At 37.8% G+C, this 124,700-nt stretch overlaps 1 protein-coding gene across 5 annotated transcripts; it reads left to right on the top strand.

The window, feature by feature from the left end:
- Nucleotides 1-5,808: 5,808 nt before the first annotated feature.
- Nucleotides 5,809-78,083, top strand: TRIM33 (tripartite motif containing 33). 5 transcript variants are annotated; one of them, XM_058175188.1, is made up of 20 exons: nt 5,812-6,457; nt 26,703-26,821; nt 26,951-27,098; nt 29,216-29,348; nt 31,909-32,025; nt 39,691-39,805; nt 45,742-45,888; nt 50,176-50,293; nt 58,001-58,248; nt 58,480-58,641; nt 59,098-59,298; nt 63,820-63,952; nt 64,393-64,456; nt 66,845-67,004; nt 67,608-67,957; nt 69,580-69,703; nt 70,722-70,796; nt 71,165-71,317; nt 73,204-73,254; nt 73,338-78,083. In XM_058175188.1, the coding sequence occupies exons 1-20, from the start codon at nt 5,938-5,940 to the stop codon at nt 73,548-73,550; spliced, it is 3,351 nt and encodes a 1,116-aa protein (XP_058031171.1). In that variant the 5' UTR covers nt 5,812-5,937; the 3' UTR covers nt 73,551-78,083. The 5 variants fall into 5 exon arrangements, with proteins under 5 accessions (XP_058031174.1, XP_058031173.1, XP_058031172.1 ...); XM_058175187.1 differs by having other exon boundaries at nt 58,480-58,650; XM_058175191.1 differs by lacking the exons at nt 73,204-73,254; nt 73,338-78,083 and adding an exon at nt 72,834-73,176 and having other exon boundaries at nt 5,809-6,457; nt 58,480-58,650.
- Nucleotides 78,084-124,700: the final 46,617 nt, after the last annotated feature.

The raw sequence follows: 124,700 nt of genomic DNA, 5'->3' as shown, positions 1-124,700 counted from the left end.
ACCATAGGAAACTAATTCTGCTTAGTGTTATTAGGGACAGAAATCTGATTTGAATTTTAAGTAAGGATCAGTAACACTTCTAAGCAACTTCTCTTTCTTCTCACTTACCTCACCAGATTACACAGAGTTTATAAATTAACAACGTTATTTACATATTTTCATTGCATTATTTTGTTACTAATAAATTTTGGACCTCTTAAAATCTGTCTCTGATTATGCCAACCTTACTCTGATGGCTAGAATTTACACACCAGCGTAACCATTGTGTTTCTGGAGTCATTTTCAAGCAAAAAGAAGCATCGAGTGAGTTTTAAAACTTTGAGAGTTTATAAAAGAGAATTTTGTCTAGAGAGAAAGTAAAAATGACATTCTCTTTGCTCTTTCCATATTCCCATTTTAAGCATAGCATGTCATGTGATTTTTAAAGATTCTTTTAATTTTTTGTAATTTTAATCTGTTTTTAAACTTTACATCCATATGCTTTATTATGTTGTATGCTGCTCTGAATTGCCTTGAACCACAAAACGAGTGGCATATAAATTTGATAAATAAGTTTTTTTTTAAAAAATGAGCATAGCCAAAAATTGGTTTTATACAATGTACAAAACTATATTGTGTTGAATAACTCATAGTTTGTTGAGCGTACAAAATATTCTAAATCACAAACTGTTGTTGCTGGAGGCTCAATAATCTGAGACTGAGAAATCAGAATCCAAAATACTTTAATTTCTCCAGACCTAATGAAGTTATTTTTGATTTTCAGAATTAGTTGACACCTTTATCCCAAACCATCACATTATTTCTATGTAAGAATATAAAGAAAATTTGATACTAGATTGTTATAAATTCATCATAGATTTGAATTGTACCTGGTCTCTTCTCTAACAGGGGAAATATCATTTTCAATCTCAGTTTAAGTAATGCATTATCAAAGCAATTATGAGGATTGGATGAGGTAATACCTGAAATCACATATTTGTGAGTATGAAAACAATTCCAACAATTAACTATGTATCTTAGATAAAAATTAAATTTCTCCAGCTTATCTCTCAACTAATTTTCATATTAAGAATCTACATATTCTCCTAGACAGATGTACAACTGCAAAATATCACCATTTTAAGCAGCCTCTCTCCAATTACTGTTTTCTTCCTAACACCCACATTAATTCCACTGTGTTCTACAACTGATTTTGAAAATTTCTGGAAACAGGGAGAAACATGTTGACTAGATCATCATGTTTTTGCTTGCGCTTTTCATGATAGTGGATGCTATAAATAGCTATGGAAGTTTATTGTTTCATTATGCTGCTTCTTGTTTTCAATTGGATTGATGTTTTAATCTTGAAAGTTGTTTGTGAATCTTCTGTTCAGTTCCAAGATATTATATGCATAGATTAAATTAATGGAATAGCTGACATCTGCATGCTTAACTTTATTACACACGGTTCCAGAAAACAGTATATATGTATGATTTTTAGTACTTAAAGAGGTCCCACATATAGCAACGGTTTATTATTTAGAAATATATTTATATACTTTCATATTTCTTCCTATGCTGAAACATAAAAATAATATTCAATAAAATATACTCATTTAAAAAATGGCACATTCTTCTAATAGTCATATTATAGAATAGAATAGAATAGAATTTTTATTGGCCAAGTGTGATTGGACACACAAGGAATTTGTCTTGGTGCATATGCTCTCAGTGTACATAAAAGAAAAGATACCTTCATCAAAGTACAACATTTACAACACAATAGATGGTCAATATATCAATAAAAATCATAAGGATTGCCAGTAACAAGTTATAGTCATACAGTCATAAATGGAAAGAGATTGGTGAGGGGAACTATGAGAAGATTAATAGTAGTGCAGATTCAGTAAATAGTTTGACAGTGTTGAGGGAATTATTTGTTTAGCAGAGTGATGGCCTTCGGGAAAAAACTGTTCTTGTGTCTAGTTGTTCTGGTGTGCAGTGCTCTATAGCGTCGTTTTGAGGGTAGGAGTTGAAACAGTTTATGTCCAGGATGCGAGGGATCTGCAAATATTTTCACGGCCCTCTTCTTGATTCGTGCAGTATACAGGTCCTCAATGGAAGGCAGGTTGGTAGCAATTATTTTTTCTGCAGTTCTAATTATCCTCTGAAGTCTGTGTTTTTCTTGTTGGGTTGCAGAACCGAACCAGACAGTTATAGAGGTGCAAATGACAGATCTGACCAAAGAGAAGTTTACAACAGGCACTAGATTTCAGGGACAGAGCATTCTAGGGTATGGGTGCTACCAAAAAGATTTATCTCTCTATGAACATTTGCCAGGTGGCATTCAGCAATCCTCAGTATAGTATATGCAGCAGAACCTGCCCTGATGATATCAGTGATGGATCAGATCTAATATGGCAAAAGTGATCTGACAGGTATCCAGTGCTTAGGCTGTTTACAGACTTTTGTGTCGAAACCAAAACTCTGAATCTGGTTTGGTAACTAATTGGCAACCAGTGCATTTCCTTCAACAAAGGTGTTTCATTTGTGAAATACCTCATTTAGCACATATACACTGCTTCACTGTGAATTTACCTGGTATTTTCAGGCAATATCACAAGAGAAATAATAGGATCATGTCTCTAGATACTTGATATAGCAATAGCACTGTTGGAAGAAATATCCATCTGGGTTCAGTTCCAAGTGGGGACAAAGACACTGGAAACATGGAGACTGCTTGGAAAGATGGTTTAATGGTGGCCAGGATCACATGGCTTGAGATCCTGAACAGAAAAGGGCTGAGATCCTGTGTGCTCCCTGGTTTTATGCTTTTTCTGAGCTTTGAACTTTCTGGGGCACAGGAAGAGTATCCTGATTGGTTGTCAGACTCCCAGGGGGTGGGGGTCTTAGCTAACATTGTAGGTTGTCCCTCAAGCTTGCCTGAGCCTTGCTGGCTGATGTAATCTTCCCAGGTGCCATGTGGTGAGATGGGTAGAGGCTAATCCTATCATGTCCTGAGGACCATGTCTTAATCCCATCACCCTGGAGCTGAAGGTCTTCTGTGTTGTAGATAAGATGTCTTTTGTCTTTCTGGGGCTATTAACAAAGGTGGGGGCCGCTTTCCAAGAGCATGTTTCTCCTTTTCTCATCCAGGAAGGTATAATATTCTGCTTTTTAAAATATTTCCTAGAATATTTCATTCTTCTAGGAGGGGGGTGGGTGCTAAATTCCTACAGCACTTAGACTTGTATACTTCTTCACAGTGCTTTACAGCCCTCTCTAAGTGGTTTACACAGTCAGCATATTGCCCCCAACAATCTGGGTCCTCATTTTACCAACCTCAGAAGGGTGGAAGGCTGAGTCAACCTTGAGCTGGTGAGACTCAAACTCCTGGTCAGCAGAATTAGCCTGCAATATTTATTTTATTTATTTATTTATTTATTTTGTCACAACTTCATATAAAAAGATTATATAGTATATAAACATATATATGAGTAAATATTAGGAGGTATAAGCATCAATATATATATAGGAAGAAGAAAAGAAAAACAATAGGACAGGAACGGTAGGCACGTTTGTGCGCTTATGCATGCCCTTATGCTCCTCTTAGGAATGGGGTGAGGTCAATAGTAGAAAGTTTTTGGTTAAAGCTTTTAGGATTATGGGAAGAGACCACAGAGTCAAGTAAAGTATTCCAAGCACTGATGATTCTGTTACAAAAGTCATATTTTCTGCAATCTAGATTAAAGCAGTTAACATTAAGTTTAAATCTGTTGGTTGCTTTTGTATTATTGCAATTAAAGCTGAAGTAGTCTTTAACAGGAAGGGCATTACAATAGATGATTCTATGAGTTAAACTTAGGTCTTGTCGAAGGCGACGGAGTTCCAAGTTTTCTAAGCCTAGGATTTCAAGTCTGGTGGGATAAGGTATTTTGTTGTTTTCAAAGGAATGGAGAACTCTTCTTGTAAAATATTTCTGGACTCGTTCAATTGTATTGATGTCAGAGATGTGGTGAGGGTTCCAAACAGGGGAGCTATATTCTATATTCTAGAATACTGCAATCATCATGAAGATGGTGCCTTAAATTTATTTATTTATTTTAATTTGCTTAGATGCCACTTCAACTAAATACAACCACATGATTTATATTCTTAAATGCAGTAGTAAAATTAAAAGAGCAAACAACAAGAAAGAATAATTGATTACTTTCAACCAAGGAACAAGCAAGTAATGACATTTTCCTGTAGGTGGGATCAGTACATCACATCAGAATATTTGATCTGAAGAGGAATGATGTTGCAATCTGGGAGAAAGGCGCTGGAAATAAAATGGAGGTTGACTGGCTGCAAGGAAAGGAGGTTTATTTATGAGCAGAACCAACAACAGCATGTTGTTCTGGGACAGCTAAGAAAGTGGTTTGATGAGTACTTGGCTTTTTATAGGGTTCTGAAATTTGTGATTGAGATGCTGTAGGAGTTGTGCAATGTAGTGAGCCTTCTGTCTTTTGCTATTCTAATGGTGGCGGGTTAATCCTATTATATACTAAAGGTTCTTAGTATAGTTAGTTCTTCCTGTTCTTAGAATTTGGGTGGGGGAATGTAAATTCTTAATTCCATCAGCTGGAACTGAAAATGTTTTGTTTTGTTCCTGAAAAGGCTGGCCTGGATTTCTTAATGGACACAAAATATCCATCTCTAAAGACTTCAGGGATCTGCTGGAGGCTCTTTTACTATGCAGGAAGTTCCATTTTTTTGGGGGGGAAATATAATATTCTGCCTCTTTTAATATTTCAGTCTCTGGGGAGAGGGGGTTCCAGCAGTTGTGAACAATGCATGTATAAATGTTTTTGCTGGAAGTCAACTCAAGTGTGCAAAACTGTTACATAACCCTTTTAGATATATTACTCCTTTAATGGTTCAAGAAAGGGCTTGATTCACATTAACATGATATCTGAAGTTTCTGTTTAAAACAAGCTCTTTGTTGCTCAGATAATATTCCCTAATCTGGTACAAAATTCAAACCTTATTTCAGAATTCATTATGCCAGCTCAAATGTGCAATACACCAACTTTTACAGTGTGGCCAGACAGGATGCTGCAGCAGCAAATTCCTTTTGAAAGTTGTGCAAATTCACATGCACAGAAGTTGCCATGCAAATACTCCTGCTCAAATTATTAAACAATTAACATTAACAATTAATAAACTATTATTAAAAGTGCAGCATCACAGTCACTGCTTGCACTTAGTCTGTCATTAGATGTCTCTGAAAATCAAGTCCTTTAGAAGTAAATTATTGTTTTTTCATGGTACCATCTGCGATTTAGCCCATTTGGTTTCAGTTGGGATGTCCCAAAGGTGCTTTTCCAAAAGGTAACTGGATTTACTTGGTTTTGCAGGATCCAAGGGTTTTTTCCTTGAACGCGTTTCACTTCTCATCTAAGCAGCTTCTTGGATGAGAAGCGAAACGCATTCAAGGAAAAAAACCCAAGAAAGTCCTGTTGCTTTTCGGAAGAGCATTTTTGGGACAATTCTGATTTGGATGATTGAGAATCCGCACAGACGTTCAGCTCGGATTCTTCAAACAATATCACATGACTCTAATTTCCTTCCAGTCCCCAGCCGCCAAAAATCATTTAGACATCCACGTATAAGACAACGATGCGCATGCGCTGTTCCCTTAAATATCCCCCAGCGTTGCGTGCCTGCGCTCCCCTCTACATTCACTCCGTTCGCTTTATTACATTGTAAAGGTTGCTAACCACCTCCACCTCTTCCCCCCTCTTAGAACGCGCACGCTCGCACGTTCGCTCTCCCCTCGCTCCCCCCCACTCAATCTCTGCAGTCCCAGCTCCAGAAGAGTGTCGGAGGCGCGCGCGCAACCTAATGGCGTGCGTGCGGACGCATGCGCTATCCGATGCGTGAGCAAAGCGGGGAGTCGGGTTCAAAGGAGGAAATATGGCGGAAAACAAAGGAGGAGGAGGAGGCGGCGGCGGCGGTGGTGGCGGGGAGGGGGCTGGAGAGGCCGGGCCGGCGGGGGGTGGTCCCGAACCTGCCGCTGCGGCGTCGGCGGCTGTTGTCACCTCTGCGGCGGCAATTGCATCCCCGTCTTCTCCGACCGCTACCCAGTCCGAAGAAAGGGAAAGCCCCGCCGCGGCGATCCTGGCTGCGGCGGCGGACAAGGGCCCAGGGGAGGCGGAGGCCGCGGTGCCGGTTGTGGTAAGCGTAGGCCCGAGCTCCACCTCTATCCCGGCACCTCTGGGCCCCAGCCCTGCTCCCCCCGCCCTGTCCACCGCTGCGCCGGGCCCGCTGTCGCTTCTAGACACCTGCGCAGTGTGCGCGCAAAGCCTGCAGAGCCGGGAGGCCGAACCGAAGCTGTTGCCTTGCCTTCATTCCTTTTGCCGCCGCTGCCTGCCGGAGCCTGAACGCCAACTCAGCGTGCCGGTGCCCGGCGGTGCCAACGGGGATATCCAGCAGGGTGAGTGAGTGCCAAGGCTGTGGGCATAAGGTGCTGGGTGCAGGTGACAGAAGTCTGGCTGGGGAGGCAGCCCTGCTAAAGGTGTGCGCCTGCCTAAGGGGACCAGGTGAATGAATGGAGGAGAGTAGGATGTTGAGAGTGCTTGTGACTTAAACTGGCATCATTTTGACCAGATCAATAACCCCGTATGATGCAGCGATATAGGATGGGTTAGAAAAGGAATTTCAGGACTGACTTGCTTGATCGGAAGTTTGTGTCAAGGGCAGCATAGATGCCGTACATAAAGATTGAACAGTGATAACCGTAGGATGGAATTGGTCCGGAGCAGATCTTTTGTGTACAATTTGGTACATTTGTTGCTATATACAGCATCAACCCTGACCTTGGAGAATCTCTTGTGTGTGTCTAAGTGGTCAAGTGCAGAAAGGCCATATTAGATTACATTGCTTTGAGGTAGGTATTTTAACCATATGGCTTTCTACAGATGACTGTCAGTAATACTTAATACATTTTACTAATTGGTAAGTATAAAACAAAGGCCCAAACTTTACGGTAGGTGGTCCAAATCTGATAAGATTTATTTTCTTCTCTTCAGTCACCTTCAAAACACAGAGTAGTATGTCAGTAGACACTGGGCTTTGAAGAACTTGTTTTTGTTAGTTCATTTGCATTTAATTATGTTAATTTGAAGTGTTAATTTGCACCTGTTGCAAAAGAGGTTATGCTTAGAATTAAATCATTCCGAACTCAGAATTGTATGTTTATTTGAATGCTTCTACACATTCTTCTAGTACTTTGTATGAATAATACTGTATTGTTGGGAGTGTGATAATTGTTTTGTATGATAAAGAGTAAACATTTAGGTATCAATACAGGGTCTTTTCTTCTTAATTTAAGAATCCCATCATGCCTAATCCTAACTGACAAATTATAACTGTTTCCAACATTCCACTCTTAACAGACTCCTCCCTGCTTCATTATTCTCCAGTTCAGGTCTATGCAGTGCCTTTCCTGAGATTGCTTGGCTTTTCTTTGCAATTGCTTTGTGATCCTGGGTGAAAAATTTAGTTACTCTAAAGTGTTCCATGGACACTCATAGCATCTTTTGGAGATCAAATTCAAATATTCTCTCTCCTGCCCTCCCTCTTTCCTGTCTCAGATCTTTGCATTTTACTGGCTAGCAGTATTTAGGAAAAACAAAATAAATTTTAAGGATTGTCCAGCACTTCTTGTCTGTCTTTTAGTAGCTACTATCTATATTACAGATACTGGAAGCCTTTAGGAAATCAATGATGTTCACCTTGGCCTGAAAATAATAATGGATAAGTGTTTTGTTCTAGACAGTATTATTAAGAATAAATGAAATGCATGTCAAGTGCTTCTAGACTTTCTCTAATACTGCTGGCTTTTTCTGTTTTGAAATTTCACTCTAGGATACTTTTTTCTCAATCCAGATTTTTTTTTTTAATTTACATTTATATCCCGCCCTTCTCCGAAGACTCAGGGCGGCTTACATGTGTAAGGCAATAGTCTCATTCTATTTGTATATTTATATACAAAGTCAACTTATTGCCCCCCCAACAATCTGGGTCCTCATTTTACCTACCTTATAAAGGATGGAATGGCTGAGTCAACCTTGGGTCTGGTGGGACTTGAGCCTGCAGTAATTGCAAGCAGCTGTGTTTAATAACAGGCTTCTTACAGCCTGAGCCACCCACTCCTCTGAAGTGTGTTTTACATGAGCATTTTTTGCAACTTTGGAAGATTAAATAGATTAAATTAAATAGATTTTCAGAGAATTGTGCATAATATTCTTAAATTGGATGAGTATCAAGTATCAGACACCACATTAAATGTGGTGATACCTCTCCTGCCCAGAATTTTCTAAAATCTTCTTTATGAAAGCAGTATCATTTGGGAAAATGTTTTAAATCATCATGTAGGTCAAAAGAAGTGATTGTGAATTTTTTATGACTCGAATTTCTTTCTTTCAAATAAGTCATTGATTGAGATGGGCAGCCACAAAAATTGAACAAATAAATAAACATCACTTGTGATGAGATGTGTGCACATGTGTACATACATACACAAATTTAATAAATATGTAGTTTCCATTAATTGCTATACATTTTTTAAAAAAAATCTACCTGAGAAAACCTCATTGCACTAGCACCCATGAAACTGCCTATGATGCTCAGTTAATCCAAACTTTTAAGCTATACCTCTGGTTTTTCTAATTTCATCTTTACAATTTTCCCTCAGAAAATAAAAATTTACAAAAATTAATTTTGAGCTTTCTGAGATGATTCAAAATCTCTGTTTTTCTCTGTCAGAATAATAATGGTACAAGTTCTTAAAATAACTAATTATATGATATATAATATTAACTTATAAATAATCAAATAAATTAATTCAATAATCTGTATTATCTCTACATTGTAGCTGGAAGATAGAGTGACTTAATAAGGCTGTTACCTGTCCTAATGAGAGGTAGTAGGTAAACTTTTGAGGGATGGACTTTTGAGGGATGGAAATGGCAGTCTTAGTGGCAACTCAGAGCCCTCCAATGATCCAAGCTGGAAAGGGGAAGTGATCACTATCCTTATATTTTGCCTTATTTGCTTTTCTCCTTTTCCTTATCTGATAGTTGTTCTTCAATCGAATCATATTAATATTTGTCTATTAATTGAAAATTGATGGAAATTCCTAGAACTATTTAGACAGATTTCAATAGTGAGACAAGGATTCATTGCACATTAGATTGATGACCATGTTTGCATGTTTTGTGAAGAATATATAGCTAATCCTCTTTACATGAAGCATTTGGGTGTGTTGTACTTACATGCTGAAAATGTTGAGATTTGATAAGCTGTTTTTGACATAGTATTAGAACATACGGTATTTTTTGGAATATAAGACACACCTTTCCCCCGCTAAAAGAGGGTGAAAATTTGGGTGCGTCTTATACATCAAATGTAGCCCCACCCAGCTTCTCAAATGGAGATTTCAGAAGCTGAAAAAAAAGTCTCTGAAATGCAGGTTTCAGAGGCTGAAAAAAAAAGCAAGGTGCAGAGCTCACAACTTGTTGCTAAAGTTCATCTCTGGGAACAGCTGGTTGGGGGTATTCCAAAAGGCCAATCCACCTGCCAATTTTTTTCTTATTTTCCTTCCCAAAAGCTAAGGTGCGTCTTATACTCTGGTGCATCTTTTAGTCCAAAAAATACGGTAGGTTAATAATACATAATTATTTTGTATGTAATCCAGTTTCTCTCTTCAATGAAGTAAGAATATTGTCTTTTATTTGTCATTATGTTCAAATGTAATTATATTTTTCAGTATGAGAAAGTTGTATAAAGCTGCAGTTAGTCATAGGAGTAAATATAGAGGAAAAACTGCTGTTTGAAAATTGTTATAATATACATTACCAAAAAGTGAGTTTTAATCTATTTTTCATCTTCCTGACAAAATATTTGTATTATCTGTAAGTATCAAACAGATAGATTGAAAGTTTATTATGGTTTTTGCCTCAGTGGAGCCTTTTTTTAGAAAAAAATAACATTTGGAAATATAAAAATCCTATGTATTCATAACTTACAAAAGACTAATTTATAAGAATTAGAGAGAAAGGGCTGAGGTTGGGTCTAAAATAAAGAACTCTAATAAAGTGGACTATATTTGATTTTTAATCAAACCATTGGTCCATATAACTTTGTATTGTCAGAACTAGCCATTCTCATTTTGATGATCTCCAGTTGTGTTGGATTTCTATTATTTTTATTTTGAGACATTATAATCAAAGGCCATAATGGCCTGAAATCAGTCCAATACATCAGGAAAACCTGCAGCTGAGAAAGGCTGTTTTAGGTGATATAATTTTTTAGTAGTTTTTCCCATATCTGTTTGCATATGCTTAATGTTTAACGATTAGGATTGTTCGGTGAGCAAGTTTATAAATTGTTCAATAATATATGACAATATCTACCTTCAATCTTGAAATCAGTAGTATTTTAAGGATGAAAATGTCTACCAATTTGTCTAGGTTTCTGAAGTTCAAGTCCATTTTCTTCTATTAAAATCCACTGAATGATAATTGGCCAGCCATTATTTCTCAATCCAGAATATACTGTTGTTCTTGGGAAGAATGCAAGATGAATTATATATGTTATACTGAGCTCCTGTGGAAATATCAGGACTAAATAAAAATGCCAGGTCTCTTGTATTACCCTTTCCTATGCAAAAGTTATAGAGGATTTTTCTTCGAAGTAAAAAATTTAAAAATGAAACTTAGTATAGTTGAGGTTTTTCTATAACTTAAATAATGTAATTTAAAATTGCAGATTAGTTTGAGACAACTATTTATGAATCAAAACAAATACATTACTGTTGTTCAATCTTACAAGTAGCAAAGCAGTTTGTATGATTTGTTCAGATAGACCATATATTTGAGGTATTTTGTAGACGTTACTCATTAAAGTTTTTTTTAAATTATAATTTTGTAAAGTCAGTTGGTTTAAGAATTGTATTCCCATTAGGTATTAAGACCAATTTAGCAGCACCAACAACTAGTTTAAATCTCATTTAGAATGTAAATTACTTGATTGAAATAATGAGCAATTAGAATACAGTGATTTATTTAAGATCAGCAAAATGGTTATGTGAAATAGGACAAGGAGGTTGCGTGCAGGATATCAATAATATTGATGTAGCCATTTGCTCCTAAAGGATTTGGTTCTATGTTCTATAATACCTTTATTTAGGCACATCAACCTGTAATATTCATACTAATATTGAAAAATCGATCTATAAATCAGGGTATTCTTCTGGCCTAACTCTGGGAGTTGTGGGTTCTCTTCCCTCTCCAGCGTTGGTTCCAGTAGATATTGATGGGGGAGAGAAGTCCAGCCTGCAGTTCTTTGCAAGATGCCTTAGGGCTTGGTACTTTCTCCTTCCCTGTTTAACATCTACACAAAGCCATTGGGTGAAGCTGTCTAGTGATTTGGGATGAATATTATCTATATGCTGATAATTCTCAGCTTTATATTTCCATCCCTAATGCCTGAATGATGCCATGGAGGTTCTGTTTTGGTGCCTGGATGCTGTGGGCCTGGATAGGATACGACAAGCTTCAGCTCAATCCGAGCAAGACTGGATGTCTCTGTGTATTTGGGCCTCCTGGGTCTGTAGATCTTCTATTTTTGGCTCTAAGTAGGTAGCACTGCCCTAGATACTGCACTATCGGGGTGAGGTGAGGGACTTCTGGGACTTGTATAGGGGTGAAATGCTTCCGGTTTGGACTGGATCGCCTGATCTGATGGTGGCGGGTGGTTCGGAGAACTGGTAGCAAAAATCCCTGCCCCCCCATGCCCAGCTGAGCTGCGCGATCTTCAGAGGTTTGTTTTTTTTAACTTTTAAAAACATTTTTTCTTCGGCCAAAAAAATGCTTTCAAAAGTAAAAAACAAAGCCTCTGATGATTGCGCAGCTCAGCTGAGATCCTCAGAACCTTTTAAAAGCATTTTTTCTACAACCTCTTCAGCTGAAGAAGTTGTAAAAAATGCTTTTAAAGGGTTCTGGCAATCAGGCAACTCAGCTGGGATCATCAGAACCCTTTAAAAGCATTTTTTTACAACCTCTTCGGCCGATGAGGTTATAGAGAAAATGTTTTTAAAAGGCTTCTCTGACGATCCCAGCTGAGTTGCCTGATCATCAGAGGCTTTTAAAAGCATTTTTTACAACCTCTTCGGCCGAAAAAATGCTTTTAAAAGAAAAAAAAAGTTGGCCACGCCCATCCAGTCACATTAACACCCCCCCCCCCAAGCCATACCACAGAACCAGTAGTAACAAATTTTACATTTCACCCCTGGACTCGTACCTATTCCTTGACTGGGGGGCTCTGTTCATTGTCACTCATGTCTGTACTATTGCAACATGTTTTTCATGTTTCATGCTTTAAATGGTGCAGAATGTGATGACATAGATAGTTAATGGTATTGGCTATCTGACACATGTAACACCACTGTTTTTTGAACTGCATTGGCTTCCAATGTGCTTTTGGGTGAAATTCAAGGTGTTGGTATTCACTTTAAAGGCCTTAATGGCTTGGGACTGCACTACTTATAGGACTGTCTCTCCCAAATTGTTTCTGCTCAGCCTACCTGGTCTGGCAGGAAGGGCATGGTCCAGTGCTACTGGCAAAGGAATGTTGGCCAGCAGGGGCCAAGAGAAGAGGTTTTTCTACTATGGTGCATACCCTTGGAAACATTATTTCCTCTAAGATTAGGTTAGCTCTCATCCTGCTGGTCTTTTGCATGGCCCTGAAAGCCCTGATATTCTGCTGCTTTTATTTTTATATTATTGTATATTATTGTATATTATATCATATTTTATTATGTATTTTACCTGTTTATCTTTATATTGTAAGCTGCTTTGAGTCATGTATTTCACATGGGCACCCATATGAATGAATAAATAATTTGTAACATGGAAAGGGAAACAGGCTAGTATGGAAGATGTTTTGGACTGTTGATTAAATAATGTACATAAGATAAAATTGGAAATTTTTCTGATATTCTAGAGGATGTTTATTTTCTTATTAGATTTATTTGCCAACTCTCTCACCTGAAGGTGACTCTAGGCAGCTTACAACAATAAAACTAATATTCAATAAAACTAAAACGAATATTATTGTTATTCTGATAACAATAAAAATTACAATTAAAAGATGGGAATCGGGATGCGCAGGGAAGTAGGTGGGATCTCTTCTTAAACTAGCGACTGCCTCTAGTGATACTCTCCCTTTGGTGCCCAAAGCCAACTGGCAGAGCCAGGTCTTGAGGCCTTTACAGACGATCAGAAGGGTGTGAGCAGATCTCAGCTGGAGAGAGGGGCAGGAGTCACCACAGGAAAGACTCTTCCTGAACCTGCCAGCTAGTATTCCTTGACTGACACGGCACACAGCATGCCTCTTCTGCTGGCATAGGTGTGATGGGTTTGCTTCCTTTGGAGTGAGATGATTCCTCAAATAACCTGGACCCATACCATGTAGGATTTTAAAGTTGATAGTCAACACCTTGAATTGCACCTGGAAACAAAAAGGAGCCAGTGCAGCTCATTGAACAGTAGTGTAACGTGGGCCACTCTAGGACATACAAGAACTCTGTGTGCCACAATTGCACTACCATGTTTCTCCAAAAAGATGACCCACCTTGAAAAGAAGCCCTATAATGTTTTTGAGCGCATGCAATCAAATTAAGCCGCACCCACAAAATTATCCCTAATTAAGACCCCGCCCACCCTGGGGTACAGGGGGTGGGGCGAGGCACACAGGTAAAAAATAAACTAGGGTGGGGGATGGGGTGGTGGAGCTGTTCTACTTACCAGGCCTTGCACACCTTGACACCTGCCTTGACTTCTTCTGTAGCTGCTTGCTGCCACTCACGCACATTGCCCTGGCCTTTGTTTTGCTTTCAGATACCTGCCGGAAGGCATCTGCAGCCTTCTATTATTTCTATTATTGGCTGCATGCATCTAAAGTCAAAACGTAGGCTGGGGTGATGCGTGCGGGTGGCAAAAAGTGGCCACAGAAGTGGGCTAGTAGCGGCCTCTGTTGTGACCCAGGCCCAAGTAGGTAGTAGGAAACTCAGTCTGTGAAAAAACAAACAAACTTTATTCGAACAGCTGAGAATTACTTCATTCCCAGCATCTTTAAACACAAATTAAAACAAATTCCTCCCAAGACAGATTCCTCAGTCCTATCGCAAACCTTGGTCCAATTAGGCAAACTGCCAAAGGCCTTTCTTGGCAAATGTTCAGACGTCACAAAAATAAATGCAAGACGTAGATGAAGCAGAAGACGAAACTACCAACGTTGTTTTCCGGCAAAGCCCCAAACGCCATTACTTGTCTGTTTTAAGCCTTATGGGACGGGCCAATCATCTCTTGGCCCTACTCCCAAGTTGTCCTTTTTGCTTGAGCTGCTCTTGCCTTCTGGCAGCTTTTCTGATGTGTGCATTAGGAACAGGCTCCTCCTGTTCCTCTGCCTCACTACTATTAGTCTCTGGAGTCTCTGGAGTCTGCACCTTACTCCCCGATGGCCCTGGCCTCACCTCAGCCTTATTGCTGTCCGACTCCGTTTTCAGCTCTGCAGGCTGCTGGTGGACCACAACAAGCTCCTTCTGGGTGGGGCTTTTGGTGCCACCGCCATGAGGTGAGTCAATAATTAGAACCCTCAAGAAGAAGGCCTACCTGTTTTTTCAGGGATCAAAAAAAAATAAGACTCTGCCTTCTTTTTGAAGAAACATGGTATTTGTTGCTTCTGAATGCTCTTCAAGAGTAGCCTCATTGTAGTATAGTCCCAAGTATGAAATGGCCAGGGCCTGAGTTACTGGGCACAAGATATGATTTCAAATATTGATTTTACTTATATTAAGTGAACAAAATTGAAAAGATAATCATATGTTAGTTTTAACCCCAGTGTGACAAGTATTTGACACAAAATATTTCGAGATTTTCACTGAAAAAAACTAAGGTATATTTCATATAATTTTTATATAGATTTTTTTAAAATTAGAAGGTTTGAAGGTAATAAGTTGTCTTACATTATTTAAATGTTACTTCCCCCCAAATAAAAGCGAAAACCACTCACACTGTAATCACGAAATCTCCAGAACCGTAAAGCTACAAACTTGAAATTTGCCACGTATGTTCTTCTTGGCTTCTAGGTGCTCACTAAGAAAGGATTTTTCAAAATGACCATCAGAGCATTAGTATTTTCTATATTATGATTAACAGGCTCCGATGCTAAGGAGTTCTACTCGCTCTCCCCACCTGAAAAGAAATCTGTTCCAAATGCAAAACAAGCAGAGGAGAGGAGTTTCACTTTCAGTTTTACTTTCACAGCAGCAAGCAGATTTATTACAGAACAGTTGAGCTAAGCCACGGCCAGACTCTTTCCTGTCTGCTTCTTGCTCACACAGCAAATACTGTTTCACTTTCCAAACAGCCCTCTGATGCTAAGGAGTTCTATCCATCCCCTCCTGAAAAGAAATCTGTTTCAAATGCAAAACAAAAGCAGAGGAGAGGTGTTCCAGTTTCAGTTTTACTTAAACAGCAGCAACCAGGAGATAGGATAGGGGAGGCTTTTGTGGGGCAAGCCTGAGGGAGAGAAGGAGATAGGATAGGGGAGGCTTCTGTGGGGCAAGCCTGAGGGAGAGAAGGTAAGAGGAGAGGCCGATCATAACTACTCATTAATTTTCAAGCTGTAAGTGTCGATTTTTGAATCCCATCACGTAGTTTAGTAGTGAAGCACGGGTATCCAGCTAATTAATAATAAATTCTAAGAACCAAAGAAAATATGCTGATAAACATTCATGGATTTTAGAGAATTCTTTAAAAATTAGCAAATGCAGACAGAGCAAAAGGCACCATTACTTTTATTTTAAATTCCAGAATTGGGACATGCACAATTCAAGGACATCTTTCTTGCCTTTTGCAACTCCCTTCCTCTTCATAGTATTTTGATGACAGTTTTAATGAGTTTCTTGTACATCTGTCAGCTTTAAAAAGTCAGTAGGAACATGCAAACAAGGGGAGGAAATATAGAAATAATGGAAGAGGGAACATCTTGATGGACTTTAATAATCAAGAACTTAAGCTATTACCAGCAATTAAGGACAGTGCTTTTTTTTAAATTTGAATTTATATCCCGCCCTTCTCCGAAGACTCAGGGCGGCTTACACTGTGTTAAGCAATAGTCTTCATCCATTTGTATATTATATACAAAGTCAACTTTTATTGGCCCCAACAATCTGGGTCCTCATTTTACCTACCTTATAAAGGATGGAAGGCTGAGTCAACCTTGGGCCTGGTGGGACTTGAACTTGCAGTAATTGCAAGCAGCTGTGTTAATAACAGACAGACTTAGTCTGCTGAGCCACCAGAGGCCCCTTAAATACTTGCTTGATACAAGTATTTAAAATACTATTTGCGATATAGGCATTTAACAGGTCTTGAGGACGGTGAAAGTGAACAAGAAATTCAGCAATGCATGTTTCTAATCAAGTAAAAGTGAATCTTAATTGGGCTCATTTGAGAGACTTAATCAGTTAAGTATCTTAAGTGATACGGGAATGTTGCAGCATTGAGAATTTATTAGAATAACAATGGAAAAACCAGAGAAGAAAATTCTAAGATACAGGAACAAAAAGGAAGAAAAAAAATAAAGGTATATTATTTACCCTTTTCTGAAACCTAATAATACAGTGAGTAGGTAACATTATAAATAGAACTGGAAGGTAAGGAAAGGGTAAAGCAAGGGAAAATAAAAAAGGGTTTTATTGTTAAAACTATAATAACAGGAAGAAAATTTAACAAAATACAAGGATATAATCCTATGTAGATAATAATAATAATAATAATAATAATAATAATAATAATAATAATAATAATAATAATAATAATAATAATAATAATAATAATAATAATAATAATAATAATAGTAATTTAATTTTTATACCATCCTACTCCTGAAGGACTCAGGGCGGTGAACAGGCAAAATAAAAACAACAATCAAATACATACAGTAGAATAAAATATTAATTAAAAAACTTATTTAAATTAGCCCAATCTAAAAGTACTTTTAAAATCCCAAAACCTAATTTAAAAATTTAAAACCCTAAAAACAACTAAAATTCTATGCCAGTCCCGCACGGATAAATAAATAGGTCTTAAGCTGGCGGCGAAAGGTCCGAAGGTCTGGAAGTTGGCGAAGTCCAGGGGGAAGCTCGTTCCATAGGGTAGGGGCCCCCACAGAGAAGGCCCTTCCCCTGGGGGCCGCTAGCCGACATTTTATTTATTTATTTATTTATTTATTTATTTATTTATTATTCGAATTTATATACCGCCCTATCTCCCAAAGGACTCAGGGCGGTTCACAGGCATATAAAACATCAATATACAAATTAAAATAATCCTTAAAAAACTTATTCTAGCGCCCGAATTATTAAAAATAGAAATATAAATATAAAATATAAATATTAAAATCAATTTAAAACCCCTCTAAATTTAAAATCTAAGCCAGTCCTGCACAGATGAATAAATGTGTCTTGAGCTCGCGACGGAAGGTTCGAAGGTCAGGAAGTTGGCGAAGTCCAGGGGAAGCTCGTTCCATAGGGTAGGGGCCCCACAGAGAAGTCCCCTCCCTTGGGCACCCCCAAACGACACTGCCTAGCTGACGGCACCCTGAGGAGTCCCTCTCTGTGAGAGCGCACGGGTCGGTGAGAGGTATCTGGTCGCAGTAGGCGGTCCCGTAGATAACCCGGCCCTATGCCATGGAGCGCTTTAAAGGTGGTCACCAAAACCTTGAAGCGCACCCGGAAGGCCACAGGTAGCCAGTGCAGCCTGCGCAGGGTGGGTGTTATGTGGGGGCCACGAGGGCTCCTCTATCACCCGCAGCCGCATTCTGGACTAACTGCAGCCTCCGGATGCCCTTCAAGGGAAGCCCCATGTAGAGAGCGTTGCAGTAATCCAGGCGAGACGTCACAAGAGCGTGAGTGACCGTGCATAGGGCCTCCCGGTCCAGAAAGGGGCGCAACTGGCGCACCAGGCGAACTTGGTAGAACGCTCTCCTGGAGACGGCCGTCAAATGATCTTCTAGAGACAGCCGTTCATCCAGGAGGACGCCTAAGTTGCGCACCCTCTCCATCGGGGCCAATGACTCGCCACCGATGGTCAGCCGCGGATTTAGCTGACTGTACCGGGATGCCGGCATCCACAGCCACTCTGTCTTGGAGGGATTGTGCTTGAGCCTGTTTCTCCCCATCCAGACCCGTACGGCCTCCAGGCACCGGGACAGCACTTCGATAGCTTCGTTGGGGTGGTCCGGTGTGGAAAAGTACAGCTGGGTGTCATCCGCGTACAGCTGGTACCTCACACCGAACCCACTGATGATCTCACCCAGCGGCTTCATGTAGACATTGCTTGGCTGACGGCACCCTAAGGAGTCCCTCTCTGTGAGAGTGCATGGGTTGGTGGGAGGCAAACGGTGGCAGTAGGCGGTCCCGTAAGTAACCCGGTACTTGATTTTGGGAAACAGGAACTAAGTGGCAGCTGAGTCTGCAGCAGGAATGGGGGCCTGGCAAATGCTACAGAAGAATTCTCCTTAGTTGCTTGAACTGTAAAGGTACTTTCAGACTTGCAAGATTCGGTTAATGTAACCTTGAGGGTGGAGGTTTGTTCTCTGAGCATGTGGGTTGGTTTCCGAACGTTTTGTTACCAGACTAGGTAACATCTTCAGTGGAATTTAGGGGATGTCAGTGTTGGTGTTTTTCTGCTTATAAGGGCTTCATGTAGTCAATAGGTCTTGTGATGGTGAAGTCATGCCTGACCACATGAAACCCTCACCTGATGTGTCTTACACCCGAACTACAGATATTCGCCACTAATGTAACCTTGCAATAAGATTAGAGCTAGTACTTCTGGATATGCTTTTTCTCTACCTCATATTTGTAACCTAATGTGAGTCAGTGTCATTGCAATCAATTCTTTTCAGTACAGTGAGCCTAAATAGACCTTAATCTAGTCCAGGCCATTTTAAAGGAATTTTTTTGTAAAGGGTTGGCTTCTGAGACAGGACAATTTTAAATTTCTTGTGAATAAATTGCTCCCAAGAATAAATTATTTTATTTATTGCTTTAGAATAGAATAGAATAGAATTTTTTATTGGCCAAGTGTGATTGGACACACAAGGAATTTGTCTTGGTGTATATGCTCTCAGTGTACATAAAAGATACGTTCATCAAGAATCATAAGGTACAACATTTAATGATAGTCATAGGGTACAAATAAGCAATCAAAAGGAAAAAACAATCCAACCTATCAAAAACAGCACTACAAAAAACAGATTAGAAACACAAGTTAAAATAGGGAAGAAAATGGTAAGTGAACACCTGTCTACCCTAGACGAGTTCAAATCACCAGGACCGGATGGATTACACCCCAAGGTTCTGAAGGAACTGGCAGATATGATCTCAGAACCACTGAACTATATCTTTCAAAGATCCTGGAGCACAAGGGAGCTGCCAGAGGACTGGAAAAGAGCTGATGTAGTTCCCATCTTCAAAAAAGGAGGAAAAAAAAACAGATCCAGGAAACTACAGACCTATCAGTCTGACCTCAATACCGGGGAAGATTCTGGAAAAGATAATCAAGCAATGAATCACCGAACACCTAGAAGCAAACAAAGTAATAACCAAAAGCCAACATGGGTTTGTCAAAAACAGATCATGCCAGACTAATCTTATCGCATTCTTTGACAAAATGACAAAATTAGTAGACCAGAGGAATGCTGTCGATATAATTTACTTGGACTTCAGTAAAGCATTTGATAAAGTAGACCATAACCTACTACTAGATAAAGTAGAAAAATGTGGGTTAGACAGCACCACCACCAGATGGATTCGTAACTGGCTGACCAACCGCACTCAACGTGTAGTCCTCAACGGAACTACATCCACATGGAGGAAGTATGCAGTGGAGTACCCCAAGGCTCTGTTTTAGGCCCAGTACTCTTCAACATCTTCATCAATGACTTGGACGAGGGATAGATGGGAACTCATCAAATTTGCAGATGACACCAAGCTGGCAGGAATAGCCAACACTCCAGAAGATAGGCTCAAGTTACAGAAAGATCTTGACAGACTTGAACATTGGGCGCTATCTAACAAAATGAAATTCAACAGTGAAAAAGTAAGGTTCTACATTTAGGCCAAAAACAAAATGCACCAGTACCGTATATGTGGTACCTTGCTCAATAGTAGTACCTGTGAGAGGGATCTTGGAGTCCTAGTGGATAACCATTTAGATATGAGCCAGCAGTGTGCAGCAGCTGTTAAAAAAGCCAACACAGTTCTGGGCTGCATAAACAGAAGGATAGAATCAAGATCACGTGAAGTGTTAGTACCACTTTATAATGCCTTGGTAAGGCCACACTTGGAATATTGCATCCAGTTTTGGTCGCCACGATGTAAAAAAGATGTTGAGACTCTAGAAAGAGTGCAGAGAAGAGCAACAAAGATGATTAGGGGACTGGAGGATAAAACATATGAAGAACGGTTGCAGGAACTGGGGATGTCTAGTTTAACAAAAGAAGGACTAGGGGAGACATGATAGCTGTGTTCCAATATCTCAGGGGCTGCCACAAAGAAGAGGGAGTCGGGCTGTTCTCCAAAGCACCTGAGGGTAGAACAAGAAGCAATGGGTGGAAACTGATCAAAGAAAGAAGCAACTTAGAACTAAGGAGAAATTTCCTGACAGTTAGAACAATTAATAAGTGGAACGACTTGCCTTCAGAAGTTGTGAATGCTCCAACACTGGAAATTTTTAAGAAAATGTTGGATAACCATCTGACTGAGATGGTGTAGAGTTTCCTGCCTGGGCAGGGGGTTGGACTAGAAGGCCTCCAAGGTCCCTTCCAACTCTGATGTTATGTTATGTTATGTAATCAGGAAACAATATCAATATAAATCATAAGGATGCAAGCAACAAAGTTACAGTTGCTATTTATAGTTATATAATATATATTATATAATACAGTTGACTAGATATAGATTAATAGGAAGTGGAATTCATGCTGTCTTCATATTGTTTAATTTGCTATGTTTAATATAAATTAATTTACAACATAACCAACTTTTAGCATCTATGTTGTTTATGTGTACCTTCTGGGAGATTTATTTCATTGAATAGCACGCTAGCACATTTATTTCTTTTTAAAATAGAGATAGGATGATTTTACTAACTTTTTTCATAAGGGTAATACATAATTATGTTTCACTATTACTAAATATTTTAATATTAAACACAATATTTAAAATTAAAGTTATTTACTTTCTGTTGCAATATAAGTTATTGTTTCTGGACAACTGCTAGATTGTTGCATAATATTTTGATAAATATAAGATGGTAGAAGTTGCTTGATATTTGTTGTTTGTCTTAGTCTTATGAAAAGAACAATCTACTTGAAAAGTGCTCATAAAGTCATTTGTGAAAGGTGATGTGAGCTGGCATGTAGGTTGAAGCAAATGAAAATATTTAATACCTTCTGTGACCGGCAGTGCATATGATAAAACATAAGATTCCCTGTTAAATGTTGCTACGTTTCTATAACACCTAATCATTTAACTATCAATAAGTGAACATGATACTTACGCATTTAAAAATATGCAGCTAATAAGAATATGGTTACAACATTCTTGGAGGGATATGTGGTTTAACTGCATTTAAACTTGATAGCTGTTTAAATGTCTTAAGTACTCTGCCACACTGAATCTCTAATGAGTTATAATTTAAAAATAATTTGTACTTTAGTATAAATTTGTTTCAAAAATCTACATATTGATGGTTGACCATTAAGAAAATCAGATTCGTTGGCCAGACTGGGAACTAAAAAAAAATCCCACAAGACAATGGTAATCCCTCCCAGGTTGCTATCAGGATTTTCATGAATGCAGTAACCCAGAATTGAGTCAGGAGTTTATGAATTAACAATATAAATGAAACATTTGTTTTTTTCATTCCCATTATTTCACTTCTTAAATTGTGGAAGACAGTAGAAATAGGTTTTTCATGACCTGAACAAATTTAACACACAAAATTTAGAGACAGATTAGGTTTCTGACAGAACCTAGTCACATTCTGTTTCTGAAAGTACTTTGTCAAGATTGTGGGTTCATACTTGCCTGTGTAGGTAGTGCGTGCTTAACATCCATTGTTCAGTGATAGTTTGATTTCACAATGATGCTGAATGATGGGACTTATGGCCAATTCAAGTTCTACCCATTGAAACATCTTTGCAATCATGTGAACAAAATTTGGCCCAATTGGGACCACTTACATTTGTGATACCCTTTTGGCTTCCTGCTTATTCACTGCTGCCATTTGCTCGTAGGCAGCCAAAAGGTAGAGATAGTAGGGTAGGGATAATAGAGTAGTACGCAGGGGTAGCTAGGCAGGTGGGGGAAATTGAAGTGGACACAGTCCCTAATTGAGGTTTAGGAATGCGGAGGAACCAAGCTGGGAATGGCTTAGATTAGGTTGGGTCCTTACCTAATGACCCGTGGGATGGGTGGAATTCAGTTAATGTTGGTAACAGAGATTGCTGGGATTGCTAAGTGATGTGGTCACATGACATTGTGCTTTATGACTGCATTGCTTATCAGTAGAAATTCTACTCCCATTTATTGTTGTTAACCAAGGACTACTTGTATAGCAGAAAACTTTTCAGTTCTGAAGCTACCCTTAATTAACCTAATGCAAAAATTTGAAACGTGCATCCCTGAGGAAGCAAGAATTTTATGTATTACATTTTGCAGGAGATAGCTTTTGAAATGTTTTCAATGACTGAACTGAATTCAATTTTAACATCTTCAATTGCTGTAAATTTTCCTCCCTAGGCCTTTTTGAAATACACACATATAACCTTTTGTTAACTGTACTGTTTTGAGTACTGTATATTGTACGTAATTTTACTGAATCTCCTGTAACTAAGCTAAATCACAACTGTGTCATATATTTTCTGGATAAATTATTTTTGATCCCTTTTCTTCAATTTTCTCTAATTAGTGGTATTGGATAATAGACTGTTATGGAAGATCTGGGTAGATGTTAAGATTTCTACTTTAGATCAGCTAGTGATGATAATATTGAGTTGTTATTTGCTGTAGTGAAAGATAACTATATTTGTCAGTTGCAATCCATTTGTATTATTTATAATTACAACTCTGAAAATATTTCTGAAAAATAACATATAGATTGGTTAATTAAATCCACAGGAGCTTGGCAAACATTTTCAGACAATAGTCTGTCTTCTAGCCCTTCTGCTTCTGTTTCTGTTTCAACCTTTCTGATATTTTTTTTTGTTTCTTGTTAGCAGTTTGTGCATTTAGTCATGGTGTGAATAAAATATTTAGGCTCTCAGTACTAGCATCTCATTAAAAGATGAACATTTCATACTATGCAATTAACATTTAATATTTGCTGCTGCAAGATATGATAATGTCCTGTATCTTGGATTTATATGGCCAAATTCATGAAAAGATCAGGCAATTAATATGTGAAATTTTCATATTGAATTGCAATGTAAGTCCTGTTGCAGGTGTTTACAGTAAGTGACCTTGTCTCTTAAAATTCATACATTCTATGATTTTTATGAATATCACTTGTTCTAATGCAAAAAGATGAGAGTCCTGTTTTGTTTTTATATTCTTGTGAAGCTTTATGAAGGCACCTACATGTTTCTTTTAGAAAGCAGAATTCTGATCTAACCTACTCTGATCCAGTATTTTTAAATGTTCCCAATCTGGGAAATTCTCCATCATTTCCTTTTTTCCTTTTTAATTGGAAGAATTTTCTTACACTCAATAATTTTTTTTGTTTTGTTTACATTTATATCCCGCCCTTCTCCGAAGACTCAGGGCGGCTTACAGTGTATAAGGCAATAGTCTCATTCTATTTGTATATTTTTTACAAAGTCAACTTATTGCCCCCCCAACAATCTGGGTCCTCATTTTACCTACCTTATAAAGGATGGAAGGCTGAGTCAACCTTGGGCCGGGCTTGAACCTGCAGTAATTGCAGGCTACTGTGTTCTAATAACAGGCTTCTTAACAGCCTGAGCTATCCCGGCCCCTGAAAATAAATTTATTAAATCCATATATTCTGAGAAATTATTTTAATTTTTTTATTTACCAATAAAATGATTGTTTTTTTCCTATTTCAAAATAGTTAATGTGATTGTTCTTTGTATAATTTTATTTTTTAATTCACGGGGCAGTTTTATAGTGAGAACAATGTTTTGTTTCTAGCATTGAAATTAATTAGATGATTTATTATAAAATATTTTTAATTGTCCCTCAACTTTTTCTCAACTCTGTATGAACTTCCACTGGGGTTAATTATGTGGGTACTGTAAGGTGTATAGTGTGAAGTATAAGGTGACAGTCAATGTATTTCAGCCTTAGTTGTTTTTAAAAGAGACTCAGTTCCTTAAAAAAAAAAAATGAAATTAAGGAAGCTGTGTGCTCAAGATCATGCAGTAACATACTATCTCATCTTTCATTCTTACACAGTTATAAAATATTTTATTTCATTGTTCTTCTGGATCAAACTCTTTCCTTAATTCTATCATTTTAGAAAAGTTCCAAATTCTATATCCTGCTGTGAAAGCTTTTAATCCTCATGGAATTCTATGTTGATCTTATTTATCAAAAAGAAACTAATACAGCCCATCAGATTTTATTATTTCCCTTCTGCTGTTTAACATTTGTATGAAGACACTAGGAGAATAATTTATAAGTTTAGTGTGCTGATGAAGCGAACTGATGGTAATATTATGATTGCCCTGAATCACAAACCAGACAAAGTATGACCTTTGCTATCTTTGGCGCCCCCAGTTATTGGATCATGTCATAGTGGATGAAATCCTGAACTTCACCATGCCTCACATCACCCAAGGGCAGTGAAATTGAAATTGCCAAGAACCATCAGCCTTGCTGATTCCACTATTGATTCAGTACAAAGTCAACATTTCTGGCAGAGATGTTACTGCCCAGCAAGGCGGCTTTTATGGTAACAACCTAACTCTGTCTAGACTGCAGCCTCAGACAGACAATCTCACATCTGGTTGACAGTGGAATAGAGTCTTTGGAAGCCATCAAACTTTTGAAATTGCCATCCCCCCCTATCCTGGGTTTATGGCTGATATGCAACCCAGGTGGGTAGAGAAGGAATTATCCCCCTCTGGGTCTATCCAAGACTTGGTCAACTACAAAATCATGGATGAGATTGGTCTTATTACATTCCTGGTAATCAATAGTAACAACTGGATTCTAGGGATACCTGGTGACCTGACATTAGGGTGAATACTGAGGGTTGGATCAGTCTCAACCATTGACTCCCACTAGCTCTGTGAATGGCCCACTCTCAGATTCCTGTCGTATTTTCTTTTGCCTGCCAGGATTGTGATCTTAGTGCCTGTTTTCCCACACACTCTGAGAACATTCAAGAACCTTCTCAATCCATAAATTCCCTGACTATGTATCTGGGTACTCAGTTTACTATTTTTGGTTCTGGATGGTTGCACTTCCATAAACAAAATTAGTTTATTATCTGGAGAGTCAGCTTCTATATTCAAAGCTATGGATAGAAGACCTTTTTCTCAATTATGTATTGCCTGCGGGTATGATCTTACATACCCAGAGGCCCTATTTAGCAGTAACATACTTAATCACCACTCATTTAGACTAGAATAGTGCCAAATGGGATTTTATTTATTTATTAAACTTTTATGTCCCCTCATCTCTGCCAGAGGGTTGACTCTACAACAGAAATGGTTATTCCTTTTGTACAATAAGGTTGAGTTACTGTATTTTTCGGAGTATAAGACGCTCCGGAGTATAAGAGGCACCTACCTTTTTGGAGGAGAAAAACAAGAAAAAAAACCCCTGCCTTGCAGCAATTTGCCTGATTGTGGCAAACAGCAAACAGCCTGCTTTAGTTTCAGTTTCAGTTTCAGCACAAGAAAAAAAAATCTGCTTCCCAGCAATTTCCCTCCTTGCAGCAAGCAGCAGAGGCCTGTGCGGCAATAGTCAATGGCAATTGCTGCAGCCTGAAACAGCTAACGGTAGGGAGGCCGATCCAACCTACCTACAATCAATTGCTTGTGCTAATCAGGCTGTGCTGAAGCTGGGCGGGGCTACATTCGTTGTATAAGATGCACCCAAATTTTCACCATCTTTTAGAGGGGGAAAAAGTGCGTCTTATACTCCAAAAAATACGGTACTTGTGGCTATCTAGGTGATGCTGTTCAGATTCAAGTCAGTATGGTCATTGTCTAGAAATGTTGAGAGCCAAATCCCATAAAATTCAGAAATTGCAGATTACCTATCTGTGTCTTATAATATGGGTTACCTTATGAAAATCATTATGAGCTAATTGGAGAATACTTGATCTAAGTTTGCAAAAACTTAGTTTTAAAGTACACACATACTTTAAAAGACATTCTTGTCAGGGAGTTTGAAATATTTTTTGTTGGCTTTTATTAACATAGAAGACTATTGAAAGTATTCTGATATTTTTATCATTGGGCACACTTTGCTAATAGATTTAGAAAAAATATTAAAGAAAAATATGATCAAACATCAGTTTAATAAAAAAATCTAGAAAAGTAAAAGAAATATCCTCTTTTGGTTGCAGTTGGTGTGATCAGATGCCCAATATGTCGCCAAGAATGCAGACAAATAGATTTGGTAGATAACTATTTTGTCAAAGATACATCTGAAGTACCAAGCAGCTCTGATGAGAAAACTGAACAGGTATGTCACTTCCAGCTTTTCCTCTTTACAACATAATTTGATTTACATTCTGTGTAGAGTAATACGTTGTGCATTTGGTAATTTCCAGAATATGTAAACATTTGAAGATAACATTTTTCTTGATTCTAGGTATGCACCAGTTGTGATGACAATTCTAGTGCTGTTGGGTTCTGTGTGGAATGTGGAGAATGGCTTTGCAAAACCTGTATAGAAGCTCATCAACGTGTAAAATTTACAAAGGACCATATGATCAGAAAAAAAGAAGATGTCTCTTCAGGTGAAAATATTGATTGAGTAGTTATGGTGAATACTGAGACATGTCATTTGCCTAAAATAATGAAAATCCATGATATCATTTTCGTAAAAAGGTTGAGGAACTTGGACTCAACTTAAAAATTGAATGTTTATATTGTAGATGGTTTTATTCAGCTGGAATGTTTAGAAAGCATAGTGCAAATTGCCATTACTAACTTGAAACTGTAATTTCATTTATATCAATATTTCATGCCAATTTTTCAATGTTGTGCTTGAGAGGTATTTTAAGTTTCAAATAACATCTCTCTCTTATATTTAAACATCCCATTTTGCAACATCTATAAAATATTTCAAACTCCTATGTCAGAAATATTCTGACAAATAAAGCTAAAACCAGTAATATTAAAACAGTTTAAAACAGATTAACATATAAGGCCAACATAGGTGTTCATTTTGAAAAGTGTTGAAACTCCTCCTTCTCTGGTCTAAAAAAGAAGCACACTGAGAGGATTTCTGCACTAACCACTTTCTGCCTTTTTCAGCCCCAGTGTGGTCTCTCTGCTCTGGGGCTGAAAATTCTGCTGGGAGTTTGGTATGAACCTCTCAGCAGATGGCTGCAGTTTGACTTTCTAAAGAAGCTCACAGGAAACATTGCAAATGGCAATCAAATGATGGTGGGATACTTGCTTGTAAGTGCAGTCATCTTTTCTGACTCAATGTTATTAAAGAGTATAAGCTATTGTGAGGTGCAGCTTTCTTCATCAGATGCATGGAGCCCCTTGACTGATGGGGGATTTAAATCAGGATGAGGTGGATGAAAAAGGGAGCAGAAGACAGAGTAGTTGTACAGATTCAGGGTACACGTGAGACAGATTAAAAATGTGTTATCAGTTATTATGTGTCAAAACCTATTGACCCAACAGACTTTGTGGGGAAAAAAACTGTTTAGCTTTTACTTCAGCACTGAAATCCAAGAGTGACTTATGAAGCAAAAACTACATGAAATGTGTGTTGTCCCTCCCTCCCTCCCAGATAGAGTAGTTTAAAATGTTTGAATTTTGTCAGTGTCTTTAAGATACAGTGGTGAAAGGTAGTTTTCTTACAAGTGATGCTTCTGACAAGCAGAGTCAGTTGGGCTTTGTTCAACAATCATGTATATCACTTAATGACCACAATGATTCACTTAATCACAGTAAAAATGGTCATAAAATTGGATCTGGTCTTATGATGATGCTACAACTACTGCATTGCTTAGTGACCAAAGTTGTCATAAATTGAGGACTATCTCAAAAAGTGAAAAAAGTTGTGGTAAGATGAGACAAGGTTGGTTAGTTTTGTAAATGTGAATAATGCTGGCCTATTTATAGCAAAAAATTATTACCATATCTTTTTCTTAGGTATACGAATAAATGTGAAGACTCCTTTTGTCCCTTTGGCTAGCTAAGTAATTAACTCGCTAGCCATGGGTTATTGCAACTAATCTGCCCCTTAATCTAGGTAGTGATTTCCTGAAGATATATTAGTTATGTAATGTCCTTCCTGTCAAAGACTACTTCAGCTTTAATTGCAATAATACAAGGGCAACCAATAGATTTAAACTTAATGTAAACCGCTTTAATCTAGATTGCAGAAAATATGACTTCTGCAACAGAATCATCAGTGCTTGGAATACTTTACCTGACTCTGTGGTCTCTTCCCATAATCCTAATAGCTTTAACCAAAAACTTTCTACTATTGACCTCACCCCATTCCTAAGAGGACCATAAGGGGCGTGCATAAGCGCACAAACGTGCCTACCGTTCCTGTCCTATTGTTTTTCTTTTCTTCTTCCTATATATGTTTATATGTGTATATACTATATAATCTTTTTGTATGATGTTGTGACAAAAATAAATAAATAAATAAATAAATAAATAAAATAGTTAGTGCTAGTATATTTCCTGAGAGAAGCAAACAGCTTAACAAGATGGTTTGTGTAATATTATTTGGAGGTCATTATTTGAAGCATTTCAGTCAGGATAAAGAAAAATAATGATAAAACAAAGTCTTCAGCTAGCTTTCATTGTCTGCATTACCAATTATATTAGATTCCTTGGAATTTCGGTTTGTGACTTGGACAGTCTGTCTCTTTCAATACAGAAGCTGTTGGAGCATCTGGTCAACGTCCTGTTTTTTGTCCTGTGCATAAACAAGAACAGCTAAAGCTTTTCTGTGAAACCTGTGACAGGCTAACGTGCAGAGATTGTCAGCTACTGGAACACAAAGAACATAGGTATAGTTGTGTCTTTCTAATACACCTTTTCTTATATAGATAACTTTGAAAAACAATCCTCAAATAATTACTATATTTAAAGTCTTCTTTCCTTTTGCTTTTGTGTCAAATAGGCCTTTTGTTTCTAATCCTGATAAAGTTAGATCATGTGACAATTAAAAATAAGTAGACATCTAAATAAAAAATAATCTTTGTCAATGTAATCATGACTTTTAATTGTTAACTTTATATATGTTTGTACATTAGTAAAGCAATGTTCTTTGATTTTAGATGATACCTGAAGCAGGTGCCATTTTAGAAAGAAACATTCCCTCCAGTATGGTGGTGGTGGGTGGGAGGAAGGAAGGAAATGTCTCTTCTAAGTTAGTACCAGTGCTTTTGGTTCTTGTAAGTACACTTGTCTAAAAAAATATTTTTTGTAAACTATATTGCCTAATTAACCAGAAGTATTTTTAACATATCAGGATTTCATAAATAGTTTAAAGTTGCACCACTGAAATAGCAGCACTAAACTTCAGAGATGTTTGTAGTTTTCTTTTGTGTTGTTGTTTTTTTAGATCAGCATTGATAAATTGAGTAAAAGAAGGATAACAACAAATTTTAATGGTAGTTTAGCTACAAAATTTTCATTATATGATTTAGGTCTGTGGAGCACATTGGATCCTGAGGGTAAAATGTATTTTGGTGTATGTATAGGTATGCATCTGTAGTAACTTTTTAAACCAAATATGTATTTTCCCGGATTCACTCTGAACTTTGGAGGTTAGCAGCACTATGCCAGGAATAGACACAGATGTTTTAATTGTTGATGACAGATGCTTTTTCCATATCCCCTGAGGCACCTTCCTCATTCAAAACAGAAATGCAACTCCAGTATGATCCTTGAATTGATTAAGAAAATTGCTGAAAGATGTTATATTTCATAAATGCTGAATTATTACTTGTTACGATGCTATTGGAATCAGCAATGTTACTGCTGATATTTTAACTACAGTTGAACTTATCTTTGAATTCAGTACATAGAGTATAGCATAAGGTTACACTTTAATTGTTTTTTTAAAACAGTTTTTAAGAGAAATATAGTGGGAAATAGTTCTAGCAAGTTCAGTTTTGTTGAATGGACAAAGTATAACTTCTGTATAGAAACTGTGTTCATATCTTGTGCAAAACCAAGGCAAATTCTGTTCTAATTCTAACAGATTTGGAAGTCTGTATCAGTTTTATCAGTTTACTTAGTTTATGTCATTTTTGTCTCTGATGTCTGTATAAATGAACAGAAGGCATAAAAATATGGGAAGCATTCTTCTCTCTCCTCCTTTCTAAATTCTCATTAGGAATCTTAATTTGTGTTAGGTAGTTACTAGCACTAAAGATATAAATAGCAATATGTTCTTATATGTTTATATATGAAAATATTTTTAATGTTTTACATCCTTGCTATATCTTTCTATTTCCCCCCTTTATTACTTAACATGGTTAAAGACATTAAATTACTTCAGTTCCCATCTGTTTTTAAAATAATGCATTGTATTAATGTATGTATTAAGATACTTTGGCAATCTGGGTTTAGCATAGTATAAATAATAAATATGTACTATATTATGTAATCTGTCTTATTATTTGTTTTTAATTTAGTTTATCTAGAATATTTAAGTAAGAATAGTAAATTTGAAGTAGCAATAGGGAAAATGTTTTTGAATCGACTACTGGCAATAGAGTCCTGATGCTTATCATATACCAATTGTAATCTGGATGAGCACAATAGACAGATTTGCATGGTGTGTATTCTGGTGATAAAAGGAGACAATTTGTCTTCTTCAGAGTTCATATCTATCTTTCCCAATTAAATGTGTATTGGAAGCAGGCAAGATTACCATCAGTTTGCAAAAAGAACTATTTTCGTAGGTCTGCCTCTGGATTTCATATCTGAGTAGCTGTTTTGACAAAATGCCATAATACAATAAAGCTCTTATGTTATTTAGAATCTTAATCTCTTGGCGATAATTATTTTGAGACACAAGACAAGTTATGGCAGGGTGTCAAACTTGTGTCGTCATGTTGTCGTCACGCTCGTGATGCATTTGGCCCACAGGATGAAAGTTTGACAGCTCTGAGCTAGGGTATGGTGTTTTTTTTTTAATTTGCATTTATATCCCGCCCTTCTCTGAAGACTCAGGGCGGCTTACACTATGTTAGCAATAGTCTTCATCCATTTGTAACTTATTGCCCCCAACAATCTGGGTCCTCATTTTACCTACCTTATAAAGAATGGAAGGCTGAGTCAACCTTGGGCCTGGTGGGACTTGAACCTGCAGTAATTGCAAGCAGCTGTGTTAATAACAGACTGTCTTGGCAGTCTGGCCACCAGAGACTCAGTTCTGATAACATAGAGATGCATCTGTTCATACGCAATAAACATTTGTTGGTAATGTCTAAATTCAGAAGAACCTGGGTTTATTATAATACCTCTAAAGTATGTGATTGTTTACCATCTTATTAATAAAAAGTAATAGTACTCTGACTTTTCATAGCATGTGTGTTTTGTTTTCTGGTTTGGAAGATATCAGTTTTTGGAAGAGGCATTTCAGAATCAAAAAGGTGCTATTGAGAATCTCTTAGCCAAACTCCTTGAAAAGAAGAATTATGTTAACTTTGCAGCTACTCAAGTACAAAATAGGTAAGTAACAGTTTCATTGAAAGAACTGATATTTTATTTAAATTGAGTGAATTGTTAAAATTTCAATATCAAATGGCTTTCCTTAAACAATTTGGTAACAGTGATAACCAAGTTTCTATAAAAAAAACAAAACACTTCTATATACCAGCTGCATGAAAAAGCACAGATGGCCATGTAGAAACATTGTACAAATGTTTATTTTTAGGGATATTTAACTACTTCGATGTTTCGGTCTCAGGTGAAATAATTTAGTGCTTTTTTTCTCATTTTAAAAGTCATTGTAAGGCATTGCCAAGAGAAGTCAAGAAATGTTAGCTCACTAAACCAACCATTTAACATTCTACTTATCAGAGCTTCTTGAGACAAAGAAAATATGGTGCATCTGCTTGCAGTGATTTATATAGCAGATCGAGAGATCCATAAATGGCATTAAAATATTAAAATCGTATTAAAAACATAGTAGACTAAATACAAATTCTCCTACATTGTTTGACCTGTAGTTTGTTATAATTGGCTGTCAGTGACCTTCTTTTGATCAAAGTCTTCAATAGAAAGTCCATCTAGATTTTCTTCAGCCTGTGGGAAAGAATAAACCAATGTATAAGCATTGTGGTCCGTGAGATTCTTATAGCAGTGATTTCAAGATGCTCTGCCAGGGTGAGGCTATTTGCAATTTGCACAAAGCACAGTGTGCTTTTTCCAAAAGGCAACTAGACTTTTTTTTTTCTTTGAAAACATTTCACTTTTCATCCAAGAAGATTCTTCAGTTCTTCAAAATGTTTTCAAAGAAAAAAGTCCAATTGTCTTTTGGAAAAATTACCTTTAGGGAAACCATGATTTGAATGATTGAGAATCTCCATAGATAGTCATCGTGCATCTTTGTTTGTATTTGATTCCTATTTTACACAATCTGATTCAACAATCTAATTTTACCTCACTATGATACACATCAATTAATTTCCAGATATAATTGAATACAACTCTGTTCTGATAGAACTCCTCTATAATTCTGCTCCAAATGGTGGGAAGGAACAGACAGAGAAAGGAATAATAAGATAATGGAATCCAAAATTGTTTTTTTAATTTTATCAATCTCAAAATCAGCTAGCTGATGTTTATTGCAAGATGAAGATTGTGGAAGAAAACCAATCACATAATGGCAGCTTTATTTTCTGATGTTCTAACTTCATGGATACGTAATTCACATTTAAGTTACTACAGTTTAGGGAAACTATAACATAGAACTATCTGTTACAGTACTGACATTTTTGTTACTGATTTGTGCACTTGAGATTCATACAGTTTGAATCCTCTGTGTGCTAGAAACCTGTATTTACTGATCAGAATTTTGTTTACCAAATAAAAGGAACGCTTTGTTCTTTATGACATTTCTTCTAGAAGTAGAACATTTCTTCTGTTTTCAATTTATTTAATTTGTGGATTACTTTTGAAACTTTCCTGCTGTTTCCCTCGGGAACCTGATGGCGTCGCTGGAACTCTGGGACCTCAGCTAAGTCTTGCGCCTCCCGGGTCATTGTCAGCTGTGGATTCAAATTGGTATTGGTCATGATTTGTTTCATTTGGTTCGGTTTGATCAGTTATTCGCTTCTTAACTGATCTATGTGGCGCCCACACTCGGTTGTCTGGTAGCTCTACCACGTACGATTTTGGCCCGGTTATCTTTATTATTTGGCTCAGAACCAACTAGGGCCGTCCCCATAGTTTCGGCCCACACCCGGTCGCCTATGCTCATTTCCTTGTCTTTTCTAGTTCCCCTTGTAACCCTCTGGTGTGTAATGGGGATTCAAACGGTCAAGTGGGCACCGGAGTTTCCGTCCCATTAGTAATTCGCTGGGCTTTTCCGGTGGCGTGCTTGGGGTTCTGTGCTGGACGGCTAGGAAAAAGTCTATCTTTGTTTGCCAGTCACCTGGCTTGAGCCTGACAATGCCTCCTTAGCGCCCGGACGGAACGCCTGCAAGGCCATTCGACGAGGGTGGAAAGGCGCAGAGAGGGCATGTCGGATGCCTCCTCTGCCAGGTATTCTTCAAACTGGGCTGCCGTGAATTGGGGCCCATTGTCGGACACCAGAGTGTCCGCAACCCGTGAGTTGCGAATAGGTGGCGAGGGCTGCGATTACTGCTCGGCCGTAGTGGATTTCATGAGTATGATCTCCAACCATTTAGAGAATGCATCAACAACCACTAGGAACGTTTGGCCGTGAAAGGGCCAGCAAAATCAATGTGGATTCTTGACCAGGGCCCTTGGGGCTTTTCCCATTCTCTGACTGGGGCCGTTGGGGTAGAGGTCTGGACTCTTGGCAAGCCTGGCATTTCCCTACCCTCTCAGCAATCTCTGCCCATGAGTGGCCACCACACATAGCTTCTAGCTAACCCTTCATCCTTACGATCCCTGGGTGACCTCGTGGAGGAGGTCCAATACCTTTCCCTTAATTTATCAGGAATTATTACACGATCACCCCATAACAGGCACCCCTTGAGCCGAGAGCTCATCTCGCTTTTAACAAATTCTTTGAACCGGTCGCCCGGCGCAGCGGGCCACCCTCTCTGTACCCAACCGAGTACAGTTCTTAACACAATGTCCCGGTATGATGCCCGAGCCACTTCCTTAGATGTGACTGGGCCAGAGTCCAAAGAGTCAATAAGTAGGATGGGCGTCCCCGGGGTGGGGTCTTCGGTCGCCCCTGGTAGTGGGCATCGGCTTAACGCGTCTGCATGCCCCACTTCTTTTCCTGGTCGATGCTGCAGCTTGTACGAATAAGCGGCTAAGAATATAGTCCATCGGGTCAAGCGTGGCGAAAGTGCCACAGGCGTTGGGCGGTCGCCAGCCAGTATTCCTAGTAACGGTCTGTGGTCAGTCACGATTTCAAAATTCCGCCCAAAGACATATTCGTGGAATTTTTTAACCCCTGACACAATGGCTAGTGCTTCTTTGTCTAATTGGCTGTAGTTTCTCTCTGGGGAGGACATCGTTCTAGAGTAAAAAGCTATAGGGGCTTCTGTGCCGTTTGAAGTCTATGGCTGAGTACAGCCCCACCCCATAAGGGAGGCATCGCAAACCAGCACTAGGGGTAATGAGTTGTGATATTGGATGAGCAGGCTATCACTTGAGAGCAGGTTCTTTACTGCTTCAAAAGCCCTATTTTCTGACTTTCCCAAGACCAAACAGTATTTTTCCTAAGAGCCTATGCAGCGGTTCCATAGCAGTTGCTTTGTTCTTTAAAAGACCGCATAGAAATTCACCAACCCCAGGAATGCCTGCAGCTCTGCTTTGTTTTTGGGCGCTGGAGCCTTCCTAATTGCCTTGACCTTGCTCTCAGTAGGGTGAATTCCTTTCTTGTCTATCCGGTAGCCCAAGAAATCGACGGATTCGACCCCTATCTGGCATTTGTTTGCCTTGACTTTTAATCCGGCTGTCCGGAAAATCCCCAAAACCTTTCTTAAACGCTCCCCCAATTCCTCCATGTTTTCCCCTGAAATTAGGACGTCATCAAAGTAGGGAACTACCCCTGGGAGCCCCTGCAGTAGTCGTTCCATTAGGTTTTGGAACAACCCTGGTGCCACACTGACCCCAAATTGCAATCGGGTGCACTTGAATGCCCCCCTGTGCGTTACAATTGTTTGGGCTTCGGCTGTGCGGGCGTCTACGGCAGTTGCTGGTAGGCTTGGGCCAAGTCTAACTGCAAAGACTTGCCCTTGCCCCAAAGAGTGCATTAAGTGTTCCACCAGCGGAACCGGGTTAGCGCTTTTCTGTAAGGCTTTGTTAAGCGTCGCCTTGTAGTCAGCGCAAATTCTAATTGACCCGTCCGACTTTATTGGGGTGACGATTGGCGTCTCCCACTTTGCGTGATCGACTGGCACCAAAATCCCCTGATTTATGAGCTTGTCCAGCTCCTTATCGATTTTTGGTTTTAGGGCAAAGGACTCTCCTCGCCTTAAGCCTAATGGGGCTACCTGGGGTCTAAGTTGAAGGAAATAGGGGTCCCTTGTACTTGCCCAGGCAGTCCTTGAAGACATCTTGAACTCGTTAAAGAGAATGTCTTTCAGGTTACAGTCACTTCTGTAGATGCCAGTCACTCCCATGCCCAGGGCACGAAACCAGTCTAGTCCCAACAGACTGGGCAGAGTTCCTTCGACGATCGTGATGGGCAGGGTCTTCTTGTGTGGACCGTACTCGACTCGGACGGAGGTGGTCCCTCGAACAGGGATGCGATTCCCCTGGTAGTCGTGGACTCGTAGCCGTTGTGCTTGCAGGTGGCGCTCCGCGACGGACGGCAGCGACTTCGCCAAAGTGTCCCAGGACATGATGGTGATCGCTGATCCCGTGTCTACTTCAAGCCGGCACCGTACTCCCTCTATTTTTGGCTTGGTGAAGATCTTCTTCTCCACTTTGGTCGAGGCGGCCTATGACCACAGTTGTTTGGTTGGAATCCAGCGCCTTTTTGTTTGAGCCAATCGGGTCGCCTTGCCGATTCCGCTCTGATTGGCGATTTGAATTTTCGGCGGGAAGGTTGGGCGCTCGACAAACTTGAGCTAGGTGCCCTTTCTTCCCACACCGCCGACATATCGCGTCTTTAAACTTGCAGCGTTGGCGCTGGTGTTGACCCCGCAGCTTCCGCATTCGTCTCGGTCCCCTTTGTCGCGTTTCTCGGTCGGCAGACCCTTCCTCATCTTCACCGTCGGATTCGGTCTGAACCTCCTCCTGGTGCACGGAGTTGCCTTCGCCGCCTTCTGTGGGACCGGCTTCTGCAGTGTCTCTGCCACTTGGGAGGACATTTCATGTGCTCTGGCCGTCCAGGCGTTGGCCAGCGTCAGGTTGCTCTTTGCTAGCAGCCGTCGCCGCAACGGATGTCTTTGACCTCGGATGAGTTGCTCGAGGAGCACCTCGTCTAGGTCACGGTATCCGCAGTCCTTGGACACTTTTCTTAGGGCGGCCATGTAGTCACCGATGGATTCGCCTCCATCTGCCTTCGCTCTCAATTCAAACCGCCGCACGTATTTGGACGGCGTTGGTGCGTGGTTTTTAGTAAAGTCTGTAAAGTTGGCCACGACACCGACTGCAACGGCGTTGGCTCTGCCAGGGCTTCCGCGATATCAATGACCTCCGGACCACAATGGCTTAAGAAGTAAGCCCTTTTTCGGTTATCTGGAACTCCTTGCAGTTCGTTGGCTTCTAAAGCTTTGAACGGGTCATACGTTCCCCATTTCTCTTTAGCCGGGTCAAACGGTGCGGGCGGAGTGTAACTGGCCATCTCCGCTTTTCTGCCCTGGGTTTGCTGGGTTCGGGTCTATCGTGCTTCAGCTCGGTTCTGGTTCTCCTTAGCCTCGAGATCCCACCTTCGTCGCCAATGTTATATTCGGGAAGTAACGAGGCTGGAGACCAGGGTAGTGACAACAGCTCTTTAATATAGGGTGAACCCAGCAACAGGCTGGGGGAAAAACCTCTCCTTTTATACAGTTCTGCTGGAGGCTTCGTCCAATCAGCAACGTGCTGATTTCCCGCTCAAATATTTAAAGGTACAAACATGAATACATAACACTTTTCATCCAAGAAGATTCTTCAGTTCTTCAAAATGTTTTCAAAGAAAAAAGTCCAATTGTCTTTTGGAAAAATTACCTTTAGGGAAACCATGATTTGAATGATTGAGAATCTCCATAGATAGTCATCGTGCATCTTTGTTTGTATTTGATTCCTATTTTACACAATCTGATTCAACAATCTAATTTTACCTCACTATGATACACATCAATTAATTTCCAGATATAATTGAATACAACTCTGTTCTGATAGAACTCCTCTATAATTCTGCTCCAAATGGTGGGAAGGAACAGACAGAGAAAGGAATAATAAGATAATGGAATCCAAAATTGTTTTTTTAATTTTATCAATCTCAAAATCAGCTAGCTGATGTTTATTGCAAGATGAAGATTGTGGAAGAAAACCAATCACATAATGGCAGCTTTATTTTCTGATGTTCTAACTTCATGGATACGTAATTCACATTTAAGTTACTACAGTTTAGGGAAACTATAACATAGAACTATCTGTTACAGTACTGACATTTTTGTTACTGATTTGTGCACTTGAGATTCATACAGTTTGAATCCTCTGTGTGCTAGAAACCTGTATTTACTGATCAGAATTTTGTTTACCAAATAAAAGGAACGCTTTGTTCTTTATGACATTTCTTCTAGAAGTAGAACATTTCTTCTGTTTTCAATTTATTTAATTTGTGGATTACTTTTAATAAAACGCAATCATATCAATTCTCATTCTTGGCTTCTGTTTTTTGATTTAGACCTTTAGGTTTGTCACACTGTTTCCTTCGTTTTAATATATTTTTTTCCAAAGTAAACCAGACATGAGACCATCAGCAGGTAGATGCTATTCCTACATTGGATTATATTTCAGGAAATAATCCCCTGCAAGGGATTTGTATTCCTTGCCATTCTTTCAAATCAAATCTTTATGTTGCTTCCCAGTACTCTTCAACAATTCCTATGCACATGCAACAATTCTTTATGACTAAATACCCAGTTAGGGTCCTGAAGTTAAGCATGAGAGAATCAGTTCTAACAACAGCAGAGAATGAAATGCTGGCCAGGATTGAGGGAGATAGATTATGAGAACCTATGATCATGATCATGTGAAATAAAGAATGAATAGTAAAAAGCGGTTTGAAAGAAGTGTTGTAAATATTTTTAATAGATAGTGTGAATTCTCCCTTTTGATCGTTTCTGTTCTCTTTGTACATATTGTTTCTTAGTTTGGGAATAGATTATGGGGTCCTTCATGCTCTCTGAGGTTAATGGTTTGCTTGCAGATGTTTCATTATCAAACTAATATCAGTGCATGATAGATGCACTGATAGATGCAGTGCAAATAGAATAGATGCTCTGTTCTGATTATAGTTTTACCATACTGCTTTTTTATGACTGCTTTTTGTACTTTATGTCACTGTAACGTAAGAAGGGCGGTCACAACAGTATTCTATATTGTAATTTCTATCAGATTGCTATGGCAAGAATAGAATAGAAATAGGAATAGAATAGAATAAAATAGAACAGAACAGAACAGAATAGAATTTTTTATTGACCAAGTGTGATTGGACACACAAGGAATTTGTCTTGGTGCATACGCTCTCAGTGTACATAAAAGAAAAGATAGATTCATCAAGAATCATAAGGTACAACACTTAATGATAGTCATAGGGTACAAATAAGCAATCAATAATAGGATAGGCAACTATAGTTATTTATTATGAAAGGAAAGTAAGAACAGCTAGCTGGGTGAAATAGCTGTGGATTTTTTAGTTGTGATAAATGATTTTTAGTTAAGTTTTACTGGTTTTTTTTAATAATGTAGAAAATCAACAGAAAAGCGACTATCATTTATAGCATGTAAAATACTTTTTAAAAAAAACCCAGGAGCAGATTTAAATGTGTAACAATGTTTTACAGTGTAGTAAAAAGAACCTTAAAAATTATAAATAATAGTTGGGATTTTTAATGCTATCTTTACTTAAGATAATGATATTTTGTATGAATCTGCATCAATTTCTATGTTGAATTTTCATTTGCGGATGTGGGTGGGTGGGGATGCTGAAGATGTTGTAATGTGCCTGCTGACAGATTTCTCTCTTTTCAGGGTAAAAGAAGTAAATGAAACTAACAAACGAGTAGAACAGGAAATCAAAGTGGCTATTTTTACCCTCATTAATGAAATCAATAAAAAGGGAAAATCTCTCTTACAACAGCTTGAGGTACAATTAAATTTAACAGTGAACATAATGTGGGTATCGATGTGTATTATTCTTTTGATTTAAATGACCTTTTAATAGCTCTTTTCTTGATATACCTTGTTGTCAGTGGCAACAAACTCAGTTTATATTTCTTTCCAGTTTAATCTGGTCATAGGAAGATTAGAAGCATCCATTTTCCCTTGGAAGCAAAAGTCTGGAGAATTTTGTTGATTTAATTTATAGTTTCTCCAAAGAAGTTTAGAATCGGATTAGTTTATAAGTGTAGCGTATAAACATACAGCAGTTTAATTCAGTCTATACAAGGTTTAAGATATTTGTTTTTCCCCTTAAGATTCAGTCTCCACCCCAAAATTGAAAATGCTAGCCTCTCTAGTGGAATAGGTGCTCTGAAATCCAGAAAAAGTGTTCTGACAAATGACCTCTCTTTATCGAAATGATAGCTTGATTTCGTTGGTTTTGGCTTAGCACCATTAGGGTGTAGTTAGTAGCCAGAAAAGTCCAGGCTAACTTGGTGAACTAAACTGAATATGAGAGTAGGAATGCAAAAAAATATAAACATGTATCTATTGTCAGTAAAATACTAAAAGGGCTAGAGACGGGAGGAATCCAATTCCCTTCTTTAAAGAGGGTGGAATTGGAAAACATTGGAAAGAGTTTGAGATCTGCCCAGATAAAAATTCTAAACTACCATTCCCACTTACTCAGAAACTGCTGTTGGTTGTGATTCTCACAGTCTTTGTGGGAATCTGACAAGAACATTATATGAACTCATCCAGTTGTAACATTTAAAAAAAAATATATAGTTAAATGTAGTAGTATGATATATAAAATAAAACATAATATTAACCTCTTCTTTAGTGTTGTTTGGAGATCTCCCTTTCTCAATATGGAAATGGTCTTCTTTCATTAGCTATCCTGTTTCTATGTCTGCAGAGCCTTATTCAGGAGCAGGTTAGCTAAAACTATTGGTTGCCACTCTACATTAATGCAAGTGCTGAAGAGTTACACCACTAGTCACTTTGTTTTACTACTACAGCAATTTTGCTCTACCCACTACAGCAGTTGCCTTATTCTTATTTTCTCTTTTTGAGTGTGGTTGAGCTGAGTTCTTTTTCATTTAATTTTTACTCAGACTTAACATAAAATTTTATTTCTTCTTCATTATGGTCCGTGTATTTATGCTACATTTTATTTTTTTTTATCTTCTATGTATATCCTTAGTCTTGACTGTGACTTCAGGGGCCACACTTAGAAAATCTGCTGTTGTGAGAATACATTGCCCTTACAAGGCAAGGATTGTTATAAAGGTGATTCCTGTTGTAAGGGTTTTTGTGAGGGGTTTTTTGAATAGGCTAATAATAATAAATCATCTAGACTTCATATGTTTGAGAATACTTTCAGAAATGAATGTGATAGTTGTCAGTGCAGGCATTTAATACCTTTACTATCTTTTACTAAATGTTAAATAAATAAACTTATAGAGGACCCGGTCTGGTCTGGTCTGGTTTAGTTGTTTCACTAATTGCCAGATCTTTTTTTTGTCACTATACTATTAATAAATGAATCAAGATTAAGGGTGCTGCTGATCTTAATATAAGAAATGACTCCAGACTGCCACTATCATAAAATGTTGTCGTAAACACTATTATCCGTATCTTTGATTTCCAAGAACCGGGTAACCATTTCTGTATTCACAGAAATAGTTATAAAGCATATTTTTTCATCATTCGATCTCCACTCCTTTATTATCCAATTTGCTCAGTTAAAAAAAAAGATGGAAAAAAAAAAGCAGGAATTAAATTCAAGAGATGTTGATTGCTACATCCGTACTGATTCATTTATATTTCTAGTACTATCAGCATTTCCTATTAGAGAAAATGAACCGGGAGTGAGCATTCCCAGAAAACAAAGTGTTATATCAAAGTGTTTGTACAGAAAGGCCATGACGTCTGTTAATCCAGAGCAGGCAACATATAAATTTAATCAATAAATAATAATTTGGGTTCTGGAACAGATACTGCTATAGTATGCTAACTTCTTGATACTGTTCCTTCTGACATCTCTTTTTGAACTTTAAGGCATTTTGTGGACTAGGACTGCTATTGGCCTATGAAAGGCATATCAGAAACAACATTCTGGGGAAAAAAGGGCAAAGCCAGAACAATTACTACATTAGATTTAGCTAATTTAATTTGTTTACTGATTTAAATTTAAAATATGATTTCTTCCTATGTGTTTAATAATTTTCCTATTCTTCCAGTTTAAATACTACAATTTAATAGCAACATTTGGAATTCAAAGGAGCTTCATGTCATTTTTTTTTCTCTTACCAGTGTCTTAGCCTGCTTTACCTCTTCGATGTAATACTTAAAATACTTCTGTTGATTCTTGGATTTTTGAAGTTGTCTGGCAACTTTTCTTAGACAATTGGACCTTTCTTCCTCTTTTGGAAGACAGCTCTGTCCCACTGTGCAAAGGAGTGATAGAAGAGGGTTATTATGATTGGCTAGTACAGTTTGAGATTTCACTCTTCTCCAAAAAGTGATGTGTTATGTTAAGTTTTCGGGATGTCAGCGTTTTTATTATATTGAAAAGAATTCTTAAAGCAAATGTTCTCTCATCATGAACGCTGAAGTCTTGTTTACTTCTGAGAAATAAAGTTACTTTTAAGTCACTTTCAGCTCCTGGTGACTTCAGGGCCACACATTCATTCAATTCTCTTGGCAATAAGATGCTTTCCACTGCTTGCTTCCGGAATATCTTTTTAGCTTCCTAGTCTGGTATGTAGCTTTGAAATTCTTGGCAGTGTCCCATCTAGGAACTAACTGAGTCCAGACCTATTTAGGTTTCAAGTCAAAATCGGCCAAGTGTTGCCACCTGCTAAAACATTTATTATAACATATTTTTAAATTTGTTTATCTTCAGTTAAATAGCAATCATACCAAACCACACTTCTCATTGGTAGGATTTTTACATTCTTATGCATGTTAACATAAAAGCTAAATGAAGATTCTTCGGAAACTTCCCCCATCAATTCAGGTTCTGAAACTTAGTTGAAATTTATCAATGATTATTGCAGAATTTTCATTACTACTTGAACTTTTAAATGTAGCAATCAACTGCTGACTTTTAAACTATCTTTCTTAGTGACAATCACATTGGTATAACAGCCCGACAAACTATATCTTGTGTATTGATCTTATATAAAATTCCACAAAACAGTTCTTTGACCTGATTTAAATTTTACAAAAAACACTTTTAAAAAATTCCATCTCCTCATTAAATCAGCTTGCTGACCACTCACGTATGTAATGCAGAAATCGTTGGGAAGATCAGGTTACTTACTTGCAGCTGCAGTTGTAGTAATCTGTTCTTTTCTTGTTGTCAGTGTCAGTTGGCACAGTTGCTAACCTTTCTCAATGAGGGCCTGCCAATATACTCAACTATACAATGTTTCTTCTTGCGGTTTGATGTAGAACCCTAACTGAATAAACAAATGTGTAATAAAAAACCTGTAGTTATAGGGAAGCAACCTGATTTTCCTATTTAAAACTGTTTAAATAATCATAAACATTCATTCTAGAGTAAAGTAAAGGAACCAGTTGCAGAAGCCACTTGACTGTAATTCTAAGTATTCTTCTTTCTCGTGAAGTCTTATTAAAATCTTTGCCTGTGTTGAGTGCAATATGATGTATTTCAGATCTCTTACTAGTAATATTTTGCTTTTTTGGATCTACCAGTATGTGTTTTGATTATATCTTCTTTTATTTTTAAGTTTAGGACAGACTGCAGGATGGGACTTAAAAGAATATTAATAAAATTGCTCAGGCAACACCTCCCCCCCCTTGTCTAGTTGAAACATCTTCTACAATATTGAGTAGATAGATCAGAGCAGTGTTAGAAATGTTGTGCTAAGTGTTACAGTAGTTTATTTTATATCCACATTCTGTCAGTTGAATTTTTTAACTTGAAACTAGAAGGCCATCAATCAGTATATTAATCTTTGTACTTCGTACTAGATTTCTTTCCCTCAATTTAATACCCTAATTTTGCAATACAAATATTACAAACCAAAATATCTGGACAGGATCAGAAACTAGACTAGTTCATTTTGAATAAAATCTCTTTCAGTATCATTGATATGAATACAATATTAGTAAAATTATAGAAAACAAATATTCAGCAGAAGATAAATGAGAAAGAAAGCATGATTAATATTATGCTGAATGATAAATACTTTTTGAGACAGAGGTAGAGTAACAGTCACTTACCATAACGGGTTTGAGTTTCATCAGAAAATGTTGAGATTTATTTAGTTTAGATCCAACAGTGGAAAGCATTACTTATCCTATATTGTAAAGTTGCAGATTCTGAAGAATGACTTGAAATACTCTAGGATTTTGATGTTGCAAAAATAACTTATACTTTCCACTGAGAAATCATAATTCTGTCCATGGTATCGACCATTGCATTTCTTAGAAACGTGGTGTACTTCACTCTTCCTTTAATTTTAACATGATTTTCTGTTTTAATTAAGAAACATCATTATAAAGTCTATTCTATAAAATAATTGCTGAACTTATTTTTAAATAAGATATTGTAACCACTTGAGGATGCTTGTTTTATTCATTGCTTAGCAATTGACACATACAGAATTTATTCATATTCTGTCAAAATACAGGTGAAGGGCTAGATTTAGCACTGAAAAACCATTTTTCTAAAACAGAATAAGTGTAATGAAATTCATGGTGTAATAATGATGGTATGTTTTAGTACTGATCTTCAATGTACTTTACTTTGAACATTTATTAGCTGCCAGAACTATACAAATTTCAAATATAAAACAGTAAAGGTGTAAGTAGATGGTATTATTAAATAATGAGACTGATGAGAAAGATTGGGTATTTGTAACTAAAATTAAAAGAACAGATGTATTTTGTTACACAAAACTTTAATATTGTTATTTCCAGATTTTAGAGTTGGGGCTTAATTGTTTCACTCATGTCACTGTATCTGTGGGAGTTTGCCTAATGAACTTGATTTGTTAGTGATCTCTATCAAAATATCATTTTGAAGTGACATAACAATGAGATTTGCTGTTTAAAGAAAGTTAAAATTTCTGAGGCCCACAATAATGTTTGGATAACATTATTTTTGATAATAAGTGGTATCATTTTAAAATCGAAATCTTAAAAAACAACACTGAAAACTGCATGATCAGAAGACAGATGAAGTTGAGCTTGTCTAAATTAGACTAGTGCAGTGTTGGCGAACCTTTGGTGTTCTCGCGTGCCGGCCTGCATGGCGGAAGTGGCACGCAAAACTGGCCTGCAACAAATGCACGCTGGTCAGCTGGCCGTCGCACACGTGGTGCCGGCGACCCCGGAAGAACGGCGGTCCATCGTGCATGCACGTGACGTCAACCCGGAAGGTTGGGTGCTGGCTCATGCATGTGCGATGGACCGCTGCTCTTCTGGGATTTGCCGGCACCATGTGCGTGACGGCCAGCTGACTGGCACGTGTTTAAGCACAGGAAGGCAAAGAGGAGCCGGCGAGGCCACGCATTCGTCGCAGGATGGTTTTACGTGCCACTTCCAGCACGCGTGCCATAGGTTCGCCAACACTGGACAAGTGTTCAGTTTGAGTTTCGTTTTAAATGAAAGTGGATATAACATTAAGGCACACAAAGCCACATTTTAACTGAATTACAATTACACCTGGTCTTGCAGGTGAATCTGATTTAGGAATATTTAGGAAAGCATAATTGTTATGCATATAACATAAATTTCCATGCTGCAATTTTTTAAAAAAAGCTTTGTATTATTAGAACACTTACAATCTCTCAGTACCTGCTAGGTCTCAACATTGCAATAAAAGGCTTTATTGCTGTTACGTATTTTTAAGTGATTCAATATGTGTGTATTCTCTCTGTTCAGACTGTGACAAAGGAGAGACAGATGAAATTATTACAACAACAGAATGATATCAGTGGCTTATCAAGGCAGGTGAAGCATGTGATGAACTTCACTAATTGGGCCATTGCAAGTGGCAGCAGCACTGCATTGCTCTATAGCAAGCGACTGGTAAGAAAAATCAGATTTTATTGTTGCAGTTTGGCTATAAATTCTATTCTTGCAATAAAACCATATTATTATGAAAATCTGTATTTTTCTTATTCTGCAGTCTTGAAGGTAAGTTCCTCTAAATGAAATTTTGTTTTTTCAACATAATACTTTGTATTTCAATTGTTGATATATTTGGTTCATTAAAGCTAAGGTGTAAAATCATAATCCAGGATTTTAAGAGGTTTTAAATGCTGAAATAGGATGATATTCTTTTTCTAGCAATTTTGTTTTCTCATCCGTAATCTATACCCAAAGCAATTCAAGTATTACTATCATCAAGCTCAAGGTTCCATCCTTCTGAGGTCGGTAAAATGAGGACCCAGATTGTTGGGGACAATATGGTTACTCTGTAAATCGCTTAGAGAGGGCTGTAAAGCACTGTGAAATGGTATATAAGTCTAAGTGTTATTGCTAGTATGCAGGGGTAGCCAAAACGTATCAGATTATATGTTTTATTTTAACATTTATTTTGTAGTGGAACTTTTAATAAAGGTAAAGAAACTGATTAAAAACTAACATACATAAAACGTCAGTATTAGTTGTTTTCAGAGCAGAAGAAAAAATCTTGCTAGTTCATTATTCTCAGAGTTATACGCACTTGCACAACAAATTTTGTTTCTCTCCGTTCATTATCTGAATTAGATTTGAAGATGCATAGAGAGCTACAGAACGGAGAGAAATTTATCAGTAGTATCTCCTGATAGATAGGTCTGTGAATCTAGAATGGGAGGGGTCCTTGGTGCTCTTTAAATTTGTTGTCTTGCAGTTTCATTATCCAAACTAAGTAACATCATCAGTGCTAGTCATTATCAGCTCTGATGATGTTACCTAGTTTGGGTAATGAATGGTTTGCAAGAAAACAACCAAGCTCAGAGAGCAGCAAGGACCCCTCGTGTTAACCCTGAACTACAGGTAGTCTCCTTTATTAATCTAGAATGTGTTGGTATTTTGATTGAAGATTCTGCTCAGTGATATGTGGGCAGCAGGGTGATGGTTTACAAGGTATTCTTAGAGATCCTAGTTTGCAAAGGGTATGTTAAAATAATTGGAGTAAAATTGAACCTTGATTAAGCTTGTGGCTCCCTAGCCAAAATGAGCCCATGTGATTGGTATTGTTAAGAAATGGCGCATGTAGCATAGGTCTGGCAAAGGCAAAACCTATTTTGCTCATTTTTTATCCTTCTAAAATGTGTTTTATGAATGCCTCAGCTGACTAAAGCCATATGGGCCATGAGAGTCGCTATCTCTAGGCTGTATGTTGACTACCATGGTGTATGGAATATGGCACCTCTCAGGGCCAGGCCTCGCCATGGTGCACTCCCCAGGTATGGCGAGCCCTTGGACTGGGCTCGACAGCACATATGAATATAAAAAGAATATATGATAATTAGGATGAATTAATTATTGAAAAGAAATAAAAATAGATATATGTTACATCTTTGTAAAACTAGGAGCATGTAGTGGGATTGAATGGCAATTTGAGTTTATGGGATGAAGTTGATAATTACACACATGGAATTGAAGACGTTTCATTCTGAATGATCTGGAGGAAAGTCTTCTTGTAATATGGTTGAATGAAGATGGAATTACAGTATATACAAAAAATGCTTAGACTACCCAAAAACCCAAAATGGAAATGGTGATTATTTCATATCTGCTTAGGAAGATATGTATTAAATTCAATACATGATTGAAGTTTAAATCTGGTTGTGCATAATGTGTCAAAGAAATAAATCAAAAAGCATTATTTGGTTGGTTAGGATGAAAGATTATAAAGGATAGAAGGTTGTGGAAACCTTCTGAATGTGGGAAGGCTATTTTTATCAGTGTATTGGGAAAAGGGTGAGAAAATAGAGTATAAGGAAAGTCAAATCAATCAATCAGTATAGAGCTGGAAGGAACCTTGGAGGTCTTTTAGTCCAACCCCCTGCTCAAGCAGGAAATCCTATATCCTGTCCAGTCTTTTCTTAAAAATGTCTAGTGAAGAAGCACCCACAACTTCTGATGGCAAGCTGTTCCACTGGTTAATTGTCCTCACAGTTAGGAAGTTTCTTCTTAATTCCAGGTTGCTTCTCTTCTTCATTAGTTTCCATCCATTGTTTCTTGTCTTGCTTTCTGGTGCTTTGGAAAATAAGTTGACCCCCCCCCCCCCACTCTTCTTTGTGGAAGTCCCTCAAATACTGGAATATTGCTACCATGTCACTCCTAATCTTTATTTTCTCTAGACTAGCCATACCCAGTTCCTGCAGAAGAGGACTAGAGAAAGAGGAATCAGGCTCAGACATACATAACCAACTGTTCAAGAAATTAGTATCACAAATGTCAGGATTAAATGAAAAGTTCCAACTACCACACAAGAAAGTATTATATAAAATACAGGGAATAAATGCAGAATTAAAAAGTGAAATTATGATAGAGTAACACACACGAGATATCAAAGTTAAAAGAAAACTATATGAAAGAATTATCTTTTTTTCTAATGTCTAATTATTCCAGTTTCTAATAAGAGTTTCATTACTAAGATCTTAAATTGCGTTAAGGCTTCAGAGGTATACTTTATAATTGGAAAAAAGCTTATGGAACAGTTGTCTGAATTGTGTAGCAAGTGTGAGAAAATTCATCTGTGTATGACACCTGAAAGGATGCTGTTATTCCCTTACAGAAAGGGAGAGGTAGCAACAGTGAATGCAAACAGTGTTTATGGATTATTTTTTTTAACCTTGACTGATAAAAAATGAGAGCAAATAATTGAAATTGGTAGAATGTTTACTAAGGATAAGAAAATGGATGGAGAAGTTTTTACGATGTGCAAATGAAGGTAGATAGGTGGCTTGGGTTCTTTTAATAAGTGAAAATATCTGTGTGCAGGAGTGTGCATTCATCTACTTTATGCAAAGGAAAAATTGGGTATGTCAGAGTTATTTACAGTAAGAGGCATATGTGGTAGAACAACAAGAAAAAGGAATGTATGATTGAAGAATAAACATTGACTACAAAAATGAGCAGAATGGTTTGTTTCTTGTACAAGAGGAGGAGGATTGAATCTCAGAACAAATATAAGAACAAAAAAATGAATTGATTGGGAGGGAAGGAAAAATGGAGAAACAGGTAGTTGTCTAGAATTGATGAGAGCCTTAAAAAAAAGAAAGGTAAGAAGTGGAAAGAAAAATATATATAAAAACAGTATATGGAAGCAAATTGGTTTACAAGGACAGACAAACGGCAAATAGTGTTGTTTAATTAGATTCAGTTTTTTTTAAAAAATCTTTTGCCTTTAATTTCTTTTTATTTATTATTTATTTTATTTAATCAAATTTTTATACTGCCCTATCTCCCGAAGGACTCAGCCCGATAAAAATACAAATATAATACAAGATAAAACACTAATTAAAAAACTTATTTAAATAGGCCAAAATTTAAAATTACAATTAAAATGATAAAACCCCATTAAATTAAATTTAAGATTAAAATTCTAGTCCAGTCCTGCACAAATAAATAGATGTGTTTTAAGCTCGTGGCGGAAGGTTCGAAGGTCAGGAAGTTGACGAAGTCCTGGGGGGAGTTCATTCCAGAGGGTGGGAGCCCCCACAGAGAAGGCCCTTTTTCTAATCACTGCTTATTTTTTTTCTACACTTCATATAATGTTGCTTATCCAAGAAGGGAATAATAGCGTTGATGATGAATGGCGCTAACTTATTGCAATGAAAGGGAGGCTTTTCATAAAAGTACTGCCCTTTTTAAAAATCATATGTCTCACTGTTATTAATTAAAAATAAGAGTAAAGTGTAGCATGTACTGACCATATTTTTGTTGCTAACCCATTGGGGGGGAGGATTTTTTTTGGGATAATCTTCTATTCAAAATTACCTGGTTTCTTTTGAGACAAAGTAGTTTAATTTCATTGATTATCTGGTTTTGAACATGGGTTCAATTCACGTTTTACAAAATATTAAGAAAATTATTCAATTTATTTAAAAAGCATATGGTATTTATTATTTAAAATTAAATCCTCTTATATCATTCTTTAACATTATTGATATGAATATGAATATATTGATATGATATGAATTTTCTTGTGATGAATCAAGAAATCCTTTCATCAAAGTATATAAAGTGGAAATTTTAGCTTATCTTACAATATAGATAAAAAAACTGAATTTTTTCAATGTCACTTGTTTGCAAATAGCTTATTTTTAATTTTTTTATGCTTTGTATAACAGTAATGTGAGATTATTTGCTTTGCAGATCACTTTCCAGCTGCGACATATTTTAAAAGCACGGTGTGATCCTGTTCCAGCTGCTAATGGAGCAATTCGCTTCCATTGTGATCCTACATTTTGGGCGAAGAACGTAGTCAACCTAGGTAGAGCTTTTCATATTTCTGACAGATTTAATGTGTAAAAATTTGTAAGTGTAAATGGCATGTTCTCTATAGTATTCCTTATAAGTGTAAGAGACTTCCAGTAAAATAAGGTTTGTTACTGGAGCTGTTCATATGGGGACCTTTAAGATTGAAGCTATCCTTCAGGAGAATGTGCAGATGTTCTGTGCATCATGACAGTTAATATAGACATGATGAAGTGTAACTTACTTACGTAGGTCTGGATTTAAACCAGTGATACAAAAGCAATCACAACCCCGATATGTTTCTTTTTCTACCCTGTTTGCTTGCCTTTTTTCATGCATTTCTTGTAACAGGAATATTTTCCTTTAGAATAAATCTTCATTCATATGGTAATTGACCCATCTTAATAATAGGTAGCAATGTTTTTCACAGAAAAGCAGTGTGAAATGAGATATATATATAGTAGTAGCAAGAGGCATGACAATTGTGGAAGAAGAGAGTGTTATTTGAAAAAAAATTGAAAAAAAATTATGGAGGTATGGTGTATTACATAATTATATGTTCACTACCTTCTACTTCTAAGAATATTAAAAAGACAAATATTTAATTATAGGAAAGTAATTTGGACTTAATTTCTAGCATATCAATTATTGTTGGGAAACTCAGAAGTGTTAACTATGAGGCCACCTACAAGTGTATCAAAATCTTCATATTCTAAAAAATAATCAAAAATAAGATTCAAAATAACTCTTTTACTTGCCACAGGCAGAAACTTTGTCTTCCTTTATGTCTTCCCTCCCACCAAACAAGATATAAAATATAAGGTTTACAGGAGCAGATGTTCTCTTTCAAAAAGAATTTTCTTTATTGTTCCTTTCTTTGCAACCCTTGTATTTGCAATATAAACTCTGAAGTAATGGAGTGGAGACTCTTAAAGGTAAAATTCTTTCAACAAATTGGGGGTTGAGCCAAAAGTATGAGGCTGTTGGCATAGAGACATTGTCGTTTCCAGTGAAACTACAGTGAAAAGAAAAGTCCAGGGGAAATCAGGCTGGCCTTCTATTATAGCCCTTGCTTTTTTCTATATATAAAACAAAACCAAAAACACATTGGTCCATGTATGCCATTTATATCTTCTCAACATATATCAGATAACGTATTTTAAGTGATTCAATATGTGTATTATTCTCTGTTCAGACTGTGACAAAGGAGAGACAGATGAAATTATTACAACAACAGAATGATATCAGTGGCTTATCAAGGCAGGTGAAGCATGTGATGAACTTCACTAATTGGGCCATTGCAAGTGGCAGCAGCACTGCATTGCTCTATAGCAAGCGACTGGTAAGAAAAATCAGATTTTATTGTTGCAGTTTGGCTATAAATTCTATTCTTGCAATAAAACCATATTTATTATGAAAATCTGTATTTTTCTTATTCTGCAGTCTTGAAGGTAAGTTCCTCTAAATGAAATTTTGTTTTTTCAACATAATACTTTGTATTTCAATTGTTGATATATTTGGTTCATTAAAGCTAAGCTGTAAAATCATAATCCAGGATTTTAAGAGGTTTTAAATGCTGAAATAGGATGATATTCTTTTTCTAGCAATTTTGTTTTCTCATCCGTAATCTATACCCAAAGCAATTCAAGTATTACTATCACCAAGCTCAAGGTTCCATCCTTCTGAGGTCGGTAAAATGAGGACCCAGATTGTTGGGGACAATATGGTTACTCTGTAAATCGCTTAGAGAGGGCTGTAAAGCACTGTGAAATGGTATATAAGTCTAAGTGTTATTGCTAGTATGCAGGGGTAGCCAAAACGTATCAGATTATATGTTTTATTTTAACATTTATTTTGTAGTGGAACTTTTAATAAAGGTAAAGAAACTGATTAAAATCCATGTCTTATATATTCATTAATAAAAAATATGACTTTGAATCTTTTAATATAAACAATACAGAGTCCTTTTTGCTCTCTGAGCTTGGTGGTTCTCTTGTAGACATTTCATTACTCAACTAGGTAACATTGATAATATTACTTAGTTGGGTAATGAAATACCTGAAAGCAAATAGCCTGTTCTGTTTCCCTTCCCCCAATACTCCCAGCAAAGAGTCCGTCAGAGGCCTTCCTTTTTTTTTTCCTTTTATTTACATAGATACATGTCCTGGCCACGTCTACCCACGGGCCTGCCAAGTTTCTGGAGATAACGAGGAAATTATAGATAAGGCCAGAATTACTCACGAATATATTCTTCCCTCCATGAATTAGCTTGCCCCAAATTCATTGCTTTGTCCGAGACAAAAAACCAGGAAGTCCCGCCTCCTATTTATAGTCTCTGCAGATGTCACTGCATGACAATTATGACTTGGCTTTGTCCCAACTCTTCCGCTGCTGCGCACGCCGATCAAGCCTTCGTAACCTTGCGTCCCTCCAAAACTGTTCTTGGGGCGTTGCCAAATCAGAAGAAGGCCCGGGAGAATCAGGCCTTGCCGACCCCTCCCTTTGAGTGGGTGCCAGGGAGGGAGAGGGCTCAAGAGAAGCAGGGCTTGCCAGGTCTTCTCCCTCATTTTCTGAATCATCCGAGTCCAGGAGTCTGGGTCCAGGAACCTGGGTCACAACACTACCCTCACCGCAGGGCCCTTCCCCCGGGGCTGACGATCGGGATGCGGTCGGGCTGGGTTCTGCTCATGGAAGGCCTGCACCAGGTCAGGGGCATGAACGTCGGAGGCATCTACCCAGGAGAAATCAGTCCCGTATCCCTTCCACGCGATCAAATATTGGAAACGACCCTTTAGCCAGCGAGAGTCTCGTACGCTGTGGACTTCGTATTCCTCAGATCCGTCCTCAGCGACAGTGACGGGTGCTGTTGGGCACCGAAGGGGACTCGGTGTGGCCTCAGGAACCAGAAGGGACCGGTGAAAAACGGGGTGGATCCGCATGGATCGTGGCAGGGTCAGTCGGTAGGCTACCGGGTTGATGACTGCCTCGACAGGGAACGGGCCGATGAATCGGTGGTCCAACTTCTTTACCGGGCGGTCGGACGGGAGGTGTTTGGTGGAGAGCCACACCGGTCTCCAACTGCCAGCGGGGGCGTTGCCCGTCGGGAGCTGGTCCAGGGACGTTTGTAGTCCTCCTTTGCCCGATTCAGCTGCTGACGTACCAACTGTTGGACCGCATGCAATTCCGTCAGGAAGGTCTGCGTTTCGGGAACAGGAGAGTCCGGTGGTGCCAGAGGGAAGAGCCGCGGATGGTACCCCACATTGGCAAAGAACAGGGTCATCTGAGTAGAGGTGTGCTGAGAGTTGTTAAAAGCAAACTCCGCCAGGGACAGGTAGTCGGCCCAGTTGTCCTGTTGCTGGTTGATGAAGCAACGGAGATACTGTTCCAGTATACCGATGACCTTCTCTGTACCCCCGTCGGTCTCCGGATGGTGCGATGACGACAGACATACCTGCACCTCCAACGCGGCCATCAGGCTCTTCCAGAAGCGGGCTGTGAACTGAACTCCACGGTCCGAAACCACCCTGTCCGGTAGACCATGGAGGCGGAAGATGTGCTGCAGAAAGAGACGGGCCGTTTTTGCGGCTGTGGGCAGTCCGCGGCATGGGATGAAGTGTGCCATCTTGGTGAGCATGTCCACCACCACCAGCACCGTGGTGAACCCAGAGGACGGCGGCAGGTCTGTCAGGAAATCCATAGAGATCGCCCCCCAGGGTCTGTCGGGTGTCGGCAAGGGCTGGAGGAGCCCGGGAGGGGCCCCCGTGGCGGTCTTGGCTTGCCGGCACGGTACGCAGGATGTCACGTAGGCATGTATATCATGCCGCACTCGGGGCCACCAAAAGGTCCGTGTCACCAGGTGGAGGGTCTTGAAGAACCCAAAATGTCCTGCTGCAGGGTTGTCGTGGCACTGGGTCATGACGAGGGCTCGGAGTGGTCCTGTGGGCACATATAATCACCCCCGAAACTTGAGTAAGTCCTCCTCCAAGGTCCAAGGAGACGCGGGCCCCACCTCCGCTCTCCTTTGCTGCGACCAGGCGTCCTGGCGCTGCGCCTCTCGCACCTGGGCCCGCAAGTCCACTGGCTCCGTGCGCGCCAAGGCTTCTGCCGCAGCACTGTCCGTGGAGGAAGGGGTCCTTGGCGCAGAGGTACTCTGGCTTGCGGGACAGGGCATCCGCCTCCGGTTGTGACCGGGGGGAATGTGGGTCATGCGGAAGTTGAACCGGCCAAAAAACAACGACCACCGGATCTGCCGCTGGTTCAACTTCCGAGCTGTGGTGAGGTGCTCGAGATTCCGATGGTCCGTTCGGACCTCCACCTGATGTCGGGCCCTCCAGATGGTGTCGCCAAGCCTCGAATGCAGCCTTGATAGCCAGCAACTCTTTTCCCAGATAGTGTAGTTGCGCTCGGAAGGTTGAGTTTCCGGGAGTAGTAAGCGCGGGAAAAAGTGTGCCGCCATTCGTCGGAGCCTGTAGCAGCACCGCTCCCAGAGCCACATTGGACGCGTCCGTTTCCACCACAAAAGGCCGGAGCGGGTCGGGATGCCTCAGGACGGGTTCCGTGTGAAGGCTTTCTTGAGGGCTGTGAATGCTTCTTGCTGCGGGGACCCCACGGAATGCAACCTTCTTCCTGAGGAGCTGGGTAAGTGGAGCTGTCAGTGTGGCGAAGCCGGGATGAAGGTCCGGTAGTAGTTGGCGAAGCCCAGTAGGCGCTGAACATCCTTCACCCGACGAGGGCTTCCCAGCTACACAAAGCTTCTACTTTACATGGGTCCATGGCTATGCCCTCGGGCGAGATGATATGCCCGAGGAATTCTATGGAAGTCCGGAAGAAGACGCATTTCTCCAGTTTCGCATTGAGTTGTTGCTCCATAGCGTTGCAGAACCAGACTGACGTGTCGAAGGTGGCTTTCCTGGACCGGGAGTAAATCAGGATGTCGTCGAGGTAGATAACCACGAACCGATCCAACATGTCTCGGAACACGTCGTTCATGAAGTGCTGAAAACGGCGGGAGCATTGGTCAACCCAAATGGCATGACAGTGTATTCGTAGTGTCCGTGATCGGGTGCCGAATGCCGTCTTCCATTCGCCTCCTTCTCGTATCCGCACCAGGTTGTAGGCCCCGGAGATCGAGCTTGGTGAAGATCGTGGCCTCCCGCAACCTTTCCAGTAGCTCCGGGATGAGCGGCAGGGGTAGCGATTCCGCACCGTAATGGCGTTTAGCCGCGGTAATCACAGCATAGCGCAAGTCCCTGTCTTCTTCTTCACAAAGAGGACCGGGCCGAGAGGGGACTTTGAAGGCGGATGAACCCTCGGGCCAGGTTTTTGTCCAGGAAGTCCCTGAGGCGGCCAACTCGGGCTCCGACATGGAATACAGGCGTCCCACAGGCAGTGGTGCGTTGGGCAGAAGGTCCACGGGCAATCGTCGAGGGCCGATGCGGGGTAGTCGGTCCGCCTCCTTCTCGCTGAACACGCCGGGCGAAGTCCGTCAGCTCAGGAGGCAAGGTGATGGCAGCGGTGGGGACGTTCTGGCCGGCACAGGTGTGGCGGATGTGATCGACGCACTGCAGACTCGGGAAAGAGATGGCGTTCCGCGACCAGGCCACCTGAGGATCGTGGGTCCGAAGCCAGGCCAACCCAAGGACCAAGGGAAAATGAAGGTCCGCCGTGACATAAAACTGGATCGCCTCCTCATGGTCCCCAATAGCCAGGCGCAAAGGCTGGGTGGCGAATTTAATGGGGCCGGACACCAGTTCTCGTCCATCAATTGTCTCTACCCGCATCGGAGGGCCCACGGGAACCACGGGGACCGCAAACTGGGTCACAAAGGCCTGGTCCATAAAGTTTGTTGTGGCCCCTGAGTCCACCAGCGCATGCGCCTGGAGCCCGTCCGACTGGTTCCCCAACCATATCCGTGTGTCCAGAATCAGATGCCGAGGGGGCCCAGAGTCTACTTCTGCAACGTCCAGTGGGGGCTTAGTATGTGCCCGACCTAGGGTTTCCCCGAGGTTGGGCCTGCTCCGCTTCGATTGGTCACGCTGTGATTCGGGGACGGCGTCGTGCCCCACTTCGCTTTCTGGGGCAAGAAGCGGCGGTGGCGGGCTCCCCACAGTACAGGCACAATCCCCTTGGCGCCTCGGTTCCGCTCCTGGGCTGTTAGGCGAGGTCTGGCCGCTCCCAACTCCATGGGCTCTTCCGCAGCGGTTACAAAACGTGGGCGACCCTGGGTGCTGGTGGTGCAGGAAGTGGGGTGCAGATGTCGACGGAGGGTCCCGGGGTGCGACGGGACGGTCGCCCGTTGCAGACGGGCATCGAGGCGGAGACAAAGGGCACCAAGTTGTCGAGGTCGCGGGCGCCTCCACGCGGGCCAGCTCGTCTTGCAATTCCTCTGAGAGTCCCTCCTGGAACGCGTCCACCAGCGCTGCATCATTCCAGTCAGAGTCCTGGCACAAAAGGCGAAATTCGGCGATGTACTCCTGCAGGGGCGTTTCCTTGACGGAGTTCCTTAAGGCGCCTGGTTGCCGTCAGCATTCGAACGGGTCCTCATACATGGTGCGAGGTGCTGCCAAAACGCTGTTGGTCCGCCAGCAGGGGCTGTCCTGGAGCAAGAGGGCGTGGCCCATCGAGCAGCCGAGCCGGAAAGAAGGTTAATCACGAAGGCCACCTTAGCCCGGTCGCCTGGGAAATCCTCTGGCCTCATAGCCATGTAGAGCTGGCACTGTCCCAAGAAGGTCGGGAACATCTCAGGCTGCCCAGAAAACTTATCCGCACGGTTATCGGGCACTGCGGCGAGGAGGAGGAGTGGGAGGATGGGGGGGGGCTGCAGGCACATTCCTGGCAGCAAGTTGGCCTGCCAAGTGAGCCACTTGCTGCTGGAGCTGTTGATTAGCCGCGTGTAGCTGCTCTAACTGCTGCTGTACCTGCTGCTGATCCATCTTTGGTGGAAGATGTTTTAGTCAGGTCTCGGACAAAATGTTCTGTTTCCCTTCCCCCAATACTCCCAGCAAAGAGTCCGTCAGAGGCCTTCCTTTTTTTTTTCCTTTTATTTACATAGATACATGTCCTGGCCACGTCTACCCACGGCCTGCCAAGTTTCTGGAGATAACGAGGAAATTATAGATAAGGCCAGAATTACTCACGAATATATTCTTCCCTCCATGAATTAGCTTGCCCCAAATTCATTGCTTTGTCCGAGACAAAAAACCAGGAAGTCCCGCCTCCTATTTATAGTCTCTGCAGATGTCACTGCATGACAATTATGACTTGGCTTTGTCCCAACTCTTCCGCTGCTGCGCACGCCGATCAAGCCTTCGTAACCTTGCGTCCCTCCAAAACTGTTCTTGGGGCGTTGCCAAATCAGAAGAAGGCCCGGGAGAATCAGGCCTTGCCGACCCCTCCCTTTGAGTGGGTGCCAGGGAGGGAGAGGGCTCAAGAGAAGCAGGGCTTGCCAGGTCTTCTCCCTCATTTTCTGAATCATCCGAGTCCAGGAGTCTGGGTCCAGGAACCTGGGTCACAACATAGCCAGGTTCAGAAAGCATCAGGGACTCCATAGTTCAACCCCAAGCTACATGTATTATTTTCTATTGAAAAAAATATATACTAATTATGTATTTTTAAAGCTTCATCCCTTAATGTGAAGTAATGTATACTAATCACAAACATTTCACTATTAACTTTATTTAAAGTACAAGCTTTGTAGTTAATAATACTTTCTCCTATTGTCTAGGTAATCTTGTTATTGAAAATAAACCAACACAAGGTTACACTCCTAATGTAGTAGTGGGACAAGTTCCTCCAGGAACAAATCATATCAGCAAACCTCCAGGGCAAATTAATCTTGCACAGCTTCGGCTCCAGCACATGCAACAGCAGGTGTTTGCGCAACAAAAACACCAGCAGTTACAGCAGATGAGGATGGGGCAGCCTGCAGGGCAAATCACACGCCAGGCAGGTCCACAGATGCTTCAGCAACAGGCAAGTCTTCAGACTCTTTAAATTAAGATACTCATATAAACTCAAAAGATCATTTTCAGGCATAGCATTTACATACATTTAAAGTTTATATAGGGCTACATTTTGTTAATTCTAATATTAGTGCAATGCAGTTTGTTCCCTTATGCAGAAGAGGAAAAACATGGGAAAAGAAGCTAGTGTTTTTCCTCATTCACAGAGCCAGGATTTTATGAAATTCATTATATTTTGTAGCCTCCACGGTTGATAAGTATGCAGACCATGCAGAGGAGTATGAATTGCGGTGCTTTCCAAGCTCATCAAATGAGAATGGCTCAGAATGCAGCTCGTCTCCCAGGGATACCACGCCACAACGGGCCCCAGTATTCTATGATGCAGCCACACTTACAGAGACAAGTATATGCTGTGTGCACATTTTGTTTTCCACCTTTCATTTTAGAAAAGTGAATCGGTTTGTTTTTTTTAAATAGTATAATTTAGCTACAAAAATGCTTTTCAAAATTAAAAGGATCATTTCTATTTAAGGGAGCAGATTGAAATTTTGTTATAAGAAATCTGAAATTAGACCCAAACATAGATTTCAAACATAAGGCATGCAATATTCATGGTTATAAGTTTACCATAATTTTTTATTGCTTTGATTGTTGGCTCTTACAGATTTGTTGATCCATAAGAGTTTGTTCTCTGATAAAGGAAAATTTGTATCTAAAAGCATCAGCATTAAATTACGAATGAGAAAATGTTGCTATTATTTTGACTTATTAAAAGTAACAGGTGAAAAAATGAATATTGCCCTTCTGTGTAACTAACTTAATGATAATTTCTATTTTTTTCTCTCCCCCCTCTTTTTAGCATTCAAATCCAGGACATGCAGGTCCCTTCCCAGTTGTTTCAGTACATAACAATACTATCAATCCAACAAGCCCTACAACAGCCACCATGGCAAATGCTAATCGTGGTCCAACAAGCCCATCTGTAGCAGCAATAGAGCTTATTCCATCTGTAACCAACCCAGAAAATCTACCTTCCTTGCCAGATATTCCTCCCATACAGGTAAGCATATTATATCAAAAAAAAAAGAAAGTTAATTGTTGCTGAAATTAACATTTTACAGCTTACACTGGAGTAAAATGATTTATGATTTGTATACAAAAGATAAAATCCAATCTGTAGGATGTCTTTATTAGAATGTCTTTTTTTGCACTGGAGACTGTAAGAATGACAAGATTTGTGTTTCAGTCTTCACTCAATCTTGAAATTTATTGCACAAATTAAACAATCCAAAGTTCATATCTCTCATGATCAAAGTTGTCTACAGATTTTATGTGTGTGTGTGTGTACCAAAATGTATGTACCAAAATCCAAAATGGCAAATGCAAATGCTGCTGAGATTCACCTTGTAGGGAAATAGATGGCATAAAAATTTAATAAACAAATAAATAAAATAAGCTATGTGTTCTCTATATTTTGACCTCTTTGGTATCAATGATTTTAAAATATACCTAAGGTCTTTTGACACTGATTTACATTTCCATCAAAACGGGGAATGAAATCCCCCCCCCCAAAACTCCTTTAAACGCCTTAAAAATATCTCCAGAATGTGAATGCATATCTGCTTGCACAGCATTGGGTTCCAGTCTTAGTTGCTCCATTAATTTTGGATTGACACTAACTACTATGCTGTTTCCTGAATATTTTAAAATAGAGACTTGATTGTAAATTACATATTTGCAAATTATTTCTATTTGCCAATTGTGCTAATTTGTTCTGGGACTTGGGGAAGCATTTCAATTTCTTGAAATTGGGTGTTCCCAATAGGGTGTTCCTATTGATGAGGGTGGTTCTATTGACACGGTAAGTGGGAGAGGCAGATATGGCGGAAGCGAGGGGTCATACCAAGTTTCGGGAGCGCGTGCTCGATGTCTGAAAGCGATCACGCTCCGACCCTTGGACTTCTCCGTTCCCGGATGGTCAGGACCCCCAGAGCCCGGGCCTCCGGTTGATGTTGTGCAATGGTCGGTCCGTGGTGAACAAAGCCCCCCTTGTTTGTGATCTTATTCAGGGGGGTTCCGCGGACCTTATAGGCATTACGGAGACCTGGTTGGGCACGGAAGGGGTGCCTCGTGGAGATGTGCCTGCGGGTTTCCGTGCATCCCATCACCCGGGCGCCCAGGGTAGGGGTGGTGGGGTGGCGGTTGTGATTAGAGAGAGTCTAGAGCCGAGGGAGACCACTGTGCCTCAGATTGCCGGGTGCGAATCCCTCTTTGTGAGATGGGGTCATAGGTGTCAGATGGTTTTGCTGATCGCGTACCTGGCTGCTTGCTACGTGACAGCTGCCCTGCCCGAGCTCCTGGAGGTGCTGGCCGGGGTGGCAGTTGAGACCCCCAGACTTTTAGTCATGGGGGACTTTAACTTGCCATCTTCCGGCCCGTCATCGACAGCGGCTCGGGAGTTCACGGCTTCCATGACCTTGGACCTGACCCAGGTAATTGATGGCCCTACTCCCATTGGGGGTGGCACTCTGGACCTGATTTTTCTCTCTGGTCAGTGGTTGAGAGATCTGGACTTAAAGGAAATAGTCACTGAACCTTTGTCATGGTCAGATCACTCTCTTCTTCGCCTGGACTTTCTGACCGCCATTCACCACCGCAGGGAGACGGAGCCGATCGTTGGTTCCGTCCCAGGCGCCTGATGGACCCGGATGGGTTCGGACGGAGCTTGGGCCATTTCCTGAGGGTCTGGCTCACGGCTCGGCCGAGGAACTTGTTGCGGCCTGGGAGCGGGCGCGGCGGGCCTTAGACCGAGTCGTGCCTTTGCGGCCTCTGACCCGGCGCAGGGCCCAACCGGCTCCTTGGTTCTCCGAGGAGCTGAGGGGATGAAGCGCGGAGAAGGCGCCTAGAGAGTTCCTGGAGGTCTAGCCGTTGAAGCTGATCGGACACTAGTGAAGTCCTATACTAGGACTTACCTAGTGGCATTGAGGAAGCGAGGCGTAGCTACGCCTCCTCCTCATTGCATCGGCAGATAACCGCCAGGCCGCCCTGTTTGGTGACTCGCTCCCTCCTTCATCAGGGGAGCGGGATGACCCGTTGCAGGGACGGGCTGAGGAGTTTAACGTTATCTATACGATAAAATCGTTCAGCCGGGATGGTCTGGACCAAGATTGCGGTGATGCGGGTGAGACGCTCGAGGGTGGTCTTGGCGACATTATTTGGGATGAGTTTGACCCTGTGGCTCCCGAGGACATGGACAGGTTGCTGGGTAGGTTGAATGCCACCACGTGTTTACTGGACCCGTGCCCCTCCTGGCTGGTGCTGGCCACTCGGGAGGTGACACGAGGCTGGCTCAGGCGATTCGATCGCTTCTTTGGTGGAGGGTGTCTTCCCGGCCGCCTTGAAAGAGGCGGTGGTGAGGCCCCTCCTTAAGAAGCCTTCCCTGGACCCGGCTGTTTTAGGTAATTATCGTCCGGTCTCCAACCTTCGCTTTGCGGCGAAGGTTGTAGAGAGTATGGTGGCATATCAGCTTCCCTTGCACCTGGATGAAACTGTCTATCTAGACCCGTTCCAGTCCGGTTTCCGACCCGGTTACAGCACGGAGACGGCTTTGGTCGCGTTGGTAGATGATCTCTGGAGGGCCAGGGATAGGGGTTGTTCCTCTGCCCTGGTCCTATTAGACCTCTCAGCGGCTTTCGATACCATCGACCATGGTATCCTGCTGCGCGGGTGGGGGGGATTGGGAGGGGGAGCCCCCGTTTCCCGGTGGTCCCCCCCCTACCCCCCCGCCCGGCCGCAGTCGGTGTTGACAGGGGGGCAGAGGTCGTCCCCGAGGCGCCTCACTTGTGGGGTGCCGCAGGGGTCGATTCTCTCGCCCCTTCTGTTCTTTATCTACATGAAACCGCTGGGTGAGATCATCAGTGGTTTCGTGTGAAGTATCAGCTGTATGCGGATGATACTCAGCTGTACTTTCTACACGAACCACCCCAACGAAGCTATCGAAGTGCTGTCCCGGTGTCTGGAGGCCGTCTGGTCTGGATGGGAGAAACAGGCTCAAGCTCAATCCCGCCAAGACAGAGTGGCTGTGGATGCGGCATCCCGGTACAGTCAGCTAAATCCGGCTGAACATCGGTGGCGAGTCATTGGCCCCGATGGAGAGGGTCCAACTTAGGCGTCCTCCTGGATGAGCGGCTGTCTCTAGAAGAGCATTTGACGGCCGTCTCCAGGAGAGCGTTCTACCAGGTTCGCCTGGTACGCCAGTTGCGCCTTTCTGGACGGGATGCCCTATCACGGTTACTCACGCACTCGTGACGTCTCGCCTGGATTACTGCAATGCTCTCTACATGGGGCTCCCTTGAGGGGCATCCGGAGGCTACAGTTAGTCAGAATGCAGCTGCGCGGGTGATAGATGGAGCCCTCGTGGCTCCCATATGACACCTATCCTGCGCAGACTGCACTGGCTTCCTGTGGCCTTCGGGTGCGCTTCAAGGTTTTGGTGACCACCTTTAAAGCGCTCCATGGCATTGGGCGGGTTATTCTGGGATCGCCTCCTGCGACCGAATACCTCCCACCGTCCCGTGCGCCCTCACAGAGAGGGTCTCCTCAGGGTGCCGTCAGCGAGGCAATGTCGTCTGGCGACGCCCAGGGGAAGGGCCTTCTCTGTGGGGGCTCCCACCTTCTGGAACGATCTACCCCCCGGACTTCGTCAGCTTTCGGACCTTCGGACCTTCCGCCGCGGGCTTAAAACATACTTATTTAATTGTGCAGGACTGAGCTAGATTTTAAATTTTGGGTTTTAAATTGGGTTTTATTTCTATTTTTAATTGGACGGGCTTTAGAATAAGTTTTTTAAATGTTTTATATTGTATTTATATTCTATTTATCTGTTTTTAGTGCCTGTAAACCGCCCTGAGTCCCTTGGGAGATAGGGCGGTATATAAATATGATTAAATAAATAAATAAATAAATAAATAAATAAATTTTTAACAGTTTGGAAATATATGGTTCTTTGTCTTCTATAACATTTATCTGGTCTCCCCGTGGAATTTATCAATTAGAGGTACAGATTGACCTAATGTCTCTGTAAAATTTACAACCTACTAATGTGTGTGAGATGATTTCAATTTTCTTGTCCCTGCATGGAGAAATAGACTCAGCTATAGAAAGTTTATTGTATCTGCCTTGAAGCGCAGATGGAAGAATGTTAAATCTAACTTTAAAGAATGTGATTCTCAGTTTAGGGAAAATTAGATTTAACAAATAAGTTGCTGGTTGCCATGTACCTTTGGTAATTCAAATTCTGGCATGTTGTGAAAGCCTGTTAACTTAAATCTGGAACTTGACATTCCTTATTTTTTTAATAATTAATTGCTGTAACCTAATGATTTTAAGAATAGTGTAAAGAGGCTATATGAAGTCACCCTATGTTCTACTGCCTGTTTCTAGGACATTGTCCTATCATAAGGTTGGCTTTATTTTTTTTTAATATCCTTCAGAAAAAAATACAGATAGTTTCAAGAGGTCATTTCTAACATACTGCATTTAGACTTGGCAAATTCACTGTATGAATGTTTTTTTATTTCAGCTAGAAGATGCTGGTTCCAGTAACTTAGATAATTTACTAAGTAGATATATCGCAGGTAGCCATCTACCCCCTCAACCCATAAGCAGTATGAATCCCTCTCCTGGACCCTCAGCACTATCTCCAGGTTCATCAGGTAAGCTGAGAAAGACATGCTAGACATTTTAATTTCTGTGTATAAAACAACCAATACTTATTTTGGAATTTTACCTATCTTTTTCTAGTAACTTGCACAGTAAAGAGGCTGAATGTTTTTTGCTTCAATGTATGGACTTTATATTATGACTGTTTAGTTAAATTTAATCAAAGTAGGTTTTTTCCATGAGTAGGAAATTTCTCCCCTCATATAATAGCATATATATGAAAAGATTAAAATAATTTTATAATTTCGTTCTCAATAGAATGAAGCTGAATTAGATTTAGAAGGCTATAGGGTTTGAATGCTGGCAAGCTTCATAATAGCTGGGATTAAAAAATGTAACACTGTTTTTTAAAGTATGAACTGTTGAAACTGTGCATTGCCAGAAATGTTCCCTGTGATATGCTGTTGTTATAAACTCATCTTTCCTTCCTTAGGTTTATCCAATTCTCATACTCCTGTGAGGCCACCTAGTACATCTAGTACAGGCAGTAGAGGCAGGTGAGTTAATTGGCTTCAGAAACAGGATCTTCTCAATTCTAAATGTGTGTTGAAGTTTCCAGAGAATTGAGTATGTAACTAGGAACATAAATTCCAGTTTAAGACAAAGGTTGGGGCTGTACCATTTATTTATGAATTAAAAGACACGGAAGAGAACTAGACATTTTTAATTTCTGCATTGTATAAGAAGTAACATCATTCTCTAATGTTTTTATTGTGCTCACTTGCAAATTGAATATATACTTATAATGGAAGAGAGAACTCTGAAAATAGGGTTGTTGCCTTTGCTCTAACAGGCAGAGCTAAAATAAAAAGTATTGCCACAGTTCTTTGAATGAGAAGAGGTCTCTTCCCTTCCATTTATGTTTCCACTTAACTTCATATGCCAGATATTTCTCTTCCCCTTGCATACATGTATAAATTCCTCCCTTTCCTAGCAGAAACACAAAAAGGAATTTGGTAAAGAGATGGAGATGAGCTAAGAGGAATTGTATGGGAAAGTAAACAAGAAATGGAAGAAGCGAAAAAAGTGGATGGAGTTGAGGTGAAGGGAACAGGTAACTAAATAGAGACAGGAAGGAAAGGAGAGAAAATGTATACTCTATTTAGGAATAATTAAATAGGATCTCTTTACTTAGATTAAATACTTCGGGTAGAAATGTGATGAATAAAATAAATAGATAAATCTCCCAAGTGATAGCTGTTCTAGAAAGGCATCCATATTTTACAGCAACCTGGTCTGCAGCTGGGTTTTTTTAACCTCTGTACATATCTTTATTTTCAACAGCTTCTATTCTTAACATGGAACATATAACTGCTTCTAAAGCAGTCTGGTGTATTTCAGTCAGATCCATAATAATGGTTGTAAATTCTTTCAAATTTTTTTCCTTGCTTTGGAAAATGGGAGCACACTTGCCAACTAGACTGTAATTATTTTTTATCTGTGATAGCAATAAACATATTGGCCTATTCCATTGAGTACATCAGCATAATGGACAGCGAAAGGTGTTTTTCCCCAGTATTCAGTCAATATCCAGTTGGACTGGCATATCTTTTAGGCTTTAGACTCAGAATTGACTATAAGTGTTCATAATTCTCTGAGTCATATTGAAACAATCTGGATGAAGGAAATATTTACACACACAGAAACAGACACACACACAGACACACAGACACACACACACACCGTTATAAGAGGAATACAGTTGTGATAAATGCATATTGTCATTTCTGTAATAATTTATGTAGCTTGAAAGATTCCAAAAATAACATTTGTGTTGCAGACCTTTTATATATACCTGTATCTTCTTTATACTATTGTTCTGCTTTATACTATCAATCCTGGGGGCCTCAACAACTGGTCCGTGGACTGGCACCGGTCCGCAGTATGCCAGTAACTGGCTGTGCAAACAAGCAAAGCCCCATCCTGCAGGATGCTGGCAGCATGTGAAACCATGGCCCTTCCGGACCGTGGAAAATCCTTTCTCCATGGAACCAGCCCCTGGAGCCCCAAAGGTTGGGGACCACTACTATAACCCACTGTTGGAGTTCCTTTAGTTCTGTGTTCTATAGTTGCATTTTGACATCTTGGTTTTGGTGTCACTATCCCATCACTGTTAATAGGTGACAGTCTTTTCATGAAGAAGATAATTATTGCTTCTGAAGACTAGAAGACTATTGCTTCTGTGGCGATTGTTTCTTCATTTTTGCCTCTGATTTACCGAGAACTAAAAGATCAAGATAAAATAAGAGATATATATTTTCTAAATTGGAAACTAGCAGAATACTGTATGTGAAATTATATTGTATTTTTACTGTGGAAAAAATTGCTTAGGGCCCCCAATGGTTATTGCTGCTTATATAATTTTGAATTTTTTTTAATTAATTACATAAACAAATGCCTTCATAAAGAAGAGCTAAACAACTTTTTCAAATAAACCTGACTTTAAAACACAAACTAGTGAAAAGAATGATTCAGTGATAAAATTTACTTTTGAAAATTTCTATTGCTAAAACAAACATTTAAAGTTATTTGCAGAAAAAAATTGAAAATAAATGTTACTCTTCCAGGCAGAATGCTTAAAGTATGGATTTTTTTTTCACAATAGTTGTTTTAGATACCATTTTTTAGGATTCTACAGGCCTGTTTCATATTAAGTAGACTTCATGACTTCATAAATTTAAAAAAATGAAAATATATACGTATATTAAAAATGAAGAATTTAACAAAAATATTAATTGTAGAGTTACTTCTGTTGATTTTACTATTGAATAATTATGTTCCTTACACACTTTTTGGGGGAAGGATTTTATTAGGTTAGGGGATGTTTATTTCTCAGAATTTTTAGCAGAGGGGTGTTTAATTTGAATAACTTGTGTACTTTTCAGTTGTGGGTCATCAGGCAGAACCGTTGAGAAGAACAATATTAGCTTTAAATCTGACCATGTAAAAGTTAAGCAGGAACCTGGCACAGAGGAAGAGGTGTGCGGTTTTTCAGGATCTGTGAAGCAAGAAAAAACAGAAGATGGCAGGAGAAGTGCCTGCATGGTAAAATTCTATATTTGTGTTATACCATTTTGACATAGGATTTCATAAGCAGTGGGAAGAATTGAAGACATTTGTTACTTTCTACAGAGTAGCTGCTATTTCCACAGAGATTATTATAGTGCTAGAAATATTTAACAATTCTATTTTAGTACCATGTTTTGTTTTCCTGTCCTTGATTAGAAAACTAGATAACCAAGTTGCTTTGGTTCATAAATCAAACTAAGACAAAGGGCAAACTAAGGTGCTTGGCTCAGTATGAGCCAACTGTTGTTAATTTAATTATTTTTATTAATAATAATAATTTAATAATATAACAATATAATAATAATTAGTAATAATTATTATTAATAATATAATTATTTAATAAACCATAATAAAATTTGGCAGCATGATGTGTATCCTAGAACATTGAACTGGATCCATATTTATTCATTTATTCAACCAAGCTCAGAGAGCAGTAAGGGCCCCTCATATCAAACCTGAGCTACAAATATTCTTCTTTATTGGTGTTCATATTTAGAATAGCTTGCTAAAATAAATGGGGAAGAAAGGGAATACCTAAGGGAAAGTTTCCTAATCTTTTAATTTGTGCCTTCATTTTAGCTTAGCAGTCCTGAAAGTAGTTTGACGCCACCACTTTCTACAAGCTTACATCTGGAAAGTGAGTTAGAAGCACTGGGAAGTATAGACAACCATGTAAAAACTGAACCAACAGAATTGAATGAAAGTTGTAAACAGTCTGGACATGGTCTTGTAAATGGCAAATCTCCAGTACGTAGCCTCATGCATCGGTCTGCCAGGGCTGGAGGAGGAGAAGGCAACAATAAAGATGATGACCCGAATGAAGACTGGTGTGCTGTGTGCCAAAATGGGGGAGACCTATTATGTTGTGAAAAGTGTCCTAAAGTTTTCCATCTGACATGTCATGTACCTACTCTCCTCAGCTTTCCAAGGTATGAAAATACTATTATGTTACATCCCGCAAGAGCTTGGTGTGATTATTTGTAGTAAGGTAATAATACTACTTAAAGGGACGTGGTGGCTTAGCGGCTAAAACACTGAGCTTGTCGATCGAAAGGTCGGCAGTTGAGCGGTTCAAATCCCTAGTGCTGCCGTGTAACGGGGTGAACTCCCGTTACTTGTCCCAGCTTCTGCCAACCTAGCAGTTTGAAAGGACGTAAAAAATGCAAGTAGAAAAAATAGGGACCACCTTTGGTGGGAAGGTAACAGTGTTCCATGTGCCTTTGGCGTTGAGTCATGCCAGCCACATGACCACGGAGACGTCTTCAGACAGCGCTGGCTCTTCGGCTTTGAAACGAAGATGAGCACCGCCCCCTAGAGTCGGGAAAGACTAGCACGTATGTGCACGGGGAACCTTTACCTTTTAATAATAATACTTATAATAATATATAATAATAATATAACTTATTATAATTATAATAAGTGATAATAATAATACTGAACATTAAAAATAAAATATTGAGGTGAAAGTGGTCCCTCTGCAGACTGTTACTATATTGGAATTATGTGTTCTTGGAGATTAGGACTTTTGATTATTAGTATTGGTAGGTTTTTTAAATATTATTTTAAAGTGGCCTAAATGTGTAATAAATACTAAATACAGAAATACAGCCACTTATATTTTAGCAGTTACTTATTTAACATGAAATTTTGCTACTGGCCAATAGCCATGATCTATATGAAGCAATTATGCTTTGCTTCATACTAAACAGTGCACAATAAAAAGTATTCCATCACTTCTTATATGCTTTGAGGAGAGTTAGTCCTCATAATTACACATATGCAAGGCATGGTTAAAAAAAAAGTAGGTTGTGGTATGTTAGGCAACCTCTTATGGCAGTACAGTAACTAAAAATCCTGTGACAAGTGAATTTGTGTTTGTTATTCTAGTGAAAAATATTAAACATAATTTTATTTCTATAATTTTTCTACTAAATCCTCAATTTTTTGTGAGGCTATTACTGATTATAATACAGGTAATCCTTGCTTAGCAAATACAACTGGGACCATTAACTCCATAGCTAAGCAAAACATCATGTGACTCTCGGACATACAACATCAGTTTCCACATTGAGTCACTGTGGATTATTAAATGAGACATTACAGGACATCAACCTGCAATTGTACTGTCAGCTTTTGTTTGTTGGAAGCTAGTTATGAAATGCTTAAATGACAATTATGACTGTGGGATGCTGTGACAGTTGTAAACACACACCCGTGTGAAGTGGCTGAATGTTGATTGTATGATTGCAGAGATTCTGTGATGGTTGTAAATGTAAGAATTAGTTGTAAAGTTACTTTTCCAGCCGTTTGAACAACCACTTTTTCTGCAGGTGCAGGGTCCATTATTTTCAGATCAACCAATTGTTGATCTGTTGGTTGTGACAGGAATGGACTGACCATGCATGAATGCACACACATACATGCACACACACGCACACTCATATTCACATATATGCATGATTTGATTAATTAGAGATTTGGATTTGGATTTATATATTTAGAAGATTTATGATATGCTATCTAGATTTCTGGATGATTTTTTCTTTTCTAGTGGAGAATGGATATGTACATTTTGTCGGGATCTTCTCAAACCTGAGGTAGAATATGACTGTGATAATTTGCAGCACACCAAGAAGGGGAAAACAGCACAAGGATTGAGTCCTGTGGACCAAAGGGTAGGTGTCTCATACTTTAGGTATCTTGTTCTCAAATCAATTCAACCCAATTATTGTGGCTTTTTTTTGTATTATATGTATTTTTTTAAAAAACATGAATTAGACTTGTCAGTGACTCTCACCTTGAAATGATACCTTGACATTTAGAAGTAACACATAACATTTAGAAACATGCCAGATCCTAAGTAGCTTTTGAAATACTTTACAATCTTGAAAGTTACTTCCTTATTATTATTATTACTATTATTACTATCACATTTGTAATATTATTATTACTATTATTACTATATGACTTTGTTCGGATCCAAAGCTTTGAAGGCAAAAGGAATTACCGTATTTTTTGGAATATAAGGCATACTTCCCCTAAAAGAGGTTGAAAATTTGGGTACATCTTATACTCTGAATGTTGAAAAACTTTTTTGAAGCTTTTTTTCAGCTCTAAAAAGGTGCTAGCAAGTGAAGGATCTTCTTGTTTTGCCTGCTCTCTCCAACTCTCAGCAGTGCTTTAGAAGCTTTTTTTCAGCTCTAACGAGGTGCTAGCAAGTGAAGTGATCTCCAAGCTTCACCTGCTTTTCTCATTGCTTCTTTCTCCAAAGATCAGCTGTGCTTTAGAAGCTGTCTTTTATCCTCAAGCAGGGGATAAAAAGTGTGTGCAGGCTCAAAACCAGAAAACTAATGTGCTAAAGCTGACCAGACTAAGGATGCTAGCCAGATGAATACCTGGTAGGCAGATTCCCCCCCCCCACCCTTTTCCTCCCCAAAAACTAAGCTGTGTTTTATACTCCAGTGTATCTTATACTCTGAAAAATACGGTAGTTGCATGGATATTAAAAGATATATATAACTAATCTCTGTTGATTCCAGGTAATCTAGATACTGGTAGTTTTTTTGCAGACTGAATTAGGCTTTGAGAATCTTAGTCTTCTGAAAATTGTAGGATAAGCACATAACTAATTAACAAAAATTCAGTCTTTTAAAAATGAAACAATTTTAATTGAATTTGTTTTTCCTCTATAAGAAATGTGAACGCCTCCTACTTTATCTATATTGCCATGAGCTGAGTATTGAATTTCAAGAGCCAGTTCCAGCCTCGGTGAGTGACATCATTTAAATTACCTGGAGATGATAAAATGTAAATTTTTACTTTTAGGAGTCTGAAATTGGTGATCAACATTTGACAGTTGTAGTTGCTATTATATTATGAATAGTATTTTGCAGTATGTACTTTTAAAAAGTTATCTATTTACAAAATTGTTGGATCAGCAGTGTTGAAGGAGCTATGAAGCAGAATTTCCACATTTAAAAACAATATCACAATTTTGCATTTTATAGTGTATGTTTTCAAAATGTTTGAGTTTAGTTTTAAAAATGAAAATGCTTCACATAGAAAAATATTGTACCATAAAAGTATGTTTTTTAAATTTTCTCTCTTCTAATGTGACTGCATTTTTTTCTGAACAGATACCAAACTACTATAAAATAATAAAGAAACCAATGGATCTATCCACAGTAAAGAAGAAACTGCAGAAGAAACATTCACAACATTATCAGACGCCTGAAGATTTTGTGGCAGATGTTCGGCTGATCTTCAAGAACTGTGAAAGGTTTAATGAAGTATGTTAACTTCCAACCTGTAGAATTGCTTTGACGGATGAAAAAAAACACTTCTGTGTCTTTACATAGACTTTAATTACAACTGTTTCCAAATTCTGAGTGTGGGATGGAAATAGTGTCCCATTTGTAAACTGTACAAAGATATGGCTGGGCACAGATTGAGCCTCAGACTTAGTCACTTGTTATATACAGAGATGATAATGTAAATTGGATCCTGAGGACATGCTTGCTCTTCTGGTTTCTTTACTGATTTTAATAGTGAACCAATTAAATGCTGGGTTGCATGCACAAGCTTCTTTCATGCCTCCTTTTTATGGAGACATTGTCTTTTCAATAGCACATTGTTACCTAGCCCAAGCAGCAGAAAAGCTGCTTGTGTGAATGATTTAGTTGATATGTAAAAGCATTGAAAGTAATAGAAAACAAGAGAGATCATTAATAAATAATTTTACAATTAAATACATGGTGTATTCATAGATTATCTTTAAATCAAGAGCATTTTGTGAACGATAAATAGTTTTGAAAAGTTGTAATCTTAAATCAAGATTACATGAAGATTTTCATGAAATAAAATAAACAGTAAGCAGGATTTAAACGAATGGAGGCATGGGCTATCAGTCTCTAAAGGACTTATAATAGAGCAGGATTTGTGATGGAAATAGCTGTAGAATACCTGGCCTTCTGATGATAACTGAATAGCTGTTGTTTAAAAATGGACACTGAAGTAGATAGACCCTGTGACTGCTTAAATAGCATCTTTTAAAAGTTTGGAAACCATTCTGTAAGGCAGTCTCTTAGTTAGGTTCCTTATTAATTGAAAGTTACCTTGCTAGTTTAGGCAATTCAGATAACGAAGTCTTCTTAAAATAAAACAAATAATTAATGGTAATTTCAAATATGTAGAAAAAATGCTGAAATAATATGGTGTTTTTGAAACATCAAAAATATGGCATGTGAACCTAATACACAATGTTTATGGGAAAAGAAATAATCAATAGGCACCTAAGATATTTTTTGATTCCAGGAAAATTGGCCACATTTAATCATACTTAAATAAGAGTTGTTAACATCTATAGAAAGGACTTGGATCCAGTCTTTATTATCTATATTACGGTACCAAACCATTATTCTATCTCCCATTGATTAGAAGGTTTTATTTAAATATGCTCAGAGACTCTTGAAAAAGAATCCTGAATTTTCTATAGGACAGAATTTGAAAACCTCAGTTTCATTTAAAGTGGGTTATAATCTTTGTCCTGGTTTTATATTAATACCTGCATATAAAATTCTAATACTAAAATCTCAGAAATGTAAACGTTTTTAAAGTATTGAGTTACCCTAAGCAGTTGTAACTTTAATTTAAACCTGGATTGTAATAGGTGAGGCTGAAGTATTTTTCAAATTAAATTAATTTTAAGAAAAATGAATGCACTCACAGTGAAAGGAAATTTTCATGGACAGATAAATGCAGTTAGAACAGACTAAAAAAGAAACTTGCCCTTTTTTCTTACTGCAGTTATCACATTTGTATCATGACAAGAAGAACTGAACTGGAAGGTAGTGGGATAGCACTTTCTTGAGAAGAAATGGCAAAGGAATCCTGATGGAAGAAATTACTGCTGACCAATTATAACATAATTATTCTATTTACTGTACAGCTCAATTTTGGATTTCTGTGCTTAGTATCAGTTTGATAAAACTGATCATTTGTTAATGGATCACATATCCAAATTTAGCAATGGGACCTTATGAAGTGTCACCTCTGTGTCACAGTTTTTAGAAATAAATTGCCATCATGGCTGAGTTTCATCATCCATTCCTGTACAGTCTCATAACTTTAGAAGGGATTATAATTTCCTTTGTTTTGACTCTGGTATCCTTTTTAGATGATGAAAGTTGTTCAAGTTTATGCAGAAACACAAGAGATTAATTTGAAGGTAAGCTTTTCAGACCATGCACACTTGCTGAAGAGATGTTTATTACCAATTGGTGAACATTACTATCTTTTTTTACTTTGCAGGTTGATTCAGAAGTAGCACAGGCAGGGAAAGCAGTTGCATTATACTTTGAAGATAAACTTACAGAAATATACCCAGGCAGGATCTTCCAGCCTTTACCTGAATTTGAGCAAGAAGAAGATGATGCTGAAATAACTGATGATTCAGATGAAGATTTTATACAACCACGTAGAAAACGTCTAAAATCAGATGAAAGGCCGGTGCATATAAAGTAAACTGTTTAAATGGACCCAAGCTATTGTAAAAAAACATATTTAAATGTTCCTGGGATATTATCGTGGCTTTAGTGGCCATTTTCTTGATAGTGTTCAGACAGTATTAGATTACAAACAACGTTTGTACAGAAACATTCTTGTCTAAGGGGGAAAAGCTTTCAACTTTTGTTACTGCTCTTGTGTTTTGTGTTTTTTTTCTAGTGCTGGATTTTTATTTTACTTTTTCACTCCTTCATTTACAGAAGATTGAGATTATTAACATTCATATCAGAAAAAAGTTTTTATATGATGACATTTGTATGAACAATACATTTTTGTCACTACCTAATAACTATTTCTGTAGGATTGGACCAAGAGAAGTCATATTTAACTTTCATACAGGGTTATGGTTTAAATTCTAAGCAACCTTTCTCTTCATGTAACCAGAATTGCTGGTTGTGTGATTTTCTTTCTTTCTTTCTTTCTTTCTTTTTTTTTGAGATTCAACATCTTACCCAAATGATAATGCAAGCATCATACTTCGTTGGGTCAAGTAACCAGGCTTTGCAGTCTTTTATTATGTATAAAAGTATCATAACATCATTAAATCATCTTGAATTTGTGAATGCAGGAGTGCGAGTTCTTCATATGTGCTTTATTGACTTTGGTTGCAATTCATGTTTTTAAATAGGATTCATGGTATTAAATGGAAATCCCATGCACAGTACACCTCAGTATCATTTTCTTTTTGTATTATGTCTATTTCTCTCCCCTTTTAAGGCAGGATGTTGGCTACAAAACCAACTAAAATATAGATTTTAGTACTTTCAGAACTAGCCTATGATGTTAATAACTGGTGACTGTCCAGTCTTCCCTACTAACAGTTTCTGATAGACTATCAGCAAACTAGTAACTTTGTCAACTACCAAATGTGTAAACTTTCCTGTATTCACTCTGTCTTATTTGTAAATAATGGTACTGTAAATTCTTTCAGGCAGCAACATTTGCTGGACTGTTTTTAAGCTAATACGTATTCTTACTAATGTTCCTAATCAAGAACAGATTTGTAATATGCTTTTTATTTCTTAAGCAGTTCATAATTTGAAGTTCTATATTATTTTGTTAGATCTATTCAGTCTTCTTCAGAAGCAGCTTAAATTGAAGAGAATAATGTGCCCTTTCAGGCTAAGTTACTTGTCTATTCTTAAATCTAGAAAATGGACCAGCATATCAGACAAGTAACTAGTTGAATAATAATATGCAGTTGTCCATGCATAACAAAGCTCTTCGAAGACAAGAAAAATCTGCATTATTGTAATTCAATGTCGAACAGGTAAAAATCCTTATATGCTTGGCTTAGGTCTGTATTAAACTATTTCAAACCCTTATATAAAATATTTTTATGCCTGTTTCAAAAAGGCAAACTATACCGAGGTAACCAAAACATAAGCTTTACTGTGACATTAAGTGTATTCATTATGGCCAATAGTTCACAATATATGAAGAATTGATCTTACAGTAGAGTTGAATAGTTTATTATACAATGTATTTCCAGTGATTCCCTAAAGAGTTTTGATTCAAATGCCTGATTTCATTTTCCCTGAAAGAGGCAGGGAACATGAAAGTAATTAAAGATATTTATGACTTTAATTCACTTTCTTAGATAAACAGTATATTAAAAATGAAATGAGTCCAGGGATTTATTTTCACAAAAGATTTTATTTAACAAATCAATTCTAAATTGTCTGTTTTATGAATATATATTAGTCTACATTGTGACCAAATTAAATTTAGAGAAGTCAATTTAGAGAGATTGGAAGAAAGTTTCATGATCATAGCTGTTGTTTCCACATATAAAAGGCAACATTCTAACTGGACTGTGTGATGTTTTCTATATATAGTGTTATTGATTATCCTTTTTTCCAAATGTAGAGATGAAATTACTTAGCTTGAGAGATCTAACATACAGGTAATGAGCATAGCCTAGTTTGAATGTCACTTTTTATTTGCAATTAAAAATATGAGGGTGAATGGGAGGGTTCCCTCTCAGTGTGCTCACTCTCCAACAAGTTCCCACAAAATATTCACTTATGTGCTTATTGCAAGCATCAAATGCAAGAACAAAATGCTAAATAACTGTTGGATGAAATAGTAGTTCTTATGTATACTGAAATTCTTTGTATCTCAATTTATAATGAATGAAACTATTTCTTACTTAAATTAAATGTATGCAGATTTCTTTCTGCAAAAGAGAACTGGTATTGAGCTAATTTAATTTCTTTTCCATTCTGAAACTGCAATGGAAAAATAATAGATTTTAGTGTATTAAATTTTATGAATATCTTTTTACTTTTTTGCAAAAACATAATTTGAGACATTAAATTGATTATCTGCTACCTGAAACATAGTGGATAATAACATTCTGCATAAACGATATATAAATTGCTAGAGTCATTTCTTGAAGAATATAGTCATAGATGGAAATGATTTGCAGTCTTGATGAGCTTTTCCCAGTGATGGTAAGAAGTATATCACAAAAGAACTTCTGCCACCTGTACAGCTGAAAAGAAGCCTGTGTTTGACATATTGCAGGCACTTGTGCAATTATTGAGCTACACTGGGTTTGAAAACATAGTTTATTTTGGAGTATGTTCTTCATATATCTACTTTCTAGTGGATAATGGGGCTTTCCTTGCATGTGAAATGGATTTACCTGGGCTTCATAAATTACAATGTAACTTATATCTGATATAGTCCCAAAATATTTTGTCCTATAATTTGACTCTTAAAGTATGACATCAAATACTCTTACTAAAAAAGAAAACAAAAAACTCTTTCCCTGGTTGTATAGATTCCAAACATTTAAGTTAATCCAAAGAAGAAAAAGGCAGCTTACTTTGAAACAGGAAGGATAACAAATGTACAGCGTGCTGATTGTGGACTTCTCAATTACCTCAGCAGGTCCCCTGCCTTGTACTTACTAGTGATTAGTGTTAGTTTAACCAGCTAAGTATGTTCAGGTCTTACTTAACTGTGCCCTGCAAATAAGTGTCCTATCATATACTATTAAGGCTGATTTACTATCCAAAAAAGGTGGCTTTGCCTCTAGCTTTTAAAGTAGATACTGTATGCTGTAAAATGTAGATAGCCTTTTTCATGAGAAAAATTCCCATTAATAATATTTGAGGTGGCATTGACTGTCGGCGTACTCAACACTGGATAGAAGAGCAGAATGTTTTATAAACATTTCTGCAAGCCACTGCATCAAAGTAGTATTTTTTAACAAATCACCCCAATTTGCAATTCTGTTGTATAATGTAGTTTTATTAGACAGTCCCATTTACGTGAAAGTTATGGCAACACTATCTTGAAGTTGAAAATGTTACGTACTGGATGTAGGCTTTCTTTCTTTTTTTTCCCACTTCTCCTTAGCAAAAAAGCAATAAAACTGCTTTGTCTGTTGCCTGTTTAGCATGGCAGGAGTCCATTTCCTTTGAGTAGTGGTTTTATAGGAAAGTTTTTGTATGTGTATCACCCAAGTCTAGCTTTTAACAAATAAAGTGTGCAGTTATAGTGTGGCATTTTATTTTAAAAATTGGGGAAAGTTAACATATTTTTTTAAGAAATAGGTGTTTCAGTAAATAATGGAGGTACTTTTTTAAAAACTTTATATGCCACAATTTACATAGACCTATTTCAAAGTAATTCATAAAATTGTGATTTTCGATATGGCCACCACTTCTTTGCTTCAGTGATGCATGTGCAGTAACTTCACTTATTTGTTGGTTTTTGTGTCCGCCTATTTGCTAGTCTACTTTTAAAATGCATCCTAATCAAAATTGTTTTGAAAAATTGCAGTTATTTTGATTTCTTAATTCAGTAGCTGATTGACAATGATAACACACAACTTTCTCTTTTCTATTCAATTCTTTTTCAAGTAGGGAGCTGCTCTTTTCTTTTAAAATGATCCGTGACTTTGTATAAATAAATTCAAATAATTTTATAGATTTCTCACACGTTTCAGCATTCCCGTAGCGTGAACATAAATTTTGAAATGGAAAATGATGCATGTTAAAGGCCTGCCAATGTAGGCGTTTGTTAATTCAAAATGCCATTAAACATGTATATATGAGGTCGATAAAGATTTGTGCAATTGAAAGCCTGTTTTAATTTTATATGTAAACATACAAATCAAAGGGTTCAATTCCCAGTATTCTTTCTTTCTGGTAATTAAAACTGGTACTTTTTGCACATAGTTAACTTTACTGATTCTTTTTAAAAAGTGCTGTTTCTGTGGTGTTGTATTCTCTGAATAATATTTAATTTTTTTTAACAAGTTAACGTTTCTAATTGTTCAGTTCCTGTGTTTTTTGGCTGATGTGTAATAAAAGCATTTTTCTTTACATGATTATTTAATACATTTAGCAACCTGTAAATATTTCTTGTTAAGTGCTCTGGAATGTGGTGTAGCAATTGTATTAGAACAGTTTTAAAAAACATTGTTTTGAAAACCACTTTGTTTTGGTTATTTCTATTAAATTAGAAAAGGAAGAACTTTTCAAATGAGTATTGTTTTGTAAATTCAAGGCCTCTCTAGACCTATTTATACTATTTTATTTGATAAATTATTAGCATGGGAAAATTATGAAAATTTGGATAGCATCTACACAGTGTCTTAAGACTAAGGATTATGATTTAACATTATTGAATACACACACAAGCCTTTTACAATATCTCTATATGATGGATATAATTCATCTAAACATCAGTTTAAACATGCATACAGAAATAAATCCTCAATGTACATACTATGATGTTTAACTTTGGAAAAGGAATGAGATTGAAGAGGTAACATTATCTCAGTTATTAAGAAAAAACATATTTTCCATCTTTCTGTTCAGGGTACCCTTTCACTTTGAATATTGTATTCTACAATATTAACTGTCCTTGTTTTATTCACCAGTTTTGTACCTGAGTGTAAATAGATGAACTGATGTCGAAGGTTATTTGTGTATTTCGTTTAATTATGATTGATACAGAGACTATGGATGATAAGAATGGAAACCTTTATAGAAGCTAAGTAATGTTGTCGCACTGCTTAATGAAATGTGAAGAGCTTGACTTGCAAATTAGCTTTGCTCCTTGCTTATCACATAGATTTTTGCTTGTGTGTGTGTGTAAGGTCTGTTTTCACAAATGAATATATGCTTAGCAACTGTGAAGTGCAAACAATATTGGTTTTGCATAGTTAACTCCTATCTGGAATTCATAAATCCAAGATCCAAACTTCACTATCAAACTGACTACCATGCTGAATTTGTTATCCTTGAAGAAGTTTCTGGGACAAATAGGTAGTATTATGAGTTGCTTTAGATGGGAAGTGCAATCCATTTTTCTCTTTAAGAATCAAGAACTGGTATTCCTTACCAGCCCATCTGCTCTCTGCTCTGGTATTTGGTTTAGCTAACTTGGTGTATTGGATTTAGTGATTCCATCCTCTTGTATTGTCTCAGTTTAACCTCTGGAAAAGAAATGCACCTCTTGTAATTTTTTATGGAGAAGTTGGAATGTTACTCTTTGGAATGTATAGTCTTTTTTTATTTATAAACTCTCCACCTAGTCTCTTTACTGCTAGCGAGTTGTATGTATTGTATTCCACAAATGGGCAAGATACATACCAGCAAACAGTAGATCTTTTTGGTTGTGGCTTACCATATTATGAGCCCTGCAAGTGGAAAGAGGATAGGATAGAAATAATATAACATTCTTTATTAGGATGTTACTTCAGCTTTGGCATTGTTGTGGTGAAAGAAGATAGTTATGTTCATGAAAAGAAGAATTTTCTGAGAAAAGGTATTTCCATTTAAACTATGATTGGGAAATAAAGTTTGAATTACTGCCATATACTATAAGCAAAGAAGATGGCTGGAGGCCATTCTCCCTATCGTTATGTTTGTTAAAACATCAATAATTGCATATCTGGACAAATTAGAAGGGTTTACTGGAGTATACAAATATCTTTATAAGGTTGCCTTTTTCAAACAAAATACTTTTGTACTAGCTGCATTTAAAGTCTGTATACCCCCTAACAAACATATAATGGAATAAACACATTGCCAAACATTAGAGAAGAGGTAAGAGTGGTAGCTAGTGAGATTAAAAAAATCATTAGAGCCAAGTCTCTAAGTATTCTGCCAACAATAAGGATACTATAACGTAATAGGCCTTTCTCAACTTTCTGAAACAAATGTACAGCCTATAAAGTTGTTTAAACATTAGGAGGGAGGTGGAAAATTACATTGCATAATCAGTTCCATAGCTATTCTGCATTGAAGACCACGGAAAGGATCTTTGGACAATATTGGTCCCCTCGGCTAAGTAAATTATACTAGATTACAACAGAGTGTTGCAATGACTCAGCAGTTAAGACACTGGCCTTATTGGCTGGAAAGCCGACAGCTTGGGTTTGAGACCAAAGCATCGCGTGATGGGTTGAACTCCTGACCTTGCTCTAGCTCCTGCCAATCTAGCAGTTTGAAAGCATGCATATGTGAGTAGATAAATAGTTACCACTATGGTGGGAAAGTAACAGTGCTCTGTGACATCATGCTAGCCACAAAACCACGAAAATGTCCTCAGACAGGCTGGCCCTTGAAACAGATTAGCATCACCCCCTATAATCGGCAACTAGTAGCAGAGTAAAACCACAAGGACTCCTTTAATTTACAACAATAGTACTGCTATGTGGATCACTTAGGAAGAGTGGTATATACGAATGCTTTATATTTTGTTAGATCTTTCAAGACACAAGATAATTCTGAAAATGAGCAATAGTTTTCTATTATGAATACTATAGTATTTAAGCTTTGGCTGTATGCAGGATTCCTGTTTAGGTGGTTCCTGATAATAAGATGCCTAACAATGTGCAATATAGTTGTATGATGATAAGTTGTTCTGTTGTTCTAAAGCAAAGCGAATGGGAGAAATATGAAGCAATTATAAACTTCCCTAAATAACCATTTTAAAATATGGAAATGAAGTGGGATGATTAATCTTTATTTATTTATTTATTTATTTGTTCACACTTTTATACCGCCCTATCTCCCCAGGGACTCAGGGCGGTTTACAGCCATATAAAACACATATATAAAACACCAATTTAAAAAACTTATTACATAAGGCCGAATATTTAAAATAGGAATATAAATAATAAAACCCCATTAAAACACGATTTAAAATTTAAAACATTTAAAAATTCTAGTCCAGTCCTGCGCAAATAAATAGATGTGTCTTAAGTTCGCGGCGGAAGGTTCGACGGTCAGGAAGTTGGCGAAGACCTGGGGGAAGCTCGTTCCAGAGGGTGGGGGCCCCCACAGAAAAGGCCCTTCCCCTGGGTGTCGCCAGTCGGCACTGCCTGGCCGACGGCACCCTGAGGAGTCCCTCTCTGTTAGAGCGCACGGGTCGGTGAGAGGCAATCGGTGGCAGCAGACGGTCCCGTAAGTAGCCCGGCCCTATGCCATGGAGCGCTTTGAAGATCATTACCAAAACCTTGAAGCGCACCCGGAAGGCCACAGGCAGCCAGTGCAGTCTGCGCAGGAGTGGTGTTACGTGGGAGCCACGAGAGGCTCCCTCTATCACCCGCGCAGCCGCATTCTGAACTACCTGGAGTCTCCGGGTGCTCCTCAAGGGGAGCCCCATGTAGAGAGCATTGCAGTAATCCAGACGGGATGTCACGAGAGCATGAGTGACCGTGCATAGGGCATCCCGGTCTAGAAAGGGGCGCAACTGGCGAACTAGGCGAACCTGGTAAAAAGCTCTCCTGGAGACGGCCGTCAAATGGTCTTCAAAAGACAGCCGTCCATCCAGGAGGATGCCCAAGTTGCGCACCCTCTCCATTGGGGACAAGGACTCGCCCCCAACAGTCAGCCGTGGCTGCAGCTGACTGTACCGGGATGCCAGCATCCACAGCCACTCCGTCTTGGAGGGATTGAGCTTGAGCCTGTTTCTCCCCATCCAGACCCGTACGGCTTCCAGACACCGGGACAGCACTTCGATAGCTTCGTTGGGGTGGTCCGGTGTGGAAAAGTACAGCTGAGTATTGTCAGCGTACAGCTGGTACCTCACACCGAAACCACTGATGATCTCACCCAGCGGCTTCATATAGATGTTGAACAAGAGGGGCGAGAGAATCGACCCCTGAGGCACCCCACAAGTGAGGCGTCTCGGGGCCGACCTCCGCCCCCCCGTCAACACCGTCTGCGACCGATCAGAGAGATAGGAGGAGAACCACCGATAGACGGTGCCTCCCACCCCCAATCCCTCCAACCGGTGCAGCAGGATACCATGGTCGATGGTATCGAAGGCCGCTGAGAGATCTAATAGGACCAAGGCAGAGGAATAACCCCTATCCCTGGCCCTCCAGAGATCATCCACCAATGCGACCAAAGCTGTCTCAGTGCTGTATCCGGGCCGAAAGCCAGACTGAAACGGGTCTAGATAGACGGTTTCCTCCAGGTACCGGGGTAGTTGACATGCCACCACACTCTCTACAACCTTCGCCGCGAAGACTATTTGTCTTCTTCCAATTGTTTTTTCTGAACAATTCATAATTACCTACTTATTAAGTTTTGTTATAGCAATGATTTAAGAAAATGAGGATGAAGAATAAATGCCATAAATTGCTATCATTTCCCCTCAACTACTGAGCAACACCTCAGTTGCTCTTGAACTTAAAAATATTAAAAATGTATAGTAATGTATAATTAAATCCAAACTATGGCATCTATTGTGGGAAATTACAGTAAGTGAAAACACACTGAATATTAATATCATTCAACTGTTAGTTAATATGTGTACTTCACAACTGTTAATATTATGGGGTTAACTATATGCTGCTGAATATAAACAGACTACAGACATGAATTAAGAGAGACAATTAATGTATGTGATACATGCATTTGTTTCATCTAATATAAGTGAGGGACCTGTGGCCTTTGCTGAGTTGCATCTCGAAGTAACCCCAACAAGAAGTATGGCCAATGGTGAGGGATCATGGAACTATACTTCCACAAGATGTGGAGAACACAAGTTTCAGCCAGATCCAAGAAAGCAAATAGCTTTACAATATTTTTGGTGAGTAAAGACAAATAGGGTTGCGAAATGGGAACTCTCTTTTGTATCCCTCTAGAAAAAATATCAAATGCAACTGCCTCATCTTTAATAAGCTTACAAAGGCACATAAATTTATCTCTCGCTCTACATACATAAGGCATATACATGCCTTTTATAATTGCCTTTTATAATTTAAAAATGGACCTGGCAAAAATACTTATGGTAGATAGGCCCATTATATCTTGTAATGAAATCAAGACTGAACTCAAGAATATGCACAGAGAGCAATAATAATATAAACTCCACAACTAACCAATCAAAAAGCATGGGGGGCATTTTTAAACATTTAAACAAGCAGACCAATCTAATACATAGAATACAATGATAGGAACAAAAGTAACACCAAGCTTTCCAACCAAACCAAGAAGTTGTTTTTTGCATTTGTAAATGGTGACAGACCAAGAACATAATAATAATGCCTTTCATCTCCCCTGTCTCAGTGACTGGGTCCCTGCAACAACTTATGCAGATGGAAGCCTTGTGAAGAAAGTTATAAAGGGACACATGAGGAAGATGCTGATTTTTGACCCTCATAGAAGTCATCATGGCATTTTTCTCTTGGCATATGCCAGTTTTGAATTTCCCTAAATTGGCCCATGGCCCCAATAACAAAAACAATATTTTATAAACTTTTGTCTTTATTTCAATCTATCTTAAAGAAAATATTTTGATTGTTCCTTTTTTCATGAGCATATATAAGTAAGATTTCCTCCTCAACCTATAGCAAACTGTAAGTTATCAAAACACTTGAAATTTCAAATCCCTTTTCAAAGTTTGCAATTGTGGCTGTCTCAGATCATGTTTTTGCTATTTTGTCTTTAGTTCTTATCTGAGGTATGTGATACAAACTTAGGAAATTGATGTGACACGTCATGGGTTCTTTTGGACCTGAAGCAAGATGCTGACCTTTTCTTCGCCTCCTTTCTATTTCTTTTGGCAGACCTGAAGATAAAAAAAATGGAACTGTTTTCTGAGAAACAGTTTCTTGTTTGTAGTGTTCTTATTTTACTTCTTTATTCTGTAGTGAATCATGCAGTTTGTCTTGTGTTCGTCTGGTTTATAACACATTTGACAATAAATGCTGAACACTGGTTTTTTTAATCAAAATATTGTTTCCTGGCAGTCACATTTTATTTATTAGACAACCAGTGAAAGTGTTTAAGAGAGGGGAAGAATGAAGATATTTCTTCACTGTGGCAAGATTGAGACACAGAAATGTTTGCTTCTTGGAAGTAGTTAAAAAGGTAAATTCAAGGAGGAGACAATGTGAATAACCAGAAATAAGAGGTTTCCCTCACTTTATAGGAATTCACTAATATGTGAATTTGCTATTATGAATGTGATTGTTTTTGTCCAGGAATTAACTTTATTATGAAAAAAAATCTCATTTGGGATTTGTGCCAGCAAAGCTATTTTGCTGGTCCAGAAACATGCCAAGATTGCTTCCCATCAAAATTATTTGAATATTTTCCCACTAAAATCCCTCACTCATGCATTTACTGTCATGTTGTACAGTTGTTTTGACTATGTCTCCTCTCAGTTACTTCTATACCTGGAATACTTACTACATTTACTGTGGAGTCAAAATGTCCATTCATGTCTTTTGCAACCCCTTTACCCAAAATGAAAAGGGGAAAAAAACCTTGCTAAGATTAGAAACAAAGTTGGATATGTTACATTGCATCGAAGCTGATGAAGAAGCCTCAATCCTGGGATAAGTTTTTAACCTGGGTGAATTTATTGTTTGCAACATATCAAATGGTGCCAATAAAATTTGTAGTGCTGTGACACATTGTGCCTCTTTATTTGCCCTTAGATATGAGAAATTAAGCTATAGAAAAAGAGAAAATACTTTCATTGTACACAGAACACGAGGCAAGGACAAAAATACATTTGAGCAATGTAGTGCTTAAGACTAAGGTTTTAAAATGTATTAGTAAATTTGTCAATTCATTGGGGTTACAAAATTTGATACCAAATGCCTGCAAGCCTTTTTTTTCCACTGGTTCAGTGCATCACTTTATGCATTTTTTAAATGTAAGGCCTTGAAGAATGAGAATGCAAACCTAGCATGAAGGGTGGGAAACTTGTAGGCATATGAGATGTTACATGATTGCTCTTGGAAGTTCCTTAATTAAAACATAAAAGGTTCCAAAGGTTCATTTTCTTGGTTTTCTTCCTTTGAAAATGTTTTCATTTCTCATCCAAGAAGAATCTATCCTCATATCTAATTGAAAAGAGAATGATTCACTTGGAAACATAGGAAAAGTGAAATTAAACCTGTTATGAAACAAGTATTCATGATCTTCAAACATATGCAGACAAATTTCTGCATGTAGAGTTGCTAGAAGAGGAAGATGCTGCTCTGATGTAGGGAAATTTCCTATTGAATAATAGGAGAATGCTGGTCAAGCAAAGTCACTGGTTTTTTCTTAATGAGTGAAAAAATATTAAGTTACCACCCATGCTGGTGGAGAGTTCAAGTCTGTATATCTTAGTTGCCAAGACTGAGAAACCCTGGTTTAGTGACTTCAAAACTACAAAGATTAAGAATAGTCTACAAGAACATGGTGGTAAACAAAGCTTGTTAATGCTTGCTTCCAAAGCAAACCTCAATTTGTATAGAATCCACAAAGCTAATTAAAGATTGTGTCATCCTTTATGTGGATTGCAACATTTAAATTGCTGGTAGGCAGCCTAGACTCTGCAAACCACGGTTCCGACACTTCCAATGTGGCCACTAATCTTTGGCAGGGAAATGACCCAGAAACAGTGGATAGTGTCACGTGCTAGATCACCCCAAGTCCATATGGGACACACCACAAAGGTTATGAAGGATAACAGGGTTAAGATATTGTGGATTTCCAGATCCAGACACTACTGGCCAGTCAATTAGATATTGTGGTGGTAGAAAAGGACAAGAAGACAAGCAGTGGTGACAGATGTAGCAGTGCCAAATGACAGCAATGTCAGGAAGAAGTATGACCCTTTGAAGAAGAACAAGGGCCTGAAAGAGGAGATATCTATTCTGTTTACTTTTATGGGAAGTATCAATTGTCCTTTGCATTCATTTGAATTTGAAAAAAAGAAAAACAAAACCAGATTCTTAGCCACAGAGACTTTGTGCATGTTTGTGTATGTATGTGGACTTACATTGTAAATGTGTTAGCATAACATTTATTTCTACCTAAATAATAATTGAAAAATAATGCTTCCTGTCTTTTTGGGGGGTTTAAAGATCCGGTGCAACTTTTCTACCTTATCAATTTAGTGATGCCAATAATAGCTGAAACTTTTCCTGAAAATTGCACTCTCAGATAAATATGTGCACATGACATGTTTGTTCATAGGTGTGCATACACGTACTTGTCTGTCCACAAGTGAAAGATAGTCTGGATCAGGAAACAAATATCACAAGAAACATTGGATCTTTATTGCTATAGGGCTGTGATGGTGAACAGAGTCGTCTCTGCTGGCACACATGCCATCGCTCCAGGTCAGACCTCCGTGGCATTTCTTTCATGAGCTTCTGTTTCCCTGCAAATGACGAAACAGAAGCTCATGAAAGAAAAAGATCTTACCTCTTGCTGCACTGCCGGTGTTGGGATGCCCCGCCTCCTGCTGGCCAGGTTTTGTCTTCGGGTCTCTGCTGCCCATGCACGCATGTCCGTGCATGTGCATGTCCATGTGTGAGGGCGCATCTTTCAGTTTGGGAGTGCATGCAATTTGAGCACTCTTTATTTTTAAATAAAGTGACTCAAAAAGATACCGATCACTAGAGATTAGGTAACAATTGGCATTTTCAAGGGGCATCCAACAGAAATATTGATTTAGCAGTTGGGAGTTTTGAATATTTGTTTGCTTGTATTAGTATAAATTAAATTAAAAAAAATAGAGCTTTTCTAATAATCACCAGTTAGTAGTTAGGGGTTTAAATATCTCTGATTTTATTTAGAGATCATTGGATTTTTGCATACCAAATCAGTAGTTCTAAGAAGACAGGCATACAGCACCTAGTTAATAATGGGAGTTTAATAACATTGACAGTAGAAACTATCACATCTGGACCGCAAAAATACTGATGCCCAGTGCATGGCAGAAAAATGAGTTCTTCAAGTCTCTTTGCTGCAAAGATTTATTCATGTGAAAGTTAGAAGTTTGATGGCTCGTATAAGCCTTGGCTCAATTATTAGGCTCCAGGAATAATGAATGCTGTCTTCATCTCCTCTATTTTGTTTCTCTTTCCTAGCATTTTTTCCATCCCAACAATTCACATGCATAATCACGGATGTAGATCTACACATTTTTCAACACTCCGAGCCAAATACCTCTTTTTGGCAAGATTTCTTGGATTTTCACCCTTCCCTTCAATTATAATAAAAAACTGTCAACATTAAAGTTTGTTGAAGCATTTGTTGCAAATATTAATTGTACAGCAATTGTTTCCTGCATGTCCGCAATTGTTTCTGACTTGTAGATGCCCAGAGGCTTTTCATCAGAAAGATATGGAGGGATTTCAGTTTAAACAGCCTAATTGTACTGAGTATTTCAGAAAAAGTGAAAACTGGCAACTGCCAGTTTTGTTTAGTTTTGTTTAGATATATGGTGGATCCAACAGGCATCTCTTGATATGGTGTGCATGGGATTGTGTGGTGAATCAGTCACTCTCATTGGCCTCAGCAGTTGGCAAAGAAATAATTACCATGCTGATTCAGAATGTGAATAATCTTAGAAGTGATACTGATATCCTAATCACTCTGGACAATGAAACAAATCCCAATCAGTCAATCAAACTACTTCTGGAAGTTTGGCTTCTCATAGCTGACTGTTGGGCATTATGAGGACAAAATCTTGGGGAAGGCAGGTCTTTGATACGATTAGATAGTGTTTATCTGAGTTGCTAAGAGTTGTCCATAGTAGTTGTAAAGATTTATTTTCTCAGTGCAAGAATCCAATCATACTTTTGTTTGTATTTTATTTCTGTTTCATATTCTACCCCCAGAAGGGCTCCTGAGACCAGAAAAATCCATTAAGAATGGTCATAAAAAGAAACTAAGACAGCCATTGTCAGCCAGCCATATTTCTTTGTAATGCCTGAATCAAGAGAAGCCAAAAGCAGCCTAAATTGGTGCTTGAATGCAGTGATGGGCTGGATGAGACCAATAACCTGAACCTGAACCCAGAAGGTGGAAGTACTGAGCGAATTGCTGACTTTAGGGACTCGACTCCTCTTGTCACATTATCTCTTTATGTTGATAACTTCAGCCATTAATTCTTCCTATTTTTGGTTTCAGTGTTTCTTCCTTCCTGTTTTACCAAGTTTTCTTCTGTTTTGTATTCTGTTTTACTCTTTCTTTCTGAAAAATGTTTCAATATTTTAATGGAAAACAGAATGAAAAAAGAGCTGACTTTAGCTGCAAGCTCTGCTGTTGCTACCTCTTGTAGTAAATGGAGGTTGCTGTACAGTGAAGGATGTTCCACATAAATCTCTATCTGTTGTAAGTTTGTGATGGATGAGACTGAATCACTTCAATCTCTCCTTATTTCTTCTCTTCCATCACTGCTTTGTAGAAGGTATTGTAGTTTTCTTTTCCTTAACTGTATCTCTGTCTGGAAAGAAAATGAATCCAGGAAAGTTTCTGACTTGGAAATGTCACAGACTTTTCCTACTTCCAGATTCTCTTTTAGTTAGAAAAATCCTTAATGAATCACTATGTAGGATAAGGCCTGGCAGAGCCTTATCAGTTTAGAGTTGTTACATAGCCACAAACAAACGAAGTCCAGCCCTCCCTTGACTGGTGTTAAACCTTATTTAACTCTAGTTGAGAAGATTCCTGTTCATAGATCATGTAGCAATAAATCAGTTAAATTGGACATCCATGTGTGGATCTGGTCTTTAGCACCTGACACATTAGGTAGAAGGTATTTTTCTGTTCTAATAAATATTTTGATTAAGCTTTTCATTAACTTTATTTAATAGATAAATGTTTTAGCAAATTTTACTCTTTGTTTACAGCAATATTTCCAAGTCTGGTCAACTTCAACATGACTCGACTTCGTTCCTAGAGTTCTCAGCAATAATCATGCTAACTGAGGAATTTTGAGAGTCAAAATCTACACATCTAGAAGCTGACAAGCTTAAAAAATATTGGTTTAGATCATGAAGCTTAAGGCCTTCTGTTATTTAAAGGTTAAGGATGAGAACTTTTTTTTCTGTGAAAGCATAGGTTCTAAGCACATTTATCTACAATATCAAGAGCTGAGATCAGTGCCTTTATTTCTAACTATTTATAGATTGCTTCAACTTTCTTCCAATAAAAATGGAGGGTTGCGTTTTTACTTAATTAGGAAAAACAATTTGGTATCATGTATGGGTTTCTTATTCAAGAATTAAAATAGTTTTAAAAGGTTTGTAAAATTGAAAAAAGATTCTGGAGAATTAGCTTATAGTGCTTAATGTGATCTCCTTTTCTCATGGTTTAACTATTTATTAGGTATTATTAGGCCAACACAAATGTTATAAAATAATTTGTAATTCTTTGTGTTCACTAATATACATTATCAGCAAAACATTTCATTTCATTTTACTTGGAATACAATTCAGCCACTGTCATTTCATTTCATTTCATTTCCACCTAGAAACAAACAACCTACTCTCTAATAAGCAATTTGGTTTCAGAAAAAAATTATCATGTAACTTACAACTTCTCCACTGCAAAAACATATGGACTACTAATCTTGATCAAGGCAAAGCAATAGATGCAATCTACATAAACTTCTGCAAAGCTTTTGACTCAGTAGTACATGATAAACTTCTCCTAAAACTAAAATCCTACAGCATTTCAGGATCTCTTCACAATTGGATAACTGATTTCCTGTCAAACAGACAACAAGTGGTCAAAATTGGCAATGCTCTATCAAATCCTGTTCCTGTCAAGAGTGGTGTTCCTCAAGGCAGCATTCTTGGACCAACGCTCTTCATACTATACATAAATGATCTCTGTGACCATATCTCAAGGTATTGTGTTCTCTTTGCTGACGATGTCAAACTATTTAACACCACCAACAATACTACTACCCTTCAAAAAGACCTTGACTTTGTATCCGATTCGTCTAAAACTTGGCAACTCCAAATCTCAACCAGCAAATGCTCAGTCTTACATATTGGAAAATAACCTAAACACTAAGTACAAGCTTGATGGACATTACCTTACAGATGGCCCCCACCCTGTTAAAGACCTTGGAGTTTTCATATCAAATGATCTAAGTGCCATAGCCCACTGCAATTACATAGCAAAAAAGGGTCTAAGAGTTGTAAACCTAATTTTGCGTAGCTTCTTTTCCAAAACCTCTACACTACTAACCAGAGCATACAAAATATTTGCTAGACCTATTCTTTAATACAGCTCACCTGTCTGGAACCCATACCACATTTCTGACATCAACACAATTGAACGTGTCCAGAAATATTTTACTAGAAGAGTTCTTCACTCCTCTGAAAACAACAAAATACCTTATACCTCCAGACTTGAAATCCTGGGTTTAGAAAATTTAGAACTCCGCCGACTCCAACAAGACCTGTGCTTAACTCATAGAATCATCTATTGCAATATTCTTCCTGTTGAAGACTGCTTCAGCTTCAATTGCAATAATACAACAGCAAACAATAGATTTAAACTTAATGTTAACCGCTTCAATCTTGATTGCAGAAAATATGACTTCTGCAACAGAGTTATTAACACTTGGAACACATTACCTGACTCTGTGGTCTCTTCTCAAAATCCCAAAAGCTTTAACCAAAAACTGTCTACTATTGTCCTCACCCCATTCCTAAGAGGACTATAAGGGGCGTGCATAAGAGCACAAAAGTGCCTACCATTCCTGTCTTATTGTTTCCTTTCATTATATCAAATTAATATAGTTATTACATACTTTTGCTCATATATATGCTTGTATGATATGTAGCTATTTTATGTTGATGCTTGTGTATATTGTGACAAAATAAAATAAAAAAATTCTGTTAGCCTAACTTGATACACAAAGAAACATTTAAATAATATATAAAGAAGGAAAAACTATTTAACAATGTAGGTTGTAATATAACTATATCTTACGTACAGTATGTGGCTACTTCTGGAAAATATCACTGAATGGGTTTTCTGATTTTGTAATCTGTTGAACTTTAAGTGCCAATACAGGTAATTCTGTTTCCTCAGAAGTCTTATCTCCTACTAATCAAAATGCAGACTGTATTGGTGATAATACACACCAGATGGTGCTATATGCTATAGTTTTCTCTGAATGGAGATTATGTGTGAATTTATGTATATATCATGTGAGGGACAATAGATGGAATTTCTACATAATAATTTTTTATCTTTCAGCATCATCTGTGAACAGGTTCTATTTAGCATTTTTCATTTTATGTAAAAAAGGAAGAAAAAGAAAGCGCACAAACATATTTGATATACTAAACCAAAGCAGACTTTAAATCAGATTGTTTATTAAAAAGGGGTTTCATTTCATAAATGAATTCATGCAGTCCAAATTTACAAACAGTTCTTCAAATGAGATTCTCAACGGCAAAATGCTTGTTCATATAAGTGACAGAAATGAATTCTTCACATCATTGTGTAATTGACTGGGAATGGATCGCAGTTTTATTTTGCTTTCTCTTATGCAATCATAAAAGCCTGCAATATCTAATCTAGTGCATTCAAATAATTACTTCTAAATAACTTTTATGAGCTTATTTATTTTAAAAATGAGGAAATACAAAACTGTACCAACATTTAATGGGTACAGATTTATTAAAATCATCATTAAAATTGCCTCTAGTAAGTGCTGCAAAGTTAAAAGAATAATTTCACAGGATATGTTACCACTAGAAATTTTTAAGGCGTTGCCTGTCAGCTATGCTAACCTCCATGTTTGTTTATATCAATGCCATTGGGCCAAATTCTGTGGGTTGGAAAAACAGTGTGGTAATCCCAATATTTAAAAAGAGTGATTTCAGAAACCTAACTTTTGTCCTATAATTGACATAAGGTGCAAGGTATGTTTTAAACAGGCTGATTCATTGAGAGGATACTAGGCAGATTGAGAGGATACTAGGCAAATTAGCAGAAGAAGAAAAAGGCATCAGAAAGGACATTGTACTGAAGATCAATGTTTCCCTTTACAGTATCTGATTTACAGATCAATAAATGGACCCTCAAAATGGCTTCAAATGGATCTTCAAAATCAATGCAGAACGAATTACTTTAACTAATATATATGGAAGTACAAATAAACCAAAGCAGCTCCCTAACAAAGCTGATAAAATTTTCAGAAAGTGTCTGCTGTATACTGGCCTCTTTTCTGTTCAATTTTTATATAAGTGATGTTGTAGAAGACCTTAATAATCCATTTATATCCCATCAACTGGAAGAAGAAAAGTCCTGTAATATTGTATGCAAATGACATGGTACTCATGTCGACAATATTAACTGGAATGGAAATAATCTATTCAAATGTCAGAATTTGGCACTTTTTCTAGGAAAGAATACTTACAGATAAATTGTTCTGAAACTATAGTATACTATAGATAGTAGTATTTGCTAAAAGACCCAAGAGAACTAGATGGACCCTAGATGGTAAGGAGTTTGCATAAGTGAGGTCATTTCAAAGGTGCTTTTTCTAAAAGGCAACTGGGCTTTCTTGGATTTTTTCTTTGAAAACATTTTGCTTCTCATCCCAGAAGCCTCTTTGGCCTGGCAGATACTTTTTGTAATTTTTATCTGCTCTGTTAAGGAGCTGCTTTGGTTTATCTGTACTTGCATGGAAGTCCAGTTGACTGTTGGAAAAAGCACTTCAGGACAACCGTGACCCAGATGATTGAGAATCTCGTTGGCAGCAAATGAAGTCATTTAAGTATTTGGGCATCCAGTTTACTAAAACACTACCATGGAAAGAACATATATCATCAACAAGAACAATGGCCATGAGATCAATGAAAGTTGTTTGATCTTTCTACCAAAAGGAGGACAATTATTACTGCCTGTGCTTAAGATCTTTCTGGAGAAAACAATATCTTAGTTGAAATATGGGGCTTTGAGGTTTCAGTAATCTGGAAGAATCAGAAATGGTCCAGAAAAAATTCATAAGATCAATCTTAGCCTTACCCTCAGGTATACTAACAGCAATGTTGAGATTAGAAGTGGGCTTTCCATCAATAAATATAAGAGTAAAGAGAGTAATAATGTTATATTATAGGAGTCAAGTTCTCATGCCCAATACATATTTGGCAAAACAATGCCTCCACAAACAATTTAACAGTAATAGATGGATGAATTTGTGTTTAAAATTACTCTCATAATTCTCCCTAGATCAGGAACCATTGAGTGACATAAATCATCACTACTCAGGGACTACTTATTTTTTAAAGATTTTAAAGAAGATGGAGAGCAACTTCAGTTTAAGTTGGCTAAGTGGTATCAATATTTTAAAGAAGGACCAGGAGTGTCATTTTTTACAGTATCTTACATCCCATTCCCTGAGACAAGCTTTTATAGAACTTCTCTTTCAAACAATGCCAACAGGCTATTTGGTGGGAAGATATAAATGATTATTAACTATAGCACCATTTATGCATTTGTAATAATTTATAGGTGGAAGATTGGGCTCATTACTTATTACATTGCAAATGTTATCGAGAAACTATAGCTAGATTCATTACGCCCTTGTTAAACCAACTGGGGGAGTCTAGCTTAGAAAGCAAAAAATAGTTTCTGCTGTCTGATGAAGATGAACATGTAATGAAACAAGTTGCACTGTTTGCAATGGCTTCACAGGATATACTAAAGCACTTGCTGACAAATAGTACTGCAAATATTAGAAGGGATGTATTGAACTAATTATTGTAATTTTATATGAATTTAGCTAAAACCGATGGTTGCAAATAAATGTTTAATGCAGGGGTGAAATGTGAAATTTGTTACTACTGGTTTTGTGGACGAGCCTTGGTTGGGGGGGGGGTAATGTGACTGGGTGGGCGTGGCCCACTTTTTTTTTTACTTTTAAAAGCATTTTTTCTACCACCTCTTCGGCCGAAGAGATTGCAAAAAAGATGCTTTTAAAGGGCTTCTGACGATGCCAGCTGAGCCGCATGGTCATCAGAAGATTTTTTTTTTTACTTTTAAAAGCATTTTTTTGGCCAAAGAAAAAATGCTTTTAAAAGTAAAAAAAAAAAACCCTCTGATGATCACATGGCTCAGCTGGGCATGGGCGGGGGGGGGGGGCGCAGGGATTTTTGCTACCAGTTCTCCAAACCACCTGCCGCCATTACTATCGGATCAGGCGATCTGGTCCAAACTGGGAGCATTTCACACTTGGTTTAATGTCAATGTCAGTTACCTCATTACAGTCTTGGTTCATACCTAATGAGCATAGCCCAAATATACCATAAGGATAAAAGTGAAACCACATCCCTTCCTAATCTCCAGTGATGAGTTCAGCAGGTAGAAACAGGAAAGATTTCATTAAAAAAAAAAAATCATGATTTTTTTTGGAGTGAGTTCTCTTTTTCTTATAATGACTCTCACCCCCACCAGCCTCCAATACATTCAAAGTGCTTGAACTTTTGCTTCAGCAGTGATCAACATCTGACTCTAAGAGCTGAAAAAGCGGATATCTATCATATCAGCATGCTGGTTCTAAGCCATGAAAGTGCTCTGATTATTGAACAAAATAGTGTCCCTGATCTGAGTCTAAAGTCCCAGAAATTGAAGCAGACTCCCAGAAATATCGCTAAATTTGATAAAGAGTTTTTCCGGTGAAACATGTCTATCAGGGCAACCTGGTCTACTCAAATATGGGCAAATTTTCACTTTTGCCTTTCAGACCCAATCCAGGAGCCTTTGCAGGAAGTCGCTTTCACAACAAACTATTTTTGTGTTGAATTTAGCTGACGAGAACTAAATAGCTTGAAATAGATTTATACTAGTCTCCCTTTATTTCTTTGTCAGTAAAATATAAATTCAGCATTAAACTTGGTACTCCAGACGATCTTTTTATACAGTGTCCAGTTTTACATCCTTAATAGGCAAAAGATGGAAGCAATAGGTGGAGCTTAGAGCTTGGTGTGAATTTGCTGCTCCCATTTATTCCCATCTTCCTTATTATACACTCTGTGACAGGAATCCTGTCCTGCAAATAATTCCATTGGGTTATACAAATACATTGTTGAATTTCTAAAGAATGACACATGAATGATGGATTGGAAAGTTATATGCTTTGCTCATTGCTAGAACCTCAGCATATGCCTGGCATTTACTTCTGTTTCACTGCTCCCTTAGCTGCTAAAATTAAAATTTAATAGCAATATTTTTATAATTCCTTATACATCCCTGCTCATTAAAAAAAAAAGTTGGATCCTTCTTTTCAGCAAAAAGAAAAAAAGCAAAAAGTTGGCAGGAATAGCCAACACTCCAGAAGATACAGAAGGATCTTGACAGACTTGAACATTGGGCGCTAACTAAATTCAACAGTGAAAAAAGTAAGGTTCTACATTTAGGCAAAAACCACAAAATGCACAGGTATTGTATATGTGGTACCTTGCTCAATAGTACTAACTGTGAGAGGGATCTTGGAGTCCTAGTGGACAACCATTTAGATATGAACCAGCAGTGTGCAGCAGATGCCAAAAAAGCCAACACAGTTCTGGGCTGCATAAACAGAGGGATAGAATCAAGATCATGTGAAGTGTTAATACCCCTTTATAATGCCTTGGTAAGGCCGCACTTGGAATATTGCATTCAGTTTTGGTTGCCACGATGTGAAAAAAATGTTGAGATTCTAGAAAGAGTACAGAGAAGAGCAACAAACATAATTAGGGGACTGGAGGCTAAAATATATGAAAACTTGGTATGCAGGAACTTGGTATGTCTAGTTTAACAAAAAGAAGGATTAAGGGAGACATGATAGCTGTGTTCCAATATCTCAGGGGTTGCCACAAAGAAGAGGGAATCAAACTATTCTCCAAAGCACCTGAGGGTAGAACAAGAAGCAATGGGTGGAAACTGATCAAAGAAAGAAGCAATCTAGAACTAAGGAGAAATTTCCTGACAGTTAGAACAATTAATCAGTGGAACAACTTGCCTGCCGAAGTAATAAATGGTCCAACACTGGAAATTTTAAAGAAAATGTTGGATAGCCCTTTGTCTGAAATGGTGTAGGGTTTCCTGCCTGGGCAGGGGGTTGGACTAGAAGACCTCCAAGGTCCCTTCCAACTCTATTATTATGTTATGTTAAATAACCAGCACATCTTCTGTTCCCTGTTGGCCTTCTAGTACACATGTTACTTGCTCTAGAGTTACTGTTGATACATCATTGATGGGGAAAATCAGCAATATTTTTCTGACAGAGTCTCTTTATAGTTAACTGGTATATACAAAGCAGAAATTCAATAGGTACAGATCAGAGGTGGGTTTCAGCAGGTTCTGATCAGTTCTGGAGAACCGGTAGTGGAAATTTTGAGTAGTTCGGAGAACCGGTAGTAAAAATTATGACTGTCCCCACTCCATCTATTCTCTGTCTCCCAAGTCCCAGCTGATCTGGAGGAAATGGGCATTTTTTTTTAATAAAAAAGTTTTATTTCCATTTTCCAACAACCTATTCAATATACAGTCTCTTATTCAACATTAGTCATTATTCATTAACTTTCATTTGTTACTTATTCGGACCTGCCCAGCTACCACTTCCTTCCTTAACACAACTTTTCCTCCTCCTTTCTCTACTTTCTTCTACTTTCTTCATCCTTCCTCTCCTTCGCTTTTCTACTTCCTCTCCTCCTTCCCCACTCTTCTCTTCCACCCTTTCTAACCCTCTCTCTTTCCCCTTTCTTCTTCGTCCCCTTTCCCCCTCTTCTACCTCTCTCTTTCCTATCTACTTTCTTCCTTCACTCTCTCCTCTCCCTTTCCATTCCCTTCTGAAATGGCAGCTGAGCAGCCCCGATTTCATTTCAAATTATTTCTATTTCTTAATTACATATCTTCAATCATTCCTTTATATTGATCCTTCATCTCCCCTTCCCCTCCCTCCCCCCTCCTGCCCCCGGACACTTCCCAGAACAAAGTACAGGTTATAAAATTAACAATCATAAATTAAAATACAACATAAGTCATAGTCACTCCTCTCTCTAAAACCTTAACTCCCCTTCCAGAAACAAAAAAGTACATTCTTCTTCCAGTCCATTCCACTCCTAAAATCTTCAGAATCTTCCAGTTAAATTGGTATTTCCAGTTCATCAATAAAATACATAGTTTTTAATATCCAATCTTCATCGATTAACACCAAATATATATCAATCCATTCCACTCCTGAAGTCTTCAGAATCTTATAGTTTTTAATATCCAATCTTCATTGATCAAGACCAAGACGATATTCCATCTTCCAGTATTCATCAGAAATTCTTTTATAATATACCTTTCTTCCTTAAATAGTCTCCCAAATATAATTCATATTTCCAGCTTAATTCTTAAATTTTTATCCAATCTCCAAAAATAAACAATATTCTATCTTCTCGTATCTTTAATATCACTTACATAAATCAAATAACATTGCTAATATTAATATTTCTTCAATTTACCTTACATATGTCAAATAACATTATTAAAATTATATCTATAATTTTGGATATATTTTATATCCAAAATATATCAATTATAACAATTAAATTCTATTTAACCAAATACCAACATTACATCCATAATCCAAATTCATAAATTTTTCTATCTGTCCTCCAAAATTAAATGATATTCCATCTTCCCATTCCTTTATACCTCACATATACCAAATAGTAACACCTTATACCCAAAATAGATCAGTTATAAAAATTAAACCCTATATATATATATTAAAAAAAAACACCATCAAAATCACACCTTAAGCATTCTCCTTCCCTTTGTCTTCTATCTTACACATTTTCCACCATCTGCTCACCAATCAGCTTAACATCTAACAATAAAGAATTTCCAATCTTTAATATATTGGTGTAAAAATCTCTTGTTTAAAAACTTATTAAGAAAAGATAAGCCTCCAAAAGTTCCTATAAATTTTTTTTTCCATATTTGAACTGAAGAAGTTTCCAAGATTTTAGTAGTTAGTTCTGTTTACTTAAGAGCCATTTTTAAACTGTGAAATCTACCAAAAAGAGAAAAAACAATCAATAAACTTTTCTTCTTAAACATTGTGATAAAGAAAAAAGTAAAAAGAAAAAAAATCATTAACAGTTCTTATTCATTCCATTTAAAAATTAGCTTGTTATGTTCTTCTTATAGGTTCCACGCCAGCAGTTATAATAAGCATTTCCTTAACTTTCACTTCCAATACACAAAACGCCATTTGCTAAAATATTTTTACAAGCAAATGCCAGCACACTCCAACACTTTTAAAAGCAGTTGTTTTTAATTGCTTAATTGCCATCTTCTTTTAAACTTTATTTCTTAAAATTAAAATCTGCAACCACAGTCTTAAAATTTCTTCCTTTATCCTTTTTTTTTTGTTTACATTTATACCCCGCCCTTCTCCGAAGACTCAGGGCGGCTTACAGTGTAGTTATAATTTTCACTTTCCTTTGTATATTACAAACGCCATTTTAAATCCACTCAGGTTGAAAGTTAATTCAAAGGAAAGCTATTTAAGAGCCGAAGTTAAGATTTATTACTTGCAAATTCTTGCTAGTCCTCCTGCTTCATTCTGTCTGTGTTAAGTTCTCTTTAAAAATAAACCTCGGCACAGAGATGGTTGCGGCTTCTCGTTCTATAAAAACAGAAGCACCCTGGGCACGGAGCTTCGTCAGGCTGAAGGGGAGCTCTCACCCTTCGATCCCCTGGTTAAATTCCAGGGGCTCCCAGAGAGCTCTACCCAAACCTGACCACTCTTCTCTCCCCCTTCTCCCGGGGGAGAGAATTCCAAACCGTTTGACAGCCCATTTACGCTGTCAGGGACGGTTTGACGAAACCCAGGGCAGACGATCCCAAAGGGACGTCCACGAAGCCTGCGTTGCCAATGGAAGTTCCAGGAAATGGGCATTTTGAAGTATCCTTCCACCGGATTGGGGAGGGAATGGAGATTTTACACTATCCTTCTCCTGCCACTCCCACAAGCTACAACCACCATGCCATGCCCACCAAGCCATTCCCACCAAGCCACAGAACCGATAGTAACATTTTTAAAAACCCACCATTGGTACAGATTGTTTTTAGGGGACAGCCCAAAGTTCTTTTACAGTTGCTTAAATGGAATTCTATTTGCCTTTTGGATTCCACCAGAATTACTCTTTGCTATAACCATTTTGATGCCATTGGCTAATTTAACTATTTTACATCTCTAATTCCAGATTTTTCAGGCTCTCTGGCAAGGGAAAGAGAGAAACCTGCTTCCTTTTTATTTAATTGGAGATGCTCAGGGTTGGAATTGGAACATTTTTATGACTGGGATTGTGCAGATCAGTAGTATTCTGTGCCATTTCACCATTTTTCTCCCCAGAGAAGATACTGTAAGTGGGAAATATTTGTAAGGTTTTTAAAATTAAACATTTAGGGGGAAATGCATTTAATTATAGTATCCTTATTGTCAGGTTCTTTTGTATTCATTTTTTAATTTTTAGTAACCACAGTTGGGATTAGGAATGATTGTTTAATGTTTAATTTTAAACATCTCCCAGTAAATGGAGAGTTTCTAGGACTATCACGTAATAGAACATCGGCCATCTCCTTCATTTTAACATATCATCCATGAATTTTTAAAAAGAAAAACATAAACGTTTTAGACTTTTATTTTTTGCTCCATTATTTTGTCACAGATGTTATCTGAGAAGAATGGTGAATGGACTGAACTGTGGAAGATCATGAAGTTTTCATAAACTGAATATATATCATTCTTCCTAGAGAAGCTGCAGAACTCTAGGAATTTGTGGTCAACTCTTATTTCTTTCCACAGCAAACAGAAAATTGATTAGAATTCAGATAGATTTTGTTCATATTTATAGTGTGTATCACATAGTAGCACAGCTAAGTATAATCATATTTGTTATATGTTTATAGTGCCCTGGAAAGCCAGTTTGGTGTAGTGTAAATGATCATTCCATCCTCAGCAAAAAAAAAATTAGTAGGTGCTTTACAGAGATTGATTGGTTCTGTTTTGCAGACTTGAAGTGTAGTGGATATTTTTCTCCATCTTCCAGTTTTGCCTTGACTTTAACAATTCCTCAAACCTTCTATTTCTCAATTTGTCTCATATTTGAAATTTCTGGATGAAAAGATTAAGATACTGTTTAATAGCCTGACCTTTGTGAGTGTGAATTATCTTCTTTTTTAAATCCTTGGGCAACTGATTAACGATTCCTTGATTGTTAAAAGTAGACAAAGGAACAATCAGAACCTGAGTCACAGTACTTCTTCACTGGTAGATTTGTCTTCACTTTTGCTAACTCCTTTTGTCTTCACCCCTCCTTTGATTTCCTACAAATATGTGGTCCCTGGCAAGTCAACCAACACTGTGGAGTAACTCATGGGAGCATACCTTTCTTGTGATATTACTTCAAGGTATCTGTTCTAAATGATTGGACATCTTAGATGGCTGCAGAAAGTCCACAGACAGAGTTTGAAGGGAACATCATCTATTTTAGAGAGAGATGCCATAAAGTTTCCCTCAAGAATTTGGGATACAGCTGCAGACAGCAGTTACACATATATCTTAGTTACAGCTTGTGCTTATACCATTATAGTTTTGTTTTTGAACATTGCTGATTATGTACCACATAATCAGTTCACAATGCCATAAACATTTCTCTTTTTCTTTCCTTCTGTTTTAAAGTTGGTTTAATTAAAAAAAACATGTTACAGGTAATCCTTAATTTACTACCATTCGTTTAATGGTTCAAAGTATTGATGGCCTTAAAATAGAGGTGGCAATCTGGGGGCCTGTGGGTCGGATGTGTCACATGCAGGCCACGCCCACGCTCATCCCAGCTCCACGAAGGGAAAAAACATCGTGAAAATTCAGGTGACACCAACGTGACGCTGCGAGTTTGACACCTGTGCATTAGAACAAGTGACTAATGACCTGTACTTGCACTTATGATGTCATACCATCCCTGTGATCACTTGAGGAGTTTGATAATCATGACTAGTAGTATCCTGCAGTCACATGATTTCTGGCAAAGAATGCCTATTGGGGAAGCTGGATTTCTTTAATGACTTTGTGGTTCACTTAACAATTGCATGATTCACTTAATAACTACCCTGAAACTGTTGTAAAATTGAGTCTGACTTGACTTAGGACCCCAATGACTTACAACAGAAATTCCGATCTCACTTAAGATTGTAAGTCAAGAACTATTATTAGAAAACTTACAATTCCGTCGACTTCGACATGACCCGTGTTTAACACACAAAATCATCTATTGCAATATCCTTCCTGTAAATGACTACTTCAGCTTCAATCGCAATATTACAAGAGCAAAAAATAGATTCAAGCTTAATGTCAACCGCTTCAAACTTGATTGCAGAAAATATGAATTCTGTAACAGAGTTGTTAATGCTGGAACTCATTACCTGACTCCATAGTCTCTACTCAAAATCCCAAAATCTACAACCAAAAACTGTCTACTATTGACCTCATCCCATTCCTAAGAGGACTATAAGGGGCGTGCATAAGAGCACAAAAGTGCCTACCATTCCTGTCCTATTGTTCCCTTTATTATACCAAATTAATATAGCTAATGCATATTCTTTACTTATATATATATATTTTCTTCATGCTATATTTTTTTACTTATGACAATGTTTATGTATACTGTTGTGACAAAATTAAATTAAAAAAAAAACTACCTGATATTTCTTCCAGAATGACAGGGACCCTGTTGTGTAACTCAAGTACAAGTGTAGTCATGCAACACCTAAAAATATAAAATAAAATAAAAAAGAGTGGGGAAAATAAATGTTAGAGCAGCATAATACATGAATTGATCTATGTGGCAATGACATTTTTTAAACCTTTAATTTCTTACATTATCCTGACTTGGAAATACTACACCCCCATTCTCCAGATTCTGTTTTCCATTCCCACATATTGGGGTGTGTGTCTGTGTGTGAGTGTGTGTGTGTGTGTGTGTGTGTGTGAACAAGCAGTGAACTGGGGATTCATACAGCTATAGCTATAAACTGCCCAGAGTCACTTAGATCAGGGGTCTCCAACCTTGGTAACTTTAAGCCTGGAGGACTTCAACTCCCAGAATGCCCCAGCCAGCTTTGCTGGTTGGGGAATCCTGGGAGTTGAAGTCCGCCGGCTTAAAGTTGCCAAGGTTAGAGACCCCTGACTTAGATAGTGAGGGGCGGTGTATAAATACAATAAAATAAAATTTTTGGATGCATATATGTAAATGTACTTATATACATTTATGTATATGGGGTAAATGTACTTATATACATTTGTATATGGGGTAAATGTACTTATTACTTATTACTTACATTTGTATATGGGGTAAATGTAGTTATATACATTTATGTATATGGGGATTCTTCCGAAAATTCTTCTAACTAACACATACTTATCATATACTGTGTTTATAATTTTATTGATATTATTTGGTAACACTTTTCAATTCTTCCAATTATGAATGCCATCTATATTATTTTATCTTTGAGAGCATAGTTGAATGTTGAATTTGACTCTAGTTATTTAAACGAACAGATGAATTTTCATCCAACTTATATATTCTATAGTTTTTTATTATACATGAAATTGTTACTTAGCTTTGTTAGAACAAAGATAGTTTGCCATTTAAAAATGCATGAAAAGCAATGGAATAAAAAATTAGAATCTGCATGCTATGTTAGACACTTGCCACAGATATGATGTTTTCAAATCTACTTGTCTATTTGTCTATCTTTCCTCAGTTTTATAATACCCCCATCCTCTTAATATATCTATGATGAAAATGGAATTACTGCAGTAAACATCCAGGCTCTACCTCCCTTGAAGATCTGGTGAGCCTGGAACTATTACTAAATGCAGAAAGGTTAAATATCTATAATTTATAAGACACCCTCCAGATAATCCCATAAAATTAATTGCTGAACCTTTGATGTTGAAAAATACACCTATGGTAGCCAGGTGATTTCTTCTCAATAGACCCAAATATCAGTAGGGTTATCATTAAATGTCACTTAATGACCCTCTATTTGCATTAGGCAAGTAGGTGGAAAGGAAAAAAGGTAAATAAACAGCTACCTCATGTGAATCTGAATAACAATTGGATTTAAAAATCTGAATAAATATACCTGATATTATAGAATGAGACATATAGCTATATAATTTCCTTGGCATAATTTCAGTGATTGTATCTAAGGAGGAAATATGAACACATGAGACAGTGGAAGAAATAACAGCTTGTAAGCTTTGAAATGTACTTTGCAGTTATGTTTTATTCCTTTGACTCCAGACACCAGTCCAGAGCTGCTAGTTTTATAGACGAACCCAAGAGAAAAGACGAATGTAGCTCAAGTGCATCTGCCATCACTTATATTCTATATTTGTCACTAGTCAGTCCACCAGTATGTACAGAATACTGTCCACATTTTATACTGTTGGATAACTTAATGTGGGAGTCTTGAGAATATAGATAAAGTCTTAATAGTATTTATGTTATCAGGCACTTACTTGCTCCTTGCTCCTCATGCCTTGCTATCTCTAGCAGGGAAGGCAATCTTTAGCAGGATGTGGGAGTAAATTAATTCCAGAAATTAAAAAATGAATGACTCTAAGCTTTTAAAAAGGGCAGGGAATGCTATTATTTCTGAAGAAACCTATTTTGTTTTCAGACTTTACCATCTATAGTTGGATACCAGTCACTGAAGCCTGCTTTTGATAACAAGATTATTCTAAATGCTCTATTATGGGGTGATCTCAGTTGGAACTGATATAAGGGAAGTTGATTTTCTTTGCAATGCCATGAATTGTGCCATGAAAGCCAGTCTGAGTTTCATTTAGATGGTATTGTGTTATGGTGGTTCTGTTTAATAATGGATGGGCATATTTAGAAGATAATGCTGTATGGCTTTTCAATTCAATCCCTCCTATTTCCATCTAGAGATTTGAAGAAGTGTATGAGAGAGGAAGAGATGTGAGCAACCAGAGCTGTCTGGTTTTTTGGCATCTGGAAAATTTAAGATTATGGCTTGTCTCTCTGAGTTGTAAACAGATAGAAATCATATAGAAGCAGCTGAAATAAGTGCTTCAACATTGAAAGCTGGGACCACGGTGAGATCCTTGTATAGATTCACCCTTTGGCACTGGAAGCAAATGTGGCTTAAAATATCTGAAGTTTGGTAAATGTTCAAATATTCTTCTTCTATATTTTCAAGCCATTTTAATTTGCATTTTAAATGGAATTTTTAAATTCAATATTCAAACAATCCAAAATTACTCATTATCTTATTTTTAACTTTAAAAAAAGCAACAATTGAGAGAAAATACCAGTACAAAGTAAAGGAACTCAAAATTTACTTAAGAGCTAATTGAAAACAAAACAAAATTAAACCCTTCATTTGGAGTACATAGCTATTGATGTTTTCCTAAGGAGAGCTGCAAACATTTAAACATCAATTATATCTAAAACATGATTTGTGCAGATAAAGGTAACCTATTAAACATTATAAATAATTATTCAGTAGTAACTCAATGGGTTGAATGGATCTAGCATGATAAAATTTTCCAATGTTCTTTGTATTAATGTTTGAACCAAAGCATTTTCTCATAATTTTGTTTTATTCCTTTGACTCAGACACCAGTCCAGAGCTGCTAGTTTTATAGACGAACCCAAGAGAAAAGACGAATGTAGCTCAAGTGCATCTGCCATCACTTATATTCTATATTTGTCACTAGTCAGTCCACCAGTATGTACAGAATACTGTCCACATTTTATACTGTTGGATAACTTAATGTGGGAGTCTTGAGAATATAGATAAAGTCTTAATAGTATTTATGTTATCAGGCACTTACTTGCTCCTTGCTCCTCATGCCTTGCTATCTCTAGCAGGGAAGGCAATCTTTAGCAGGATGTGGGAGTAAATTAATTCCAGAAATTAAAAAATGAATGACTCTAAGCTTTTAAAAAGGGCAGGGAGTGCTATTATTTCTGAAGAAACCTATTTTGTTTTCAGACTTTACCATCTATAGTTGGATACCAGTCACTGAAGCCTGCTTTTGATAACAAGATTATTCTAAATGCTCTATTATGGGGTGATCTCAGTTGGAACTGATATAAGGGAAGTTGATTTTCTTTGCAATGCCATGAATTGTGCCATGAAAGCCAGTCTGAGTTTCATTTAGATGGTATTGTGTTATGGTGGTTCTGTTTAATAATGGATGGGCATATTTAGAAGATAATGCTGTATGGCTTTTCAATTCAATCCCTCCTATTTCCATCTAGAGATTTGTAGAAGTGAATGAGAGGAAGAGATGTGAGAAACCAGAGCTGTCTGGTTTTTTGGCATCTGGAAAATTTAAGATTATGGCTTGTCTCTCTGAGTTGTAAACAGATAGAAATCATATAGAAGCAGCTGAAATAAGTGCTTCAACATTGAAAGCTGGGACCACGGTGAGATCCTTGTATAGATTCACCCTTTGGCACTGGAAGCAAATGTGGCTTAAAATATCTGAAGTTTGGTAAATGTTCAAATATTCTTCTTCTATATTTTCAAGCCATTTTAATTTGCATTTTAAATGGAATTTTTAAATTCAACATTCAAACAATCCAAAATTACTCATTATCTTATTTTTAACTTTAAAAAAAGCAACAATTGAGAGAAAATACCAGTACAAAGTAAAGGAACTCAAAATTTACTTAAGAGCTAATTGAAAAGAAAACAAAATTAAACCCTTCATTTGGAGTACATAGCTATTGATGTTTTCCTAAGGAGAGCTGCAAACATTTAAACATCAATTATATCTAAAACATGATTTGTGCAGATAAAGGTAACCTATTAAACATTATAAATAATTATTCAGTAGTAACTCAATGGGTTGAATGGATCTAGCATGATAAAATTTTCCAATGTTCTTTGTATTAATGTTTGAACCAAAGCATTTTCTCATAATTTTGTTTTCCACTGCTTTACAGTAATAAGTCTAGCTGCTGGTAATAAGATAGAATAATACCTTAAGCTGCATTAAGAAATGCTTCAATAAATGCAGTAGGCAAATAACTCTATGATTCATTTGAAGAGATTATTTTATGATTTCTTCAGTTTCTTTAAAAATATTTGACTTATTGGCCTTTACCACTACAGATTTTCTGTACACATCTGTTTGCATATCCATACATTCTAGAAAAGTTATAACTGTCAACAGTATAATTTCAGTAGAAATTCTTGATGACATTCTGAATTCTCTCTGTGTCAGGAAAAACCCCCAATGAGATTTATCAAGCTCACTGTTCAAAGTATATTGAGAGTATCAAGAGAACTTGCTGTCTTTAATATAACACATTTATATGATATTGATGTCTTACTAATAAATAAAATAGATGCATACCATATTCTTTAAATATTCTTAATTGACTTGAGTGATACAAGCAATGTATTTTGTTAAAGAAATGATCTACCTGACTTATTTGAAACCACATTGGTAAAACATATTCAAACATTACAAGCTTGCAAGTTTTATAACCAATTATCTGATTAATTATAATACTGAACATTTCCAACCCCCTTTTCAATAACATTTTTCTACAAACAAAATTATTTTTCACTCAACCAAATGCTTTACAGTTTTCTGAGGATAGTAAAGCTACTGGAGTTTACAGTATTTAGCATTACATTTAGCATGTTATATTTAATCTTCCTCTAATTAAATTTGTCATCTCTCTTCAAAGAAGAAATTTGGATTGATCTGGAGAAATATATTTGCCTAATGTAGCTTACACCACTATGTTGACTTTTCAGCTAAAAAATTATTAAAATATGTTTTGGTGCCAAGTATTTTATGTTCTTGTGAGTGTATTATTACAATGTGTTTATTTACTAAATATAGATCCCAAACAATTTATACCTGTGATTTTAAAATCTGTCATGATAGCACATACTGTATCTCACTGTAGATAGAGAGCCATCAAAGTCTATGAAAACCAAAAATTAGAAGGAATCAGAAAGCACATGTTCAGACTAACAAATTTTATTTTAAAACATCCGCTTTAGTGAACTATAGCTCAGTGAGTGAAAGTTTGTCTTTTAACAACTTACAACTGTAGGAATTTAGCACCCACCCTCCTCCTAGAAGAATGAATGAGGAAATATTTTAAAAAGCAGAATATTATACCTTCCTGGATGAGAAAAGGAGAAACATGCTCTTGGAAAGCGGCCCCCACCTTTGTTAATAGCCCCAGAAAGACAAAAGACATCTTATCTACAACACAGAAGACCTTCAGCTCCAGGGTGATGGGATTAAGACATGGTCCTCAGGACATGATAGGATTAGCCTCTACCCATCTCACCACATGGCACCTGGGAAGATTACATCAGCCAGCAAGGCTCAGGCAAGCTTGAGGGACAACCTACAATGTTAGCTAAGACTCCCACCCCCTGGGAGTCTGACAACCAATCAGGATACTCTTCCTGTGCCCCAGAAAGTTCAAAGCTCAGAAAAAGCATAAAACCAGGGAGCACACAGGATCTCAGCCCCCTTTTCTGTTCAGGATCTCAAGCCATGTGATCCTGACCACCATTAAACCATCTTTCCAAGCAGTCTCCATGTTTCCAGTGTCTTTGTCCCCACTTGGAACTGAACCCAGATGGATATTTCTTCCAACACAACAATAAAATAAAATACAACAAAGCAGAAAACCCTAATAATATCGCAAATGGAGTATTTCAGGAATAGAAGAAAGGTTATCCCCATGCACTGAGGATGACCCCTAATTCCCTACAGGGAGATTCCTCTAGTAGAGGCAGGAGGGACATGATTAGGTGATTTTGTATGTGAGATCTCACAAACCTGGTTTGTAAGAGCAAGTATTCAAGAAGTGATAGTTCAGGGTTCTCTCCAGGATGCAATTAATGTGTCCCTGATTGTGACTTTCTTTTTGCAGTTTCCTTCTCCCACCCCCTTCCCCCCCCACTATTCTGCTGGCATGTTTTTTGAGAATATTTAAGGGGAAACAGACTATAATTTCATAGTTCCCTTTTTTTAGTTGGACTAGAAAGGGAAAGTTGGGAGAACTCCATTACCCAGCTAAAAATCAAGCCACTGTTTCATCTTTCTTTACTGATGAATCTTAGCTACTTCCTTTAAGCATCTCTCCCAATTCTATCCTATCCCACTTTTTAATTCATTCCCCTTTAAAGTTAAAGTAACATTTTCCCCCTCTTCCAAATTTCCCAGCACCAACTTAAAGTGATGCCTGCATGCTTACTTGGGGAAAAAACACTAATAAATTAATGGTAAGCTACAGATGGACATGAACAGAACTCTTTTTACTTTAAATCAAAACTGGACTTTACCACTTCTCTGCTCAGGTAACACTCACCTTTTCCACCTTGTAAAAGTCCAGATTCAGAGTCCATGACTGGGAAGGGGCAATTGATTTAGTCAGAGAGAGGGCTAGGACAAGATCTATGATGCGGGGAAGGGATGGCTGATATGATGAGGAGACTCAACATTGATAATATGTGGACTTCTCAGCTTATGTCATGTGGCTGATAAAGTTGAGGCAGAGACAATTGTTGGACAAAAGCTGCTTTTCTAACACAAGCAAAAGAATGAGAGTGCTTGCCCAGTCACTTTAGAGTTAGTAACACTCTAATGGTTTCTTCTCTTGAATCTGAGTCCTTAGCTAATGATGGTGACCCAGAGTCAACAGAAAACTGAATCCCACCAAACCATGTAAGTTCCATTGCTTGCTATGGCCATAAGAACACTTTGATATTTGTTCTACTGCTACACTAATTATTTCAACAGCCTCAAGTTTTATTCTGCTGGAATGCAACCAACCTGGAATGTTCTAAAATGGTGCTATTTTGTTCTGACCCTGAAACACAGAATGTTCTAACTTTGTGCCTAAATCATCATCAGGAGGGAAGCATTCACATGATAGAAACCCCTCCAGAGCTAATATCTATTTAGGACATAGGTAAGGAGTTGGGGGTTTGGAATAACAAGCTGAGAGCTGGTTTATCAAATTGCCTTTAAAACCATACAATAACTGCCTAATTCAAATAACTTACCTTGAATTAGTATGAATTTTTATCAGGTTAGGAAATGCTCTGACACTCATTCAACTTTAGTGAGTGTACAGGTAGCCCTCGACTTACAACAGTTCATTTAGTGACCGTTTAAAGTTACAACATCACCAAAAAACTGACTTTTGCCCATTTTTCACACTTATAAGCATTGCAGCATCCTCAGAGTTATGTGATCAAAATTCAGATGTTTGGCAACTGACTCATATTTGTGACCTTTGCAGCCTCCTGTGATCTCCTTTTACAACCTTCTGACAAGAAAAGTCAATGGGGAAACCAGATTCACTTAACAACCATACTACTAACTTAACAACTGTAGTGATTCACTTAACAACTTTGGCAAGAAAGGTCGTAAAATGAGGCAAAACTCACTTAACAAATGTCTCACTTAGCAACATAAATTTTGGTGTCAATTGTGGTCATAAATTGAGGACTACCTGTATTGAATTAAATTATACTAAATTGTCTTTCTTTGGGAATTACATCTCTTGCTGCAGTTGTGACTTTGAGGCCAACTTAGTTGTATTGTAGGGAGCCTTTGAGGGGAGGGATAAATGTTTATGATTAATGAAATGGATTTATCTTAGAATTTTATGTACATAATTAACCATTGGTAGAAGACTAGATTTCAGAATCCAGTTTCTTTTGCATCTTCTCTGTTTGAACTAACTCTAATTTGTTAGGTCTGAATTGGATCGACTTGGATTTGGTTTTAAACAGCGTTTTACAGAAATAGCTCAACAAATCAATATTTTAATAATCACAGTTTTAAATAATAAGTGAAATGATTTGTGCTTACTGATTTGTACATAACAAGCTAAGATTTAAGCCAGGAAGGATGTTTAATAATCTCCTTGTGGATGACTATAAATAAGAAATATTACCTAGGTACAATGCTTGAACCCTAATGCTATTATCTTAATAGGGTCATTGTGATGTGTTTTCATTGTTGTATATAATTAAAAAGTCACTTTTTGTTTTAGTTTGAAGGGCTTCCTTTGTAGAAAAGATGGGAAAAATGATTACGATCAAATGACTATTTTGGACATATATGTATTTGTATATGTGTAGGCAAAACAATTACAGCTAAGGATAATTTGAGAATTCAGTGATGAGGCTGATTTGAGAAAATATTGTTAGTTTCATTTCCTTCTTTTTTTTCTTTCTTTCTTCTACTGGACTTCTTTTGATTCCCTAGTCACACTTAAATTTATAGCTCTTAGGAATATGGTTTCCATATGTTGATATTTCTTTTTCTCTTGTACTACTATCTCATGTTGTAATGCCGCATATATCAGAGTAGCAAACACCTTTTCTTGTTATTTATGTTGTCTATAATTTGTTTTTTTCATGCTATATTTTGGCATTAGTATGAATCATTTTTATGTGGCAGTATAAATTTTATAAGCCTCGGCTGGCATTTTTATTTTTTCAGGCTTTTAAATTAACCATTTTGGCTTTGAACTATTACGGGAAATCTTTAATAAAGAAATTAAACAAAAATGACGTACTTGGCATGATAAATTATGGAACTTATCTAAGGCCATTTTAAATGTCACAAAATCATCCCACATTATTTCTTCCCAGTGTATGTGTGTACATACACACAGTATATCTATATACAGAGTCAGTCTATCTATCTGTCTATCTATCTATCTATCTATCTATCTATCTATCTATCTATCTATCTATCTATCTATCTATCTATCTATCTATCTATCTATCTATCTATCTATCTATCTATCTATCTGTCTATCTGTCTATCTGTCTATCTGCCTATCTGCCTATCTGTCTATCTGTCTGTCTGTCTGTCTATCTATCATCTGTCTGTCTGTCTGTGTTCAAAAAATATAAGACAGGATCTTATTTTTGGTACCATTCCCAGTTACTGCTCCCTCTAGGTTTCCTGCAACTTGGGAATGAAAGCAAAAGTATAACAAGCACAGGTGATTTTGGCGTAGTAAAATGCACTTCTTCAAACATAAAACTTTACCCAAATCAGAAGCCATCACTTCACTTTTAATTATAAGCTGCCCAGAGCTTACAAGCTTTTCAGAGTGAGTGGATGATACATACATTTAATAAACTACAAATGTAGGAAAAGGAGGACTGAATATATCCATTTTCCTGTAATTTCTCTGAGTTTTTCATTTTTTATTAATCTGCCATGTTCAAGAATGTTTGAATTTACTAAGGTTCTTTTCTCCCTCTTGTTATTTAATAGTTACATGAAACAGAGGCTACATCTCCAATCCAGGAAATGTCTGAATACCGTCAGGTATTCAATGGGGAGAAACAAAACTAAGCTTAGCAAAATCTGGATACGATTTGTTCATAAACATCCCAACCTCTCTGAAATACCTGTTCTACGTATAGTTCTAGACAGGATCCTACTTCCCCTGAAGGAGAAAATTCATGACTTGGAGATTCTTCTGTATAAGCAGATGGGACAGAGTTCAGGTTTTTTTTTTAATGACTCATGCTTGCAGCTGGATGATTTGAAAGCCACAACTGATACAGAATGCAATCTCCAGATTGTTGGCAAGGAGACTCTACCATTAAATAGCGTTTATAGTCACTATATTCTTCCAGGCCCAATTTAGATTTAAGGTTAGTTAGTACTTTTAAAGTCCCACAGTACTACATCTTGTCCAGAATAATTCTGGAGAAAGTCCACCTTGATGTCCCAACTGCATGGGAAATGACTGGAATAAAAGACCTATCTTTTCTACGACAGCCCCAAGGCCTTGAAATATGGTGACCCCAGATATACATTTGACTCCCTCCCTCAATCTTGAGTTTTAAGAAATTTATAAAGATCTTCCCTTGTAGATAAGTTTATGGATAGTTTTGATGCCTATTCAAGATGAGATGTGACCATTTGATTTTAGTTACCACTACATTGTACTGTATATTTTGAAGATTGTTGTTATGTTCTTCTTTACACATGCCAAGAATCATTGGTATATAAATATTAATTTTTTAAAAAAAAAATCGCACAAAGATGTCCATTTTAGTTGCAAAAGCTGTGCATTTTCATGATTCAAGCCTGCTTTATTGTCCTCTTTACTTAATTAATAATTTGTTATATTATTAATTCTATTTATCTTAATAAGGACTATTTTTCTCTAATAACTTCATAACTTGTCATTGAAATGGGAGAATGATTTTATATTTGCTTGCAAGCTGACACTGACAAGCTATATCCATCCAGTCTTATTTTGGAGGTAGAATTCCATGCTATACCTTTCAGATAAGCATGGTATTTACTGCTTTTAAAAAGGTTTTGAAAATCAAATTGTAAGTCTGAGAAAAATATTATTTTAGAGCAGATTTTCTCAGTCTGGTCTGGTATCTTCCAATTGGAAGTAGATGATAATTTGACATATTCAGGTTTGGAATTCTAATATATCTTAAAATGTTGAGACACGTTATTCTGGAATTTAAAGCATTTTATGCTAGGAAAGATCGGGGCTCTTTTACTCTTTTAGGGCCAAGTAAGCACCTTTAGATACAGTAGAATTTATGCTGAGGAAACTTTCATAAGATATTTTAAATTCATGCAGACATGGTAAATCTTTGGAGTGGACATAAGCCCCAAAGAGCAGGTATTAATATATTTTTATCACTGCATTTAAGGAACTACAGTTAAATCTTGTCCTAGTGAAGAATATTATAGATTTTTAAGATATATTTTCAAGACATGGATGATCCCAGGTAAGTATTTTTTTTCATGGTGAAAATTGCATTTTCCCTCCTAATATCCCCCATTGACAAGTGGTAGGAAGAGAAATGGGGCTCTTTATAAACTTACCTAAGAACGAAAGTAAGAATTCTGGCAGCATGCAAATCCAAAAATGGATCCGTTTTTGTCTCTTCATGTCTAAAGAAATGGAATAAGAAATTCTATATGAAGAAATTATCACTCAATATAAGGTTTAGCTTATTGGAATAGGAATGGATGGATATCATTTAATAAACTACAATCTGATTCACATTGAACAGGAGTTTAGGAATTTTGGAAGCTATACAGTAGTATCAACACTTCTGGAGAATTAGGACTTCTCCCTGCTTTATATGGATAGGCCATACTCATGCACAAATAAACTTAACCAGAGAATTAAAAAAAGGAGATCTGCCTCTTTTCTTTTATAGCATGGACCAAATGATTAATCTTACTTGATTAATACTAGAAGTCTTCGCTCAACCATCCAGCGGGTGGTGAGACTCCTGGCACAGACCCAATTTTAAGTTGTGGCTATTATTTTGACAAAGAGATTGAAATGGAAAATCAGCTAAATAAATGTGAAGCCATGGAAATTGAAGTCACAGAAAAGCAAATTTCACTTATGCTCAAACGGAGAACTGAAGTAGTTATCCTACCAAGTCTTATATTAAATTGTATAACCTATTACTAACCATCTAGATATGTAATAGGAGGCAATTGCTTTGGACCACAGATGTTAAGGTTGGGCTGATTCTTTCTCCTTCTCCCTTTCTTCCTCATCTGTTTGGAGGTCAGTGCCGTGTACTCACTAACTATGCTAACAATGTGTTACTGGAATTGCAATGCTGTGTTTTGGGTCTCACCGTGTTGGGAAGAGTGGGCTAGCCTAATGGGAATTCTCTGTATAGCCTCTGTGAAGGAGACATTTGTGCCAAGTCTGCTTGTCCACTAGATGCTGCTTGTGTTCTCTTTAAGCTTCTTTCTGTGATTCTTTGAGAAAGATTTCCAGTATGCTAATAAAGATGGTTAGAAATTTATTTGAGTTATTTACTGTGGTTAATTGCCGATGCAAAATGTCTATAGAATAGAATAGAATAGAATAGAATTTTATTGGCCAAGTGTGATTGGACACACAAGGAATTTGTCTTGGTACATATGCTCTCAGTGTACATAAAAGAAAAGATACGTTCATCAAGGTACAACATTTACAACACAATTGATGATCAATATATCAATATAAATCATAAGGATTGCCAGCAACAAGTTATAGTCATACAGTCATAAGTGGAAAGAGATTGGTGATGGGAACTACGAAACGATTAATAGTAGTACAGATTCAGTAAATAGTCTGACAGTGTTGAGGGAATTATTTGTTTAGCAGAGTGATGGCCTTCGGGAAAAAACTGTTCTTGTGTCTAGTTGTTCTGGTGTGCAGTGCTCTATAGCGTCATTTTGAGGGTAGGAGTTGAAACAGTTTATGTCCAGGATGCGAGGGATCTGCAAATATTTTCACGGCCCTCTTCTTGATTCGTGCAGTATACAGGTCCTCAATGGAAGGCAGGTTGGTAGCAATTATTTTTCTGCAGTTCTAATTATCCTCTGAAGTCTGTGTTTTCTTGTTGGGTTGCAGAGCCGAACCAGACAGTTATAGAGGTGCAAATGACAGACACAATAATTCCTCTGTAGAATTGGATCAGCAGCTCCTTGGGCAGTTTGAGCTTACTGAGTTGGCGCAGAAAGAACATTCTTTATTGTCCTTTTTAATGATGTTTTGATGTTAGCTGTCCATTTGAGATCTTGCGATATGATAGAACCCAGAAATTTGAAGGTTTCTACTGTTGATACTGTGTTGTCAAGTATTGTGAGAGGTGGAAGTATGGAAGGGTTTTCCTAAAGTCTACCACCATTTCTACGGTTTTGAGTGTGTTCAGTTCCAGATTGTTTTGGTTGCACCACAAGGCTAGTCGTTCGACCTCTCGTCTATATGCGGATTCGTCATTGTCTCGAATGAGACCAATCACTGTTGTGTCATCTGCGAACTTCAGTAGCTTAACAGATGGATCATTGGAGATGCAGTCATTGGTATACAGAGAGAAGAGAAGTGGGGAGAGCACACAGCCTTGGGGGGGCCCTGTGCTAATTGTACAGGTATTTGATGTGATCTTGCTTAGCTTCACCTGCTGCTTCCTGTTTGTTAGGAAGCTTGTGATCCACTTACAAGTCTGTTCCGGTACCTGTAGCTGGTTTAGCTTAGTTAGAAGAATGTCTGGAATGATGGTATTGAATGCTGAACTAAAGTCTACAAAAAGGACCCTTGCATAGGTCTTTGGAGACTCAAGATGTTGTAGGATGTAGTGCAGAGCCATATTAACAGCATCATCTGTTGATCTATTTGCTCGGTATGCAAATTGCAAGGGGTCTAACAGCGGATCCGTGATGGTTTTCAGGTAGGAAAGCACTAGCCTTTCAAAGGTTTTCATGACTACAGATGTTAAAGCAACTGGTCTGTAGTCATTCAGTTCCTTGATGGTGGGCTTCTTCGGCACTGGGATGATGGTAGAGCATTTGAAGCAAGAAGGAACATAACACATCTCTAGTGATTTATTGAAAATATGGGTGAAGATGGGGGCCAATTGGTCAGCACAGACTTTTAAGCAAGATATGGAATGTCTGCACAGGACTGTACCTTATCTTTGGCTTGGCATATAGCAATTGATGGAAATATGGTGTAATATGATATCATCACCATTATCATTCTACAATTAGCGTTATTGAGATAAAGATAGCCAATGTCACTATTCAATTTCTTAATTATGCTGCCAAAATGAAGACGGAATATGTGCTATGTGAACTTGTGTTTAAAAATAGTTTAGATGATGTCTTTTTATTCATTTCTAGCTAACTTTAATGTGCTGATTTTATGATGTTTATTCAATTTGTAGGTCAGCCACCTCAAATACATGAATCTAAGCAGCTACCAATTATTAAAAACAAAATAAAAACATAACAAATCAGTAAATAAACATTTAGCCATTAAAAGTAGAATAACTTGGGATCAAGTTTTTATCTGGCACATATATTAATTTGTCTGACATACTTGGTGATTGTTTTTAAATTATTGTGTGTATTTATATTTTATTTGCCTGTTCACCGCCCTGAGTCCTTCGGGAGAAGGGCGGTATACAAATTAAAATATTATTATTATTATTATTATTATTGTTGATGTTTAACTACAGGTAGTCTCTGTTTAATAACTGCGTCATTTATGACTGTTCAAAGTTACAATGGTAATGAAAAAGTAACTTACAACCAATCCTCATGTTTATGACCTTGCAGATCTGTAAAGCAAAGGTCTACTTTGCTTAATGACCAAGTTGCAAGTCCCAGTTGTAGCTACTAAATGAGTACTTGTATTTGTAATAGGCATTTTAAACTGTAGTTTGAATTAGATAATTAACTTATTCTGGATATGGAAACTGGGATTATCAACATGTCTCAGCTTCAAAAAGTGAATGGTATTTGGCTGGCTGGCTGGCTATTTATTTATTTATTGTCTGTTTGTTTGCATTAAATGTCCTCACAAGGGAAAAAAAAGTACAAAAGAAGCAGACTTAATTCTACCTGGTAATATCAAACTGCAGAAAATGAATGAAGCCTGATTCCTAGGTGCACAATAATATCCATCATATTTTTTGCCCTGACCTTTGTATGCAGCATGCTGAACTTATAGTACAGGCTTTAACTCTTCATGCTACAAGTTAGGGAGAGTTCAACTATACAATAAGCTTTGTAAAATGCTCTTAAATAAAAACAGCAGGGAACAATGAAAGGGAATATTTTCCAAAATGCTGTCTAAAGTAGCACCCATTTTGTCGACAACCTAGATCCTTGTATACAATAGGATGAAATAATATTTATTTCTATTATTTTACAATACAAGATTCTGTGTGGTTGCTAGAAAATATGATACAATGCACATATGGAAGATTGGATTGAGAATGTAACACTTTATCATGTGTTCAGATATTTGATTTCATAAATTACTTCTATGGAAATAAAATATCATATGTACAAGTGGTATGAAAAAGTATGTCCTAATTTTTGCATAGTGTTCCTTTGAAAGTCATCATGTGAGGCTGACAAAATAGAATGGAAGTCTGAATAAATAGGCAACAAAGTCTGTTCCTAATATCATTTATTTTATAACAAAATCATCTAATATGGGATGATCCGGTTTGAAAAATGATTGCCTCCTTAGATTCAGTAATTGGTTGTACCATCTTTAGTTTCAATGACTGGATCTAAATGACTCCTGTAATTGATCTCTCACATTGCAGTGTAGGAAAATTATACTGTTGTCCCAAATCTTCTCTCATCAGATTACCTTGACATGAAGGTGCTCTGTTAACTGAATGCTGAGAGGGGCATGCCTTCTCAATGGAACCTCTGTGTTGCTCCAACCCAATCTTTGCTTGCAAGTACTTTCCCCCCTTGTTATTCAGGGAAAGACTTCTCATGGGAATATTTGCCAGCAGACCTGATGTCAGGGTTCCAAGTATCACCTCCAGCGAAAGAAAACTCGGAGGCTTGATTTTCCTCAAAGTTCCATTTTATTAGAGATGTCATATTGGCACATCTGGGAAAACCTGAATCTGAAAGCTTCCAGGTTTTCCCCACTCAAAGAAAAATTCAAGTCCCTGCCCAATACCCACATGTCCATCACATGGTCCAATCCAAGCTCCATCCCAACTGGAGATGCCTCCCAGTTCCAGCCATCCAGGTGCAGAACAAGATGTCCTTGACTTTCTGAGAAAGGAATGTTATTATGATATATATATTACCCTGGTTCCATACAATCCCCACTCCCAGTTTCCCACAGTAGAAAATGTGGCAGGCCTGAAGATCCAACAAAATGATGGCTTCCAGGCCTGACACCTAAAGATGAAAGCCTTCAAAGCAGGAGGGTTAACAATCAGCTGGGCTCCAATTTGCCTGCTGTTGGATTGCTCTGTGACTTCATGGCCATTTGTCCTGCAGCTACCAAACAGAATTGACACTTGTCTTGTGTTATTTTTGTTTTCTTATATTGATCTCATGTAAAATCAAATGCAGATCTACTACCAGATCAACGTTCCCACTGTTAAGCAAAAATAAACCTAGCTACGCACTATGATGCTTGGTACCAATTAGTTTCCTCAGCTAATGCAACATATACAGGAAAGAACTTAATGTACCAGTGATTATTTTCATTGCAGCAGCACTGCTCTTCTTACAGATGCTGGAAATTGGGCCAAGGTTAATCACAATGTGATTTCTGGCACTCAAACAGAATTAAGTGCTTTCCCAGTGAACTCTATTAAACACAGAACTGCATTCCCCCCCTCCACCCCAACTTTGGAAAATTCACTTGCCTGAAGAGAACTTACCCATTTTGTTGCTGGGTCATGGGAAATTGTTGGTTTGGAGGACAGCCCTTTCCTCTCCAGGATGGGAAGAAAGCCCATCACCATTGCTGTGTGGATGAGTCCCATGCTTCTGATTGTGGATTAACACAGTCTCAGAGTTTAAGATAAGACTTTTCCAAACTGGTAAGCATCAATGATATTTTAACAGAATTTTTGAGCATGCATTAGGTTCCTCTAGAACCTAAGTGCTGAGACCTTTGCTATGGTGAGGGGAGCCTCTGTTTATAAAATGTACATATGGACCCAGATGAACTAAAGCAGCCCTGATGAATTTTCCACACAACTGGCCCTAGTTATGCTAAACTGATTGAATTTGGGAGATGGCTACTTTTTTACATGAAACAAAGAAATCAAATACCAAACAATAACTTTGGTATTTGTTTATTTGGACTCTTTATATATCACTAAGACCCATATAAGGCTCTGGTCACATTTTATGAAAAGGTATTCAAAAAATCCAGAAAGCCAAATAGAGATTTTCACTAAGTGTATAGAATGATTCTTAAAGCTTGTTGGATCTAGTTGCCTGTTGGTGCAGGACATCTACTGCTATAGCATCTATGAAAGATAGTTATCTAACTAGCTATACCTAGTATGTTGTGTTCAACCCTTTTTGTACCTGTTGCAAAGCTGAAGTATTCGAGTGCAGTTGAGTTGCTTTTGAATGCCTGTTGGGATATTGTCACCCTATATTTAGGTTCATTTGTGCCCCTCAGTTGCCAAGGAAGCAGTTGCAAAAGATGGCACTCTATCAAACTAAACCAAGCTGCTGGAGAGTGTATTTTGTGTTCAGTGGACATCCTTCCTGCCATGCTGGGCAGATGCTTTGCCTTCTTTTATTTGTTGTTCCACTAAAAACTGCAATTAAAATTCCAAAGCCCAGATGGGGCCTGTTGAATTTGCTCTTGTATTCCAATTGATGTTGGGACTTGAGGCTCTTACCTTTTCATTGGCTAGTGAGCATAAAATCTTAACTGTTTATGCATTTCAGGCAGAGCAAGAAACTGGTGATCCTGGCGGCACAAAGAGACAGTAAATGATAGTGATAAATGTGGTTGTTGTGAGCCCTTTGCATTTTTCTAACCATGGCTCCAGTAATCTGTGTTTCTTGCGGAACCTAGTAAAGTAGATGAGAATTTAAGTTGATGAATTTAAAAAATCAGACATAGGCAGTATGTTTACTTATTATATCCAAGTCCAGGAAGAGCTTATTATCTATAATTTCTTTATGCAGACTTGATCCACATTTATAATACTTCGAAATGACAGGTTCATGATGATATCACACTCAAATGTCTATGCCTGACTAAGTTTGGTTCAGATCCAAATCACTACTTTAGTATATTTAAGAATTGCCTTATGATCTGGTTTTATAATGAAAAAAATTAAGAAGAGTAAGATACTTAACAGGAATGCAAAATACCTCATTTGTATAATTTAGTTAAACCTACAGTATATTTGGGAATTTTCTAAAACTACATTTATGCACATATGGCTTTAATTTTTTTTACAGTAACATGTCTCTTGTATTATAATTTGTATCCCATTGAGAGCGGTTGATATTATATACATGACATCAAAATAAAAAAGACTAAAGGAGAACCATTGTATTGCTTAATACAGGAACTATTGTAATAACAAGGTTGGGCATTTTTTGACAAATATGACATCTTGGTCTAATGTCTAAAACTCATTAGACGTAAACCAATATTCAATATTTCTGTCTAGCGTGACATTTGTACACATGAAAGCACTCTAATAAGAAAAATGTTGCTGGTAAATGGTGACCTGATATGAGCAAATTTAGCTTTCACTGAAGATTTTTTTAAGGTTCTTTTTATTGCATCAAATATACAATGAGAACAATTTTCCATACTTTTTAATACAAATGATGCAAACACAATTGTATTTTAATTTTTCATGTTTTTGTGATAACAAACATGGCAACTAACAAGAGAAGCTGAATCAATGTGGCATCGACTTACAAGTCTTAGAAAATATGGGCAATTAATCAACAGCAAAGATTCATTATAAAATACAGTTGGGTGATTCTCTTAAACTTTCAGTGAAAAGGATTGGCTAATTGGGACCTTCGATCAGAGATTGTGAGAAATGTCAATTTGTTTATATCTAGAAAGATCACAATTTCTATTAGTATTTTTAGCAACATGCAATTTCTCTTAGCAGTTTTACCAAACTATGACTTAATTTTTGGATCTGAATCCTGAAAAGTTACTGAAATTGGTTTAAAAGGAATTCTGTACCATAAAAAGTTCTAATGAGATCCATGGAGTTGAAATTTCAAATCATTCTCCCAGAGTTTTCAAAAACTTTAAAGGGATTCTGTCATGCGTCGTATAAAGTTTTATTTAACGCCAACAAGATTTCTTTGTTATAATAATGAAACATATAAACTCCAGTCTCACTGGGAAGAATAACAATATCGATCCACATTACATTTTCTTCCATGAAGGTTTAATTAATTAAATGTATTTATTCAGTTTCAGTGTTGCCTGACTCCAGCTGACTCTATGCACAAAAATAAAAAGCAATGTAAAAAAAGATAAAAATACAATAAATTAGACCAAAACAAATGAAAAAAAAATCTGGCTCCAAAGAAATTGCCAAAGAATAATCCAGGCAACATATTAAAATATAGAACATCACTAAGAAGAGAATTTTGCCCATTCTACCATGGAGCATATCTAGGTTTTCAAGAAAACTTCCAGAATGTCATGGGAACTGCATGGATCTCTGGGGGTGGGAGAACCTCATTCCAGAGGGCAAGTGCTGCTTCAGAAAAAGCATGCTTCCAGGATCCCTGTTTAATTAAGGGGATCTGGATCACACTCATCCTGCTGGCTCGTATCAGGAATTGAAGAAGGCAGACTGGTGGTTTATGGACTGGACTAGAATTTTAAATTTTAAATTTGGTTTTAACGGGGTTTTATTATCTTATTGTAGTTTTAATATTCGGCCTTATTTAATAAGTTTTTTAACTGGTGTTTTATTTTAGTATTTATATGTATTTTTTATTAGGCTGTAAACCGCCCTGAGTCCCTTGGGAGATAGGGCGGTATAAAAATGCGATTAAATAAATAAATAAATAAATAAATAAATATGGGTTGGCTCAGCCTTCAACATTAAAATAAATGTCTGTAGAGATTCTTAGTCATCCAGGTCATGGTTGTCCCAAAGGTGCTATTTTTCAGGAGGCAACTGGACTTTCTTGTTTTCTCTTTTGAAGATGTTTTGCTTCTCATCCAAGAAGCTTCTTCAGCTCTGACAGGATAGTGGGAATATAAATCCTTCCATTCCCCACTATCCTGTCAGAGCTGAAGAAGCTTCTTGGATGAGAAGCAAAACGTCTTCAAAAGAAAAAACAAGAAAGTCCAGTTGCCTCCTGAAAAAAAGCACCTTTGGGTTAAAATAAATGTTAATAATCTGTAATATTTATTGTTTTATAAGGAAAACATTTATAAAGAAGTTGATATCTGAATATACACTCTATATTACAATGGTAATTCTTAGGATAAGCTTTAACTTTTTGTCACTGGAAATCAATTTTCTTGCTGTCTTTGCTGGTGCCCTAAATAGTATAAATTTGTTTCTGCTGGCTTTCTTATCATTTCCTTTATCCCCAAATTTAATTATAAGGAGTTAGCTTGCCCATAAGGTTATTGGACTATCTTCTGCATAATAGCTTAATCAACTTAATCAGCTGCCTAATAATAATCAGGCCTCTTTTCAGGTGGAAGCAAATTTCATGGTCAGATAAAGGAAGAGAGAGAAGGAAATCTATGGATGAAAACTCACTTCCCTTTTAAGTGGCCATAACAATGCCCTTATTGAAGTTCTAATTTAGGGATGAACCTCCTTTTAATTTTGGGTAATGTGACTTTGTTTTAGTAAGATGTGAAATGTTGGTGTTTCTGAAAAGCAATAGCAATAAGGATCCAAAGAAAAATAGGAAGATCTTTCTATAGAGCTTTCTCTTCTTTGTCATTCAGATGGCCTTTTCCAACAGTCCTCACAGAAGGAGTGTTTTTATATTCAAATTCAACAAGGCCTTGGGAAACCTCAGATTCATGCCTCAGACTCATATAATGTTGGGATTGATTGTATATATATATTTAAAATGGAAGAGAACATAAAACCCAGTACAATGTCTTTGGCCTTCCCACAAACTATGTCAAGTGCCTCTGGTTTAATATGACAGGATTTGGTGAGAGAGAGTTGTGGGATTTTTTTAAAACAGTACTTAAGGTAAAATCCAATCGGAGATCTTCAAGATGTTGAAAATGTGGCTATACTTCCAAGCCTTCAGGTTAGGTTGGCTTCTGAACCCTTGGTGGGTTTTCATAACACAATATATGCTTTGTTGGAATGTTTTTTTCTTTTTCTTTTTTAAAATTTGTAAGCAGCCAGGAGCCATTCAAGACCTGGGTAGCTTTCTAAATTTGGTCAAATATTAAATATATGAGAAGTGATATGGGGATCTGGTATCAGAAATCCCAATTAAAAAAAAACAGCCACGGGGTGATTATATGTTTTTCTTTAGTCCTCAGTGAACAAATGTAGATATGGATTTTTCTAGTTATTAGATAGTAGACTTTTTTTTTTAAAGCAAGTAAGGCTGGTATTGTTTTGTTCAGCAAGATAGTTCATCAGTGGCCTCATCCTGATTTTTGACCATATCAAAAGCAGAATGTTAAAGAATTCAACATTCCACAATAAATAACTTCATATACAGAAAAGATCTGTATATAGCCACGGTCATCCCTGTTGTCAAAAAAGGAGACCCCAACCTAATTGAAAATTACAGACCAATTTCCTTATGCTGCATCACCTGCAAAGCAATGGAATCAATCATCAACCAATCCATCACCCTCCACCTAGAAACAAACAATCTACTCTCTAATAAACAATTTGGTTTCAGAAAAAAATTATCCTGTAATTTACAACTTCTTCACTGCAAAAACATATGGACTTCAAATCTTGATCATGGCAAAGCAATAGATGCAATTTACATAGACTTTTGTAAAGCTTTTGATTCTGTGGTACATGACAAACTTCTTCTAAAACTAAAATCCTACAGCATCTCCGGACCCCTCGATAATTGGATAACAGCATTCCTATCAAACAGACAACAAGTGGTCAAAATAGGCAGTGCCTTATCAAATCCTGCTCCTGTCAATAGTGGTGTCCCCCAAGGCAGCATTCTAGGACCAACACTCTTCATATTATACATTAACGACCTCTGTGACCATATTATAAGTAATTGTGTTCTCTTTGCTGATGATGTTAAACTATTTAACACTACCAACAATACGGCTACCCTTCAAAAAGACCTTGACTTTGTGTTGGAATGGTCAAAAACTTGGCAACTCCAAATCTCAACCAGCAAATGCTCTGTCTTACACATTGGAAAAAAGAATCAGAACACTAAATACAAGCTCGATGGACGTTACCTTATAGATGAACCTCACCCTGTCAAAGACCTTGGAGTTTTCATATTAAACGATCTAAGTGCCAAAGCCCACTGCAACTACATTGCCAAAAAGGCTTTAAGAGTTGTAAACTTAATCTTGCGTAGCTTCTTCTCCAGAAAGATTACACTACTAACCAGAGCGTACAAAACATCTGCTAGACCAATTCTCGAATACAGCTTGCCTGTCTGGAACCCACACCTCATTTCGGACATTAATACAATTGAGCATGTCCAGAAATATTTTACAAGAAGAGTTCTCCACTCCTCTGGTCACAACAAAATACCTTATGCCACCAGACTTGAAATCCTGGGTTTAGAAAATTTAGAACTCCGCCCCCTTTGGCATGACCTGAGTTTAACCCATAGAATCATCTGCTACAATGTCCTTCCTGTTGAAGACTACTTCAACTTCAATCGCAACAATAGATGAGCACACAATAGATTTAAACTTAAAGTGAACCGCTCCAATCTTGATTGTAGAAAATATGACTTCAGTAACAGAATTATTAATGCCTGGAATGCACTACCTGACTCTGTGGTCTCTTCCCCAAATCCCCAAATCTTTAACCAAAGACTATCTACTATTGACCTCACCCCATTCCTAAGAGGTCTATAAGGGGCATGAATAAGAGCACTAGCGTACCTACCGTTCCTGTCCTAATGTTCCCTTTGATTGTATCCAATTCGTATAGTTACTGTATTTCATGCTTATACCTATATATACTGTTGTGACAAATAAAATAAAAATAAATAAATAAATAAATTACTTGTTACTATTTCTGATGATTTCATTTTATATCTGATTCAGTTTAGTAGTTTTTTAAAAAATGACTTTTGAATCATAGCTCTATAGAACATGCAAAAGATGAGGTCAAATATTGGTTGGAATGTTTTTTGATGCATCTATACTGAACTAAACAGAAGAATTTTGAAAAATACAGTATCTTTCTCTAGGTTGCTAGCCATGAAGAAATCCATTGTATTGCAGCCAGGTCACTAAAAGCCCTGCGAAAGCTGGTTAAATTAATCTGTCATCAT

The sequence above is a fragment of the Ahaetulla prasina genome, chromosome 3, assembly GCF_028640845.1.
Source record: "Ahaetulla prasina isolate Xishuangbanna chromosome 3, ASM2864084v1, whole genome shotgun sequence".
NCBI classification, from domain to species: domain Eukaryota; kingdom Metazoa; phylum Chordata; class Lepidosauria; order Squamata; family Colubridae; genus Ahaetulla; species Ahaetulla prasina.
The sequence above is the reverse complement of the archived record's forward strand: the minus strand, read 5'-3'. Positions and strand labels throughout refer to the sequence as shown.

What these genes read in the sequence shown, in the direction of transcription:
- TRIM33 (XM_058175187.1), top strand. Translation starts at nt 5,938, where the DNA reads ATGGCGGAAAACAAAGGAGGAGGAGGAGGCGGCGGCGGCGGTGGTGGC. An exon ending in CAACGGGGATATCCAGCAGG is followed by an intron (nt 6,458 to 26,702) that starts GTGAGTGAGTGC and finishes TTTTGGTTGCAG; the next exon opens with TTGGTGTGATCAGATGCCCA. An exon ending in GAAGAACGTAGTCAACCTAG is followed by an intron (nt 50,294 to 58,000) that starts GTAGAGCTTTTC and finishes CCTATTGTCTAG; the next exon opens with GTAATCTTGTTATTGAAAAT.